Source organism: Eurytemora carolleeae, unplaced genomic scaffold (assembly GCF_000591075.1).
Source record: "Eurytemora carolleeae unplaced genomic scaffold, Eaff_2.0 scaffold20, whole genome shotgun sequence".
NCBI classification, from domain to species: Eukaryota; Metazoa; Arthropoda; class Copepoda; order Calanoida; family Temoridae; genus Eurytemora; species Eurytemora carolleeae.
Genome location: NW_019396765.1, coordinates 100,629 through 244,807, shown reverse-complemented (window position 1 = coordinate 244,807; position 144,179 = coordinate 100,629). Strand labels below are relative to the sequence as shown.

Sequence of the window (144,179 nt, the reverse complement as noted above, 5' to 3'; positions counted from 1 at the left end):
AGAAAACAACAAATCCAGCCAATAAGAAGAGACTAAACTATGCACACATTTTTTTCAAAAATAGACTTTTTACCTTAAGAATCTGAATATTTTGGTATCGTATATACATGCAACAAATCAAGCAAATAAGAAGAAACCAATTAAACTATGCACACATATTTTTTAAAAATAGACTTTTTTACCTAAAGAATCTGAATATTTTGGTATCGTATATGCATGCATCAAATCGGCGAACAATCACTTTTATATATAAAGTTTTAACGTCATATTAAAACAATAATGATTTATTTAAAGAATAAGGAATATGGATGTCTCTATTGTTGGTTACACCAATTAATTTTATTTTATCAGAAAACCTATAATTAGAAAATTTAGGGGACCATTATAAACCTTAAACTAATCAAAGAAGACTGGCTTATCCTCAATTATCTACAGACTAGGCTTTCAGCGTCTATTTCAATAGTGAACATTTTGTCTTTGTATACATTATGAAACAATAACAAAACAAAGTTCGCGGATTTTATCAAAAATTTCGTGGATTCTGAAAATTTAAGGCTAATTTGTTGAAATTTTGATCATCCATAAACCTTCACTGAGGTCACACACAATAATTCTAACTTTTTAAGTCGCAGAATATAGAATATTTACATTAAAAAAAATGTAGGAAAACCTTTTTAACAATGGTAAAAACTGTGATGGATTAATTCTTTTTAAATCGCTTAGCTTAATGAATCAATTACTTTTTGAGTCAAGATTGAGAACAATTCAAAAAAAAATTTTAAAAAAAAACAGTTTTCAACCAGTATATATTTCTTCATAGCATCGATAAATCAAGAAAATGAAAAAAAAAAATATTACAATTTTAATATTTTTTAACTTTTTATCAATCATTATTAAGTGGATTCAAACTTAAATATTTTTTATGACTTGAAAAAAATCTGTGATATTAAAATTATTTTGAAAAAAGCAAAGGAAAAATATTTTCAATTAAATAAACAAGATTTTAATATTCATTTCCGATTTTAGGAAACCCCTTGAACGCCCCGATCGTTAAAAACAATAAAAATACTCCTATGTACTATGTTTTATTAAAAATTTTATAGAAAATTCCCCAGCCATTTTTTTCCTTTTTGCAAAATCTTTTATATTTTAGGTTTTATCTCTGATAGCTTTCTGTTGCCTGCATGCTTGCTTGGCCTCTCCCGCTCGCATAAGAAGAGCAGCACTCCCTTTAGCTTTACCCAATCCCGTTGCAGGGGCTGAGCCTGGGGGTTATGACCATGGGCATGGTGGCTATGGGCATGAAAAGCATGATTATCATCATGAGGAATATCATCATTACCATCCTCCTACTGAGAACCATCATCACTCTGAAAGTCATGCTTATCATAACAACGAGATCCACAACCATCATCACTACAAGCATCAGAACAATTATCATCATACGCATCATGATCATCATCACACCGATCATTATGATCATCATCACAAACACGTTCACGATCAGTATCATCATCATCATGTAGATCATCATAGCCAAGCTCATCATCAGACCCATGATCACTCACATAGCGAGGGACATTCGCATTCACATGAGAAGTATCATCATGAGCATCATGATGACTATAATCATTAAGAAGTTTCGACATGGAAGTTCAGAATTTAGCAAAGGAACAGAGTCTTGAATTTGGATTGGTGACCTTTGTGTATAAAACAAAACTGGAACTTTTCGTTGAGGAACATTTTTAAAACAGTTTATGGATAAAGAGAATAAGTTGAACTACTTGCTAATAGTTAAAGCTTCATAGGTTCAGCAAAAGTAGATCAAATCTCTCTGTTCATAAGTTCTCGTCTCCTATTTATCTCATCTCTATTCTTAAAAATAACACGTTTTGATTTTTCCAAATAAACATAATTATAAGTGTTGTTAGATGCTGATTTATCGAGAGCTGGAAGAAATCATGAATATGTGTATAATTTGAATAGTAATATGATCGAAATGGAAGACGTGAATGGTTCTTCTTGTTACCAGAGAGAAAATCTTAAAATTGTATTCTCAATTTATTTCAGAAGATGAATTTTTTTATTTGTAATTAATTTTTCAGAGATACTGCGAGGCCCATAAACTGTGAAATAGGAACATAACATTAATGCAATGTTATGCTTAGTTAAGCTATTATAAAGAAAATGGGTTTAACCACTAGCTTGAAAATCATCTAATTAGGTAAAATCGGTCTGTGTATATTTTACCTTTTTTTAATATCAATTTTGTCAACTAGTGTTGGATGGGTATTTTTAATCTGAACATTTTGAGATAAAAAATTCTATTAATTTAAAATTACCATGAGAAAAAAAAACTTAAAGGGCGGAAAAAAAATCAAAAATACTTCTTGTAAAATATATGTTGAAATGGTTTTATAAAGAGGTTTCCTCTGAACACTGCCCGTTTGTTTTCGTTTCATCATCTTGGAAATTGTTTGATCTAGGGTCAAAATTAATTTTTTACATATCCCCAATTAGATTCTAGTACAATAGAAATGTGTACACTCTTAGTTGTATTTTTACGTAACAAGTGTCAACTCAGTTTTTGTGTCCGACATGATCATTAATAACAGTGATAATTTTAGAATAAAGTGCTTATCTTATAGCAAAATAAGTGCAATTTTGCGTTTTCTTTATTTTCTGTTTTTGCACTTTTTTATTTAATCTTGGAAACATGTCAACTAATGTGAGAAAATTTCGTTTTCCTTGTTATATTTGACACTTGTGACGTCGTGTATAGTTTGTCCGTTTTTCTGTTGACACTTTTTGTACTTGCTATAATCTATTTACATATCCCAGCTGTTCAATTTCTTTTCGGACTTTGACGATTTCGATGTTTCTGAAATCAGTGTTTCCACACGGATCTTTTTATAAATGCTTATTTTGACTTATTTTCAAGAAATTGCTTTCATGTGAGCATTTTTAACTTTAAAACTCGGCTCACCTTAATTTTTGGTTGTATGTCATTGTCCAAGCCCATTCCTGTTCCGAGTGTATGAAATAATTTTTTGTGACCTTCCATTTTAGAGTGTCGTGTCATATTCACAACAGCACCTTTAAACCTTTAAATGTTCAAGGATTTTATATTTTTAGAATATACTTTCTATACTATGTAGAAATCGTCCACTCCTGTATGCCGAGTCCATAACCGCCTGATTCAATCAGGGTTCAGCCACGTGTTTGTTGTCTATTCTAAACCAATAGAAATTGTATGGCTGTAACATTTATCTTTCTATCTATTTCATTATCCAATCAGAGTTATAAATCCTTCAATCGGCGCTATAACAGTCAATGGAAATATTTACTTCTACTGAAACTATCGTGGCATCGAACAAAACATAGTTTTGCCGTGCGCTTTCTACATAATTTATTTAAAGTTACTTTCAGTGAGCTCACAACATTCGTCAGCATACAGTCTTCAGCTTTTCGGTAGGGAATTGATTATTTGTCACAAACTCAAAATTTCTAAAACCTATATCTCTGCAGCATGATGGTGTAAACCTTTGATATTTCAAACTAAGATTGTTTGATCTATAACATAATTCATAGTTTGAAAAATCTAAGGTGTAAAATATATAGGAATGAGAAATTCAGAGTTTGTGGAAAAGACTCAATTCCTTTGAACAACAGTTTAGAGATAAACACGGACTACTCTATGGTCAATTATCCGACCAAGATTTGAAGGAATTAAGTGCATGCACTTCTGGCCTAAAAAGATTGATTTTCACTTGAAATTATATTTTCATTTTTGGTAAAAAGATTGTAAGAAGCTCGTAGTAAAAATGTATAAATAAGATTCTTTAAAAAATTAACACGTGACAAATGTTTCTTTACGACGAACTTCATTTCTTTGCTGAAACTTGAAATAGTTAAATAATTTGACAATATTTATGTTGTTGTATTTTCTCTTGTAGTATTTATAGGTCTCGGGTGAATCAAACCAATAGTTGTATCTTAAGTACAATACAAAAATAAAAATAAATTCTAAAAATATTTTCTCTAAATTCTAAAAAATATACACTATTGCTGAAACAAAACGAGGCGTTGGTGATCAGTTTCTAAGGCTTGGACTTGGACACAAAGTTGCAAATATACAGATAAACAGATTCATTTCAAACCTACAAAATACAGTTTTAGTAAAATAAAATATTGGTATAAAGTTGTTTTTAATGTTTGATTGAGTAACTTACTAGTTGTGTGTGTCTGGGTAATTAAGGATTGATCAGGGATCAGAGGATTTGATGGATCAGTCTAAAAACATTTGGATATTACATCTGAAATTAAAAACTTGGTTATTTAAGTAGAATTGTTTGGATTGCATAATTATTAAAGAGAGTGTTCGCGAAAAATGAAAGGGGGTATAGGCTTACGGCGAAATATAAGCGCTAATGATCGCTACTAATCTTACTTCTATCTGTTGCGTCTACGATCCCAGTCGTACGTTGCAACTTTCTCAATTTGTATTAATTATTCGGTATTAATCGTTTTTAACAATTTTCTCCTTATAGACGCAACAGATAGAAGTAAGATTAGTAGCGATCAAAAGCGCTTTTTTATCGCATTAAGCCTATACCCCTCTCATTTTTCGCGAACACTCCATTTAACCGGTTTAGGATTTGAGTATTCACTGGTTAAAACGTGTTACTATATAACTCAATGTTTTCCTTTGTCGGAGACGGAGGTTCAAGGCCAGAATATTTCTCTGGTTTTAGACTGACCCAAAATAGGGGAGAAAGGGTAGGAAAGACGACCTTATACTGTATAGGGTAGGAGTCTGATTTATGTGCAAATACTATTTGATTATTAATTTCGAAAATTGAATATTTTCAATTGTGGTTTCTCTGCCATTGCGCATTCTACCACAGGAAAACGAATAGGAAATATCAGAATTAAACACCATGGAACATTTAACCTAGAAAAACGACAAACATCTTTCACATTACTGATCAGATAAAGGTTTTAAGGGTGCCATTGTAAATAAGGCATGGTTGCATGGAGGGTAACATAAGAAATTACGCTTACAGTCCCTTTTACAGTTCTTTAAGTAGAAGGGAAAATATTTTGTAAAATTAAAATATCATTGTTTTATTAGATGAAATGGAATAACTTTATTATTATATTATAAAGATTTATTCACACACAAAGATATAAATACATATATAAATGGTGTAGTTTAAATTTGTTTAAATAAATTTTTGAAAATACAGGTTTCCAAAAGAAAAGAGAAAAATATGCAAAATTATGCACAAATAGACAACATTGATTATTACTCATTACATAACATATTAATAATTTCAGTTATTACGTAATCATCGAATCCTTCAACATATAAATTATTCATTCTTGTATTTAAAAGTTCTCGTAAAACCGGAACTTTCCATGCATGTTCCAATGGGACATCAAAATATTTCAATTGTTTCTTAACTAACATTTTACTAAGATCCGAAGGATTTACAGAACAATCATTTGCAATAGAAAATAAATTTCTGCCAAGAACTGTGTTGAGGTCATTTTTACATAAATTAGAAAGAAATCTAATGCAAAGCTTAGAACTCGCTTCAATAGTCTCATAGAAAGACACACATCTGCTAGCTAATATAGTTTTTACATGTAAACATTGTGAAATTCTTTCAATCAAGTACCTATGCGCATCTCTAGGTACATTAAAAAGAATTCTAATAGCAGTATTCCATGCTGTATACAATTTTGAAATACATTGGGAACTCAAGTCCCCAATATAAGATCCATAAAAACTACAACAATAAATATTATACAGTTTCAAAATAACATTTGGAATTACGCGTTTTTGTTTGTATGATATAAGCGTGTTTGTTTGTTTCCAGAAAACACCAAAACGGCTAAACTAAACACATGTTTTAACCTCATGAAAGGTTCAAGGCCGAATTAAAAGTTTTTACCTCCAACAAACTCGGATTTTTAAAATTTTGGAAAAACCACCTATGTGAAAACAAAAATGATTTTTCGAAGAAAAAATGATGGAAGACTAGTCTTTTGTTTGTTTTGGAGATGTATAGCTTTGGTCCCTCCCCCCCCCCCCTCCGCCCAAAAAATAAAGGAGTAAGAAAAAATTCTGACACGGAAAATCAATGAAAACAATCTTTCTCGCAAAAAAATGACGTAAATGATATTTTTAATAAATTTTCCTCAAGAAAATCAATTTATATTCAACATTAAACGTGTGTGAGAGTGTGCAGGAAAAAAAGATTTTTTTTGAATTATGACGTTTTGTAAAATATTTTCCTGGAATAAAATGAGATATAATAAAGATTTTGCACATGCAAATTGTACAAAAATCTGCTGTATCCAAGATTCGCAATGTAATCTCAACTAAAATAAAGTTTAATAAACATGAAAAGAATTAAGTTTGCCGAGATACCTTCATACCCGCTCCGGAAGAAATTTAAAGGGAAGAAACATAAAAATAAAATTCTTTTCAATTGGAAGAATTGAATTCTTCAGTAAAACGTTATTAAAATTTGCAGAAATTTTTAATTAAAATCTCATTATTAAGAATCTAAAGAGGTTATTTAGAACCTTAAGAGGCTACTTAGAATCTTAAGAGGTTATTTAAAACCTAAAGTGGTGTTTTAGAACCTTAAGAGGTTATCTAAAATCTTTAGAGGTTATTTATAACCTGAAGAGGTTATTAAGAACCTAAAGTGGTTATTTAGAAACTTAAGAGGTTACTTAGAACCTAAAGAGTTTATTTAGAACCCAAAGTGGTTATTTAGAACCTTAAGAGGTTACTTAGAACCTATAGAGGTTATTTAGAAACTTAAGAGGTTATTTAGAGCCTAAAGTGGAGTTTTAGAACCTGAAGAGGTTATTTAAAAGTTTAAAAGTTTTATTTAGAACCTTCGCAGGTTATAGAATCTAAAGTGGATATTTAGAATCTGAAAAGGTTATCTAAAATCTAAAGAGATAATTAAGAACCTAAAGAGATTATTTAGAATCTACAGAGATTATTTAGAATCTACAGAGATAATTAAGAACCTAAAGAGATTATTTAGAATTTAAAGAGATAATTAAGAACCTGAAGAGGTTATTTAAAATCTAAAGAGATAATTAAGAACCTAAAGAGATCATTAAGAATCTAAAGAGATAATTAAGAATCAAAAGAGATAATTAAGATCCTAAAAAGATAATTAAGAATCTAAAGAGATAATCAAGAGCCTAAAGAGATAATTAAGAACCTAAAGAAGTTATTAAAACCCTAATTAGTTTACTTAAAACTTTAAAAGGTTATTTGGACCTGAAATAGGTTAGTAAAAACCTATTTGGACAAAAAGGTGTAAAAAAAATAAACTAGAGAAATAAATTTTCGAACAATTTTGGAAGTAAACCTTTTTATTCGATAAATGATATAGCTTAGATAAACAAAGGTTATAATGCAAGGAAAGTTATTTCAGAAGCGTAAGCATCTTTTGTACTGCAGTGTACTGTCTCTGGGCGGTAATATAAACACAAGACGGATGTCGGAAACTGACATGGGATCCATCTTTCACATAAAAAATCAATGAAATATTCTGGTCATAGGAAACTATTATGTGAATTATCAAAACTTTCAAAATTAAATGCTTTTAACCTTCTCGAATACAAAACGAACACTCATGCATCTATTCTTGTTTACAAGAGAGAGAACTGGTTTCAATATGTACGCAGAGTATACGCAACTGCAATTAACTTTCCTTGCATTATAACCTTTAGATAAAGTAACTTTCGGAAGAACTTATTTGATTCCCATTTACCCCCTTGGCCCTGACCAAAACTTTACTCATGAAAAGGAAAACTGAAGACGTAGATCAATACGTAGGTGTCATAATCTACGATACTCCGTCGTTCCCCCCTCCCCCCCCCCTATCGCAGAGTGCCTCTGGTTTTCAGCGGAGTATATATAACGGAGAATATGCTAAGTATTTGTCAGTAAGGTAAACACCAAGACGGGGCTTTACCTTACTAAACAACATACATACAAAACTTGTCATTTAAAAATTAAAACTCAAAAGGAAATAAATATAAATATGAAATTGAGTCTTTGTCACAAACTCTGATTTTCTAATCCCTATATCTTTCCTAACCAAGGTAGTAGACCTTGGATATTTTAAACTATGAATTCTGCTATAAAAAAAACTAAGTTAGGAATATCAAAGGTTTAAACTACCTTTATAAAAAATAAAAATACAAAAAAATATGTATGAAAAGTTATAGAAAAATTTAGTCAAAACAAGTGCTTAGAAAGTAAAAAAAAAAAAAAAAAATGGTTTTAAAAAGAGAAATTACTAAGAATTGCAAACAAAGAAGTTAGCATTCTTGTTCTTGTTCTTGTTCCTCTTGTTCTGGTTCTTGTTCTTCTTGTTTTTATTGTTCTTGTTCTTGTTTTTTTCTTCTTGTTCTTATTCTTCTTGTTCTTGTTCTTGTTCTTGTTATTTTTCTTGTTCTTGTTCTTGTTCTTGTTCTTGTTCTTGTTCTTGTTCTTATTCTTCTTGTTCTTGTTCTTGTTCTTATTCTTCTTGTTCTTGTTCTTCTTGTTCTTGTTCTCCTTCTTCTTGTAATTATTATCATTTTTTATTGTTATTGTTATCATTGTTATTAATATTATTATTATTATTATTATTAATGTAGATAAAGACAATGATTACCGCCCTACTCCTGCTCGGCCTGATAATGTGTTCATCCATCCAACAAACTCAGGCCAGGAGTTTCCCAGGCACGAGGTTTTTTACAAGTAAAGGAACTGACCACTTGCCTCAAACGCTAATTTTTTGGTCCCAACATTTTTGCAACCTGATGGCGTAAACCCTTTGATATTTCTAGCTTGAAATATTAAATGTCTACAAGATCAGGGTTCAAAGTTTTGTAGTAAGTGTGCATTTCCTTTAACATCAAGTTAGAAATCTAAAAAAATTTAATTTACATTTTTTAATTTTTAATTTTTTAGTTACTCTGATAAAAGACCCTGCGTTCCTACAGTGTATGAACCAAAGTGCAGGTATGATGAGGGTTTTAAAAAATTCGATTCTTACAAAAAATCTAATTTTTTTTAGCTTGTTCTATATATGATATATATGTTTATATATATATACAGATGTACAATATAAAAATATGAGCGAAGAGCTGTAGTATATGTATAGATATAGACAATGTTTATTCTCTATCTTGAAAAACAATGATATCTCCAGGTTTTTGCTCAGATAAAAATTTAATGGGGTCCGTTGTGAATTGTGCATGGAACACCATAAAAAGGGGATCGCTTAAAATAAGTCAACAAACCCTTTAAATATTTCTATTTGAAGGTATGCGAAAACGAGGAGAATACCTTTCCCTTGTAGAGAAGTGCTATTCCTTCGCAGCCAGACCAAGGTAAAAATTAGATCATTTATTTATTAATTTTTTTCATTTATTCATTCATTTATTTATCTATTTCTTTTTCAGTTATTTAGTCTTCATTTCATCTATTTATTCAACCTTTCATTTATTTATTCATTCTTTTATATACTTTTACTTTCATTTCTTCATTTATTCCTTCATTTGTTTATTTATTCATTCATTTATTTTTTATTAATTTATTCATTCTTTTCTTCATTTGTTTATTCGTTCATTTGTTTATTTATTCATCCTTCCCTATAACGTTTATATTCATTTATTTCTTTTTTCTATTTTTTTCTCAATATCAAAAAATTAACCGAAAATGATTATTTGTTAATTTTTTAAAGATTAATAATTCTTCTTATTTGATCCTATTTTCCTTCTTGAAACTTTTTAATTTACCATATTTTCTCCAATATATATTTTTGTTTGTAGATTTGGAAAAAGAGGCGGGGCTCCGTTGAACCAAGAGGAGGAAATGTTCTAAACTCTCAAAAGACGAATAATAGGTCGAACATGTACAATTTGTATTTTCATTAGTTTAAGCACACTCAGAATTGTTTTATGTATCTATGTACACCTTAGAATTACTGACAAATATACTTTTGATACCCACATGCTTTTTGATAAATCATTAAAAAAAATTTTCTCAAACTAAGTTTTTGCTAAAAAATGTAAAATTTCTAAACACTTTATCTTTGAAACCCGGTGGTGCAAGCTTTTGACTTTTCAAACTTAGATTTTTAAATTAGCCGAGTTGATAGTTTGAAGTGTGAAAAGTCTACTGCATATTGTTGGAAAAATAATGAGTTTAGAAGATCTGAGTTTGTGGCAAAAGCGTAGTTTTCAAGCTGTTGAATAGTTAGATAGCATAAAAGTATCTGGTTTAACTTTTGATTTCTAAAAAAAAATTTTGAATTTCTTTGAAACAATAATTTATTTTTTGAATTTCACTTTATTACAAAATTTTTTAAATAAATGAGTAACTATGTTTTTTTTAAAAGATGTTCTTGATTATCTGATTACGTTCCTACCTATTTTCTTCAAAGATGTTCTTGATTATCTGATTACGTCCCTACCTATTTTTTAAAAGATGTTCTTGATTATCTGATTACGTCCCTACCTATTTTTAAAAGATGTTCTTGATTATCTGATTACGTTCCTACCTATTTTCATTCATAATTACAGATAAGGGAGAAATTCTAGCCTACATAGAGTCTAATTTAATAGTGTCTAAAAAGAAATGAGTTTTTGCTACAAACTCTAACTGTTTCCCCTCTATATATCTTAGTAACCCGATGTAGCAGACCTTAGATATTTCAAACTATAAATTCTGTTAGTCCTAGTAGTCAAAGTTTGAAATATCATCGATTTACACCATCTGGTTGCGAAGATATAGGAATTAGAAAATTAGCTTTTGTGGCAAAGACTCAATTCCTTTGTCAAACGTAAAGAAAAATATTGCTTATATTTTTCCACGCACCTCTGACCCTTTAGTAAAAGTAAATTTAGCCTAAAGTCTGGCCGCGTCAACCTTGTTGCACCGCGGCTAGTCCTATTGAGAGTCTGCTTTATTTTCCCAATGTCAGGGCGATACAGAACAAACTGGGACCGAAAAGGTTGACCCGGCTCGGAAATTCAAATGTACTACGGCTGCCCGTGTTTCTGACATCCTTTATTGAATTTTTCTAAAAACATCTCTATTCCCCTCACCATTAAAATTAGAGGTGTAAAACTTGCAGAAATCAGCAGGTTTAGAATGATTGGCCTTGTTTAGTCTTAAAACCACCCGTCATCAAATAAAAGCATAAATCATATTTAACTTACTTACCAGGGAAATCCTTCTTAATAAATTAAATCAAATATTTATTACACTAGGCTTCCAGGCCGCTTCGCGCACATATTCGATTTTAAACCGACAAATAAAAAAGATTGTTTAACTTCCCAGATTTTAAAGAGACACTTAAAAGGTTTGTAATGGTCCCTTAAAAGGTTTGTAATGGTACCCTTAAAAGGTTTGTAATGGTCCCTTAAAAGGTTTGTAATGGTCCCTTAAAAGGTTTGTAATGGTCCCTTTAAAGGTTTGTAATGGTCCCTTAAAAGCTTTGTGAATGTAGAAATGATCATAATGAAATATTTTTCCAGTAAGAAAAACGACGTTATCCTTCGTATTATTGATCAGAGTAAGGTTTCAAGGGTAGTGTTGTAAAAGTAGAAGTAAAAGAAGGGTCACTTATCAAAACAACAGTCGGATTATATCACGAACTTTTTTTTTCTTTTTTTTAAGGTAACCGTGTTTTTAAAATATAACGGTGGTAACCGATTTTATCTAAATAATGAAGACGACTTTTAATTTAATTTTGATTAATATCAAGTTTTTAAACAGCATGGATACACAAAATCATGGAAACAAAGAGAAGCTGTCAAGTATTGCTTGTAAACTTGAATTCTTAAAAAGCTTGTTAACAATTAAAACTTAAATACGAAAGTCGTCTTTATTATATTGCTATAATCGCCTACCAGTTACCACCATATTAAGTGATGATATTAAATGTTTAATCTTGATATTGAGGAAATTTATAATTTTGTTGAAAATGCAAATATGCAAAGACTATATTTGTAGTTAGAATATTTCCTTAAACATTGTATTTGTAATTTTATGATTTTTCGAACTTATAATCACGTGTCGATCTAATGGGTTAAACTTTGTTCTTGTTTTTCAATGAAACATAAATTCGCACAGGTAAAAACTACACAGAAATAAAAGAGGTGCAGCAAATATAAAATTGGATAAAATGTATACAGTCGTTCTTCTGCTTAACCACAGAGCAAAGAATGCATAGAGTATACTATGTTTGTAACCATAGAATAGAGAATACATAGAGTATACTATGTTTGTAACCACAGAGCAGAGAATACATAAAGTGAAACTTTGTTTGTAACCACAGAGCAGAGAATACATAGAGTGGAATTTACTCTAGAAAAGTATAATACTGCCACAATCGCAATTAACACAGTTTTCCTTAGGTTAAACTTTTGTAAAAAATCGTTCGTATTCAACGAAAAATCGCAAATTTGGCAGAAAAAGTTGGGTAACTGCCTATTAAGCGATTTTTTGTTAAATATAAGCCAATTTTTGTTGGTCATACTCTGCAGGGATAACACACATTAAGGGAGCAACAGTTAATCCTTCAAATTTCTAAAATTGTCCTAGTTAATGATTAAAGGTACTGAAAGCGTAATTTCAAGTGATCCTCCCTGCAAAGGTGACAATACCCGATTCACAAAGATACCCTTAAAAGCTTTGTCTGACAAAGTATGATTCAGATATCAACGTTTTTGCTTCTTTAAACTGTTTATTTTTATTTGCGGTTTCTCTGCAAAATTGACTTTCGCAATGAAGAAATTTACAGAAATAAACACTTTTTGAGTCAGGAAAACACGGTAACTTCCACGTTTTGATCAGATTAAGATTTCAAGGGTACCATTGTAATTCAGGCATTGCCATCTTTGCATAGAAGGTCACTTGAAATTACGCGTATAGTCCATTTAATGGCGAAATATAGAGTTTTAAATAACAGCTGTTTCAAACCAAAAGTATGACCTCAGAAAACTTCAATCTCCTTTTCAGACATAGAAGAACTAACATTTTCATACAGCCATTGTGAGTTAATTATATAATTTATATATTATATATGTAGTGTACATTGTACTTTATATATTATATATGTAGTGTACATTGTACTTTATATATTATATATGTAGTGTACATTGTACTTTATATATTATATATGTAGTGTACATTGTACTTTATATATTATATATGTAGTGTACATTGTACTTTATATATTATATATGTAGTGTACATTGTATCGTAGAAAGTGTTGTATCTTCCAGGAATAAGTTTATTTTAAGGACAAATCAGCACTAATGCAATCAAATATCTGACCCCATATTTTCTAATAAAAAATCAGGGTATATTAGAAGTTCGTATTTGCTTTCTTTTCATCTTATTGTTTCCAGTTTCCAAAAATGAAGATTATAAAATTGTACACTCGCTTTCATTACACGGCGAAAGTATTTATTCTACAAAAGGATGTAAGTTTGCTGTTGACTATTTTTCGGTGGAATTTAATAATCTGATAGGACTTCATGAAGCTTTTACAAACTTGGATCAAGTCTAAACTTCCAAACATAAAAATTATTTTTAAAAAATCTAAAAATATTCTGCAGTGTAAATTTTTTTTGTGGGGAAAAAAATTATTGATAATTACTCAGGCCATTGTTTAAAATTTGCATTCATCTCTTCAGTCATTTTCGTTTTCCATTGTCAGTCCAATAATTGTTCAGATAATTTGTTTTTGTTTTATATATACTTTTGGCATCCAAGATTGTTGAAATACGAAATCTTTAATTTTTAATCTAAATTTTCCAACATCTTTGATGTATATGTAGGTAATCAGATTCACTCTGAATAAAAAAGGAAGAATAATTTCTTTAAAGTTCGTTCGTTAAAAACTTTTCACTTTTTTACAATTATAAATTATGGAGACCCCCCCATGATGAGTCTAAAAGTAGGCCTACCTTAATAAACAGCAATTCTAGGAAGCTTTTAGTACTTATACTATTAGAATTGTATATAGTTAGTATATTATTAAAGGGAGAGACCGGCTAGACATGGAAGTTTAGCTGAGAGTGCAGTATTCTGGAACAAATTTTCTGCATTTTCTTCTGAGTCGCATCTGCTCCACATTTACCCGATAATACATTCTTTACATTTTCTCTTCAATGCCAACTTTCAATGCTAATCCTATAATTATGTTCTTCTTAAAGGGACAGGCCGGCCATGTAAGGTATTTAAACTGAGTATGCAGTGTTGTGGACAAATTCTTTAAGATTCATTTGAGACATATAAAACGTTTCCACAATGTATAATAACTGAGTTTGAATGCTTCGAATATTTTTTTTCTTAATAATAGAATTAAAGTTAACAAGTTAATTGTGATATATTTAGTTGGAACAGGATTTAATCGTTATTTTTTCTCGAGAAACTCTAGGATGGCCATTCTAGGTAATATTGTCAGAGTTGAGTTCGCATAGTCGACGTTAAAAATCATGAATTTGAGTGGGTACGTTTTCAGAATCGGGTTTTTCTAAACTAATTATGATGGTTAGGAACATATTTCTCAAAAGAAAGGAAACGAAATTTTGCAACAAACATTTTTTCCTATATCTTTAACACCTGATGGTTCAAACCTTTAATATTTCGAATGTAGATTATTAGAACAATAGTTTGAAATATCAAAGGTCTGACACATTGGGTGGCAAAGAAATAGGGATTAGAAAATCAGAGTTTGTGGCAAAAACTCAATTATTTTGTCAATAAATCAATGCTAGAATCAATTATTTCGTTTTCATTATTATATTGAATTTCTTATTTTCTATGAACTTAAGATTACTTATTTTCGATGATAATATTAGTTTTTATTTTCTCAACCTATTCCTAAACACCGAATTAGTTTACTGTAGAATTTTTTGTCGTCATTATTGAATAATTAAAAAAAACAATTCTGAAAACGTATCCACCCAAAAGTACGATTTTGAACGTCGACTTTGCGTTTAAATAGATCTTTAAAAAGTTTTGTGTGTCTCAAATGAACCCTAAAGAATTTGCCCACAGCTGCATACTTAGTTTAACTACCTTGCATAGCCGGTCTGTCCCTTTAAGTATTAATTACTAGAGATGTTAAAAACCATTTGTTTAAAACTCTTCTAGCCAAAAGGGGCTGATACATAACACATTTGATGTACCATCCCGTTTTCCCGTTTAAAGTCTCTATGTGTACTGTAGCTTGCTCCAGGTGCTTAAAATTCGGCCCGGTACTTGAAATATACGGTAGATTAGAATATAAAGTAATCTTATTTTATTACGTTCTTAAGCATTTTAATTCAAAGTATGCTGTCAACTGTTTCTTAAAGTTTTAACTTAAATCTCTTTCCACGATGTTTAAGATTTTCTTAACATGACATTTTGAGAGATGCAAAACTTTTATTAGATAAACATCTTAGATTTTAAATAACTTTTTATAACACCGTTATTTTGGTTCACCGTGTTATAAAGTTTTTGGAAAGAATCGAGAATGTTCAAACCTTCTTAGATTTAATTTTGTCCCGAGCTTTGTAAGGGTAATGCACATGGCAGTAACCGCTATAAAAAAGTTCTTTAAAAAAAAGTTTTCGGAAATTAAGTCTTAAATTTGACACTAAAAAAGTCCTGTGGAAAAAGTTCTTGAAAGTAAAGTCTCTGGAAATAAAGGCCTACTATTTTGAGACTTTGTTTTCTAGAACTTTTTTTTCTGGTTCCAGTATGATTTTATAAAAAAGAAGTCCCCGGAAAAAAGTCCTCTTATAGTGGAAAATGCATGGGAACAAACAATGTTCACAGCCATGGTAAAAAGGGGTTTGATATTAAAAACACCCCTGGCTATATTTAATATGCAGATGCATAGAAGAAAAGTCCTTTTTATGAAAGCGTCTCAGACTTGACCTCATTTTCCCAAGACTTAGAACTTTTTTTCTTGTTTTTCTTTTTCTTCAGATTTTTTTTCTTCATAACTTTAATTTCTCTGAGACTTGAATGACAGCCCCCATATTATTTTAGGAAAAAAAAGTCCTAGGAATCTAAAACTCAGGACTTTATTTCCAGTGACATTTTGTCTGAAGACATAAATATCATAAAATAAAAAAATATGTTTATGAGATGATGCATAATACGTTGTGAAAAATGTTGTAAACAATAAAAGTGTACAGTCTGACTATTTTTTTATCCATGTATCTTTGCAACCTGCTGGTGTAAACCTTAGATATTTCAAACTTAGNTTTCATGATATACCAACTTTCTATTAATACAGGGGTCATCACATTTCTCCTTTCATGATATACCAACTTTCTATTAATACAGGGGTCATCACATTTCTCCTTTCATGATATACCAACTTTCTATTAATACAGGGGTCGGCCCATTTCTCCTTTCATGATATATCAACTTTATATTAATACAGGGGTCATCACATTTCTTCTTTCATGATATACCAACTTTCTATTAATACAGGGGGTCATCACATTTCTCCTTTCATGATATACCAACTTTCTATTTAGTTTCAATTTTATAACAAGCTCTTTAATATAGGACATTAATTTGGTTATTCTTTCTATTTAGCTTCAATATTATAAAAAGCTGTTTTATATAGGACATTAATTTGGTTATTCTTTCTATTTAGCTTCAATTTTATAAAAAGCTGTTTTATATAGGACATTGATTTGGTTATTCTTTCTATTTAGCTTCAATTTTATAAAAAGCTGTTTTATATAGGACATTAATTTGGTTATTCTTTCTATTTAGCTTCAATTTTATAAAAAGCTGTTTTATATAGGACATTAATTTGGTTATTCTTTCTATTAGTTTCAATTTTATAAAAAGCTGTTTTATATAGGACATTAATTTGGTTATTCTTTCTATTAGTTTCAATTTTATAAAAAGCTGTTTTATATAGGACATTAATTTGGTTATTCTTTCTATTAGTTTCAATTTTATGACACAGCTGTTTAATACAGGACATTAATTTGGTTAACATAAGTAAAAAACTAAAATATGGAGAAAGAAATCAAGTTTTTGCTACTACTAACTAACTAACATGGTTCCATGGTTTAAAAGCCTGTAACCCTTTACATTAAACCAAATAAACATCAATGAAATGTAGATTTTTCGTATTTACAAGTTTTCTTTAACGATTTTTGAAAATCCACCAATTTAACCAGAAGAATCAGCAACATTTCTGTTTAATGTATACAATGAAAAAACCGTTGTTGAAAGATAACATTGTCAGTTGTAGACAATGGACGCCTAAAAGCCAAATATTTTTATATTGGGTTTAATGTTTTAAATAACAAAGTTTATAAAAATGTTACTTTATTTTTGTAGATTTTTAACTGAGATTCCTAAATTGCTTGTAGCAGACAACTAATTTTTGAACCTCTGAGATAAAGTGCAAGGAGAGACATCTATAGCAAATTGATTACTTTCTATATTCCTTTCTCCCCTGCTGCCATCTGTAGGAAATACGCATTTGTGTTATTACACATATAGTACGCGTATTGCATCCTGTATAGTTCAAGTGTTGCTATCTGGACCTGTTTGACCAATAAAATTAAATTTCAAGGTAACACAAACATACAGTACGCGTTTTGTTTATGTTATGATCAGATCAGTTGTAATTTGTCCTAGACTCGATGTACTTTTATAGTCATGATTTTTATTTAAATTGCGTTAATTTACATATGCCATTCAGTACAACTTGCACATTTTAACTTTGTCTAGTCAAATTCCTACCTCAGTTTTATTTGCATTGATTAATTTGTTTCTTTAAGTACAATATGCAGTATACATTGTTGATACTATAGTACGCATTTAATGTTATCACGCATAAACAAAGTGATAAATTAGCAACAATCCAGAGGATAAAATGCTATGCGTACGACAGAGATGGTGCTGATCGCACTTTTTCTCAAGACCTCAAAATTTATACCTGCCTATATATATTATCTTTGCAAAGAACACGTGGCGTGCAGTTCATATCTTTGTTTGCATAAAAAGTGTACTGCAGTTTGTGGGAGGAATATTAACAAACTTTGTGCTACTTTTACGCAGAGTTTTATTTATAAACCTCCTAGAAACTGCAGTACATTATTTTGTAAACAAAGATATGTTTGTTTTACCTGACATGTTATTCCATACTGCGCCGGCGTTTTTTGTCATGAGCCCGAAATTTAAAAGAGTATCATTGAATTTCTTTTTGGGGTCTCCACATTGAGTAGATTTTGATTTAAGAGATTCGAAAAAAATGGAGAATATAAACAAACTTAAAAAAATATTTCATTACAAAAATATTGATATTCACAAAACTGCCTAACCCCATTCGCGTAACCCGGGTTTTAAAACTGGTTTTCAGAACGATACCCTGTGTTAAGTTTTGGGCTCTGTGATCAATTTTACTGAGATATTTTGAGACGAATTTAATATTTGAATTGAAAGTTAACGAGCTAAGCTCTGGTTCAAATTCATCCCACAAAATATAAATCTATTCTTTCGTAGCTTTAGTGCATTGCAAATGCAGTTATATTTAGGCTGACATATAATTACGTTTCATTTGACAAGCGTCAAGCGTGCCCAAAAGAATGCAACACGGCCTTTGGGCAGTGAAATGGGCAAGATATGTATCTACATATGCATATGCATATAAACTTTGCTTTTCTGGGTGTCTGTTTTTATCCAATGAACGTCAAAACGGCTGAACCGATCGGGCACAAATTTTGTGTGGGACTTTACATGACCCCAAGGAAGGTTTATGGATGCTCAACATTACAAAAATTTGAGTAAAAAAGTTTTGATTTTTGTAAAAGTTTGAAAATACGCAGGAAATATTATTAAATTCGCAAATTTTTGTTTGTTATTTTTTTATAGTGTACAATAAGTAAATGCTCACAGATATCGCCACAATTAAAAGTTGAAATAGAAGATAGGCGCACAGCGCCCGAAAATCCTTACAATGCTTGGTACTTTTGTGGCCATGAACAACTTCCAAAAGACGAACCTCTGAAAGACAAACTTTTGAATGACAAACTTCTGAAAGACAAACTTTTGAATGACAAACTTCTGAAAGACAAACTTATAAAAGTCAAACTCATGAAAGACAAACCCCCGAAAGACTAACTTATAAAAGACAAACTCCTGAAACAAAAACTGCTGAAAGACAAACTGCTGAAAGACAAACTGCTGAAAAACAAACTCCTGAAATTTAAACTCCTGGAATAAAAACTTTTGAAAGACAAACTCCTGAAAGACAAACTTATAAAAGACAAACTCCTGAAATACAAATTTCTAAAATTCAAACTTCTGAAATTCAAACTTCTGAAAAACAAACTTCTGAAAAACAACTCCTGAAAGAGCAACTTCTGAATGACTCATGATAGGCAAACTCCTGAAAGACAAACTTCTAAAATACAAACTTATAAAATACAAACTCCTGAAATTTAAACTCCTGAAATACAAACTTCTTAAATACAAACTCCTGAAATACAAACTCCTGAAATACAAACTTCTTAAATACAAACTCCTGAAATGAAAACTCCTGAAATACACTTAAAAAGTTCAAACTTCTAAAATACAAACTTCTGAAAGACAAACTTCTGTAATACAAACTCCAAAAAAACAAACTCCTGAAAGACAAACTTCTGAAATTCAAACTCCTGAAATTCAAACTCCTGAAAGACACACTTAATTCTAGAAGACAAACTCCTGAAAGGCAAACTTCCAAAATACACACTAATTAAAAGACAAACTTCTGAACGACAAGTTTTTGAAAAACAAACTTCCGAAAAACAAATTCCTAAAAAAACATATTCCTGAAATATTTTAACGGCATCGCTCATAATACTTGAACTAATTCATATATGTCAAAAGAGGACATCTTTTTACAATAACTCTTTTTATAGACTCTAGTTTTATCTCTTGAAAGGAACAAATTGATGAGAATTTTGCCAATTACTTACTAAAAACTTAAACTAAAAACAATGTTTTTAAATGTACTTATCTAGAGCTACATAAAACCAAAGAGAATACAATATATATTAGTGTGGAATTTAGACAATCCCTCGGTATGAGTGGGTGATGAGTGGGTTGACATCATAGAGAATAGAATATATATTAGAGAGGAATTAAAAGAATCCCTCGGTATGAATATTGTCAGTCCCTTTCAGCCTGAAAGGGAGTTCGAAGTGTACAAATCATGTAAATGTTCACAAATTATGTGCAGTAGAGTACATTAATACAGTATGTTCCCTAGACTAATTTCAATTTCGAATTTTTTAAAGCTGTTAAATAAACTTTATAAAATTATATATTGAAATAGGTGAATAAAAAACATCATTTGATTTATGGTTATAACGGAAAATCATCGTTTGTAAAGTGAAAGGCATAACGTCTATGTGAAATGATCATTGTCAATGTTGAAACCAGCCTTTTTCATAATTTGGTTTTCTTTTAATATTAATTTTAGATTTTCTATAAAATGATGTTCCAGGGCCCAAAAGGTTATATAGCACAAATATGTGAAGAACACCTGCAGATGGAAACAGTACAACAAAATGGCCGTTTTACAATTTTTTCTAGTAAATTCCACTCTAATATATATTCTATTCTCTTTGCATACAACTATAAGTTAGCTAGAAAGGTGCATAGGCGTTGCGACACTTTTCAATCGACCTAGTCTTGAAAATTAATACTTCTCAAAGCAATCTTGATCATTGTAGCACTCAACCCTCTTTGTTTTTATCATTTTCTGAAACTTTATACTTCAAGTGTATATTATAACTCAACTTAAATTACATCCATGTCATGACTGTATTTAGGGTCGTGACGCATTGATACGCAAAAATTACATTATTTATTTTTCAAATGAACAATATTAATAAAATATTGTTATCTCTCTCTGTTCAATAGATTCTTTTTGCAGAGGCTTAACTTTACACCTTTATCGGTGTTCTTTTATGTTTCTTGCAGCGGGTTTTGTGACAGGTCTTAAACCCTATTTGATCATAAATATTAGGGGGCATATAGTGGATAATGATCGAATAGTATTGAAGATGGGGAAAAAAGTACAAATGGACAAACCAACACATAAAATAGTAATGATCGACAAATAAATATTAACGATCGACAAATGAATTGTAATGATCGACAAATGAATAATATTACTGATTAACAAAAGGAATAATGAATATTTTAATAGAGAAATAAAACAGTGTTAATTATATTAAAAACATTTTTACAGGTGTCAGAAATACAAAATAGTTAGATGCATTTTGTTGTACCTATGATAAAAAACAAAGTTTAAAAGATTTGAAAAATAGTTTTAATAATTTGAAAATATTATTGATGCAATAATATTATTTATATAAAAAGTGTTTTGATTATATAAAAATAGTATAAGTAGAAATCGAATTTATTATTTTTAGAAAGAAGAATTTATAAGTATATATAGAAAATAGTGATATAAAAAGTAAGGCATCGAGTGTCATTAATATAAAAAAGTATTAATGATATAAAAATATGCAAATAGATTACATTGACTAACAAAAGAACAGAACAAATAAATTCGCAAAAAAAGGACCCCAAGAAGAAAAGTAGTTTACAAAATACTTCTACTATACTAACCAATAAAAGAATAGTACAGATTGAATTTGAAGATTAGCTGAGTCATCTTTTACAAGTTTACATTCCTACTGAAAATAAAAACATTTTCTTAAAGGGACTGTAAGCGTAATTTCAAGTGACCCTCTATGCAAAGATAAAATGTCCGATTTACAATGTATACCCTTAAAAACTTTGTCTTATCAAGTTTGATTTATGTATCCATGTGGGTTTTTTTTACAACTGTTTATTTTGATTTCTGGCTTCGCTGAATTGCGCATTTTTTGTTTTAAAGAAGCAATGGAGAAATTATCAGAAATTAACCCTTTGGTTCTGGAAAAGGACGTTAGCAAGCTTCCTCATTTTTAATCAGATAAAAAAATTTAAAGTTACTGTTGTAAATCGGACATTGCCATCCTTATATATCGGGTTACTTGAAATTACGCTTACAACCCCCTTAGTAATAATATTAATAACGGGGCTAAAAAGCTTGAAAAAGCTTTGCTATGTCATTGACTATCTTTCCTTAGACAATTCATAATTAGTATAATTCACTATACAGCATGTACAGTGTACACCCAATATAATCATCACACAATTTTCCAATAAAGTAATCAATTAATCAATTTAGTCATTTTCATATATTGTTGAATTTGTTAAATATCTGGGAAATTTTGAGGAATATGGTAAAATATTTCTTTTGATTTTAGATTCAAAAGTGGAAAATAAAATTAATTTAGATAAAAGGGTTGGTGGGTGGGGAGGGGGAGGGGGCAGGGGACTATATTCAAACTATTTAAAGAAAAATGTTTTTGGAAAAAAATTGAGCCTTTGTCACAAACTCTATTTTTCTAATCCTTATATCTCTGCAACCACTTGGTGTAAACCTTTGATATTTCAAACTCAGATTATTTTATTTATAAGAATAAAAAGTTTGAAATATCTGAGGTTTGGGTTGCAAAGATATAGGGATTAGAAAATCAGAGTTTGTGACAAAGACTTAATTCCTTTAACTTGAAACCAACAAAATGGATATTAACAGGTTTTGGGCTTAAAGTGAAAACCGGTTGAAGTCGCAAAGTCGAACTAACAACAGCGCAAATCTGATGAAGTATATATGACGGTGTGCTAAACTGATTTATTTATCTCAGAAAACTTTTAACCAAGAAATTGATTACATGCCTCGAATCTAATTTTCCGATCTTTTATGATTGCAACCATGTTGTAGACCTTAGTTATTTTAAACTATGAATTCTGGTAGATACAATCGTCAAAGTTTATCATATCAACGTTTTACCCCATATATAGGGATTCAATGTACTTTCTGCTTAAATGTTGTGACAGGTCTTAAACCCTATTTGATCATAAATATTATTGAAATCAATGGAAATGCAGCGGGTTTTGTGACAGGTCTTAAACCCTATTTGATCATAAATATTATTGAAATAAATGGAAATGCAGCGGGTTTTGTGACAGGTCTTAAACCCTATTTGATCATAAATATTATTGAAATCAATGGAAATGCAGCGGGTTTTGAAACTTTTATAACTTTATTTGCTTTAAGTTGTAAATGTTCATTGTTTGAAAAATGCATATTTTTATTCTCAATTATAAATAATAAATTGATAAAATAAACATAATTTTATGCAATAATGCAGCAGACATATTGTTTATCAAGTTTGTATGTTTATTATTTAACGTTGACAGCCCAGGATTTCAAATGGATTAAATATGTCGAAGAAAAGTGAATCTTTGCTGACGGTTTTACTGTAGGATACCGTCCCGTACAGACGAAATCAAGACAAAACTTGAAACGAATTAACAACATGATTAAAACGGTTTCTGATGACTTTATAGCTGTGCATATGTGAACCATTTTTACACACATTTTCACTGAGATATGTACATAAAAACATTGGTTGACAGTTCATAAGATAATAAACAAACCTTACTGATTTTTTAATGAAAAACTGTTAATCGTCTAAAGTTTCTTAGTTAGTTTACTTTTATTTTACAACTTGAGTCGATGTTGACTTAGCGATATAAACCTGAAGAAAACAAACAGCTCAGGTATATATATAATATATATATAAATATATATCCCCTGGACCGAAACAAAAATCCACCAAGATCAGAGTGCGCCGACTTTATGGCGTTTTATGGATATAAGTTTGAATAATTCATTAAAAGAATATTTTTACAATAAAGGATTTAAGTTTTACTTGTTTAAAGAATAAGGCAATAATTTACATTAATAAAATTTTTGATAAGTAAAGACTCAAAAAAGGACTGGTAATAAAAAGCTTAGATTGAGTGAAATAACGAAACATTTGCACACAAACTATGTTTACATTTAAAAGATACAAATTGTTAGTGTTGAATCAAGTAATTGGTCTAAACAATACTTCATTCGTCTGTCTTTAGCTAAAATACTGTCCTAGATGCGGCACTTGAACCAAAAACTGTCCTAGCTGCGGGACTTGACCCAAATACTGTCCTAGCTGCGGGACTTGACCCAAATACTGTCCTAGCTGCGGCACTTGACCCAAATACTGTCCTAGCTGCGGCACTTGACCAAAATACTGTCCTAGCTGCGGCACTTGACCCAATTACTTGTCTTATAAGTGTCTTATTAACCTGACACAATAATCATCCAACAATACGTTGTTTAGTTTTCATTTTTGTCTACAATATGGCCCAAATCTCAGCTCTAATATAAGTCTTTAAAAAAAAACTTAGATTCAGTTGATTTTATTTGAAAAAATCCCAATTTTCAAATAACACATTTATGTACTGACAATTATTAATCAAAATTAATAGAATTTTCTTCCGAGTAATCGTCGGAAAAATTTACTTAAACTTGAAAAAAATTATAATTGAATTGCAAATTAAAATATGTGACATTTTTAGCGTTTGAAAAAACTGTTTTTAGATGTAAATAGAAGTGGGTTTTAAATGTCCCTTACACACTGCCCCGAAAGCGATTTTGACTTCGTTTTTTAAACATTGCGCTAATCGCTAAAAAATCCTATATTAACAATGTTTCGACAATTTTCCAATTAAACAAAAAAGTCAACGGTATGGTATGGTATGGTATGGTATGGTATGGTATGGTATGGTATGGTATGGTATGGTATGGTATGGTATGGTACCAGGTGCAAAACAAAGTAGGTGTATTACAAACAATAAACATTGAAGTAAATAAGTAATAAAATTAATAGATTTAGGGTTTCTCCGAATCAAACTTTATTTCACACAAAAGCACTGTGTTTAGTCATATACTGGCAATAATCGGAATATCGGAATATATTTCGATTTAACCCTACCGAAACATATACAAGTATATATATATATGTTGACACTTGAAATCCACGGATTTTGTTCATAAACCAGGTGAGAAGGGGCGGGGGGGGGATCCCCCTAACCTGTCCATTAAAAGATTTCCCCCTCCCCTCAGCCAAGATTAATATTTCTTCCATTATAAACGTTACAACCATAATTTCGAATGCTTTGAAACACCAAAAACACCGCAGCAAACAAAATAAAAAATAAATTCCTTGATATAAAAAATCTTGCTTCGCCCACATCTCTCTCCAATAAAGGTTTTGTGACAGGTCTTAAACCCTATTTGATCATAAATATTACTGAAATCAATGGAAATGCAGCGGGTTTTGTGACAGGTCTTAAACCCTATTTGATTAAAGCATTCATTTTCAAAGAAATGATAAAAAAACAAGGTTCAAGGAACTCTCTGATAAACTCTCAAAGAAATATTAAAATTTTTTTCTTTTTTCAATTCATTATTGTGTACTGAGATAAAAAATTTGACCTAAATCCCAAAAAGAGGTGGTGCTTCTTCGGACATGGTTATTTTGTTCCACCAATAACTTTCCCAGACTGTATTTATACTCAATCGGCGGGTTTTGAACAGAAATACTCTCAGGTGCAAAAAAAGATTCTCTCCTCATTCTATAATTTTGTAATCCTTATATCTTTCCATTTTGATTGCGTGAATCTTTGATCAATACTACCAGATAAAGCAGTCAAAGTTTGAACTATCTTAAAGGTTTACCTCATCAGGTTTCAAAGATATATAGATTAGGAAATTAGAGTTTCAGACATAAAATCAGTTCCTTTGTTAGATGTACGTAGAATTTGGACTAAAGTACAATTTACAACCTCTCCTCTTTCTCTATGCTTTCCTCTTTCTCTATGCTTTTACTCCGGAATCAACTCCTTCCCCCTCTCTTATCACAATTGTCCAGTTGGCAAATAAAGGGTGAAAGTTATCTTGATATCTCGCTCTCTGTTTAACTATCTATTTAATATTTAATGAGTAGCATTAACTTTTTATCTATTTATAAATTTATCTATCTATTTATCTATCTACTAGGTTTTTTTGGGCGCTTCACAATCCTTTTTCTAACATCAGCTTTAGCTTTTAAATGTTTGCCGCCATTATAAAACTAAATAATATTAACAGATTTTCTTCTTTTTATTAGTGGATTTCGGAAGTGTTAAAAAATCAAAAATCTCTTTTTTTCGACCAGTGACGTTTATTGGACACAACCAAACCAACAGACAAACAAAAAGACAATATATTCAAATTTAATTGTTGTTGTGCATGCATAAATTGCATCTTTATTCTTGCTTTCTTTTGACAAAAATTCAGCATTGCTCTTCAAAGAAGATGCCTTTTCAAGAAACAAACAGAGTGAAATAAAATACAGAAATAGCGTTGTTTTACACGTGCAATGCAGGGTTTATGTTTAATTTTAGATTTAGAAATAATAAGATGTAATTTAAACAAAAGCAAAAAAACTTTTTTGGAACAACGAAAAAAATATCAGCGAAACTGTAAAATTTTGTTTGGAAAGTTCAATAAATAGTTATCAAGAAAATTCTAAAGATTTACACTAGAAACTCCGGATCATTCGAAGTACCGGATAGTCTTTTAATCAGCTTAAGCAAGCTTTACAGTACACATACAGACTATGCAAGGCATACTGGACAGTACACCAAGGCATACAGAACAGTACGCCAAATGAATGATCTTCTAGTGAAATATATGTGTTTATGACATAATCTATTTTAATCTACTCAGCTGTAATAAATTAAGAGAGTAGAATTTTCGAAATTTTCAATTACAGAGTGTCCCACGAAACATGCCAGTTGGAAAATAGTTTTTAGTGTCTTCTTCCATATACTGTATTAGATGTTCAAGACCTTTTGCAGTTTATTTCGTTAAAAAAACTCTTTTATTCAAATATATTTTACCTTGAAATCAATTTTACTGAAATATAATATTTTTCTTTATTCTCGTTGGTATCAAACAACTTAACAAATTATGGAAAAAGACAATTCAAACTATTCACCAACTGTCATGTTTTGTGTGACAAAAAAAAATGTGTAAATTGTATCCGTCTAATGCATGCATTTACAAAAATTTCTTAAAGCGTTTTGTTATCAAAATGTAAATGCTAAAAGCACTTTGTTACAAAATACTATTATTGAAATCATTCCAAAATATTATCAAGATTCATAAGAAGTATATTGTTACAAACACGTTAATTTGTTTTGTAACAAATTGTTATCACTAAACAATTTTGATAACTAAAAGCATAGCAGTACAAAATGTCAAGACTAAAAGGATATTACTACAAATGTGCAAAAAAATTTGGACAAATGTGCAATTAATATTATCAAAATAAATTATGGATTGAAAAATTTGACGAATGTTGAAAATACATTGACGTGGTTTGATCCGGGTTCTTTAATGATATGTTTATTATTTAGTTTTTAGAAAAAGCACAATAGAATTATTTTTAATGAAGTAAAACACTTTATGGGAATTGATGACATTGAGTGACGACAAAAAAAGAATAATTTTTAATCTTTTAAAGTCGTAGAAAGAAAAATATGAAGAGAAAGCAAAAATAAAAGATGGAGGGTACGTTCCCAGAGACATTATTCCAAGGGCGACTTTCAAGTGACAATTCACCAAGTTGTAACTTCCCAAATGTTCACATTTATGGTTAGGTTAGACCGGCACTTCAGCTAATATTAATTTATTTAAAGTGAAAAACCCATAGAGAACGATTCACACCGGTACCCTTGAAAGGTTTGGATGGTCTGTATGAGAAATTAAGCTGTTGCTATTTAAAAATTGATTATTTTATATAGACTCGAATGTCCAATTTACAACGGTACCATCTAACGTTTTTTTCTGATAAAGAATGCTTGAGATATCAATCATTTCTTTAAGTTGATCATTTATACCTGGATTTTCTCTATTTTGCATCAGAAATAATAACGAAAATTGTCAGAATTAACACTTTTAAAGCTAAAAAACAACGATATCTTCAACATTCTTAATGAGAAAAATGTTTAAAAGGTACCGCGACCTTTGTGAATCTTTGCTTGCATATTAGTAATCACTATTCACTACCAGTATATTATATCCTGGGAAAAAGGGGAGCAATGAATCCGGTTTAATATTTCCGGCCTAGCTGACCGCTAGATAGCAGAGTTAACCGGCGCAGTTCGGCACACGACCCAGGACAGGAAGCGTTGAAATCACTCAGAGATCTTGGTTTTTCCTTCATGTTCCTTAAAATATGTCTGCTACCTGAAAACACTTTCTGATATTAATACCAACAAATGCGTATAAAATGGAAATTATGAAAAATCTTCATTCAAGAATAAAAATGGGTTCCAAAGTTCAGACTTACTGAATTCTGTCCCGGTAAAGCTCGGGACCAAAAAACTGTTCTCTTAAAGCTTTATAGCAATGCGGACCAAAATAATAGTGTTTTAAATAGATAATTATTAAGAGTTACAAATTTCAACAATTTTACAAGTTTACTAGTCCACAATTCTCTAGACTATCAAGAAATACACAATGAAGATTATTCCCTCCCTTAACCCCCCCCCCCCCTGTTATTGAAACACAATCTTTCATAATCATACTCAAAACTGGTATTTCAAACCATACGCTAATAAAAAATGTAAAAGATACCAAGCTTCGTATTTCCGACTCGAAAATGATTTAATTCCAATAATCACTCCATTGCTTCTTTTAAGCAAGAAATATGCAAGTCAATTTCGGAGAGAACCCGCAAATGAAAATAATAGTGAAAAAAAAAACTAATTCATACTTGATCAGACAAAGCTTTCAAGGGTACCCTTGTACATCGGGAATTGTAATCTTAGCCATGGAGGGTCACTTGAAATTACGCTTACAGTCCCTTTAACCAACATATTTATCTTCTTAAAAGCATGACAATTTTATTAGATAATTAAATCAAGGAATATACTCCTTACGAATAGAATATTATTAATGTAATTTATAGCGAAAAGTAGGTATTTGTTAAAGAAACTTTATTAAATTTAGTTTTACATAGTAATTATTAGGTCAATTTAATGTCAAGTTGCTTGTTAGTTTAAATTTTAGGAATTAATATTAAGAATATTCTTTTTTTCGACAAAAATTATGAATCACATTGTTGTTTTCAATTTTTAATATTTTATAAATTTCTCCTCCTAATTGTTTCCCCAATAATGATAAAATATGTGAGAGTGAAATGGCAAAATCTATTCAAAAAAGTATTATTTGATTAAAATAATCTAGTCGGCCGGGTGACCAGGTTTTCACGAATTTAATTTTTGAATTTTCAAAGAAATTTGAATAAAGAACTACAAAATTTCCATCTATCCTAAATTAATGAATTTTTCTGATACTCTTTAATTTTTTGAAAAATGATTTCTTTTAGAACTTTTTCTTTTTAGCTTGCCATTGGCTCGATAATTATTTGACATTAAACGAGTCGAATCAAACTAATTTTTTATTTTATTTTCTATTTTATACTTTTATCTCAAGTTCTTTCTGTTTTTCAAAATTTTGATTTTTACAAAACTTCTGTTTTATTCTTTCTTTTAAAATATCTCATATTTTATCAATGAAACCAGAAACATGTGCGAAACTTTTTATTTGTATTATTGTAGTATGTAGGATAGATCAGCTAACCCCAAAATAAGATTATCATGGGACTGGAATAAGGAGTGTGATTAGCCCTGTAAACCTAGTAATATTGGGTTTTGGAAATCCAAAATCAAAATTCGATTAGACAATTTTTTTTGTTTGAATTTTTTTTCTCAAAAAATTATCAGAAATTATAAGAATTGAAGCAAACGAAACCATGAAAGGTAGCCCCCACCCTCTACTCCATATTGACTCCCCCCACCCTCTTCTCCGGAACCATATTTGTGCCCCCCCCCCCCATCCTCTTCCACATGTGCCATCTCCTCCGAAAAATCAAATTCACTTCCTTGTCCAGTTAACCAACTAAGTATGTTTTCCAAAAAAATTTTTTTTAAGAATTCATTTTAAAATTTTTATATGAATTTTGATAAATTATTATTTTTTATTCATTTTTTGTTTAAAAAAGTCAACCCCTGTTTCCTACTTACAGCTTCTTAAGTTCGCCGCTAAGTCCGGCGCTGGATAGGAGGGGTAGGGGCGCTCTTACGGAAGGGGGGGGGGGTATCAACATGAGTTGAGTATATGGGGGGTTTATAGTTGTAATAAACCCATGGGTCAGTTCTGATTTGGAAACCATTGAAGGTTCATTCCTCTGCAACCGTGATCAGTGTATCGGAGTGTATCCGAAGTAATCTTGAACCCTGATTTCTGTATAAAAGAGTGCACCCGGAGTAATCTTGAACCTTGATTTCCGTATATCAGAGTGCACTCGGAGTAATCCTACAGAGAAAAACCGGAGAGTTGAAACTAAACCTTGAAAAATCTGCGGGATTTCAGAGAAGTTATAACATTTTCGACAGTGTTAAGATTTAGAATTTGCTTTTTCAGTTTAAAGATAAGAGCGTGAAAAGTATTTTCTACTGAGGGATTAAACTTAGTTACATATCTCGATCAGCAAAGCCAACAGGTGCAAAATTTGGACAGATTTTTGCAGTGGGCAAAAATGAGTGGGTTCACGGATTTTTCGCAGATTCTACACTCCAGAAATACAGAGAAAATACAGAAGGTAAAAGAAAAATTCCAATTCAATTTTAAATTTGTCTTTTTGTTAAAATGTAGAGTCTTTAGAAGCAGATTAATAAATCATTTATTAATTTTCTTTAAATTCTAAAGTTGATTTCTCTAAATAATTTGGGAAAATCCTTTATATGTTGAATTACTTGAAAACAATATAAAAAAATGTTGATGAAAGCCTTCGATATTTTTTAGACTCTTTAGAAATTGGAAACATTTTTCTAACTAAACAAATGATTTTGATTTTGTACTAGCATTATATAGTTTTAAATAAAGAGAAAAAGTGCTTAATATGATCGGTTCAAACCCCTTTCAAAAATTTTAGATTTGATAATGTATACGTCAACTTTTGGACGATTTGTAATTAGGCATAATTTCCATGTTTTAAAAAAACATTTTTACTTTTCCAATAATTCAGGGCCGGGAGAGTATAATTCATATTTTCCAAAAATCAAAGATTTATCCGGTACATAGATTTCATTGTTATTCGTTTATTTTCCTAAACTGTGCTAGGAACGTTTTAGGAAAAAATGGCTTTAACAAAATCTATTTAGTTCCAAACAAATCATTCAAATTACAACCAATAATCATTGATAGTTTTTCGACGCATTCGTATATAGTTGATATTTCATAATATTTTTTATTTTTTATGATCCGAGAGTTACTTTTAAAAAGCATTTATTCCTGTTTCGAGAATTTTTGATAATGAAAAGGACATTTTCGTATTTTCCAGGAATGTTAAAAAATCCAGCACCAGTGAAATATTATTTTTTTTTTTTTAAATTTAAATATTATGAAATATTAACTATATACGAATGCGTCGAAAAATTATCTATGACCATTGGTTGTAATATCGGAATGATTTGTTAAGAATTAAATTGATTATTTTGCGATCCGAGTTGAATGTTGCAACTTTCTCAATTTGTATGGACGCTATGTTCTTCAGCATCAGTCGTTTTTAACAATTTTCTCCTTATAGACGCAATAGAAAGAACTTAGATTAGTTGCGATCAAAAGCGCTTATTTTTCGCCGTAAGCCTGCACCCCTTTCATTGTTTACGAACACCCCCTTTAAAAACGAAAACGAATAAAAGTACGGAAAATCCAATTAATTCTCTCAAATCAAGATTAGCTGACAGAGTTTTTGTTTTTGTTTTTGTTCAATGAAAAGTCAATATTAACCATTCATTTAAAAAATTTTAATAAATTTTAATAAATTTTACTTTCTTCGATAATCCGCGCAAAGTCATATCATGAAGGGATAAGTTAGGAATCAAGTAGTGATCCTAAAATCTAAGTTTCCACGTTAGATATCGAGATCAAACGTAAAAGATTAAGGACACTCCATCCTCAGACCATATTTCATATATCTGTTGGTTCTAACTTTAATCTTCTTTTAGGATCAAAATTTAGCAACTAAAACCGAAATTAAAATAAAAAAGGCAAAATTCTGAAATTTGAAATACTATGTAAATAGTGGAGCCAAGTAAAAAACTATTCTTTATTGAATGTTAAGAAACAGATTAACCTGTTGTTTAAGCTGCTGTCTAACCTGCTGTCTAACCTGCTGTCTAAAACCATTTTCATCTAAATCATCATCTCATATGTAAATTCCACTTTTTGCTTAGAAAGTTTTGGTTGAAAAAAGACGTAATTTGTTTTGTTAAAACAATGAATTGGTAGAGTTTCTGTATGCTTGTAAGATTATCGGAGATTTTAAAACATCAACTTTGCGCATTTTTATATAATAGAAAGATGACGTCACACCACACAGGTTCAATTCAATATTATCTTGTTTGTTTTTCAAAGATTTCTGCCTGACTCATATCCGCTATTTACAGCATTTATTGCCCCTCCTGCTCCCCACCCCCTCCCCACCTCCTCCCTACGCCATCTACCTTTAGATCAGGGGGTGAAACCTATATAAATTCTTAGCTTTAATTCAAAATTTATCCAAACTTACCTAACTGGCCAAACCAAACAGGTCAAAAAAATGTTTCAAACTTGGTTAGCTTTCCTCTCAACCTTTACACCCCCTGATAACCTCTATATTTACACTATCCCACTATCCCTGCTAACTTCTAAACCCCCTGCTAACCTCTAAACCTCCTGATAAACCTCTAAACCCCCTGCTAACCTCTAAACCCCCTGCTAACCTCTAAACCCCCTGCTAACTTCTAAACCCCCTGCTAACCTCTAAACCTCCTAATAAACCTCTAAACCCCCTGCTAACCTCCTCTAAACCCCTCTGCTAACCTCAAACCCCCCTGCTAACCTCTAAACCCACTGATAACCTCTAAACCCCCTGATAAATCTCTAAACCCCTTGCTATCCTCTAAACCCCTTGCTATCCTCTAAACCTACTGCTAACCTGTAAACCTCCCTGCTAGCCCCTCAACCTCCGGATAAACCTCTAAACCCACTTATAAACCCCCTGTGAACCTCTAAACCACCTGACAAACCTCTAAAACCTCTGTATCTCTAGGTACCTGGAGGTCCTATGGTAGAACTAGAGGATGCAGAGCTCTGGGATAAGTTTAAGAACCTAACGAACGAGATGATCGTCACCAAGAATGGGAGAAGAATGTTTCCAGTGATTAAGGTAAAATATTAAATGAATTTTTAAGAATTATTTTAGTTTGTCAATCATGTCAATCAATCTAAAGGCATTGAAAAAGAATGGCTTTTCACGATTTACTTATGAAAACGTATAATGATTGAATAAATGATATTTTCAAGTTTTCTAAATTTTTTAAGGAAATTCTTTTTCGCGGACATACTGTTTAGAATTTTATTTATTTAGATTTTAACCTTAAAAATTAGTTTTCAATGTTCATTAAGTAATATTTCTACGTATTTCAGGTTCGCATCTCAGGATTAGATCCATCCGCCATGTACTCCGTCCTCCTTGAGTTCGTCCAGGTGGAGAACCACAGGTGGAAGTACGTGAACGGAGAATGGTTGGCCGGCGGTAAGGCGGAGCCCGCCCCTCAGAACCCGGTCTACATGCATCCAGATAGTCCTAACTTCGGAGCACATTGGCAGAATGATCAAGTGAACTTTTCTAAAGTTAAGTTGACCAATAAAACGAAGGGTTCGGGACAGATTATGCTGAACAGTTTGCACAAGTATGAACCACGCGTCCATGTTGTTCGGGTTCCCGGAGCTGCCGGCGACCCGCAGCAAGTCTGGAGCTTTCCATATCCGTCGACGCAGTTCGTTGCCGTGACCGCTTACCAGAACGAGGACGTGACCGCACTCAAGATTAAACACAATCCCTTTGCTAAGGCGTTCCTAGATGCTAAGGAGCGTCCTGGAGCTCAATCCCCTGTTACAAACCTTAGCTCTGGTCTACCTAGCTGGTATATGAACTCCATGAACTCCATGAACTCCATGAACTCGATGAACTCGAGGAATATGTCTAGGTCCAGGTATACTCCGTATACTCTACACCATAGACCTGGATATATTAAAGAAGAATCAGCTGCCTATTATCCTGGATGCTACGACACACCCTACACGTATCCTCATCCTGCATACAGCGCTCCTTTAACCCCCTCAGCTCCAGGATTCACTGCTCCGCCCACATCTTCTCCAGGGAACTGTTCTAGCTCCTCCTCCTCTTCCCACCACTCACCTACTCCAGATCAAGGACTCCAGTATGATTATCAGTATCAGTACTCATCTCATCAGTACTACGTCCCGGAGGATTTTCTTCAGCTCTCACAGTTTGATTATTCATACAACTCAGGGTATCTTCCAACCCCACCCTCACACTCACCCGGAGCTGAATACTCCCAACCTCAAACTCATCTTCATCCTCTAACAGAGTCTAAATGTAAGATCGAACCTCTGGATTCAACTCAGGGTGCTAATCTAGACACAGAGTCGTGGTTTGGTTCTAATCTCAGAATAAACCAGGACTCGGAGTCAATTCTCTCAATGGAGCAAATCCACACAAACTTGGATACCAGACCCCATCTTCAGACCAGTCTGGATACCAGATCCCACCATCAGACTAGCCTAGATACCAGATATCAGCACCTGGATACCAGATCTCTGCAGCCAAGTCAAGATTCTAGACCCCTTCAGCTTCTGTCCAACCTGGAGCATCCGACCCAACCCATTCTTTCCTCTGTCTCAGCAGCCAGACAATCCTTACTTTCATAGAGAACCAGAACCCCCCTTAAAACTGTGTCCATTAGTTTGTGGGAACCCAGAAATATGTTTGAATTGTGTTTAGCTGAAGATAAAAGTTCCGAAATCCATTCCGATTTATGACTTGATTGCATCTGTAGTCCTTGTACAACTTTTTTACTCCCCTCCCCCCTGCTAACCTCACATCTATTTATTAGAAATAATTTATACAAACACATTTTTATCATAAAGTAGACTGAATAAGTACATTTCATTCTGAGCTTAAACAAATTAAATATTTTCAATTATTTTCGATATTGACGAAAAAGATCTTTGATAGATATCTAAATTGCACTGATTTAAATTGTAAATTTTTTATAACAGATATTCTATTATTTCTTCACTCACAGCTGTACAGCTGGAGTACACTGTACAATTGTGTTCAATTTACTGTTTAGTGTTGAGCATTTTGTATACTAAAAGTACAGCTGTTTGCACCTTTAACTGTACAGTTTTGTACACTCCCAATTGTACAGCTTTGAAAAATTGTGCTGCTATAAACTATTCTGTTTCACCAAAGGCATATGTTATGATTAATTTATAAATAAAAATATTTAATAAATTTATATATTAACATTGAAGTTTATTATCTGAGAGAGGCAATCTTTTTAGGAAGTGTCAACAAAAACCAATGTTTTAGATAAACATTTTATTTACCAAAGAATAAAGATTATATCAGAGAATAAAATGTTGGAATTTTGTTACAAAAAGACGTTGTTCTACAGATAGAGATGGGGGCGTTTGTTCGATGCTTTTTTTTAAACGTTTAAAAATATTTATTTAGTATTTTCTCAACATTTTCGTTCATTTTTTACATATTTCGTTCGTTTCCTCACTAAACGATCGTTCAGTAAAATCTTTCATTCCATAAGATCGTTCCATCATTAAAACACTATGGTTTTTTAAAATTTGGTAGAAAAATCGTTAGTCCAGTAAAAAAAGCGCTCGTTTTCTTCGTTCAATTTTAAAACAGGTCGTTGATCGTTGATCGTTCGTTATTTTTTCCGAACGACGTTCGTTTTCAAAAATTTGGTTCGTTGACAAAAACGATGCCCATCTAATCATCTCAAATTTCTCAACTTCTCAAATTCTCAACTTCTCAACTTCACAACTTCTCAACTTCTCAACTTCTCAACTTTTCAACTTCTCAAATTTTCAACTTCTCAACTTCTCAATTTTTCAATTTCTCAACTTCTCAACTTCTCAACTTCTCAACTTCTCAACTTCTCAACTTTTCAACTTCTCAACTTCTCAATTTTTCAATTTCTCAACTTCTCAACTTCTTTCTCAACTTCTCAACTTCTCAACTTCTCAACTTCTCAACTTCCCAACTTCCCAACTTCTCAACTTTTCAACTTTTCAACTTCTCAACTTCTCAACTTCCCAATTTCTTCATGTTTTCTCTTTCTATAAAAAGTAAAGCCAAATATAGACTGTATATTTTACATAAAAATATATAAAAATTATTTAAAGTTCTGGTTGGAAATAAGGAACTGTTTCTTAACCAGCTGATCTGTAAATTCTAAAAAAGAAACTTTTAATAACTTTTATCATGGACAGGATTTGTTTTAATTTTATCCGTTAGCTAAAACAGGACAACATCTAACGTACAGAGTGTCTCAATAATTATGGAAATAAATGGCGTTAGGTTTAAATTTTTTTTAGCCTATCCCTTTACTACGAGGGGTATACAACCATGGGTTCCCTCAACAAATTTCAGCCAATTTGGTCCAGCCGTTTGGACAGCTACAGCCAACATATATAAAGTGAGAACCAGAAAACTGTGGAATAGGAAGACGACAAAAGAAACAATAATTATTTGTATTTGATATTGTTACAAAGCAAATAGATTTAATAGTAACTTATAATTTCACTTATTAAGTGCAATAGGTCTGTTTTCTCTGCAAAATTGTTGTGTCTTACGATCATTGACTATTTAGAGTCATGCGTTGCGACTAAAAGTCGTCTTCCTATTCCAGGGTTTTCTGCTTCTCACTAGATTATGCATTTAAAGTTACAACAACAATTTAAAGCATTGTAATATATTTCAAGATGTTTTATCATACAAAATGTTTTATGTATATCTATAAATATATACATATATAATATTATTATAAAGATTTATTCACACACATAGATATAAATACATATATAAATGGTGTAGATAAAATTTGTTAAAATAATTTTTTTTTGAAAATACAGGTTTCCAAAAGAAAAGAGAGAACATATGCAAAATTATGCACAAATAGAAAAAATTGATTTTTCCTCACTACATAACATATTTATCATTTCAGTTATTACGTAATCATCGAATCCTTCAACATATAAATTATTCATTCTTGTATTTAAAAGTTCTTGTAAAACCGGAACTTTTCATGCATGTTCCAATGGGACATCAAAATATTTCATTTGTTTCTTAACTAACATTTTTCTAAGATCCGAAGGATTTACAGAACAATCTTTCTGCCAAGAACTGTGTTGAGGTCATTTTTACATAAATTAGAAAGAAATCTAATGCAAAGCTTAGAACTTGCTTCAATAGTCTCATAGAAAGACACACATCTGCTAACTAACATAGTTTTTACATGTAAACATTGTGAAATACTTTCAATCAAGTACCTATGCGCATCTCTAGGTACATTAAAAAGAATTCTAATAGCAGTATTCCATGATGTATACAATTTTGAAACACATTGGGAACTCAAGTCCCAAATACTAGAGTCATATATATATATATATGAGCGAAGAGCTTTATAATGTACTCTAAGCTAAAGTGCCTGGCGTTGCCCGCAAAAAAAATTTGAATTTGGAAAAAAATTCCGATTTTGAAAAAAAAATTCTAACTTTCTTTATACCCTTGTCATCCCCGAGCTACCCACTAGTTAACTCAAAAAAATATAGCCCATTTGGTCCAGCCGTTTTGCCGGCTATAGGGAACTTATATACGAATGTTTTGTCTTATTATATAGAATACTAGCTGAAGGGCCCAGCGTTGCCCGTGGAAAAAAATTGAAATAAATATTTCGATTTTTTTAGCCACAAAAAAAATTTAGCCCAAACGGTCGAGCCGTTTGGCCGGCTATATGCAACATATATATGAGTGTCTTGTTTTATTATATATTGGTTTATTTATTTGTCTGCTATAAATATATGCGAGTGGAGTCTTAAATGTTCCAACTGGAAAGAGAAAATCCGTGAAACCATCTAAATCTGATTCAAAATGGATAAAACAGCTTGTGATTTTCACCGTCATTTCCTAAGCTACCACCCTTAGAAACGACGATCTTTCCAATTCTATCATTCAAGAATTCAATACAAAAATATATTTATGTATTACGAATTATAGATATTATTTATAGATTTTATCATGGAGCACAACGTTTGAAACAGAGCAAATATTTTTAGCGGAGAACCAAAACCAATATATTTTTATATACATATTAGCGAAAAGAATTATTATATAATATAACACATAAAGTTTAGTCGATATATACTTGGCCTATTAACGTTAAAATTAAACATTTTAATTAGGTCCTTCATCAATTATTTTTTTGCGATATTTTTAACCATTTCATGCAAGTATTAGATTGATAAAAGTTTAAACCTTTTATTTAAAGGGACTGTAAGCGTAATTTTTTGTGGCCCTTAATGTTAAGATGACAATGCCCGATTTACAACGGTACCCTTAAAAGCTTTGTCTAATCAAGTATGAATTAGATATAAATGTTTATTAATTTGAAAACTGTTCATTTTTAATTGTGGTTTCTTTACAAAGTGACTTGTGTGCATTTCTACATATAGGAATGATTATAATTAGACACTTTTAAACCTAGAAGAAACGACAAACATCTTCCATATCATTGATCAGACAAATTTTCAAGGATACCGTTGTTAAGCGGACATAACCATATTTGTATAAAGGGTCACTTTAAATTACGCTTACAGTCCCTTTAAAGGGAACGTTCGTGAAAAATGAATTGCATCCGAATCAAGTTCTTATCGACTGGTACTTTTAAAAAATATACTTTTATCAATTCAACACATCAAAAGCCTCCAAATGTTGCTATGCGAGGAAGCAAGTAATTGAGCATAATCGTTCTGGAAAATAATTGATTACTCCTACCAAACTCTAATTTTCTTTTAAATTTGTCTAAGACCTGCTGTACAAACTGTACACTTTCAATAATTTCAACTTTTGATTTTTGTTCATCCAGAATTGAACATTTAAAATATGCTATATATCTATATGAAGGTCTAGGATATGCAGATATAAAAATGTGAAAATTAGACTGTGTGACGAGTAATCAGTTGTATTTACTTTTTACCTTTAAAAATCTGTAGAGTTATTTCCTCGTTTAAAAGGAGAGCAAGGGATCCCGTTTCTCCGCTGCTTTCCTAAATAGATAAATATCTAACTAACAGAAGTGCCCGGCGTTGCCCATGCTATTAAAAAAAATCTTCAAATAATGGACAGAAAATTTCATCGTGTGTCTAAATAGCTAATCTAAAGGATAGACTGCCTTTCCTCATTGTAAAAAAAACGATACCGCATTTAACGGAAAAGTCGCAGTTAGATATATCGCACACTCTGTGCGATATAAATATTGCTACTGTTGATTTCACTTAAAATTGTATTAAATGTTTCGAGATTTAAGCCGGTGCTTAATTGAAACCGGTTTTTGGCGGATTTAAGACGCGGCTCAAATCCATTAAATTCGGACACAGTTATTATTATTCCAAACAAATAAATATAATTATAATTTTCCACTTGAATCTTATAGATATATCTAAAAAGCGTCTTTTTGCAGTGCCAAAATTGTCGTAATCTGAACAAAATTACCTATGTTCCTCCGAATATGTTGAAAAATCTTTGGGTTGTTTCCAAATATGATTTTATGTAAAATGTTCATAAATTGCGCTTACATGTAAAACAAACGAAACAAAATTTGTTCTCATATTTTTTCTTTTTGTGAAGAATTCAATCCGGCAATTTGTTTTACAATTTTTAGAATTTTTTTTATGTTGGTTCGAACATTCGATAATTATCCTCTTCATTTTCTGACATTTTTTCTTTGATATTAAATAACTATTTAATGCAAAAACTAAGCTTTTTATATATATTTTCCACCAAAGTGTAAACACAACTTACGTTAAGGTAAATAAAACAATAATTTTTCCGGAAACAATAATTGAATTTCGACCATGGGTTTCTTTGTTAGAAGTGTTGCTATAGGGTTCCTAATCGTTACTGAAAACAAACGGAAAAAATTATCTTTTTTCGATTTGTTTTTGATTGTTCGAAGCCAATTTATCTTCATTTTAAGAAAAAGGAATTGTTAAATATGATCTTTTGAAAAACTAAAAACGAAATGACGATATTGAAATAACATCGTTTTAAAAACGATTGTTACTGTTTTTTCAACGTTATTAACGAAACTATCAGTTCGTTTTTCTGAAAAGTAAAAACGATCCATCCCTAGGTTTTAAAGTCATTAGGAGGGGGGGGGGGGGGTATTATGAACAAAAATATGCATGTTTTGAATCTATTGGAATTTTGCCAAATTCTTTTTAAAGAATAAAGCAAGAAAAAAAATTAGAACTCAGGGTTAAAAAAAGGCCTAGCATGGTCAGTGAGTGAAATCACAAAGTTTAAAGATTAATTATGCAGATTCGATGTAAATTGGATTTCAATGAATAAATGAATAGAGTAAATAATGGACAAATGAATGCAAGAAAATCCCCCAATATTCTTTTTATGTCACACTTTACTCACTTCACATTTCATTTTTGAAAATGTTAAAAAGTAACTTTTTAAAATATTGCAAGTTCCAAACATATTGTTGTGTCGGTTTTTTGAATAAAAAGTAAATACTTTTTTATATTCATGTTTAGCTGAAGAAAATGATATTTGTAAAAGTTTTATTTTGAAATGTTCTTGACATTTTTAAGTGTAACGTTTAGAAGAGATTATATAGTCCCTAGAACAAAAGACATGTTGCATGCTCTTGAGTTTCTATATAAAATATAAAAAAATCAATAGTTCCTTTATTATCAAAAGTGAGACTGTTCAGTGTTCACAGAGCGACTTTTATTTAATAGAACAAAGAAGACAACAAAAATTTTACTGTTTTCAGGTTCTCAGTGTAGGATGGAAAAGGTTTATTATATTTTTAGACAATAAATAACAACAATTGGTCGATTCTGAGAAATGTTTCAAGGGTTCTCTTAAAGGGACTGTAAAGTAATTTCAAGTGAACCTCCATTGATAGAGTTGCATGCCTGGCAGCCCGATTCGCAATGGTACCCTTAACATTTTTTTCTGAATTATATATCAATGCGAGTTTCCTGCGAATTTCATACTTCCGGAATTATCAGAATTAAGCCAGAAAAATATTTTATCTTCAACATTATTAATGAGATTAAAGCTTCAAGGGTACCATTGTGAATCGAGTATGCCCCTCTTCTAATGGAAGGACACTTAAAATTACGATGACAGTCTCTTTGAAATTACGAGGACAGTCCCTTTGAAATTACGATGACAGTCCCTTTGAAATTACGAGGACAGTTCCTTTGAAATTACGAGGACAGTCCCTTTGAAATTACGCGTAGAAGTTATTTTTCTGGCTTTGCCTGATTGGATATTGGAAAAGTTGGATGGTAAATGCATAGATTAATAACATTAAAGATAGAACACTAGATGTCGTCTTTTCTAGATTTTGGGGTTTTCTCGTTCACAATAACCTTAAGACAGAAGCCCAAAGGAGTTACGCGCATGCTCTCTGTCTGTATTGTAATTCTACTTGGCGTGCGGGTAACTCCTTTGGCCTTCTGCCTCAAGGTTATTGTGAACGAAAAATCCCTTAATCTCGAAAAGACGACATCTAGTGTTCTATCTGTATTGTTATTTATCTATAGGTAAATCCATTAAAGATAGAAAATAAAGGTATCTATTCATCTATATGGTATCTATTAATCTATACGGTATCTATTCATCTATACGATATCTATTCATCTATACGGAATCTATTCATCTATACGGAATCTATTCATCTATACGGTATCTATTCATCCATACGGTATCTATTCATATATACGGTATCTTTTTATCTATACGAAATCTATTCATCTATACGGTATCTATTCATCTATACGGTTTCTATTCAAAGTTCTTTAAAGAATCATTACAAGGGTGTCAGTGAAGAGAACTAATTAGATCTCTAAAATATCTATCTGAAATTGAAACCTTTAAATTCTTTATGTACACAGTCATTATTGTCTGCGCGCGTCAATTGAAAGATGAAAGGAAAGAAATAATGCTAACAATTATCAGAAAAAAAGACCTTGGCTCCGTTTTTTTCTGAAAAAAATTCTCCCAGTTTTGGTTTTGACGTCTTTAAATTTGGCCAAAAATATTTTTAAATCTGTTGTCTAAAGTTGATAAACAGGGTTCACCATTTTTTTTCTTCAAATTTTTGATGGCAATGCCCGACTCCCAAGGGCAACCTAAAAATTCTTTATCTGAACAAGTACAATGGTATAAAATAAATAACAATTTTTAGAATTTTGAAAATCATGATTAATTTCAATTTTGGGTTTTCTACAAAAGTACATGACTTGCGCACAGGACAACATAAAGGAATTATCAGAATTGAAACGAGAATATCTTCAACATTGTTTATCAGGTAAAAGTTATAAGAGTACTGTGGCGAATCGGGCATTGCCATGTTTGCATGGAGGGTCACTTGAAATTCATACAGCTTACAGTCCCTTTAAGATACCTACCTAGATCTTGTTTTAGTTTAGATAAATTCATAATAATCTCTCCTTGAGTAGAACCTGAATCAAGACTCTCCTCATCTGAAAGATAAACCCATGAAAAAATGCACGTTTAAAACTGCTGAAGATTTAAGCACTCATGTATTATAAAATATACATGATTGTTAAGCATTTTATAGCATTTAATCAAGCGTAAAAGCTTCTGTATTTGTTAACGTTTTATTTGCATAACCTTTCCATCGAAGTGTTGTGCAGTTCAGGGTATTCATTTTACATTTGTATGAGACTTTAGAGAAGAATTGTACAGATTACGGAATGTATTCAGTTTATTTTCTTAGATAAATGGTTCCCTGCAACTCTTTTCTATTTTTTGACAAATCAAACAAAAGCTTGCTAATCAACCAATAGCTCGCTAATAAACCAATAGCTCGCTAATCAACCCATAGCTTGCTAATCAACCAATAACTCGCTAATCAACCAATAGCTCGCTAATCAACCCATAGCTTGCTAATAAACCAATAACTCGCTAATCAACCAATAGCTCGCTAATCAACCAAAAGCTTGCTAATCAACCAAAAGCTCAGTAATCAACCCATAGCTCGCTAATAAACCAATAGCTCACTAATCAACCAATAGCTCGCTAATAATCCAATAGCTTGCTAATCAACCAATAGCTTGCTAATAAACAAAAAGCTCTCTAATTAACCAAAAGTTAGCTAATTTACCTATAGCTCGCTAATCAGCCAATAGCTAGCTAATTAACCCACAGCTCGCTAATCAACCAATAGATTGCGTGCGATTGTTGCGTACGAGCTTGCAACCTTAAAATCCGAATGATTGTGAATACCATTATATTGAAGAATATTCACAACCTGTATCATCCATAAAGTCTGAATGTGCTTCAGTGTTCCAAGACTCCTGTTTACAAACGTTCCCCTAGAAATGGAACGCGTTATAAGAAACCTAAACAAAATTTCCAATATCAAAAATTGTATCCAAACCTTGTATATTTTCGTTGGCGCTGCATGAATTAAATAATTTGATTTTAGATTAGATTAGATTGATAATATTAAACGCAATCTTTATTTTTTTAGACAACTAAAGTCAATTAGTTGTGTTTCTCCAATCTCCATCTTATGCAGATCTAGGGATTATTCATGAATTATAATCTCCATCTTATGCAGATCTAGAGATTATTCATGAATTATAATCTCCAATCTACATCTTATGCAGATCTAGGGATTATTCATGAATTATGATCTTCAATCTCCATCTTATGCAGATCTAGGGATTATTCATGAATTATGATCTTCAATCCATCTTATGCAGATCTAGAGATTATTCATGAATTATAATCTCCAATCTACATCTTATGCAGATCTAGGGATTATTCATGAATTATGATCTTCAATCTTCATCTTATGCAGATCTAGGGATTATTCATGAATTATGATCTCCAATCTACATCTTATGCAGATCTAGGGATTATTCATAAATTATGATCTCCAATCCCCATCTTATGCAGATCTAGGGATTATTCATAAATTATGATCTCCAATCTCCATCTTATGGATCAGGCGTTTATCCTTAAATTGGATATCGAGATCAAATGTTAAAGAAACTTTACTTCACAAAAGTTTCAATCTCAGATCACTTATCAAGTTTTTGTTGCAATTTCGCGCAAATTTACTTGCATCTTGTGCAATTTTCACAAAATTTGCAAAGTCTTGCAAAATTATAAATTTTCGGGGAAATGCACAACTTAGCACTTACCTTTCCTTTCATCCCCTGATCTCCTCTCTCTTTATTTTTATTTTGTGTGAGAATCTCCTGAAAGATATTTCGTTAATAAGGGACTGGTCAAATATTTGAACAAAGATACCCAATTAAAAACATTTTTATCAGACCAATCTTAGAATTAGTTATAGTGACTGTTTCAGGAGGTATCACATTCAAACCTTTGTCTCAGCAAAATTGACTAAGATACTTTTGTTGTTGTCACGCAGGAAGAAAACCCCAAAAAATCAAAAAATAATATATATCAGATAAAAATTTATATGTTCCCAGGATTTTACAAAAGTATTGTCTTGATTATATGCATATATTTATATATATATATGATATTAAAAAAGAATTAAGACAGAATAAAAATTCGCAGTCATCTTTAAAATCATATTAATATAGTTGTTGGAATCCTGAGGCCGAATTTAAAGAATTTGAACCGCGGCTCAAATATGGTTGGTTCCACTTAAAATCGTATTCATTGCTTCAAGATTTAAGCCGGCGCTTAATTGAAACCGGTTTTTGGCGGATTAAAGACGCGGCTCAAATTCATTAAATTCGAATACTGTATTCATATTTGCTACCCACTTTATACAGTGAGAACCAGAAAACTCTGGAAAAGAAAAACGAGTCTGAGACTCAGGTTATGATGTGATCAGTTACTAGTAAAACTATTTGCCTAATAACAACATCAAATACACTGCAGTATTATTTTAATGTCATCTTCCTCTATCCACATTTTCTGGTTCTCACTGTAGATAATAAGTATTTACAACTGTACTGGGAAGTTCAGGGAATTTTTCTTTACCTGGGATTCCCAAGACCAATATTGGCCGAGGGAACCTGTGGTTAGAAGTACATTTTTTTCCAGACACGGGCAGCCGTAGTACATTTGAATTTCCGAGCCGGGTCAACCTGGTCCCAGTTTGTACTGTACCTAGCTCTATGGACAGGGCTAGCCAGTGCAACAAGGTTGACGCGGTCAGACTTTATGCTTCATATAGGTTGAATTTGCTTTTACTAAAGTGGCAGAGGTGCGTGCATAAAGAGTTGTTTTACACAATTATTTGGTGCTTTGAAATGAAAATGCGCGTTTTTTTTCAAGAAAACTTTGCAGAGCAGCTGGTTTTACTTGATTGTCCCAGGCAAGGGAGGTTAAGTTACTTAAAGTTCCTCTGCTTGGGGTATTATAGGTCGGTAAATGTTGGTAAAAGGGTGGTAAATAATTGTACATTTTACAATATGGCGGCAATATTTACGCTTTTTAATTTTGTACAGTGTACACTATGTAAGGACATTTTTGGAGCATTAACAGGAACTTTTCAGATTTTTAAAATTTTCTCAAAATTATTTGAAAAGAAAGTTTGATGAATGTAAACATTTAACAATACTGAACTCTGTTTTCAAGAATCACTAATGACGCAGATGAGTAAAAAAAGCGCATTAGTTTTCGTATTTTAAGCTAAAAATATCTTTATGTTTCGTTGCTCTATAAATATTTTTAAATCTGTCATTCCTTGACGAATGAAATTTAAACTTTTATGTTTGCTTGATGAAATCATTGAATTTTTAATGTAAATTTGACGAATAAAGTACAATTGTTTAGACTTACTATATTGATGAATTGATTAAATTAAAATCTTTATGCTTTCTTTTTAAAATAACGTTCAAATCTAGCTTTCACGGCTTAATGACTAAAGCTCATTCCCCCTCCCTTGGAATTTGCTCATTTTTATGTAAAATTCAAAACATGCTGGGGGTGGGAGGGGAAAATGTGTTGCCAAGTTTTGGATTTAAACATATTTAAAAAAAACTTTATTTTGAGTGATTGATATATTCTATAACATTAAAATTAAAGAGGTAGAATGTGCCTGCTCTCTACGTACACTCCAAATTTTTCCAAGTAGGGGACACCAACAATTTTCGTGAAAGAGGGGGGGGGGGTTCGTCCCCAATTTTTGCAGGAGGAGGACGTCCCCCTTTCCTCCCCTTAAGCCGCATCTGTTCCAATATTCCCAAAACTTAACACCAATATTTTTTCTTTAAATATCTATTTTAATATCTAAGAATTTTTAAATGTCGTCTTTTTAGGACCACCATAAAAAATCCTATTCAGTAATGACTGGATTATAAGGCGTAAACGATATTAAAAATGACGTAACCTTGAAACTTAAAATAGTAAATATCTAATTTCATCACAGCAAACTTTTATTATAATCCTAATATAAAAAATTAAAACATCAGTGTTTTGGGGATTGAACAGTTGTTTATTCTACTTTGAACATTCTAACGATAACATTATTTAAAACTAAACGATTTTTTTTCGGCTAAAATCGTAACTTTTGTGTAATCTTCAAAGCTTGATCTAGGTATCCAATGTGGACACTTTTAAATTGGAGATCAATACTTTGATCCCTTCAGTTATCCCTGCATTGTGGTCACCACGGGATATTGATTCACAACACAACAGTTCTGACTTTATATTGTATCATACTTTTTTAAAAATTATTCACTGCTAAATTTATAATTTCAATAATGAGCGGTTGAGCAGAGCCGGCACACTTGCTGGTTTCTGTTTGAGTTAAAGTATGCTGAGAAGTAAACCATCTTTTAAAAATCTGCAAAACATTTGTCAAAAATGAAAAATGCTTTAACCTTTTACTGATGATTAGGTCCAATTTTATTTTTAGAATAAATTGTTGTAAAAAAATTATGTCTTTATTGATATAAAATATATGTTTTTGTGATTTTCTAATATTTTATTAATATTAAATATATCTTTATATACTTGCAATATATATTTATATATTTACCTGATTAATTGTGAATATATCCTAACTAAATATATATTTATATATTTACCTGATTAATTGTGAATATATCCTGACTAAATAAATATTTATATATTTGCCTGATTAATTGTGAATATATCCTGACTAAAACTTCCTCTGCTACTGTTTGTTTCTTCAATCAAAGCTGCCATATTTGTGCTCTAGAATATATTATATATTATACAGCGGAGACCAGAAAACGGTGAAATGATTGTCGCCTGAATTCTTTCTTTAAACAATATCATTTCAAGAAGTTTTTAAAAACTGTGAAATAGAAAAAGATTTATTTACAAAGCTATTTATTATACAAAGCTAGGGTCTAAGACAACAATAATCCTGTTTTTGAATGGTTTTTTTGAGGTATGTAATTTACAGGGTTACCCACAAAGAATAATACTTTAAATTCGACCTAAAACTCTTTCAATTTAATAATCTGTGGATTGTTATTGGGGGTTTGCCCTAAATATAGTAGAATAATAAACGTTTAAATGATTTAACTAATGAAGAACGAAACAAGTAAGAACTACTGGGTACAGTCGTCTCTGAAATCTCAATCTTTTTGGGTCCTCCTGTATCATGTACATACACAATATGAAAACAGATATGACTTGTATCTGTCAAAAAACGGAATTGTTACAGAATCTTGTTTAATAAAATTTGGTTTCATTTAAAAGCTCCGGCCATTCCGCACTTTGTACACTAAGCTGTTTATTAAAAGATAGCAACGCCAGTGGATTTCTCACTGCAAAATAAACAGAAGTAGAAGGTTTATATGACATCACCAGTACGACTTTGTGACCTCATAGCTCCTCTATCTTTGATTTCGCGTTTAAGTTTGAGAAGCGCAAATTTAATTTGTTACTTTTTGAAAAATTCAAAACATTTTTGTTCTTCTCAATAACTCTTTAAAAAAGAGGAGTTTTGATTGAAGAATTATAAGAATTTAATCTTATATATAGGCGAATACATAACAATAAAAATTAGTAAAATTGTAGATATAGCATACCCTGCTAAACACAGAGAAAAAAATCTTATTCCAATTAATTTCGTGTAATGATTGGAGGGGGACTTGAGGACTGAAAAGATATTTTTGAACATGATAACTGTATTATCTTGGTCTGTCCATTAAGTCTAAAAGATGAATATAAAATTTTAAAGTCAGCATGAACTTCCAAAAACTAATTTTGCCAAGAAAGGGGTCAAACACCTTTACCGAAGTCTGGATCTGGAATTCATATTTAGGTGTTTTCTGTTGCATCAACCAAGGAAACTCTCAGAAACTTTCAACAATATCTTGGCGCAGTCGGAGGTCAATGACAACTTTAATTTTTATATAACAGCTAATTTTACTTTAAGAAATATTGCCAGTATTTTAAGAGTTACAGGTCTGCCTACAAAGGATGAGATCTCAGAGACGACAGTACGGAATTTATTTAGACATAATTAACATTGAAATCGTCATATTTTAAATGCTTCAGGTCGTCTTTACAGTCTCAATCTTTGGTGATAACCCTGGGTATGTAATATGAAACAATTCCGATTTTATAACACACACATGTAAGAATAGAAATTAGGAAAAATATTTGTTTTCCATTTTTCTTACCCTAGCAGCAGAGGGAGAGTAGGGTGTGTCAGGTCCCATATTTTGCCCAATATTAGGACTCCGCTATTAAAAAAATTTTATAATTAATGTAAACAAAATTTCAAGTGACCCCAATTTATTATTTTTTTATATTAAAATAAAGTTAAGAAAGTGCTATTAAAAAAAGGTAAAATGAAGTTAAGAAGGTGCTACTAAACAAAGTTAAAATAAAGTTTAGAAAGTGCTACTAAACAAAGTTAAAATAAAGTTAAGAAAGTGCTACTAAACAAAATTAAAATAAAGCTAAGTAAGTGCTACGAAAGAAAGTTAAGAAAGTGCTACTAAACAAAGTTAAGAAAGTGCTACAAAACAAAGTTAAGAAAGTGCTACTAAACAAAGTTAAAATAAAGCTAAGAAAGTGCTACTAAACAAAGTTAAAATAAATCTAAGAAAGTGCTACTAAACAAAGTTAAGAAAGTGCTACAAAACAAAGTTAAGAAAGTGTTACTAAACAAAGTTAAGAAACTGCTACTCAACAAAGTTAAGAAAGTGCTAATAAACAAAGTTAAGAAACTGCTACTCAACAAAATTAAGAAAGTGTTTCTAAACAGAGTTAAGAAAGTGCTACACAAAACAAAGTTAAGAAAGTGCTACAAAACAAAGTTAAAATGAAAAACTAAAAATGAGAATATCTACTAATATTTCTTGTTCAGTTTACATATTTCTTTTTAAAAAAATTAATAATGATAAGTGTCTTATGTTCATTGTACTATGGCATACTTTGAGTCTAAAAGCCGTCTCCCTATTACAGAGTTTTCTGGTTATCACTGTATAACGTGTAATTATTAAAAATTGTTTTTAATTTACCTTTCTGTACAAACTCCCAGTGTTTGGAACCTCCATGTCGTCTTTGCCCGCGCTAATCTAAAAATGTCGTCTTTTATTAGAAAATAATTCAAAATAATTAAAAATCTAATTATAATTTACATTCAACCCCATCATAATATTAATAATTTAAATTCCCAAATAATAAAAATTTTCTTATTTTGAATTTATTAAATAAAATAAAATTTTTCTAAATATCCCATTTTAAATCAATATTTAAGATACAGCAGGAATTGTCTGTCTGTTTCTTTGTCTGTTTGAATCCGTTAAACGTCAAAACGGTTGAATCTTTCAACATATTTTTGTACCAACTCACATGATCCAGGGAAGGTCTGTGGCTGGTCGAAATTGAAAGATTGTGTCTAATAGAAATGCCGTACTTAACGAGTTTTGAAAATTGACCAATTAAAGCAGAATTATCCACAATATTTTATACTTGTTGCAGTTTACAATGAAAAATGGCAGGTAAAAAATCAACAGTTAAAAGATAAAAATTACTAGGAAAGGGGCGCGAAGTGCTCAAAAAGCCTAGTATAATAAATTCAAAATTATTTACAAAGACAATCTCATAGACATAACACAATTCCGATGTTTAATGGGACACAATGTACTGTAACATAGTATATTGGGACACCATGTACTGTATAATAGTATATTGGGACACAATGTACTGTATAATAGTATATTGGGACACTATGTACTGTATAATAGTATATTGGGACACTATGTACTGTATAATAGTATATTGGGACACCATGTACTGTAACATGGTTTATTGGGACACCATGTACTGTATACTAGTTTATTGGGACACCATGTACTGTATACTAGTTTATTGGGACACCACTTACTGCATTATAGTTTATTGGGACACCATGAACTGTATAATAAGTAGATGTAAGTTGATAATGCATCTGTAGTCTCTGTAGACTGGAAGGTGGGAGGGGGTAGGGTCGTGATTTTTTTTATTAATATTTCATATTTTAATATTTTTAGTCAACTACAAAGAACGACCACATAGATCCAGATTGCTATGAAAAGTTGGATCAGTTTTCAAGACAGGATCGACTTTCAATATTGGAACACCTCGTCCCTTGATTAACGTCACTAACTTACTTATACTTTTTTGTAGCCCTAGATATGTTCTTTATTAAAATATAAAGCACTTGTTTTTAGATTTTGATTTTAGAAGATATTGGCAAAATTCTCATAGATTTTTAAATCAGATCTTGCAATGTTATTATAACTGTGCGAGATAATACAACTAAATATTCACAATTTGGACCCGCCTAACCAGAGTAGGTTGTTTAATTGGTTCACCCATTATAATCGAATGAGTTTTGTAGATAAATGGATGTACATTGTACACTATATACAATATTGTTGACAGTTAATACATCTTCTGAAAGGGGGGTAAGTCGACTTTACCAAAATCCTCTCGGAGAAAAACACCAAACCAAATCCAGTCTCCGCTCAAATTAATCTGTACTCTCCGACAAAAGAAACAATAAACAGTGAAAAGTTTTACTAAGTGAAAGATCAAATCCATAAATAACTTTGCATTTCATAGTAAACTCAACTTAAACAACCGGGTTTATATTTTCAGAAGTATTTACAAATGTTTTAAACCACCTAACCCTCAAACCTTTAAACACTCCTTTTTCACTTCGACACGAAAAACTAGTTAGTTATTTTATCAAACATTTAATTACTTTAAAATATTGTCATTTATGTTTAATCTGCCTGTATTTTATTACAGGTTTGAAATATATCAATTAAATGATTATTAGATACAACTGTGTCCGAGTTGAGGAGCCTAACCAACCTAACCAACGAACCCAAACCAACAAACCAATTAAACAATCAACCAACCTACCTATCTAACATCCTAGTGTCGACCCCCCTCAAGTTCTTACAAATATACTTTTAAAACATAATATTAATGATAAGTGAGGATAAAGGAAATAAAGTAGGGAAAAGAGGTATAAAGAAAAGAAAGATTACTCGCGAAAGGTTTGAACAGAGGGTAACATAAATTAATAGAATCATGTTTATGAACTACATCCATAACTGAACTATCTAAATTGATATGTATTTGGTTGAAATCCCAATTTTTTTATGCTCATCTTAACAACCATTCAAATCTTTTAAAAACTTAGATTTTACCAATTTTTCACGGATTTTTCCTCATTTTTTATTAAATTACAAATATTGATAATTTGTAAATTTATCCGCTAAATTAAACAACCTTTTACAATTTACATATTCAATAACGCATATCTTAGTTTACCTTCGACGAAGGGAGAAAGGTTGTTGAGAATTTTTTCCCTAAACTACTTCGAATTGAATTCCTCCTGAAATAAAAAAAAATTCAGAAAGGAGGGAGTTTTGCCACAAACTCAAATTTATTAATTAATATATATTTTCAAAACGATGTCGTAGACCTTAGATATTTTAAACTAGGAATTCTATTAGATCAACTAAATATTGAAGGTGTACAACATCAGGTTGAAAAATTATAGAGACGATCATCCAGTAAAATCGTGCTCATTAAAATCGTTCGTTCAAAAGAAACCTACAAAAAAACGAAATTATAAAAGTTTGTTTAAAAATCGCTCGTTCAGTAAAAAACCTGAAGTTTTTTCAAAATCTTTTGCAAAATTTGTTCGTTCAGTAAAAAAACCTTTTGTTTTTTCAAGTTCGTTTATGAACGATCAAACGTTTTAATTGTTAGTTTTTTTTCGTTCGTTTTCGTTTGTTCATAAAAATTCCTTCGTTTTATAAACTAGCCGTCTACCACTCCGTACATGTAAGCATTTTTATTATAGACCTTGTTCGACCCGAGGTTGGAAATTTTGTACTGTGGATATTGAGATTAATGTTTGATCTTAATCTTTTGTTAATCTGCAGATCAATTTATTCTTTATTCAATACCCATTGATAATCGTACCCTGCAGGAAAAACTGAAAAGTTCTCGAGATTATGGGTCTCCAAAGCAAAACTTTAAAATTGTGGATATCGAGATCAATGCTTGATCTCCCCTCTTTAATTTTTAGTTTGTTTTCAGGAAAGTTTATAAAATTCAACCATTCAGAGTGGTAAATGCAGAATCTGGAAAAGCCCATAAGAAGCGGGAAATTGGAATTTAATGAGAAAATTCTAATTGGTCTGAATCTTTAGTAGGAATATTGAAAAAGAGGGTAAAAGTGCGGATTAAGAAGAAATCAAAAGTTTCCACAGTGGATATTCAGATTAAGCGATTAGTATTATAAGTTTCCAATTCTAATGTTTTCTGAGCTGGAAACTTTAGATTTGGATATCATTAATCCTGATCGCTTAATCTGAATATCCACTGTGGAAACTTATAAATTTATTTTTAATCCGCTCTCTTTGGATAGATCCTAGATATCACATTTTTAAAAATATTTTACTTTGCATTAAAAACAACAATTTCAAAATCAGTTCTCATGAAACTCTGAAACGTTTTTGTAAAGATAAAATTCTTAAATATCCGTCATTTTCCTGCAGTTAAATTACAATCGCAACATTTTATGATGTTCTCGCTACAAACTTAAATTGTAATAATATGTAATATAATGTAATAATGTTTTAACACCAAGCACCAGGAAATATAAATATTTAGTTTTTTAACCATTTCCTACTTCATGTAATAAGGATACGTTTGATCACAAATACAGAAACGATGCTATATCGATTGGACTAATTATCCGATTAAACTAAAGTCAGCTGTTCACAAGCCGAATTTTAGAGGATTAAAACAAATATAAATTTAATCATTTTATATGTACTAAAAAACCTTTTATCATGTTTAAGGACTATAGTCCTTTTAAATGTTAGTCTAAATAAACTTTAATCTAAAACTTACGTTCCTTCAATCGATCATTAGCCCAGTTGATATGACACCACAACTGCGGGAAAATAAAAACCTGTTTTTTAAAAAGTTAAAGAGTGCATCTCTATTCTGTAGAAAGGAATTGAGTTTTTGTCACAAACTCTGATTTTCTAATTTCAACTTTATGGCAAACCAATGTCGTAGACCTTTAATATTTCAAACTATGAACGCTGTTAGATAAAAAAATGTAAGTGTGAAATATCAAAGGTTGCAAAGATATAAGGATTACAAAAATTGAATTTGTGACAAAGTCTCAAATCCTTAATCCAAAGACTAAATTAGTCTGGAGTTTGGCAAAAAGAGAGGATCAAGCGTTGATCTCGATATCGATATTTTAAAGTTTTCAGCTCAGCTTAGATCAGTTTTAATTACCTACTATCCTTATACGGCAGTTCCTCTGGGATCGAGATACCCGCCTCAAGAAATGGATCTTCCGCCATTTCCATTTCTCCATCCGCCTCATCAACTATCATGTAGGAAACCTATAACACGTCATGCGACGTTACTGGTGCGCCTTTGTGACCTCTAGTTTAGATTTTACTCACCAGCATAAGAAAATATTTTTTTCCAGTTTTATATTAAAATTTAAAAACATTCGTATATATGTTCCCTATTAGCCGACCAAACGGCAGGACCATATGGGCTGACATTTTTTGTGGACACTAATGGGTAGCCCAGGGGTGACATAGACTAAAAAAAATTTAAAATTGTCTTTTTTCTTTTGTTATTCCACGGGCATCGCCGGGCATTTTAGCTAGTCCATATAATAAAACAAGACATTCGTATATATGTTCCCTCTGGTCAGCCAAACGGTTGGACCGAATGGGCTGAAATTTTTGTGGACACTAATGGGTTGTCTGGGGGTGACATAGGCTAAAAAATTTTATTTGTTTTCTAAATATTTTTGTTTGCTTTATTTATTTATTTTATTTGACCTGCAGGTTTCTATCAATTAAATAATTGATTTCAAAATCTTCATCATCGTCCCCAAAAGGGTTTAGCAAGGTCTCTGCAACCTAAGAAAAAAACAAAAGATAATTTAAGTTGGTTGTCACCAGTATCTATTTGTTTAAAAAACATTTTCAAAAGAAGCCCAAATTGTTGACAAGGATCTTAAAAAGAGTTTAACTTTTTAAACTTTAAACTTTGTAAATGATAAAATAAATAAAAAAGTAAAATAAGGGAATAGGCCATACAAAATATATTGTCCTTTAAGGGACTGCCACATAATTTCAAGTGACCCTCCATCTAAAGCATTACATTTAGTTCAAAATGGCACTTATTTTGAATTCAATAGTTATATTTTTAAAAAATTACTTTCTAAAAAATGGAGTTGTTATTTTGTTGAATAATTACCTTAATCCACCCCATGTAACTTATAAACTCTATAATTGTGAAGAAGGGAACTAGAAAAACAAAAATATAAAAAAATGTAAAAATTATAAAATTATAAAATAAAAAAATGTTTACATGTAAAAAAAAATATTAGAGTGCAAAATAAAATATAGAAGAATAGAAATAACAGAATAATAGAAATATAGAATAGAAATAACAGAATAATAGGCTTTTAGGGTGCTTCGCTCCCCCGGCCCTGTAAATAGTTTTAGTTTTTAACTTTTATTCTGAAAGTCGGCCATTTAAAAACATTTTCCAATTTTAGCAGATACTCTTTTCGATTTGGTGCATTAAAAAAATTCCAACTATTTTCCAATTTTGATGTTGAATAAACCTTCCCTGGGCACATTTGAGGTGCAACGCACAATTTGGGCCCGATCGGTTCTGCCGTTTTGACGTTTATTGGATACACTCGGACAGACAAAAAACAGACAGACAGACAAGCAAATTATATAGATAGATAGATGAAAATATGAAAAAATACAAATATTAAATATAAAAATAAAAGAACTGGGCTGGGAACTTTTGAATGGGATATCCTTAATCCTGATCGGTTAATTAATCTGGAGATTAATAACAAGAGGAGAACAAGCATTATTTAATCTGGAGATTAGGAAAAAGAGTAGATTAAGAATTAATTCCGATATCCACCATTTCAAAAGGTCCCAGCTCGGCATATCAAAATATTAGAAAATCGAATACTTTAATGCATTTTCAAATAAAACAGGAGATCAAAGACATCTGTTTATTTCAATGTTAAATTTTCAAATATCAAATATTTAACTAAAAGAGTGTTAATTTCCTCAACACTAGTTGAAGACAACAAAAAACTAAAATCTCCAAAAGCGTGTGTGCATGTTTTTCATTTCTGGGAAGTAAGAAAAACAAAGATGAGATTTTTTAACGTTGAATACAATACTTTGATGATAAAACAAGATGTAAGATGTTATCAAACAAATTATTTACGTATTTACTTACTTACTAATTTGCTAATTTGTTTTTTCAAGAATGATGATTTTTTTTCTTTAATTTTTCTAAAACTTTCATTTCCAATAAGTGTGCTATCCCCAAGGAGTACGGAATATAATGAAGAAAGGATCGACCCGGCCCGCCAACCATATGGTTTATACATGCATGCTTTGCAGACGGTACCCCATTTAAAAAAGAGCTTTTAAATGTCGTCTTTAATTCTTTTAATGTGTTATTTTACTTAACCATATCAAATAAAACCGATTTTTATATGATAAAAAAATACGTTTGTAACGCCAATATTTTCCATCCCAAAAAAATGTGTTTGTCTGGCGTTATTCAGCCTACTTTTTCCCCAGTGTAATATATCTATTCTGAATACATGAACGGCGTGCATTGTACGCGGTATTTGTACATCAGACAGTTAAGGAAAGCATATTTCTTATTTAAATGGAGTACCGTCTAGCTGCAAAGCATTTATAATCATATGGTAGGGCGGGCCCAGGGGGCGGAAACGTCATGTATGTGTGTGTCTGTTCCAAAAGAATGTGTGTAAGTGATAACGAACCGAAGGGTTGTTCTGTAGGTATTTAGAGTACATAAGAATCTCGGTATTTGTACAGTTTAGGAGAGTACATTTATTTATTCTTAAATGTTTTTAAAATGAGTTCAAGATACATGTAATATATTATTTAAATATTTAAGTCAACACTATAAGCCAAAATTTTCATACAAAGAATATAATTCGATTAAAGTTTACAATAAACTACTTGTTATTCAAGCTTAATTATAATTGACGACATTGTTCTGCAATTTCCTTGACTGTAGTTATGTTGTGTGTCTGTACCAAAAGATTGTGCATGTGTGATAACGAACTCGTCTGCATAGTAGTGCGATTGATTCTCATGCCAGACCAGCGTCATTTCCCATCCCTTTATTCATATTCCCTTGGCGGGCCGGGTTGATCCTTTCTCCATTGTATTCAATACTCCTTGGTTATCCCCCCCCCCATAACCAAGATATTACACCCACCTATAAAATCTGGAGTATGATAACTGAAGGGTTGATCATTTGAATAAGAAACAGACAAAGCAGGAAATGTAGAATTATCACTAAAAAACTAAATCTATTAGGAAAATGAAAAAAAATTTGATTCAATAGAATAAGATGACGTGAAAGTTTTTACTTAAAACTTCATATTTAGAAATGATGATAAAATTAATCGTGAAAGCTTTCTCACAAAGTGTTTGTGTAGGCTCAGTGAATAAATATTAATTTTTATCACTAAGTATTTTTGTCTTTTACTACTTTGTCCTATACTCCTTCGTCCTATAGTCCTTTGTCCCATACTCCTTAGTCCTGTCCTCCTTTGTCCTGTCCTCCTTGGTCCTGTCCTCTTTTTTTTCATGAACTTCTTTGTCCCTTTCTACTTTTCTTGTCTTACTTTGTCCTTTCCTCCTTAGTCCAAAACTCATTTGTCCTTTACTCATTTGTTTTCACTCAGCTGTGACCTATTCTCTTTGTCGTAAACTCCTTTGTCCTATACTCCTTTGTCCTATACTCCTTTGTCCTATAATCCTTTGTCCTATACTCCTTTGTCCTATACTCCTTTGTACTATGCTCCTTTGTCCTATACTCCTTTGTGATATACTCCTTTGTCCTATACTTCTTTGTCCTATACTTCTTTGTCCTATACTCTTTTGTTCTATACTCCGTTGTTCTGTCCTCCTTTGTCCTATACTTCTTTGTCCTGTACTCCTTTGTCCTATACACCTTAGTCTTATAATCCATTGTCCTATACTTTGTCATATACTCCTTTGTCCTATACTCCTTTGTCCTATACTCCTTTGTTATTTACTCCTTTGTCCTTTCTTCCTTATTCCTATTCTCTTTTGTCCTATACTGTACTGTACTCTTGTATTTTACTCCTTTGTACTTTACTACTTTGTATCATCAAAATTGAAGATGATTGTTGAAAACTATTTTGATTTTTTTTTTTTATCAACAATTTAATAGTTTGATTCTAAATAACATTATCCGTAATCAGAGATGTGTTTATAGACGGGATTAGGTAGAATAACAAAAGGTAGAATAACGAAAGGTATAATAACAAAAGGTAGAATAACGAAAGGTATAATAACTAAAGGTAGAATAACAAAAAGTCACATAAAAAGGTAATATTACATAAAGCATAATTTTACGAATATTTCTTCTTGAAATTATTGACTGGAAAAGTTAGTTGTTACGACAAAATGTTGCTGTTTCTTCATACAGTATTTAAAAAAAGGTAAATTACAAAAGAATTGAGTTTTTGCCACAAACTCAAATTTTCTAATCTCCATATATTACCCATTACCATAGATGTTATATTAGTTACTAGCTTGGGAACCCAGCGCTGCCAAGGTTACTGAATGTTACCCCCGCCGTTTACCCGCACTTGAACGATTTTACCGGGAAACTAAATTTTTGCTATTAAAGTCGACCCACTAAACTCAGAATTTCAAAACCAAGCTGAGAACATTTTCGTGGGTCTCCCGAGTTCCCCAATCAAATATTGAGGCAAACTGGTCCAGGGGGTTCTGTATTATGATCGGACAAACAAACAAACAGAGATTACAACTTTTACATTACATTTACGTTGTAAATCGGAAACCTGCACATTGTAAATTTAATATGTTAACTTGTCATGTTATTGTGTAATAAATATTACTTACTTACTTACTTACTTACTTACTTACAATTAGATTGTTAGATCTAACTGAATTTATAGTTTGAAATATGTTATTGGGTAGCAAGAAATTATAGTTTAAAATATCCAAGGTCTATGTCAAGAATGTAGGGATTAGAAAGTTTGCGACAAAGACTCAATTCCTTTCAATGAAAATTTGTAACAAAATACCGATGTTCTCCACTAGGTATAAGATACTGTCTACCAAACAGTGCTGCTAGAAAGTAGAGATAAACAGAACCTGTCGCAACCTCAAATATATAAATATAAATATATTTGTCTTGACTGAACCTTTTGCCTCATACTCTAATTTTCTGATCCCTATATCCCTCTAAAATCTGATTATGTAAAATGAAAATTGTTTGAATTTAAAGAATTAATTTTTTCAAAATAAAATATCTATCCAACTGTATTACATCAAAATTTCAAAAATATAAGATTAGAAAATTTAAGTATTCAGCTTTTTTATAAAAATGACAGAATATAATCGAATTTTAAAAAATCTCAAACATTTGTATAAAAACACAAAACTTTCATTTAAAAACAAAGAATTTGAGTCATTGCCAGAAACTCAGATATTCTAATCACTATATCTTTGCAACCCAATGCTATATAGCTTAGATATTTCAAACTATGAATTATGGTAGATCAAATAATCTAAGTTTGAAATATCAAAGGTTTGCACCATCAAGTTGCTAAGATATAGGGATTAGAAAATTTAGATTTGTGACAAAGATTCAATTCCTTTATCTTGCCATTTAAAAACTGTCATAAAAAAGCTATAAAAACACAAATTCACCATAAAGAAGTATGTGCCAAAAATATTAAAATTTTCTCTCGTAAAATGAACTTAAAATTTCTAAGCTCCATACTTTTGCAACCAGATGGTGTAAACCTTTGGTATTTCCAGCTTATATTATTTGATCTTACAGTATTCATATTTTGAATTATCAAAGGTCTACAACATTGGGTTGTAAAGATATATAGAGATTAGGAAATCTAAGTTTGTCGCAAAACTCAAATTTTTTGTTCTTAGCTTTCTAAAATATTAAAAAGGTAAAATCAGCAACCGTCAGTGGGTCTAATAGAGATCTGATTTGTCATATAAAAATGTATTAAGACATTGTCTAATTTTTATAATACAACTCACCTGGGTATAGGCAAGAGGGAATTCTACCCAGCCATAGTTTAATATACTCCTAGTTCACACTTCAATATTATATATATATATAGTTTAATATACTCCTAGTTTACACTTCAATATTATATATATATATAGTTTAATATACTCCTAGTTCACACTTCAATATTATATATATATATAGTTTAATATACTCCTAGTTCACACTTCAATATTATAATACATAATAATTAATACATAATTTGGACTGCACCGCCAATTTACAATTACTAAAGCGACCAGAGGAGTGTGATATATATGTGTTAGCTATAGCTTGCCAAACGGCTGGACCAATGCTGGATTTTCCCCCATGGTTACCCTGGAAGTAACATTGGCTAAAAAATGTTCTGCAAAAAAGGAAATTTTTTTTGAAGTAAATTTTTTTTCAAAATCAAATTTTTTTATTCCACGGGCAACGCTGGGCATTTCAGCTAGTGGTTGGCCAATATATCTGCAAATTCTACTAAAGTTTTAAATTCTCTGAGCTGGAAACACAAATCATTGAGGAAAGTTAATTTCTGAATATAATTTTGAATTTTGAATGTTCCTATTGCAAGTCTCTATATACTCGAAACTTGAAACCAAGTTTGCATAAACAGGAGGCTCACATACAAACTAGAAAATATATCCATTAAAGGGACTGTAGTTGAAATATATCCATTAAAGGGACTGTAGTTGTAATATATCCATTAAAGGGACTGTAGTTGTAATATATCGGTTAAAGGAACTGTAGTTGTAATATATCCATTAAAGGGACTGTAGTTGAAATATATCAATTAAAGAGACTGTAGTTGAAATATATTGATTAAAGGGACTGTAGTTGAAATATATCCATTAAGGGGACTGTAGTTGTAATATATCCATTAAAGGGACTGTAGTTGTAATATATCCATTAAAGGGACTGTAGTTGAAATATATTGATTAAAGGGACTGTAGTTGAAATATATCGATTAAAGGGACTGTAGTTGAAATATATCCATTAAAGGGACTGTAGTTGTAATATATCGGTTAAAGGGACTGTAGTTGTAATATATCCATTAAAGGGACTGTAGTTGAAATATATCCATTAAAAGGACTGTAGTTGAAATATATCGATTAAAGGGACTGTAGTTGTAATATATCGATTAGAGGGACTGTGGTTGAAATATATCGATTAAAGGGACTGTGTTTGTAATATATCGATTAAAGGGACTGTAGTTGAAATATACCCATTAAAGGGACTGTAGTTAAAATATATTGATTAAAGGGACTGTAGTTGTAATATATCAATTAAAGGGACTGTAGTTGTAATATATTGATTAAAGGGACTTAGTTGTAATAAATCGATTAAAGGGACTGTAGTTGAAATTTTTATTTAACCTTCATTTAAAAGATTTACAATAGTAACCTTAAAACCTTAACTCTATAAATAATATGGTTTTTTGGCTTGACAAATTATTAACTCTGATAATTTCTCCGTTGTCGCTGAAGCAAAAAATCTGTAAAGAAACCACAAATGTAAATTGTCAGGATTCATTTGAGAGATATAAAACGTTTCCACGATGCATATAATTACTGAGTTTGACCACATAGTCGATGTTCAAAATCATGAATCGGTTTTTTAAAATTATTAAATAACGACGACGAAAAATAAAGTAAAAATTATATAGTAAACTAATTGGATGGAATTTTTATTGAAAAGACGACATTTGAGAAATTTGTAGAAATCTGCGAACAAATTCGTAAAGAATAAGAAATTCAATATAATGATGAAAAAGAAATAATTAATTCTAGCATTAACTTATTGACAAATTTCTATTGAGAAATATGTTCATAAACATCTAATTAGTTTACTGTAAAATTTTGATACATTTTTCGTCGTCGTTATTTAATAATCTAAAAAAATCAATACTCAAAACGTAACCAGCCAAATGAATAATTTTGTATGTTGCTCAAACTTAGTAATTATATATCATTAAAACGTTTTTTATGCCTAGAATGAATCCTAAAAAATATATTGCCGGTCACTCCCTTTAAGTCTGACATTGGGAATCTGACATGCCACTTTTTTATAAATGCAATCTTACTTTAAATTACGTTTACAGTCCCTTTAATGGAAATGAATAAAAAGATAAAAAAATGTTTTAATGAAGAATATAAGATTATATCAATAAGAGAAATGATACTAATTCATTACAAATAGAATGTAATATAAGATATTAATAAAAGTAAAAATGAATACTTATTTAAAAACACAAATACATTGAAAGAATAGAAAGATATTGTTGTTCAAAGCATTGAAAATTATGAAAATGAATAAGAAAATCAGCGAAAAATATGAAAAATGGGTAGTTTATTGTAGTATTTAAAAAATACTAGGAAAAATATAGGAAAAATGGGTAGTATATTGTAGTATTTAAAAAATAACAGGAAAAATATGAAAAATGGTAGTATATTGTAATATTTAAAAAATGCTAGGAAAAATATGAAAAATGGTAGCATATTTTAGTATTTAAAAAAAGTTCAAACAATAAAACAAAACACAGATAAATAACAAAAGGATTTAATATATGCATTGTAGTACTAAAAAGAAGTAAAAAACAAAACAAACAAAAAACACAGAAGAAAAAGTAAAAAGGTAAATAGGCATTGCAGAAGCAAAAATATTAAGAATACAGATACGTAGTGAAAATGGTAACATCAAAAAGAATTTAAAGAAACAAAAAAAAACACATTTTTTAAAATTCTTTCTAATTTTGCGATGTACTACATATATGGGGAAACAATGTAGTACATCGCAGAATTAGAAAGAATTAAAAAAAAAACACAAATATAAAAGATAGACAGACAGATAGATAGATAGACAGACAGATAGATAGATAGATAGATCGACAGATAGATAGATAGATGGATTACCTTGCCTTGTTCTTTAGCCCGTTGAAGGAGTTTAAGCGCCCAAAGTATTGGAGTCCAAGTAGATTCATGAGGAGTCCTCTGATCAACCTGAAATATATGTTTAGTATTGGAGTCCTGTTAGAATCATGAGGAGTCCTCTGATCAGCCTGAAATATATGTTTAGTATTAGAGTCCTGTTAGAATCATGAGGAGTCCTCTGATCAACCTGAAATATATGTTTAGTATTGGAATCCAAATAGATTCATGAGGAGTCCTCTGATCAACCTGAAATATTAACTATTCAAAATAAAAGTATGTAGACGGTTGCTGACTTAAATTGAAAAATATAAACATTCAAAAAATATATCTTTTCACATTTGGCCCAAATGTTTCTTCCCCTGGATCAACCTGAAATATATATTAATAAGATGGAGGTAGGGGCAAAAGATTTACATTTTCTCCTTCACTATATATATATGTATATTTATTCATAGAGTGGCAGATCCAATAATAACCAGTATTATCCATTAAACTGTTATATGAGCCACCATAAGATAGATATCGTCCTAATTCTATCTAGAAAAGTATTCAATTAAAAAAAATTCTTTCTTTTACTAACTTTTAATACTGAATTTTTATATTTTAACTTTGAAGAATTTTTTTCTTACTAATCAAACGCTTTTCCCAAGTCAATTCTCATCAAGTAGATATATCGGTCGCCGAAATAATACTTTCAAATTCCACTCTTTCAAAAATTTACCTTTTCCAACCTTTCTGCTTCGTGAGGAAGGAGAAGTTTACTTTCTACAAGAGAATCCATTGTTGGGAATCTATCCAACACCTGTATATATATATTTATTGATATTGCTGGACATGGTGTTTCGTGTGTCACGTGTGACATTCTTCAGCAGCAATTATTGTGGATTTTTCATAAATACAATTTCTAATTTCTAACAAATAATCTGGTTAAAAATATATACTTTATATTTGAAAATATCAAATTCAATTTGACATATTTGATATTTACACGAAATATAATAGAATCATAAAGATGAAGGGAGGAATTCACTTCCGTGTCTACATTCCTTTCTTTTACTAAACCGTTATGGATTTTACGAAAGCACTATTAACGTACGTCTTTTCCATTATACATCCATACTTTGTCTGTCTGTCTGTTTGTTTGTGCCCAATAAACGTCAAAACAGCTGAAATGTACAGATCTAACACAACATTTTGATAAATTGATTTATTGATTAGTCAATCTATTGATCAATTTATCAATTGATTATTTGGTTGGTTAAATTATTGATCAATTGATTTATTAATTAGTTGATATATTTAATATATTGATCAATTTATTAATTGAATTATTTATTAGTTGATATGTTAATATATTGATCAATTTATTAATTGAATTATTTATTAGTTGAGTGGTTGATATATTTATCAATTGATTAATTGATTTATATATTAGTTGATCTGTCAATTTATTCATTAATTGATAAAATGATTTATATATCAGTTAATTGGTTAATCAACTAATCTATATCTATTATGTGGTGATTCATGGTGTTAATGATTGATAGATGATTTGTTTAATTGATTCATAGTTTGAATTATTGATTTGATGAATTAAATAACCTTATGTGAAACTAGTCTATAAACTAGTATTGTAGATAAATTAACATATCTCATAATAGTCAGGCGTAAATTCTTCTTAAACTCCTGATTTTCCTGAAATATTAAATTCATAATAATAATAACAATAATAAATAATAATAATAATAATAATAATAATAATAATAATAATAATAATAATAATAATAATAATACAAGATTAATATATTAAAGGTAAGATTAAAGGGACTGTAAGCTGAATTTCATGTGACCCTCCGTACAAAACAACAGAACCTTTGAGAGCTTTGACTCATCAAGTATGAATAATTTATCAATATTTTTTTTCTTTAAACTGTTTATTTTCATTTGCGGTTTCTCTGCGAGAGTGACTAGAGATTTTTTTGCTTATAAAAAGCAATGAAGAAACTTACGGAAATAAACTCTTTTAGAGTTCGAAAACGACAATATCTTCCACATTATCTTTGGATAAAGGTTTCAAGGGTACCGTTGTAAATCGGACATTGCTATATCTGCATGGAGGGACACTTGAAATTATGCTAACAGCTCTTTAAGATAGGTAGAAAGTTATGGAAGGTTGACTTTTTAAAAAACGACGGGGGCATGAGGGGGGGGGGGGGCTGTTACTGAACATTATTAAGAATATAATTTTTTAAAAATTTATAATGTTTCCTGATTAGTTTTAATGCTATTCTATCCGGGTAGGGTAGACATGTAAACATCCCCCACCATCTTGAAACAACCTAAACAATACAAACTAATCGTCAATGCAAATTGTTTCTGACATGACTGGTAATACTTTGTGACCTCGCAGCTCCTCTTGTGTTTTGCTCTTCCGTACAATTATAAGAGGAATAAAGTATTTGAGTTTTTGCCACAAGCTCAATTTTTCGAATCCCTATATCTTTGTAACCTGATGAGGTAAACCTTTGATATTTCAAACTTAGAATATTTGATCTAACTATAGTTTGAAATATTTAAGGTCAACAACATTGGGTTTAGAAGATATAGAGATATCAGAGTTTGGGGCAATGACTCATTTACTTTATCCGGGTACATAAAAGAAATACAAAACATTTTTTTTTCAATAGCTAATATGTAAAAAAGAGCCAGGATTTAAAATCTATATGATTCTAAATGTTTGAAATTTACTTTAGTTTAACTTGTGTTATCAACGTCAACCAGACGCCGAATTTAAAGAAATTGAGTCTCAAATATAGTTGGTTCCACTTAAAATTGTATTTAATTTATCAAGATTTAAGCCGGCGCTCAATTCAAACCGGTTTTTGGAGATTTTTTTACACGCGACTTAAATTCATTAAATTTGGACACAGGACTCACCAGGGTGAGATGCGTCCTGTTTCTTCCATAGGAATTTAATTGCCTTTCGGTGTATAATTGAACAATCTCTAAACTTACAAGAGCTGTCTTCATATTCTTTTTCATTTACAACGCATATGCATACAAAACAGTACAGTGATAACCAGGAAACTGTAGAATATGAAGACGAGATTACAGCTATAATAAATTACATTTGATGTTGTTATAAAGCAAATAGCTTTACTAATTATTTACTAAATCACTTATTAAGTGAAATGGATCTGTTTACACTGCACAATTGCTGTGTCTCAAGCTCATTAACCTTTTTAAAGTCATAAATTAAGTTCAAAAGTCGACTTCCTATTCCAGAGTTTTCTGGTTTTCACTGTATACAAGAGAAAAGACGAAAATTGGATGTTGAATTGACCAAATTGTGATAGCAAGTCAGAACTTGGTGAGACAAGGACCAAGCACTGTTAAATCCGCGTGAGATGTTAGTTTGTTTTCTTCATGCATTCCTAATCTTCAGGATTGCTGCCTATCCCCTACATAGTACTGTAAATTGATGGTGCCCCCCTACGCCCGCAACAAAAATATGATTTAATGGTGTCCTCCCCCCACACGCCTCTACACAACAAATAACAAGCTATTAAGAAGTTTTTAATTTAGAAAATAACACTAAATAGAACAGCTTTTTAAGGCGTTATAGACATAAAATAAGAATTAGAGGATCTTGGACACTATAGTTTCAGAAGAAGAAATTTTTCCTTTTAATGAACAGCGCTACAATATGGATTTATCTCTAATTGGATAATGAGATAGATAGAAAGATAGATGATTCCGCCATGCAGTTTCTATTGGTTCAGAATAGACCACTCATATGACTTAACCCAGATTGGATCAGGTACTAATGGACTTGGCAATCGGCAAAATAGAGTGTGGAGGTCACAAACTTTAGCTTAGAGAGGAAGAGCCACAGGCAATGTCAATTTGTGATTTAAATTCGACCAGAGCTGGGAAATCTTATGGTGCTTGATCTTGATATTTTGTTAATCTGTAGATTATTATATTTATTTTTTGGATATCCCGCATGGTAATAGTATCCAGTCAGGGGTTGAAGGAGGTTTGATCAGGGGATGAATAACTAAGATTAAGCATTAATCCTTAAATTTAAAGTGCCCATGAAGAGTGGATATCGAGGTCAAGCGATCGGAAATATGAGTATCCAACATAAAAATTCCCAGATCAGAGTTGTTACCAATTCGATAGGCTATTTAATAAACGTGAAAATGGCCAAATTTTTGTGAAAATATTGGTTTGAAATACGTCATGCAATTTAAACAGAAAAGTTCGTAAAATTCTAAGTATTGTTAAGAATGAAGAAAAGTACCTGTGAGACATAGAATCCTGTCAGGAAGGTTATTGGAATATGAGAACTGAACAAACTACCGTTAAACAAAATTTGGTATAAAATTCTGCCACAAATATGTAAGAACAGTTTTTTTTTACAAATTGACTTGTGCCAAATAGGTAAATTTTAGAGAATAATTAATTGAGTGAAAGTTTAGACTTTTTAAACATTAAAAAAGTTTTGTTTTCAGATTTGGGAAATATTATTGTTTGACTATTTTTTTTAATTGAAAGCCAGCCTTTTTAAAATCAAATTTCTATTTTAATTATACTTTGCTAAAAATTAAACTAAAATAATTTTTTCACAAATTTAAAAAGAATAATAATCTGAAAAACATGAAACTTAAAGGGACTGTCAAGTAAAAAAGAAAGGGGGTATAGGCTGACAGCTATTCACTTTAGCTCTTGATCGAGACCCATGAAAGTTATATCTGATGTTCCTATCTCGAGAAATTTATATGAAACTGTGTCAAAATTATACGAAAAGTCATATATATTCAGCAGAACTCCCTCCAACGAGAGTGCAGTATACTGGTCACGTGGCTCTGTCTGCATCACGTGACCAGTATACTGCACTACCATTTTTGGGAGTTCTGATGACGTCATACGTACTAATAAATGATATTATCAATTATATCTATTAACAATGAAAATAAAAAATTACAAATAATAATTGGAGAAAACCTAAGTTACAATTAGGGTTCTCTGGGATATCTTCGTTTTCGGATTGGTTGCGTATTTGGTGAATATGATCTGTTTAAATCTATCAGTTCTATACAAAATTGTGTATGAATGAATTTTCGTATAAATTTGACACAATTTTATATCAATTTCTCGAGACAGGAACATCAGATAAAACTTTCATGGGTCGCGATCACGAGCTTAAGTGATTAGCTTTCAGCCTATAACCCCTTTCATTTCTTTACAGTCCTTTAAAGTTACTAAAAACAAGTATTTTTTGTCAAGATAACGGACTTTTCCTAAATCTTTGTGAATATACGCAGATTATCTCGAACATTTGCCTAAAAAAGTAATTTTTCCTTTTAAAGAGATTATCAACGTAATTCAAGGAGACCACCTCAAATAAAAAGTGGTCTGTCTGATTCACAACGATACCTTTTTAACTCTTATCTGAGTAACATGCAATAAGGGTGATATCGCTGTTTTTGTTTCTGAAAACGTGTTTGTTTATTTAAAAATTATCAACTTTCAGATAGAAAAACAAGTAAGTCTTTTGCTCGGATGAAAGTTTTCGGGATAACGTTGAAAAATAGGATTGCAACTCTTTAAATGGTAAACAGTCTGTATATATAATCAAATTATTAATTCTTCCCCTTTAACATCAAAAATAGTTCTCCAGGTTTGAAAATTATTACAAGAAATTTGTTTATAACAAACATGAATAAAATTTCCTACGTGAATGATGGAAGGAACGCTCTACAGTTTACACTATTCGATTAGAAACTTTTAGTGAATATAAAAATGTCCCAAATCTTTAATATTGGTCCAAACTTGAGGCTCTAGCACCACTACATGTTTTTTGGGACCCCCTGTAGGTATTTGAATACTAATAAATTGATTTAAAATTCCTGAAATTTGTTCCTAAGTACAAATATTAAAATTTATTGATGAATAAACATGTTAATTTTCATTATCACAAAAAGTAATAAGTTATCTAATATTAAAATCATTAAATAAAATAAAGATAAAGCGGGAAACTATTTGGTTTTGGAGAGCTTATCTTCCACTATTCAACTAGATATCCATAGTGTAAACTTTTAAAATTGAGCATTTAATCGTCAGAACGCCGGAATTAGAGATTTAAGGGACAAAAGTCCTGTTTCTGGTCACTGCGTATTTTTTACTATTTAGTCCAAAATTAAAACAAAAACAAGTTCATCAAATTTATAAAAACAAAAAACTTCGTCGTTAAAATCAAAATTTTAAGAAATACTGATGACTGATCAAGGATGACGGATTTATTTACATTCGAATTTTAACAAAACTGCGCTGGACACAGAATATTCAGGATTTTCGAGTTTACACTTCACGCTAGCGCACACTCTAGTTTTCTGGCGATTTAATGATTTAAAGATTTGAACCATTTTTAAAGAAAAACAAGGAAATCTTTCTCAATATCAATGAGAGAGGTTTTTAAAAGTACCGTTTCCAATCCGACATATCTTAATATTTTACTGATAAATCTAAATTACATCTCTGTATAGTCCCTTTAATAGTGTAGTATTTGATCTCTATGTTTTTATCTTTAACTGTTTAACTGCCAGTAATCCTTCGGCAGGTTTATGATGCTCGTAAAAAAATGACCAAACATTGCAGAAAATTGCGCTTGACATTGTATCAAGGTTGTTTCTCATTCGTTTTTTCAAAAATCAGAAAGTTTTTTCTAAAACTTGAAAATGGTATATTCCAAAATATTGACTCTGGCCTTCATTTCTTCGTTAGCTGATGAGTGATGATTAATTTTTGATTAAATTTTGCATAATTTATAAAAACAAACTTGCACTAAAAATGATTAACTAACGTTTGTTGATATTTTTTGGTTCAGATTATGCAAAATTATGATAAGGTTATGGTCGATTAATATCAATTTGAAAAATATGCAGGGTGTTTCAATAAACATTCTAATTGAGCGACGACTTTGATATCGTCTTTAAAAATTATTTTTTAAATAATCATAGTGATGCCTACATTATAGGAAAGCTATAATCCGTAGAGGTTTTGTCTGCTAGAGATAAGAATTTGTTGGTTTTTCCTTAGATTGTTTTGACCATTGCAATTAGGTAATACAACGGTAAAACGTAACATAGACGATTTCTTACTCTTTTCTAAAAGGGAGTGTACGCAAAAAAATGAAAGTGGGTAGAGTGGGATCCTGAATTGAATTCCTTTTCGGTTTGAGTAGTTTTTACCACTATCTCCTTATAGACGCAAAAGATATGGTAAAATTAGTAGCGATCGATATCGAATTCAATTTGGGAGCCTGTAAACCCCCGGTTTCATTTTTCGCGAACACTTCCTTTTATTGCCATATTTATTAAGACACCCTGTACAAACCTGTGAAAATCATCCTCAAACAGTACAACTCTATACAAGAAACTGAAAAAAATTCGAATAAAGTATTTTTAAAATTTTCATTATTTTTCAATACAAAATTGTAACTAAAAATCTAAATACATAAAGTAATCTAGTGTTTTGCTTCCATGCATTTATAAACCATACTGCAAGCTTAACCCTATCCTGCAGGGATAGGATTAAAGTTTAGGGTTATATTTTTTTGTAGGCCTAGACATTAATGTTTTAAAATTATAAGCACTTATATTAATTATAAGCAATTATAAGTTTGCAGTGATCTGATTTATATTGGTCTAAAATATCCTAGGCGGAATAGGGTTAAATTGCATCTTACGCTTTCAGAACATGATGTTGTTAAATCATATTCTGCGCTTCAGAGACCACAATGCCACGTTAAATTATATTAAAATGGCGACTGGTGAGAATATTTCGGATTTACCTTCTTTTATAAATCTACCATATATACTAGACATTGAAGGGAGTGTAGTTGTAATTTCAAAGAACCATTATATAATAATAGTATATAATATAATTAAGCTCTTATATAGCTCATATATCTTTTTTCGTTATAGCTGGTAAAATCGGCCAAACGGCTGGACCAGATTTGTAATGACAAAGCCCCATTGTGCTGTAAATTGGTCTCAAGCTCTCAAGCAAGAATTAATGAGAATTTTTCCAATTACTTCTTGAAAATTAAAAATTTTTGAATTTAAAATGCTACAGAAAATTATTGTTGAGTTAGAGCGGTAAAATCAAAGCCCAAGGCGACGTTGCAACACTTCAAAGTCGAACCTGTCCTAAAAGTGTATAAGTCGTTCTGTAAGCAGGCTGAATCTAAGTGGCCCATGATTTATGCTAAACAAGTTCTAATTTCTTTTCAAATTATTTTGAAAACCTTGGCAACGCCGGGTAATGCCTAGCATATGATTTTTTACAGGAGTAATACGCAAGTTACTTTGGTAAAGAAACCACAAGTAAAAATAAACCATTTTTTAGAGATAAACATGGATATCTCATTTATTTTGGATTAAAAAAAGCTTTGTGAGGATACCACTTTAAAGATGGAGAAATTTTTGTGAGAAATTTTAAGAGTACATTTTTTATTTTTTTTTATTACATTTTTTGCCCAAATACACAGTGAAAGGAATTATCAACTCAATTATTTTCATTCATGAAGTATCCCGTAAATGTTAAGTGATTTTATTTTTTTTATTCAGAAAATTATGATTATATTTTTTTCTTTCTTACAATCTATTTGAGATCAACACTTTCGCACTTCGAGCTTTACAGTTCTCCAAAGTCTTGAAATGTTTTGAAATATATAAAAGTACATTATATACTGCTAAATATATAAAAGTACATTATAAGGCTAAATATATAAAAGTACATTATAAGGCTAAATATATAAAAGTACATTATAAGGCTAAATATATAAAAGTACATTATAAGGCTAAATATATAAAATTGTCCACAATTAATATATTTTTTGTACTAATAGAAAACTTCAAGATGGTTTTGATCTTTAATAGCCGCGCCATCTTAATTCCAAAAATTGTAAAAATAAACAACTTAAATACTACATCAAGGTTTTCTTAATGTGATATAACTTGTGAAAAGGTATAAATTGTGTAAACTTTTTTTCGAAAACTTTGTCCTTTGATGACTATCAATGATCTAAAACGACCTTTAAAGGGACTGAACGCGTTATTTCAAATGACCTCCATGCGCATGTGGCAATGTCCTCAACATAAAGTAGAAAACTAGGATTTACCTCAACATAAAGTAGTAAACTAGGATTTACCTCAACATAAAGTAGAAAACTAGGATTTACCTCAAGTAGAAAACTAGGATTTACCTCAACATAAAGTAGAAAACTAGGATTTACCTCAACATAATATAGAAAACTAGGATTTACCTCAACATAAAGTAGAAAACTAGGCCTCAACATAAAGTAGAAAACTAGGATTTACCTCAACATAAAGTAGAAAACTAGGCCTCAACATAAAGTAGAAAACTAGGATTTACCTCAACATAAAGTAGAAAACTAGGATTTACCTCAACATAAACTAGAAAACTAGGATTTACCTCAACGTAAAGTAGAAAACTAGGCCTCAACATAATAGAAAACTAGGATTTACCTCAACATAAAGTAGAAAACTAGGAAAATAAGAACATTGTGATAAATCAGTTTCACCACACTCCCTCGCCATATACCCATTAGTTGGAAGAATCCTAGATAGATAGATAGATAGATAGATAGATAGATAGATAGATAGAAAGATAGATAGATAGATAGATAGATTTCAAACATCATTAATTGATATGTTTTCTTAATTGTCCCTTTCTTTTCCCAGTTTTACAAGAAATCTACCTTTTCACCATGAAAGGGCCTGATAAGTGTAATTTCAAGTGAACATGCAAATATAGCAATTTGCCCAATCTACAACATCAGTTCCCTTTAAAGCGTTGTCTGATCAAGTACGAGTTTGATATCCATGTTTTTTTAACTTAAACTTTTTATTTCTTTTGTGATTTCTCTGAAAAAGTGACTTGTGCATTTCTTGCTTTAAGAGATAAAAAAGAAAGTAAACACATTTTAAGAAAGAAAAACGCCATTTTTAACAGATTCAGATTTAATATGGTACCGGCGTTGTAAATCGGGCATTGTCATCTTTGCATGGAGAGTCTCTGTAAGTTTGCTATGAGGAAAGTGCTTTTTTTACTAAATAAAAAACCTGTCATTCGTTTTGAAGTTTCTGAATAATCATTTTGATAAATATTTTTGCGCGAAGCTTCAGGCTTTCTTCCCATTGTGATCTGAAAATAACATTTCTAATTATTATTAACATCAAATATATACAGGTTGAATTCATAATTGAATTATAAATTGAATTATGAATTTATACAAATAATATTTTGCCGTACGTTGTACATTATTAATAACCAATGTTTGTACATAAAACCCATTTATTCATTTGAACTGCGTTCTAAATGAATACTTAGCATGATTGTATTACTCATGTGATATATATGACAAGCTAACAAGATCCCGCCCAGGTTGTAGCGTTCATAAGTCACGGGATTGTAGCCATGTGGATCATGTCCGGTTTGAGACATTGATCAATTGATTGACACCGATAGGTAACGAGATCGTGCCCATGTTGTGGCGTTGATAAGTCACTGGATTGTAGCCGTGTGGATCGTGTCCAGTTAGAATTGAACCGTGAACTGGTTTAACCTGGACTGATACAGTTTATATCACGAACTTTTAAGAGTACGGTATTTAACAGTGGCGTACATAGGGGGGGGAAGCAGTCCTCTTGCTCCCCCCCCCTGGGAGTTCCAGGGGGGCCCTCTGGAACCCCCTCCCTTAGATTTAGTTTGTCGTTTTCACCATACTGGAATTTGTTAAACTAGCTTGGGAATCCAGCTGTACCTTGAAAAAAGTTTTCTTTACAATAGTCATTCTGTTCAACTAAGAACCTAGCTAAGAACATTCTAATGGATCTTCAAAGTTTTGTAAGGAAAATTCGAGGCAAATCGGTTAAGAGTTCTTGAGTTATGATCCGACATACAAACAAAAAAACAGAGATTATTACTTTATACATATAGATAAATTTGGCTTGTCTATCTGTTTGTTTGTTTGTATCCAATAAACGTCAAAACGGCTGAACCGATCGGGCCCAAATTTTGTGTGTGACATCACGTGACCACAATTAAAAAATGTGTTTTAAAGATTTTTAATTTTGTAAAAAAATTTAAATTCTAGAAAATCCGCGAATTTTTTTTTTAAATCCGCAAAATTTTTTTCTTCTTTGTTTTAAAATGTAAACAAAAAGAATATGTTCACAATTTAAATAGAAGATGCCAAGAAAGAAGGGCGCGAAGCGCCTTGAATTTCTAGAACATATAGATTTCTGCCTATACATATGTACTCTACTATGCATTCATGGAGGAGGCTTAAAGCCTCTCTTAACTTAACAAATTCAGCGTGTTATGCTTTACAGGCGGCCATCTTTTCTTTGTCATTGTAAATTTTAATTTTGCGGATTTTTCTGGAATTTTTTAACTTCAACCAGCAATAACATTTCGTGGGGTCCGATCTTGTGTTGTGAGTTGGTATTCAAAATTCGGGCTAAATCGGTTCAGCCGACTTGACGTATATTGGATTTGACGTATATTGGATTTGACGTATATTGGATACAAAGACTCTGTTAAATGAAGAATTTTCGTGTTTTCTTTAACGCACTTTTTTGTCAGACTCAGACTATAAACATATATGCACATATTTTAAATATTAAAGTATAAATATATAGATATAAAGTATTGTACGCTAATTTCGATAGAATTTGCGGTAGAGATAAAATATAACTATAAATAGAGACAGGATGTATTTCGTTGTAGTTTTACGTGTGGGGGGGGGGCCTTCATGTAAAGATAGCAATGTCCAAGTTAAAACGATACCCGGCCTTAAGTAACCTTAATCTGATCAAAAATGTGAAAGTTACCTACGTTTTTCTAACTCAAAAAAAAGTTTTTTCTTCTAGTTTCTCTTTGGCTTCATACAAGCAAGAAATAAATCCGCAAGCCCATTTTGCAGAAACCGCAAATGAAAATTAACAGTTTAAAGAAACTACAACATTGATATCTAACTCTATACTTTAATCCAAGGGAAGGACACTTGGCATACCAGTCCGGCCCGTTAACATGCAAACATATTAAACAGTTCAATCTTGATACAACTTTAATAATTAAATTAAAAATAATCTATGATGAGACCAAATCAATTAAGAATTGATTAATCATTCAATTACAGCGAAAAAGAGAAACTAAATAATCCAAAAATAGTTTCAAGTACTGAACATCGATAAAAATTAATAATCTTTAAAAATAGACACGTGATAAAGAATTTATTTATTTTATCTTAACCCTAGCCGGATTGGACTATTTTTATCTAATTGACGGGGGCTATGATTTTGCCCCAAGAGTTGAGATAGGTGGGTGTGAATATGATACATGTCACTAGTCTGGGAATGCTCATTGAAAAAAAAGACCTCTAACTTTAATAGTTAGGGTGCTAAGGTGGATATATAAGAAAATAAAAAAACCGCCAAAATAAGAAAAATATTATTTTTGTTTTTGACAAATATTAACATGATGAACATGTTACTACATCTGTTTTTCAAGGGCTTTAAAAATAAAACAATTTAAGGTCTGTAGCTTAATAAATAAAAAACCGACCAGCCGGTTTATACCGTCCTCCATCCTATACCCTATGCATCAAAAATAAAATGTTTGGCAAAATATGCTCAATTATAAAGTTGAACTAGTGAAGAAGTTTGAGTATAGTGCAAGCTGTTTTTGAGTTAAAGAAAAAACACAGGGGGGGGGAGGAGGTAAAGGAAACCCCCCCCCCTTAGTAATAGGCTTAAGCAATTTGCAATTAAGATTAAAATATACGATTAAAAAGATTAAATATAAAAATTTGTTAATGAAAAATATAGGGTTTCGTAGATTAGTTTCCAATGAATGATCTTTTAGAGAGATTCAGTCATCATTTTCATTAATATTTCAGAGCAGAAAACTTTAGAGTGGTGGATATCGAGATTAATGCTTGATCCTCTTTTTTTCTTAATATAGAGACTAACCTAATCTTGCACTTCTATCTTAAAAAGTGTATAAAATTCAACCAATCAGAGTCGCATATTTGAAGCCGATAAATTAAAAATTTTACGCACCATTTAAGATTAATATACAGAAACGGGAGGAACTCTCTAATTTAAAAAAAAACAGTTTTTAATTTTTCTCTACTATATCTAAGAAGGAACGGTTTAAGAAGAAAATCAAAAGTATGTCCATTGAATACTCAGATTAAGTGAACGGGATTAAGGATATCTCATTCTAAATTTTCAGCTCAGGCTTTATAGAATATCTCAAACTTCGTCAAAAAATTAGTTCCAATGATAGCAGAGTGTTTGTAGGCTGTAGAAGCTATCCCACATAGATCCAGGCTGCTATAGAGAGTCGCAACCATTTTCAAGACTGGATTCAGGCTGCTATAGAAAGTCGCAACCATTTTCAAGACTGGATCCAGGCTGCAATAGAAAGTCGCAACCATTTTCAAGACTGGATCGAAGTGAAGTGTCAGTTCACCGTTGTCTTTTATTAGACCACACCGACTCAATTGTACTTTTTTGTAGCTCTAGATTTGTACATTTTAGAAATTCAAAATATCAGTTTAAAGAGATGGCTAAAAAATGGTCGGAAAAATGTAAAATATAAAATTTTTGGAAACTTATAAGATTTAACACATCTCTATTTGTCAAGGGCTTCTCAAACATGGAAGTTTTAGATCTGCTAATTATGTTAATAATTATTTTAACAATTATTTTAACAATTATTTTAACAATTATTTTAACTATTATTTTAACAATTATTTTAACAATTATTTTAACAATTATTTTAACAATTATGTTAATAATTATTTTAACAATTATTTTAACAATTATCAAATAATAATTATTTTAATAATTATTTTAATAATTTCAAGGTGATTATGTCAAAGTGATAGCGCTCATGGGTGAACAAATTCTTTTTTTTTAACCATTATTTCGAGTGCAGCCAGAAAAAACCTGATTTTGGCCATTTTTTAATTTCAGAGTTGAATTTTTCGCCAAATCCTCAGTTTTTTACTTGGAATGATATTTATATCATTTTAGAAATTCCAAACACTTTTCCAAAATTAATTAAACATTGCATTGTTTGAAAGTTAGTCAATTTTCGATTTTTCTGCTACGCACTTACACCTTAGCAGCTTAAAAATATTTTTAATCTCATTTTTCCTGTTTTCTGCATGATGTAATGTTTCTATAATATGCTTATATATCTTGGCCGACCTGTAAATATCTAAAGAAATCTGTGTTATCAAGTTTTTTTCAAAGCTAAATTCCGTCCAGTCAGTTCAAGGAAAAAAGTTTGAATACTTTTTTTTACGGTTTCTCAGTTTTAACATAAGGAATGATATTTAGGCTTTCCAAATTGTGGTCAACATTTACTAATTATGAAAAATTTACGACTTTATAACAATTTCAAAAAATGTGACCAAAATATGATTGAATTTAAGAAAAGTTAAGAATCCTCAGACATCTAAAGATGTCATTTATTTCATTATTTTTAAAAATAGACTTTTTTCTGAAAAAATTAAAAATAGTACCCAGGTTTTAGAGATAGTAAATCATACAAAACACTAATAAAAATGCAAAATGAACATTTTAAACTTTAATTTTAAATTTGGGTTTATTTAGGCTTGAGTGCAAGTGGTATTAAAATATATAATTATTAGGCTAGACTTGCTTAACGATTAAAAATTGTTCAAAAGTTGTTTTGATAAATTTGCTGTTCAGACTAGTATCTGGGATTTCCAAAATGATATAACACATTGTTCTCAGACAAAAACTAAGGATGTTATGAGAATTATGGTAAAATAAATAACAATTTTGAATTTTCATAACACGATAAAACGGTTTTTTTAAATGCTTATAGGGTGGCCATTTCTAAAGAAATTTGATTTTATTATTTAGGCTCTAATATGGTTGGCTCCACTTAGAATTGCACACTCTATTATGTCGAGTTCATTCGCGCCTGATCCAATCAGGGTTCAGCCATGTGTTTGTTGTCTATTCTGTACCAATAGAAATAGTATGGCGGTAACATTTATATTTCTATCTATCTCATAATATATTTATTTATTCTATATGTACTTCTACTGAAACTATGGTGATTTATTTAATGTTTCAAGAGTTAAGCTGGCGCTAAACTGAAACCGGTTTTGTGCGGATTTTAGACTCGGTTCAAATTCTTTAAATTCTCAGAAAAATGAAAATAACTGTTTTTTAGGTTTACTTTAGGTTGCCAATTCGACAATTTTAAAGCTAAATTTGCTAATACATTGAAGAAATTTCAAATAATGTAATTTTTACAACGTTGTCTTTTAGAACAGCATTTGGGATTTTCAAAATGATATAAAACATTGTTCTAAGTTTAATATTGAGGATTCAGCAAAAATGTTAGCACTCAAATTAAATGAAAAAAATTTAATGGCCAAAAAATCACGTTTTTTTTCTGGCGGCACGCGAAATAATGATAAAAAAGAAAATATTTTGTATTTTTCTTAGTTTCATATTCATGTATTCTGAAGAAAAGAGCACCTCTAAACACAGGGGGGGGGGGCAGCATGTTAAATGTTCATGCGTAAAATTCCGTACTTATTACTATATTAAATTTCTTCAAAGTCAAGAAATTTCAAGGTTATTGTGTCAAAAGTGAGAGCGCTAGGGGAAAAAGGGAGAGGAGGGGGGGGGGCACGTGTGGTGCGGCCCCCAGCCTGTTCAGGGTTAAACTTCCGTATTTCTTATTATTTGATTAAACTTTAACGACATAATTCTTATGAATATGCGAGAGATTACATTTTCGTTAAACACATATTTGCTTATCATTTATCACACTTTGTAGACTTAAAGAAACCGATACTAGCAAATACTAGCCGATACTAGCAAATACTAGCTGATACTAGCAAATACTAGCTGATACTAGCAAATACTAGCCGATACTAGCAAATACTAGCCGATACTAGCAAATACTAGCTGATACTAGCAAATACTAGCTGATACTAGCTGATATTAGCAAATACTAGCTGATACTAGCAAATACTAGCTGATACTAGCCGATACTAGCAAATACTAGCCGATACTAGCCGATACTAGCAAATACTAGCCGATACTAGCAAATACTAGCCGATACTAGCAAATACTAGCCGATACTAGCAAATACTAGCCGATACTAGCTAATACTAGCCGATACTAGCCGATACTACCTGATACTAGCTAATACTAGCCAATACTAGTAAATACTAGCCGATACTAGCAAAAACTAGCCGTACCAGCAAAAACTAGCCAATACTAGCAAATACTTATTTGACGTTAGTCAAATTTTCTAGGACAGTGCTAAAGAGAATTCAGAATTGCGCAAAAAACAGCGCAAAACTTGATCTGTAAGTGGCAAACTTATCTGAACCAATTCAAAAATGCAAATAGATTCTAGTACAATAGATGTCAAAGTAGAATTTGTACACTCTCAGTATAGCTGTATTCTTACATCAGAAGTGCCAACTCAGTTTTTGTGTCCGACATAATTATTAATAATAGTGATAATTTTAGAACAAGGTGCTCATTTTACAGTAAAATAAGTGCAATTTTATGTGTTCTTCATTTTCTGTTTTTACTTTTTTTGTACTATTTGCAAAAATGTATTTTGTTGCATGCCGCAACAAAAAACCTACAATTAGGACAACGAATTATTTTCCAGTTCCTCTGTTGTAATGGATAATACAAATTTTGCACATCATTCCCTAAAATCTTGTTTATGTATGTTTTTTTGATAATTTACATTTTAACATATTTGCGAATATTATTTAAATCAGTTTTTAACAACATTTGGCTGAAGCTTTCTTGAAATCGAATAAAAAGTTTTTGTAATTTCACATGACCCTGACTTTAATGAGCTAGGGGTAAGTCCGATTCCCAACGTTATCCTTTAAACCTTTATCTGATTATAATGTGAAAGATATCGTCTAGTTTGGAAAGTGTTTAATTCTTACAATTGCCCGCATTTTTTATGGAGCAGAAAATCTTCTCATCAAAGATCTTGTAAACTTAAAAAAATTGTATTTAATCAAAAGAAATTTCCACACCTAGGATCCAGTCACAAACTCAAATTTTCTAATCCTAATATTTCTTTGCAACCTGATGTTGTAAGTTAACCTTTGATATTTCACATTTAGATTAATTGGCGTAACAGAATTCCTAATTTTATAATCTAAGGTCTTTACATTGGCTTGCAAAGAAACAGGGATTAGAGAATAAAAGTTTGTGATTCATTTCGTTTGTTCATCATCTAAAGAACAATTTTTGGGTTCAAACTCTTATATTTAGAATTGGCTTGGGTTTACAAAATGTCGGTATTCTAACTATATATTTTTTATAATTTTCTGACTTTTGCTGAACTTTTTTTTCTTTGCGGTTAATTTTCAAAAACTTAAATTTTTTTTTAGTTTCTTACCAACCCTACACTCATTATCTTTCACATGAAACAAATTCTAATTAATTGTACAAGAATTCACTAGAAATATCTAGAGTTATCCAGATTTTTAATAATCATAAAAAGATAAGAAAACATTTTAGGTCTTTCGTATCAATAACATGATTGAATTTCATTTTTATTTAATCTTTCAGAATTTTTTATTAAGTACAATGTCTTCATATGCGTTCTTAACGGATATGTAAATCTTTTATATTTCAAATAAATTGAGTCTTTGCACCAAACTTGAATATTCTATTCCCTTTATTTTTGCAACCTGGCGGTGTAAACCTTTGATATTTCAAGCTTAGATTATTTGATCTAACGGAGTTTCTAGTTTGAAATATGTAAGGTCTACGACATAATGGGTTGCAAAGATTGAGGTATTGAAATATCAGAGTTTGTGAGGAAAACTCAATTCCTTTGGATTATTTACATTTTTAAATAACAAATTGAAAAACCTAAATATTAGGGGAGGTCTATTAGGGGAGGTCTATTTTTCAATTTTTCCGAAACATGTTGATGAGCCTAGATCAGCTGATTAACGTTCGTCCGTTTTTTGTATTAATTTTTTTATTTAGGCTAGTTTTTTTACCCTTAAAAGATATCTTTAAAAAATAACTTCATTGATTTTTTAAAAAATATTACGATTTTAACGTTTCTGAATGTTTTGATCCCCATCTTGATTTATTTGATGATTTTTTTAGCTTACATTATTGTACACAAAAATGCAAAAATATGAATAAATAAAAAAAGTATCATAGAAAACATTGGGATTGGTGCAAGATGGGTTTGAGAATTAAAGGGAGTTTTCACGAAAAATGAAAGGGGGTATAGGCTTACGGCGAAAAATAATCGCTTTTGATCGCTACTAATCTTACTTCTATCTGTTGCGTATATATGGAGAAAATTGTAAAAAATGACTTATACCGAAGAACGTAGGGTCCGTACAAATTCAGAAAGTTGCAATTTACGACTTTTATCGTAAAATAATCAATTTAATTTCAAACAAATCATTCAGATATAACCTAAAGTCCTCGATTATTTTTCGATGCATTCGTATACAGTTAATATTTCATAATATTTGTTATTTGTTTTATATACAATGCACTTAAAACGACTTTTTTCCGCTAGGTGTCTCTGCTACGTCTAATCATTCAAAGCATCGAGAGCTTAGACATCTGGCGGCCAATTATTTCGGTGTTCTAAGTGTGGATACAAAACTAATATTAAATATTAACTTTTTACGAATGCGTCGAAAAATAATCGATGACTATAAGTTGTAATATCTGAATGATTTGTTTGAAATTAAATTTATTTTTTCACTATCCGTGTCGTATATTGCAACTTTTTGAATTTGTATGGAGGCTATGTTCTTCAGTTTAACAAAGTTGTGTATTAACAATTTTCTCCTTATAGACGCAACAGATAGAAGTAAGATAAGTAGCGATCAAAAGCGATTAATTTTTCGCCGTAAGCCTATACAACCTTTCATTTTTCGCGAAGACTCCCTTTAAAAAGTCTAGTTTTAGAATTTCAAACACCCTGTCGTGCATAATATTATCACATGCTGGGGGTAATTATCAACTGAAAGATTTGACTGAATATGAAGCTTGTGAGTGTACCCAGGACGTAATCTATTTGCTTTAAATATTTCAATATAAGTCTCCACACACCTTTTGACGGATTTATTGAGAATTTGTTTTTTCTAATCTCGCAATATTCGCGTTGGAATTTCAACGTTTCAGGATGTTTTTAATATTAATTTTAGATTTTTTATACAATGATGTTCTAGGGCCCAAAAGGTTATATAGCGCAAATATGTGAAGTACACCTGCAGTATGGAAACAGTACAACAAAATGGCCGTTTTACACTTTTTTCTAGTAAATTCCACTCTAATATATATTCTATTCTCTTTGGCTCTATACCATTATTTTTTTATGAATCTATTCCCATATTTACTTTAATTTGACAAGGTTCATAAGTAAGGAAGATGCGCATGAGACACAAAAGTTCCAAACTAATGGTAATCAAGTCAAAAAAAGTAAAATTTAAATTAAAACGCGCTAATGTATTTACATTATATTCTAACTTCATATTTTAACCAAATTGTCTATACTTATTTATATTTGTATATGATTGTATGTCTGTCAGTTTGTTTGTGTCTACTAAACTTCAAAACGACTAAACCGATCCGGCAAACAACATTCTTGTGGGACCTCATATGACCTTAGTGAAGGTTTACGGTTGCTCAAAATTACAAAATGTGTCTCCAAGAATGTTATATTTTGAAAATTCACAATAAAATATTATTAAATCCAAGGTTGCAAATTGGATCTAAAAAGTTTGAGGCTTCTTTCTTTTGATCGTAAAAAAATGGTGTTGATAATGGTGTTACCGTGTTATACATTCTATTAACTTTGTTATTTGTGTCAAAACAATCGAAACCTGTATCATCAACATAGGCATACAAAGCATTTAAACTATAGAGAGGGGGGGGGGGATTCAACTATTCCCTCCCCCCAACCCTCCCGGGTGAAAGCTGGTGAGGCTTGTCATGATTTTTTTTTAATGAGATGTTTCCGAGAACTACTTAGTCTTTTTAACAAAATCCACTTTTTTCTGACTGGTAGAAGAGAGGGGGACGGGGAGTAAAGGGAGGGGTATTACTTTAAAGGGAGTGTTCGCGAAAAATGAAAGGGGTATGGGCTTACGGCGAAAAATAAGCGCTTTTGGTCGCTAGTAATCTTACTTCTATCTGTTGCGTCTATAAAGAGAAAATTGTTAAAACGACTCATGCTGAAGAACGTAGCGTCCATATGAATTCAGAAAGATGCAACTTTTAACTCGGATCGTAAAATAATTAATTTAATTACAAACAAATCATTCAGATATTACAAACAGTAGTCATCGATTATTTTCGACGCATTCGTAAATAGTTAATATTTCACAATATTTTTTTAAAAATAATAATTTGCTGGCGCTGGATTTTCGAACATTCCTGGAAAATATGAAAATGTCGTCTTCATTATCAAACATCCTTGAAACATGAATAAATGTTTTAAAAAGTAACTATCAGTTTATGACAAAAAATAAAAAAAAGCATTGAAATCTCAACTTTATACGAATGCGTCGGTAATTATTGGTTGTATAATATCTGAATGATTTGTTTGGAATTAAATTGATTTTTTTTACGATCCGTGTCGTACATCCAAGATCCGAGTTGAATGTTGCAACTTTCTGAATTTGTATAGAGTCTACGTTCTTCAGCATTAGTCTTTTTTAACAATTTTCCCCTTATAGACGCAAAAGTTAGACAATAAGATTAGTAGCGATCAAAAGCGCTTATTTTTCGCCGCCGTAAGCCTATACCCCATTTCAGTTTTCGCGAACACTCCCTTTAAATCCTCTAATGCCTAATTTCAAAACAAGAGGGGATATAAATGGATTGGAAAAATTCAGTGTCACATATAAAAAACATGTGCTTAAATTGATCCACAAGTTACAATACACGGCCCGCTTATATCTACCGATCTATACTATTCTAGGCTAGCGTACATGTAACTTTGTCGGTGGGCTACGCAGCTGTTATATCTCAGTGGACCCTAGATATTTTTAGGAAATTTCTAAAACCTCTGCATAGCAATTTTAGGTTTTACTATAACAAATTTTTATTCTGGCTATTGTTCATTCTATAAAAAATAATTAGTACTTTTAAAAAAGTTTGAAGTCAAGTTCAGGGTCCAAATTAGAAAATAACTTTGGTGGATAGTGGGCCCTTGGGTAAGCAGAAATGAGAAACTGTAGCTAAAATCTTGTGAACATAACATTTTCTTCAAAGAGTTTGTAGCATTTAAGGCGCCTTAATTTCAGAATTCCAAAATGTGGTCTGCCGTTTTTGTACCTTAAGAAATATATTGAGAAATTTGTTTAAAATTCAAAATATTAAATATTAGCAAGGTTGTTTAAATCTTTAGTATCTCCAACAATTTTTATAATACAAAGAAGGAGGCTAAATCTTATCAAGTTTTAAAGACTTACAATGTTTTTTTATACTCCTTTGACATCTATTAACTTTACGAAAACCAAAGACAAATTGTAACTTCCAGGGTCCATGTCTAACGTACTGCATAACACCCCAGCGAAAAAATTACATCAAACCTTGACTATGATATATCCATTTTATTATCCATGTTACAATATTTAAATTGTTTAAAACAAAATATTTCTGAGATCTCAAGAGCTGCAATTTTTAGAATAAAAAATTTGTAGTTAAAGGGAGGGTAAACATAATTTTAAGGAATCTTCATTCTAAGATGGCAATGCCCGATTTCCGACGGTATCCTTAAAATCTTTATCTGATCAATAATGTGGAAGATGCGGTCGTTTTTCTATGTTTAAAAGTGCTTAATTCTGTGATTTCTGTATACTTTCCCTATAGCAGAAATGCGCATAAGTACTTTTGTCGAGAAATCACAATTAAAAGTAATCAGTATTCAAAATTACAAACTTGATTAATAAAAGGTCACTTGAAATTACGCTCACAGTCCCTTTTTAAGGGATTGGTTACCTACTTTAAAATAGACACAATATCCTAATTTAAAAAAAAGGATAAAAAGATGAATGGCCAGAAAAAGGTTACCCCCAAAAAAGGATAAAACATGATGACACAGTAAAAATGCCGAGAATGTCGGGGAAAAAAATGGACAATTGACCATTTGACGGAAGACTGAAAGTAAGAAACAAAGAAGAAAAAAAACAGACAGATAGATAAATAGATAGATAGATAGATAGATAGGTAGATAAAAAGATGGATAGAAAGATAGATAGATAGATAGATAGAAAGATAGATAGATAGATAGATAGTTAGATAGATAGATAGATAGATAGTTAGATAGATAGATAGATAGATAGATAGATAGATAGATAGATAGATAGGTAGATAAAAAGATGGATAGATAGATAGATAGATAGATAGATAGATAGATAAAAAGATAGATAGATAGATAGATAGAAAGATAAATAGATAGATAGATAGATAGTATAATAGAGAATGTAACTGGGAGAACTAGGTAACCCCTGGAAACCCTTTACACCACACAACATCAAACCTTGCAGAGGAGACTTCTTCATTGGAAATATTACAGGGTGTCTCCAGGATAGACAACTCTACATAGTGTCTCAAGGATAGATTAAACTACAGGGTGTCTCATGGATAAAACATTCTACAGGGTTTCTAAGGATAGATTAGACTACAGGGTGTCTCAAGAATAGATTACACTACATAGTGTCTCAAGGATAGATTAAACTACAGGGTGTCTCATTGATAAAACATTTTACAGGGTTTCTAAGGATAGATTAGACTACAGGGTGTCTCAAGAATAGATTACTCCACAGGGTGTCTCATGGATAGTTTACTCTACAAGGTGTCTCATGGATAGCTTACTCTACAGGGTGTCTTATGGATATTTTACTCTACAGGGTGTCTCCAGCATAAGTTACACTACAAAGTATATCAAAGATAGGTTACACTACAGGGTGTCTCAAGAACAGAATACTCTAAAAGGGTGTCTCATCGATAGTTTACTCTACAGGGTGTCTCCAGCATAGGTTACACCGTACACGACAGGGTGTCTCAACATTTCTCCACGATAGATTACACTACAGGGTGTCTCAACATTTCTCAACGATAGATTACTCTACAGGGTGTCTCAATTCTCAACATTTTTCAAGGATAGATTACTCTCTAGGGTGCTGTTTTTTATTATCATTACCAACACTTTTTTTTATTTTTTTAAGTTGTTGTCGTTTATAGGTAAAACGTATGCAGTATTTAAAAAAAACGACATTCACCGGTCAAACGCTCAATGCTTTTTGAATCGATTCTCCTCTAAACAAACTCAAATTTTTGGTCATTGGAGAAACTTAGAAGCACTAGAATTTAGCAAAAAGAAAAATATTTGATTTGCAGAGTACAGGAATTATCAAAAATTTTGATAATAAAGGAGTTGAGTTTTTGCCACAAACTCTGATTTTCTAATCTCTTTATCTTTGTAACCCAATGTTGTAGACCTTAGATATTTCAAACTATTAATACTTATAGATAAAATAATCTAAGTTTGAAATATCAAAGGTTTGCACCATAAGATTGCAAAGATATTGGAATCAGAAGATTTTATTTTGTGACAAAAACTCAATTCCTTTGATCAAATTTGTGTCTTGGATTTTCAAAAATTCCTTCAATAAGAAAATATGTCTGAATTTCTGCTTTCCGTAAATATTGCGACGTATTTATATTCATGCATTAAATAAATTCTCTTTTCGTACTTTCCTTCAATGAATATAAAATACAGCAGAGATTTTACGTAGGAAGAAGCTTTAAAAAGATTGAAAAAATTGTTTTTATCATGTTATCAACCCTTTACTGAAATATTCATAACATTCCCCAAATTGCTAAAAGTGGCAACAGATTAATGCATAATTGACTTGAAAAGAAATAGGAAGAATATATTTCGTTTCATATAGAAAAAAGACGATATCTTTTTCTTTGTTATTCAGATAACGGGGAAATTTTTTCATTGTTTTTGATATTTTGATCCCTTGTCTCACTCTATAGAAAATCCCATCTCATAGAACACCCCTTGTCTCACCCTATAGAAAATCCCATTTCATAGAACACCCCTTGTCTCACCCTAAAGAAATTCCCATTTCAAATAACACACTTTGTCTTACCCTATTGAAAATCCCAACTCAAAGAACACCCCTTGTCTCACTCTTTAAATACTCTCTTCTAAAACACTTCTTATCTCAACCCAAAGAGAATTACTTCTCAAAGAACGCCCATTATCTTACCCTAGTGACGCTGTTCTAAATTTTTGCTGAGATCAGCAGTTATAAAGTGAATTAAAACATTTAACAATGAAAACAACATCTTTCACACCTAGAGGTTGTATTACAACTGAGCAACCTATATCAGTTACTCTGCTAGAACAATAAACATTATTTTTGTATGTTGCGGACCTTTGCGTAGATGAGACATAGACATATTAATGTGTCTTGTATGTAATGTTTAATGTTTAGTGTATATATCTTAATATATATTTATGGATCCTTGATGGGTTTGTTATGATCCAACAAATGTAAACATTTAAGGATGATACTTCAAGAAAATGATGTTGTTCTTAATTTTGAAAGTAAACCAGTAAAATCCGCAAAATCTGTACTTTTCAAAATGAACGATGAAAATCAGGTCCCAGGTTTTGCAAAATCAAAAACCTCATATATTCCTTATTTAATCAAACACCTATAATCTGTATAAACTACCAAAAACTTCTAAAGAGAACTTTTTTGTGGGACTACCTGTACCTGTTACTGTACCTGTACCTGTACCTGTACCTGTACCTGAAAAAAAACAAAATTTGCTGGAATCTAACTGAGATGTTTAATATAATAATTACGTTCTACTTGTTTAGAAAATATTTTGATAGAAAAATATCTAGGCTTCTTGCGTAAAACGTCTGCTAATATCTTTATGATAAAATCTCTGAAGAAAAAGGTGTCAGATTAGTAATCAGAAGAAAATGAAAAATCTGCAGAAAATGTGTAAATCGAGAATTTTCAAAACTTTACAAAATCAAAAAGTTTTGGATGAATAAGTGGTACCCTTTAAACATTTGACTAATCATGGATGAATAAGTGGTACATTTGACTAATCATGGATGAATAAGTGGTATACCCTTTAAACAGTTGACTAATCATGGATGAATAAGTGGTACCCTTTAAACATTTGACTAATCATGGATGAATAAGTGGTACCCTTTAAACATTTGACTAATCATGGATGAATTAGTTGTATCCTTTAAAAAATTTAAGAATCATTGATGAATGAGACATCCATGTTTTACACTCAGACTTTTTTTTACGGCAACTCTACATTCATAATGGAAAGACATTAAAAAAATTTAATTTATGGAACAAATTGAATTGAATTTTTTTATTGAAATAAATCCCAAGCTCAGAAATGCTTCTTAAAAATTGAATATTTTATCTGCGTCATAATAAAAAAACTCTCTCAACGACAACGTTTTTATAGAATCAAATAAAAGATTAATAATTGAAAATAACATTATAAAATACGAATTTTCAAACGTCGTTTCAATCAGTTTAAAAAAACTTAAGGGACTGTAAGCGCAATTCTAAGTGACACACCATCCAAAAATGGTAATGTCCGATTTACAACGGTACCCTTAAAAGCTTTGTCTGATTAAGTTTGAATTAGATATCCATGTTTATGTTCTTTTGAACTGTTTATTTTCATTTGCTACTGTTAAAAAATGTTAAAGGGGTTCCCTGTTTACGTGTTCCCTATTCAAAGGGTTCCCTATTTAAAGGGTTCCCGATTTAAGGGGTTCCCTATTTAAAGGGTTCCCTATTTAAGGGGTTCCCGATTTAAAGGGTTCCCGATTTAAAGGGTTCCCTATTTAAAGGGTTCCCTATTTAAAGGGTTCCCTATTTAAAGGGTTCCCTATTTAAAGGGTTTCCTATTTTAAGGGGTTCCCTATTTAAAGGGTTCCCAATTTAAAGAGTTCCCTTTTTGAAGGGTTCCCAATTTAAAGAGTTTCCTATTTAAAGGGTTCCCTATTTAAAGAGTTCCCTATTTAAAGAGTTCCCTATTTAAAGAGTTCCCTATTTGAAGGGTTCCCTATTTAAAGAGTTCCCTATTTAAAGAGTTCCCTATTTGAAGGGTTCCCTATTTAAAGAGTTCCCTATTTAAAGAGTTCCCTATTTAAAGAGTTCCCTATTTAAAGAGTTTCCTATTTGAAGGGTTCCCAATTTAAAGGGTTCCCTATTTAAAGAGTTCCCTATTTAAAGAGTTATAAATATGCCCGTTTAACAACGCAGTCTTTTAACCTTGTCAGAACAAAATTGATGGAGATATTGTTATTTTTAGACTAAAAATTCAACTGTCGAATTATGCAGCAGAGAAAAGAAAATAAATTGACAGCAGTTATGCCTTTTCAAGACAATAGGACGACATTATTTTTATCATTATTACTTTTGAGTTTTGTAATGTTTAAAGAGTGCTGCGATTACGCTTGCCGTCCCTCTAAATGAAAAGCAGCATTTTATCGCAGCTCTTAGATTCATGAAGAAGTCAGATTTCCTTTTCTCTAAATTAAACCAAATAGAAAATATTTTTCCAAAGGATTATCTCTCACTTTAGCTGCATACAAAGTTGTGTAAACAAATTTTATTCCAAAAACATATAATTTATGAATTCAATTTTACACAAAGTTTACACAGTTGGTGTTTGAAATTATCAACAAATATATTTGGACAAATTAGAAAATTTCTGAGGAATTGAGTCGGCCACAAACGCTGCTTTCTATTCCCCGCCCATATATATATATGTATATGTATATATATATATATAAATATATATATATATATTACATACATATATATATATCTTTGCAATTCAATGTCGAAGACCTTAGATATTTTAAACTTTGAACTCTGTTGGATCAAATAATCTAAGTTTTTAATATCATAGGTTTACACTAGCAAGTTGCAAAGATATTGGGATTAGAAAATTTAAATTTGTGGCAAAATTTAAAATTATTTGCCTCCGAAACATTCCTGATTACTCGCCACAAACTCTAATTTTTAATTTGTTTATCTTTGCAACCAGATGGAGTAAACCCTTGACAATTTGGCCAAGAATAGTTTCTAGTTTGAAAAATCTCAGGCCCCCGACTTCAGGTTGCAAAGATATAAGGAAGTCAAATTAGAGTTTGGGGTTAGTAATCAGATTTTCTAGGTTTAGAATAGCAGTTTTTGGAATTGGGGGAAGGTGAATTGGATCAGAAATGACAACATGTATACGTACAAATATTAAGACAAATATTACAAAAATTTTACTTTGTTATATTAATATTCGATTTACATTTATTTCACAAGTATACGTGTCATTCAATTATTGATTGATTGATAAATAATGTTTAATCGGTTCGTTTTTAAATATTAATTATAATTTGTAAAAAGTTTGATTTGATTTTTTGATTAAAATATACAACAAATTTCATTTATGAAAAACAGATAAGCAGTTGAGGATTAAAATGAATATATGAATAAAGGAATTGAGTCTTTGCCACAAACTCTGATTTTCTAATCACTTTATCTTTGGAACCAAATGTTGCAGACCTTAGATATTTCAAACTATGAATTCTGTTAGATCAAATAATCTGAGTTTGAAATATTAAAGGTTTACAACGTCGGGTTCTAAAGATATTGAGGTTTAAATATTTGATTTTGTTCCAAATACTCAATTCCTTTGTATAAATTAGCTAATTATATACCTGGTCAAGGTATAAGGAAGAATATATGAACTTGAAGAGTGATTTATACTTCTTATTAGATAAGTATAAAATCCCAAATCAATCTCAAAATGTCATTTTAACCTTTAACTTGATGCATGGCAGTTTCATATTCCGTGTACGTGGCCACATCAATATGCTGCAATTTCTCTGCGACGACTTATCATCCATATGTGCTGAAAATCCAGGACAGGCAATAATGTGGCAAGTCGGGACAATAAAGTTGGCTAAGGGGGTTATAAGGTTGCCAGCCGGGACAATAAAGTGGTATAACGGGATAATAATATGTGCGACAGGGACAATAAAGTGGTCTACCGGGATATTAATATGTGCTACAGGGACAATAAAGTGGGCTACCGGGATAATAATATGTGCTACCGGGACAATAAAGTGGTCTACCGGGAAAATAATATGTGCTACAGGGACAATAAAGTGGTCTTCCGGGAAAATAATATGTGCTACAGGGACAATAAAGTGGTCTACCGGGAAAATAATATGTGCTACCGGGACAATAAAGTGGTATACCGGGAAAATAAAGTGTACTACCGGGACAATATAGTGGGCTACCGGGATAATAAAGTGTGCTACCGGGGCAATAAGGTGACCAGTCGGAAAATAATGTGGTGACTAGGGATGTAAAATTGATTCAATGAAATAATCAAAATTTCACATTGTTGGACGGAAATCTCGAAAGCAGATTGAGATAAATACAGGGCTCGTCAATAAACATTAAACAAGAATAGTTTCATGTTGCCCAACCAACCTTGTATATTTTAGCGTAGTTTGGACGGATTTAGAGATTTTATAATTTCTTGAATAACACGTAAAGCTCAATATTACGAGGAAAATGTTAGTTAAGTTTTTACATTTTTAATGATATAAAGCTTTAGATTTTATTGTTAATTGAAAAAAATGGGAAATTTTATTTGTTGTTTACAAAAAATAAAAAATAAATATTATTTTTTTTTGTATTGGTTGTTTGTTGGTTATATATATGTATTTTCCAAAAATTTTAAATGGCTGTAAGGCATGGTCAGAAAAAAAGATTTTCTTACACAAAATAATTTTTTCCCCATCATTAAAACTATAGACTATAATGGTTTTCAAATTCGTTCATTGTTGTACATGTATGCATGAACTGGGGTTAAAAGCAAAGATATCGCTATAAAAATTGTAGCTCACAAAAAAATATTACAACCTTCATCAATCAATTTAAGTAAATTATAAAATAAAAAAGCATGAGTAAGCCTCAAATATTTAATTTATAAGAAAGACGATCACATGATTTTAATTTGAAAAATAAGATTAAAAATGGATTCACACAAAAATGTATTAAAATCTTTCTAGATATCGAAACTTTTGCGTGGAGTTTTAATTTTAAACGCTTGATTTCGATATTCAATGCGGACATTACAATACAACCATGGGATATCGGAAACGAAAAGGAATTAAAAAATCCATAAGTCAGCAGAAGTTTATTACGTCATCCCGAGATTCACAACACAAGTTTCAACTTCAGTATATTTATGGTTCCAACATTGAATTGATTATTTAGATTTTGATTAATTTTTGATAATTTTTCTTTAGAATAAACTGCAACTTTGTTCTTTCAATACGAGGTATTGAATGCACGACCTTACTGTAAAAGTCATTTTGTCAAAGCTTAAAAGTTTTACTTTTTTAATGCAATTTTTCACCGGGTGTAACAATTCATAAGCCGTAGTCTTATAGATACATGTACAACGTGATTCAACCAACTCTTCATTGATGTTGATGTGAAGGTTAAATATTGGTCTATGAATCATTGTCCTTTTTGAAGCTAATATTCACAGCTATTCACCGGTTTGAAATCTGTACTGGACTGACAGTTAGTAGCTCCATGGAGGCATGGGTTTAGAGAGTACTGCCATCTATAGTACTGTACGTATTGTACACTACACGTGTGTACCTTATTCTAGCATACATGCGTCTTTAAAAAACTGAGATTAAGGTTATAAGTTTATCTCTTGCTGTAGCCTGTATTTCTGTAAACATTACAATTATTGCTGTAATGCAGTATTCACAGTACACAGACTACAGAAGACAATACGGGACGGCACAAATAATACCCTTCTCTTGATATCATTACACCGCCGGTGCATCTGCGCATATGCTATAAAGCTTAGGCGCAGATTTAAACAGTAATTACAGCTTTCTCTGAATGAAGAAGAAGTTGCTGTTCCTCAATCCATGACGGCTGTTCGTGGTACCAGGGTTCTCACATTCAGCCCATTCCTAGCAAAATACTATTAAAGCTGATCATACAGATAGATATTTCTACATTATATTTTAACAGAGGGTTTACATTAATACAAACAGAATCATGTTCAAAAGCAGGGTCTACGTTCTACAAAAGTATTCAAAGGGTGACTAACATAAGAGGATTTAATCTTATTAGTAAAGAAAGCATTACAACCAAATACATTTCAGTAGGAAACATGCAGAAACTTTATTCTTCAGTCAGCCAATCCAACATCTCATTTACGAAGAATCATTTAGTTGAACTTTCAAAACGGTTTCTATATAAAATTGTCTCAAAAATTTTCAGATCTTTTCAAAAGAAAATCCTTAAAAAATTATAAATCCGCCAAAATTTTTATTATTGTTTAATCAAAGAGAAAATGCTGAAAGATTTAGCAACGATTAAAGTTTGACTAGAAGTGCCCTGATAGCTTAGTACGGCGAGGGAGGGAACCCCGGACGCCATGAGCCTCTGCTCTGCTGACACAAGCCTCCCAGATTTGCTAGGCAGACCGAGCCTCCACTATGCAGACCAAGCCTCCGCTATGCAGACCGTGCCTCCGCTATGCAATGAACGAGCCTCCACCATACAGAACAGCTTTTTTAAATCTTGGTTTTTATGTGTAATGAAAAATGTTAACAATTTTTTAATGACACAGTGGCATGACAGGCTTCTCAAAGATGAAAAGTATTTATCAATTATCATAAATATTTCCTAATTATGACTTAGAAAGTAGAATATATAAAACTTTGAATATTCTTTACGTGAAATGAAAATATTAAGAGATAGAGTCATAATTAAAAGTTGAAATAGAAGATGAACGCGAAGCACCCGTAATACTTAGTATAATATAAACACTCACTAAATACTCACATGCAGGGTTTAACAGTTAGTGGGTAGCAGGTGTTAACAAGGGCAACGTTGTCATAGAGGAACGTTTCTTACATTTGTGAAATTTTTATTGATAAAAATTGGGATTAAATGACGACTCTTAAATCGCCCTTGTTCTATGCTGGATTATTTTTAGGCAGAATTTTGAATTATCACAATTAAGACATTTAACCTATGAATTAATAAATTAACGAACTTAGATCGCTTATATTTTTTATAATCTATAAAGATTTTGAAGTATAATTTTCTCTTCATCTTAAAGGTTCTATAGCCTTAATGATTTCTTCCAAAAACTTTATAGTTCTGCGTGCCAAAATAAAAGTGTTTTAGATGTGTTTTTCTCAAGTTTTTGGTTGCATTTAAAACACTAACAAATCCTTTTTCTGCAGGAGAATGGAAAAAGGATTAGAGGTTTTTAAACGTCGTTCCTAATTTGAGATATTTCTAGGTCTTAATTATATTCTGTAAAATTCTAAACTTGCATTGATGACAGTTTGGGATTAGGGTGAGCACATGCATTGCGGTTTCGACCTTTACCCATCAAAGAAGAGCATTCTCGGGGGAAAACTGAAGCTGCTCTCTCAGCAGTAGTTCATCAAAACTGAACGGACCAGGGATCAATGGATCAACAAATCAATGTATCAATGGATCAATTTGGATTAATGTACCAATGAACCAATGACTTAATCAACGAATCAATAAATTTATGGATCAATGGATCAATGGATCAACGGAGCAATAAATCAATGAATCAATTGATTAATAGATGTACAGACCAATGTATCACATGATTGACGAAACAATGGATCAATAGATTAACGAATCAATGGATCGATGGATCAGCGAATCAATGGATCAATGAATGGATGGGTTAACGCAGCAACAAACCAATAGATTAATGAATCAATAAACTCATAAATCAACGAATCAATGAATTAATGGATTAATGGATCAACAAATTTACAGATCAATGCATCAACGCTTAAGCACAGAGAAATTATTTTTTCAATAAAATCGTTAGTTCTGTGAAATCTTTCGTTATAAAGATTTTCATACAGTAGAACAGTTTGTCAATGGTTGGGGGGGGGGGGGGCCTGGAAACCATAGATTTAACTGGATTCCTAAAGGAATCGTTATTTTTTCTTATTTTTTTGCTCTTATTTCACTGATCAATGAATTTGATCGTTATATAAAGATGAAAAAGAAATGAAATCAAAACAATCTTTTCAGAAAAAAATTTGAAAGGATTATAATTAATTCTCAAAATTTGGGAACGCAACTATCAATCAAATAAAAAAACCTAAACAATCCATCAATACCAGAACATAAATAAGAGTAAGGAGAAATATTTAGTTTTGATAATTTTTGATTTTATAAATACAGGGCTCTTTGTGCTGATCAACTTACTTTTTTGCCTTTTTTCTTTCTAAGCTGTGGCCCTTACCCTTTTTTACACTAATTCATGTCAACTTTAAATTGTAACATTTATCGTTAAGTTATTTCTAGTTTTATAGCGACGCGCCGGATAAAATTATAAAATTGCTCGATAACTACAAACAAAATTTGCTTATATTTTATAACTGGTCTCTTTGCCTATTGTAATCTGACGCCAAAATAGAATTTCAAAAATAGTATAAAAGTAGATGATACGGTCCAATAGATATAAATTAAATGAGGATAGAGCAAATATAGTATTAACACTACGAGTTCGCACAAACTAAGACAACCTTAGAATTAAAGAAATAAACCCATCAAATCAAAGATCCATCAAATTATTGAGATATCTTTGTTCTCCTGAGAAATCTTTGTTCTCCTCAGATATCTCAATAATTTGAAGAGTTTTGGTATGGTGCAGGCCATATAAAAGGATCTCAATTTAACATAGACCAATTTATATTTTGTCACTGTTGAGTAAAAACGAATTTTTGTTAATTGAAGATTTTTTTAGGCGAAAAATTGGATTTTTCTGAAAAAATAACTTGGAAATAAGATAACTTATAAAGATGTTGAGATGTATTAAACCAGCTCAAATGAAACCTGTATGTATCTAGCTAAAAAAAAGATATTTTTTTACATTTACCAATAATCTTTAATGCATAAGCTGAAACAAATGTTGTCAGTTTGGCTAATCCAAACTATATGATCAACACAAGCTACTTGGACTGAAGTTTGCGATTTTTTTTCTGCAAATATCTGAACAAAGACAGTAAAAAGGGGGAGCAGAGCCCTTTTTTTCAATTTTCGGTTTTAAAGTTCCCTTTTTAAAGGACTTTTCATAAAAAGTCGGATAAATTTTCACATTTTACTCTGCTCTATCTCTTGAATTATGGAATAAAACCATACTCTATCTCTTGAATTAAAGAATAAAACCTACTCTATCTCTTGAATTCAAGAATGAAACCTACTCTATCTCTTGAATTCAAGAATGAAACCTACTCTATCTCTTGAATTCAAGAATGAAACCTACTCTATCTCTTGAATTCAAGAATAAAACCTGCTCTATCTCTTGAATTAAAGAATAAAACCTACTGTATCTCTTGAATTAAAGAATAAAACCTACTCTATCTCTTGAATTAAAGAATAAAACCTACTCTATCTCTTGAATTAAAGAATAAAACCTACTCTATCTCTTGAAGCTGAAACTCCTCAGGTTCAACCCGTGGCCGACAGGGGAAAGGGCTTCTCCTATAATATTTTTAAAAATAAAACTAATTAAATAGAGAATTATAGATTTGATAAAAAAATACAAGTTTTTTGTACATAATTCAAGAATATGATTATGAATTAATCTATAGCCACAAAAGTTTAATTTTTAAAGATTTTCCTAAATTTAAAACAGCTTTTGAATGACTGTTTACAAGTGTGATGTGTACATATTTTGTAATAATTTTTAAAGATTTTTAAATGTATTGTGCAAAAAACTTATTGATTCTCCCATAAACATTCTCAAACATTATGTCACCTCCTTATTTTTCAACAAGATATAAATATCTTTGATATTCTAACTGATTTGTCAAAGAAAGAAAGGTTTAATCTTTTGGGGGTATTACTGTATTTAATTTAAAGGGATTGACCGGCCATGTATGGTAGTTGAATGTAGTATTGCGGAGATTTTCCCAGAATTTTGAGACATATGAGATGTTTACGAAGCATATTTATTTTTTGTACAGCAAAAGCGTAAATTCAATCTTTAAAACCCTTATAGATTGTTCGTTTTTGAGGGATGATTTTGAGAATCGGTTTTTATAAACTTATTCAATATCGACGACGAAAATGTAGTAAAAATTCTACAGTAAACTAATTAGATGTTTAGGTACAGGTTGAGAAAATCAAAATTATCTATTATCATTGAAAAGAAGTAATCTTATTCAATTATTCGTTTCTGTAATGTCTCATTATGATAATAAGAAATTCAATATGAAAAGGAATATTTGATTATAACATTGATTTATTGAGAAAATTCCAATTGAGAAATATGTTCCTAAACATCTAATTAGTTTACTGTAGAATTTTTTTTACATTTTCTGAGGTCGTTATTTGATAATTAAATAAAATCGATTCTCAAAACTTAACCACCCAAATGGATGATTTTGAATGTCGACTTTGCGCTCAAGCTCAGTAATTATACATCATTAAAACGTTTAATAAGTCTCAAATGAATGTTAAAACTTTCTCCACAATACTAAATTCTCAGTTGAACTACCATACATTGCCGGTCACTCCCTTTAAAAAGTATATTTATCAAATGTGTTTTAAAAGATTGATAAAACGAGTTAAACCTCTTTTGGGGTTAAAAGGTTATTAAAATGAGTTAAACCTGTTCTGGGGTTAAAAGGTTAATAAAATGAGTTAAACCTGTTCTGGGGTTAAAAGATTGATAAATGAGGTAAACCTGTTCTGGGGTTAAAATGTTAATAAAATGAGTTAAACCTTTTCTGGGGTTAAAAGGTTTATAAAATTAGTTAAACCTTTTCTGGGGTTAAAAGGTTAATAAAATGAGTTAAACCTGTTCTGGGGTTAAAAGGTTAATAAAATGAGTTAAAGCTGTTCTGGGGTTAAAAGGTTTATAAAATGAGTTAAACCTGTTCTGGGGTTAAAAGGTTTATAAAATGAGTTAAACCTGTTCTGGGGTTAAAAGGTTTATAAAATGAGTTAAACCTGTTCTGAGTTGTCCAAAACTCCGGATAGTTCTTCTTAGACCTGAGAAAATGAGAGCAATAATTTTATAAATAAATAAAAACAATTTGTTTGAAAAATATGCAAAGCAAGTCAAGCAAGAATAATAAGAATTTGTTCAAATTTACGCAAATTTTCTGTTTAAATTGATGCATTTTCAAAAATAATTGTCGACAATTTTTCGGTTAAAATTTTATCAATTTTGCCGTACAAAGTTTGGGCCTAATCGGTTTAGCCGTTTTGACAAATGAATAAAAATAACAGACAGACAAACCAAAATGGATACCTGATAACAAGGATACCAGGGATGATACAGGTCTGTATGAAGGTTGCGAAGAAGTCGAATGTAAGAACTACAATGTTCGAATATCCAAACTCTCCGACCATGAGAAGAACCAGACATATTCCCAGCCTCAGCAGTCTGCACAATTTGATGAGTCGAATTGATTAAATTAAAGGGTTTCTGATTTAAACGTTATAAGGATTGTTAATGTTAACGTTGAAAATGTTCAATGGATTATCATCGTTTAACGTCAACATAAAAAGGGTTGTCCATGTTAAATAGGAATTGCCAACAATAGTTAAACGTTAAACTTAAAATAGCGTTTTTAACTTTTTATTGGTTGTCAACGTTAAGATTTTATTTCACTATTACTCTGAGGCAGCAGCCGAAAAGATTTGCGCGCAGGCAGCAGATGCTCTCTCTCTGTCTTGTAATTCAACCCTGCCTGCGCAGAACTCCTTTTGACTTCTGCCTCAGGGTTATTGTGAACGAAAAACTCCTAAATCTTGAGAAAAAAAAACATTAGTGTCCATTTTGTTATTTTTAATTAATTTATGGTTGTCAACATTAAATGAATTGTTAATAATAAAAATGTGAATGGCTTAAAGGTTTGTCAACATTAAAGGTTTTGTCCATGTGATATGGCATTTACAGTAAAGAGTCGAAGCAACGTTAAATGGTTTTTCAATATTAAATCATTTTAAGTATGATTTTAAAATGGCATATCGTTTCCGGCATATTGGGGTTTCAGATTTATTTTTTCTTCTAAAATTACGCACATTCCGTTCGTAAAAAAAACCACACAAAATTTCACTCTTTCGAGTTAATCCGTTAGCAGAAAAAAATTTCGCATTTGTTTCTCAAAAATTTAAAATTTCATGAAACAAATTATGCGAATTTTTTTTCTTACGATATTCTGCATCTTTTTGTCGCTGGAAACACAAGACTTGTGCTACATATCTCAGAATTGCACTTTGAGAGCTCCATTTGACCTTCTCATCTGCCAAATTACAGAAGTATTTTTACCTAGAATAATGTCGAACCCGAGCTATTATGACAATTTCGTCAAACGTGAGTAGGTTCTGTCTCTTCTTTCCAATCGCACCTAAAAAATATTAGATAAAAAATAAAGAGAATTAATGTAGCACGTAAGCTAAGTTTTACCATTTCACCTTCTGAAGCGTAAGTATGCGTAAAATGGTGTTATTTTTACTTACTTCTTAGAACGAGTCCATATTACTCCCTCTTTCAATAAAATAATTCCTCAAGTTACTTTTAAAGATTATCTTTTATATATCAATAACAAAATTATATATATATATCTCTTTATCTTTGATTAAAGAAAGTTCAACCCAGGTAACAATTTTGCGGAAATTCCCAGGAAGAAAAACTGAATCTGAAAATTCGGTAGAATTGGTGATGAAGTCCTGAGAATTTCTTAGGAATTTCTGGAGAAATATTTCTAAGAAATTCTTAGAAAATTCTGGAGAAAAATTTCAGAGAAATGTTCAGGAATTTCTTGAAACTAAGTTTTTTATTCCGTTCCCCCAAAAAATCGTAAAATTGGTAACCAAGTTCTGAGAATATCTCAGTAATTTCCAGAGAAATATTTTATAGAAACTCTCAGGAATTTCTCGAGACTATGCCTCTTCTCAAGAATTTCCAAGGAATCAGTCACAAGAACTTGTTCTCGAGAAATTCCCAGGAAATTCCTCAAAGCAAGTCAACAAAACTGGAGAACTTGGAGAAATTCCTCACTTTTGTTAGCTGGGATATTGGGCATGCAAAGTTTTAAATGGAGGGTAAATCGACCGGCCTTTATTTCTACACCCTGTATTATATATAATTTACCTCGACTTTTAGCTGAGAACTTGTGTGCCCTGTAGGACGAGGACTCAATCCAGAACAAATACAGCAGTTGCCTGCAATATAATTATATAAGGTTAAAATATCTAACCAAATACAGCAGTTGCCTGCAATATAATTATATAAGGTTAGAATATCTAACCAAATACAGCAGTTGCCTGCAATATAATTATATAAGGTTAAAATATGTAACCAAATATTTTCCTAAAGGATTTGTAAGCGTAATTTCAAGTAACCCTCCATGTAAAGATGGCAATGCCTGATTCACATCTGTATCCTTGAAATCTTATCTGAGCTGAAAACTTTAGAATGGGATATCCTTAATCCCCATCGGTTAATTAATCTGGAGCTTAATAACAAGAGGAGAACAAGCATTATTTAATCTGTAGATTAGAAAAAAGAGGAGGTCAAGCATTGATTTCGATATCCACCATTCTAAAGTTTTCAGCTCTGATCAAATTATGGAAAATCACGTCGTTTTTCTGACTCGAAAGTGTTTATATCTGTGAATTTCTCCATTTTTATTATTAGCAAGAAATACAGAATTCACTCTTGCAGTGAAACCTCAAATAAAAAAGTAATAGTTTAAAAAGCAAAAACATGGAAGTATAATTCATATTTGATCAGGAAAAGAGTTGTAAATTGGACATTGCCATCTTTACATGCAGTACATGGTCACTTTACGAGAGCAGTCCCTTAAACATTTGAAGTACAAGGTTTAATATACTATAAGATTTTACAGGTGTTTTGTGGCCCTTTTTTCTAGTAATAAGGCTAAATTTGAAATGTACCAGATGTAATATGGGGGTCTGTATATTTCACGAATATTCCCTCTCCTGGGGATGTGTGTATAATGTTTTCCGTGGCAGCTTGGATGTATCCGGATTTTAAAAAAAATATATTGCGGATTTTTTCAGAGAAGAGTTGCGAAATTGTTTTAAATTGATTACTAAAAAGATCCCGTATATATGAATACATTCATGTGCTCTTGCTATATATATTCGCACATGTGAGATTGGCTGTATTACTTTACAGATCTTAACATGCATTCAATTTAAATCTTAAGGAATTTGCTTTAGCCAAAATAAAATTGCCTATTTACATTAGTTTAATAGAATTGATTTTGTAATTGTTTTCACCCCGCACTGGTAGGTGTATTATGAATAAATTATTGTCTCAGACTCAATATTTGATATTTTGGAGACATATATTGTATTTTTGAAAATATTCCAGTTTGTAAATTTTAACATATTTGTCTAAATATCTGTAAATTTTAAATATTAACAATTATTTCAATATTTTGCTTAAGCTAATTATATTTTCAAAAATGTTTGCTAATATTTTCCTACAAAAGTCCGTACATCAAAACATCCTTTGAATTACAATTGATTTTTTTTCGAATGAATCATGAATGTTTTATTGAAAAAGTTTTTTTTATATAGATAAAAAACATTTCTACTGTTTCAATATATTTTGTACAGTAAATATTTTTTAGTGGAAACAAATATGCGAAATCGTATAAAATTTGATTTCTACATTTCTTACAGACATCTACAAAAAAAAACATTTACTACAGATTTTTTTTGTTTCATTTATAAATGAACTCCATGAAATCACTGGCGGATTAGAACTCTTGAACCACTGAACCGATATGCCTCAAATTTTAATTGTGGAATTCGGTTGAACAATCGGAATGGTTTAGCCTGGTTTAAAAGTTAAAAGTTAAGAATCTCGACTTTTGTAGAAAAAAAACTTAGTTTCCAGACAAAGCTGGGTGCTTGCGATAGTATATATATATTAATATACAAAGTAGTAATCTCTGTTTGTGTGCTTGTTTGTATGTGCGATCAAAACTCCGGAACGCCTGGACCAATTTGCCTCAAATGTTGATTGTGTAGGTCAGAACAACTACGGGGTCTTATTTTTATTTAAAGATTGAAGAACCAATACATTGCATGGAAAGTGGACACCCAAGACCAAGTAAGATACTTTTCCTATTCTTTTAAATAAAATATTTTTCTTCTATTTGAACTAAGAAACTCTCTAGCATTGAGGTTAATAAATCAGAAAAATGTGAACTATTCGTTATTATTAATTTATAAAATGAAATTCAATCAGTAACTAAATTTAAACATTAATGGGCTCAAGTTCTCTGAAGAAAATAACGATTTCATCTTTGTTAAAGATAAAATATATATAAGCCATCTTATTAAAAAAAAAAACTTAAACAGCCAAATTTAGAATTAAGCAGAATTTTCATTTGTTCTTACCAAACCCACCACTAATTTTTGCAAAATAAACTCTATTTTCTAACTCTATTTTCTTTGTATAAAATAACCAGATAAAGTGGCCGTGTAATTTTAAAAATAGCTTTTGAAAAAAATCCGATTTTTGAATTTAAAGAAAAAAATTGAATTTTGAAAACAAAAAGATTTAAAAAGAATGAGATTTTTGGAAGAACTTTTTTTAGCCTATGTTTTTTACCCCTGGGCTCTCTAAAAAATTTCAGCCAATTTAGTTCAGTCGTTTGACAAGCTATAGCTAACATATTTGTATATGGATCCAAATATATATATATATATATATTTATGAGCGAAGAGCTTTATTATATAGATTTATTTAAGCATGATAAAAAAGATCGAAGCGCTAAAAAATATCAGAAGTAATTTAAAACAATAAATTGAATTTTTTTTCGCGCATTTATTGATGTTTTTAGCTGATTTTCTTTTTTCTCCACTTCAAGTTCTTCAAGTCTGCACAAATATGCATAGAATCTGTAGGGTCGTCATTTCATTCGTAATTTCTGGTTCAACGTTGTGATCTCTTAATTCTATCTTAGTTTTAATAATACATTTAAAGGGACAGACCGGCTATTTAAGGTAGTTAAACTGAGTTGTTGTGGACAAATTCTTTAGGGTTCATTTGAGACATATAATACTTTTTAAAGATCTGTAAACCCTAAGTTTGAGCGCAAAGTCGACGTTCAAAATCGTACTTTTGGATGGATACGTTTCAAGAATTGTTTTTTTTTAATTATTAAATAGCGACGATAAAAAAATTAAAACAATATTCTACAGTATTAGTTGTCTGGGAACAAATTAAGAAAATGAAAATTAATTCTTACCATCGAAATTAAGTTATCTTTTTCAATTATTAGTTTCTATCAAAGACTTTGCTAATTAGCAAAGTCTTTGGTTTCTATAATCTCTCTTTCATCACAAAGATTTTCTGCAGATTTTCTGGAATTTTTATTAAAAAGACGACATTTGAAGAATTTGAAGAAATCTGCGAACAAATTCATAAAAAATAAGAAATTCAATGTAATGATGAAAACTGAAATAATTAATTCTAACTTTGATTTATTTACAAATTTCTTTTGAGAAATATGCTCTTAAACGTCTAATTGGTTTACTGTAGAATTTTTACTATATTTTTCGTTATTTAATAATTTTAAAAACCCATTCTGAAAACTTACCCAGCCCAAATTCATAATTTTGAACGTCGGCTATGCACTCAAACTCAGTAATGATACATCTTGGAAACATTTTATATGTCTCTAAGGAATCCTAAAGATTTTGTCCACAACACTGCATACTCAGTTGAACTACCTTACCTTTTTTTAAAGTTAACAATTAACAATAAACAAATGTAATCTCCTAGACTGTACAAATACCAAGATTCTTATGTACATGTATATACCTAAAATACACACCTTCGGTTCGGTATTACTTACACACACTCTTTTGGTACAGGCACACCCCCATGACGTTTCCGCACCCTGTTTTTCTCAGAACCGTTTATGAACAATGATGGTACTGTTTATTCTGACATTCCATTCTTATAGATTTGTAGAGGATTACTCGCAAATATGTCAGACTGAACCTTTAAAAAAATTTGAACCGAAACCCCCCCCCCCCCCCCCCCAAGTACTGTAACTTACAGATTGACCTTTGGAAGTGGAGTACATGGCCTGTACAATTAGTAAAGGACTAGCGTACATCATCACTCTTCACACTATAACCTCGTTGGATAAAACGAACGAAACTGACCGTTCTCGAACGATGAACGAACGAAATGAAAAGAAAGCCGAACGTGCCCATCTCTAATTACGAGTTAAAACGTTCAACGTTAAATTTTGAATTTTTTTTCTTCTCGTTTTTTGGCGTTTTTTGTCGTTTTTTTTGGCGTTTGTTTGGCGTTCCTACCTGATGACGGATAGATAGACAAGTGTTGGCTGAAAGGTGGGTTCTCCCTCCGCAGAACAGAGGGTAACATACAGGGGCTTTCCATACTACAGGGGGGGAAACCAGAATTATAGTTTTACAGAGGTTGTTGATATAACTTTAATATTCGAGTGACCCTCGATTGCTAGAGTCCAAATAACGATGGTACCCAGCTTTGTATGATCAATTATGAATTCAACTTGATAAACATGGTTTTTTAGTTGAAAAATTGTGATTTCTCTAAAAAGGTGACTTCCCATTTTTTACTTCAGATACTATAGAAAAATTATCTGAATTAAACACTTTTCAAATTATAGGAACATGTCGATATCACAGGTTATTGATGAAATTAAGGTTTTAAGGGTACTGTTGAGAATCGGACATGGTCCTTTCTGAAAAGAGGGTCATTTATAATATAAAGACGACATCAGTCTCTTGAATTCTAAACAGGAGAGTAAAAATGGCAAAAATTTGGAGAAATTTTTGAAAGAAATAAAAATCTCCTAGACTCTGGCAGAAATTACATATCCGAAAAAAGGTAAAAAAAATTCATGAGAAAAAAAGTTTCAAAATATAATTTCAGCTTTTCCTTTTGAAAGTATGTATTCTCCAGTATCTGTCCTGAAATATTAAAGGTTAAAAACATGAAAAAGACCAAATTTAATAGAATCAACGAAAAAAATTTATCAGAAATTTTAAATTTTTTTGTAAAAGAAGCATTTCATTTCTATGTAAATTTTCTCTAATCTGTGTTTTATAAAAACTAAACTTATTAGACTTCTGTAAATATGCTAAAGCTTAGAAGTTAAAAAGATTCTAATTCTATTTTTATATTTTTTATTTTATAAAAAGGTTCTTTGTGATGTTTAATAATCTTTAATAGTTGAAAGTTTTCTTTTAGCCCCCAAATTTTCAGTATTCTTTACTATTTTAATTTGATGATATTCTTTATCTTTTTAAGTAATATCTAAAGTTTGTTCGTTTTTGCTTATACTTTCTTTCACTGTCAAAATTTGACCTAGTGTAAGAAAAAAAGCAAATGTTTTTTATTTAATTTTTAAAGTTTTCCTTTTTTACACTATGCTAAATTGGGACAAAACGATAGCTTTTGAGTCGTTTTTTGATTGTAAAGTTAAATAAAAACACACTTTAACAGATTACAGTTTTTAATCTTGAAAGTTTTATTAAAGAATAAAAAAGATTAAAAATGATCATCAACATTATACCTACGCATTCAGATATTGAGAAGCAAGCACAGGCCATTCCGGTGATCAGGCCGAACTTTGTCATGCTTACCCCGTTCAGTAGTCTACATAATATAATTAATTAGTAATCAATTAATTGATGGAACATAGTCATGATTTCTATTTTTCATTATGTCTAAATAAAAATAGTTGCCTTTGTTTTTTCTTTCCCGGTCACCGTGGACTAATCCAGTGGGGTCGGTCAAATAGGCCGGGTACTGTAAAAAGTCTGAACGCTCCAAGGGAGTTGTCCTAGTTAGCCCTCCGACGGGACTATGCCAAGAAAATTGACCCCTGTTGTATTTTAGTCTGGTTGGGGCGACGGACTGTACCAAAGGATAGGGTCAGTACACGCTGTTATCTGGCAGGCCGGTACAAACTGGGCAGCCGCAGTTCCTGTTCGAATTCAAATTACCACGGCCCAGAGTGCGGTGTGATGTTATAAAGTGTCCAGCTTGAGGTAATGTCTAATTTTTACATAACGTTTGAATGTGCAAGGGATAGAAGTTAATCTATTCATGTTTTTAAATTCCTTGAAAAGAAGACGACGTTCGAGACAAAATTTTTTTTTTTATATTCTCTGGTATTGCTACATCTAAAAACGAATTTAGCTATATGTTTAAGTTTGCAGATGTTTATTAATGCATCCATAATTTGATATTGTGTGATAAGTGTCCAAATCATTAAGAAGTACGCCTTTACCCGGGAATTATTTCACGCCCGAACACTTTTTAACGCCTCATCGGTTATAAAAACACCAGGAATGGAATTCCGCTCAAACTCTTCAGTAGAATCAACCAGTAGACCGACACAAGGGGAAAAATTATGTCGTATGAATAGACCCATCTTCAAAACCTCCAAACGCCAGACGTTTGTCTTTCAGGAGTTTGTTTTTCAAGCGTTTGTAGTTTATGAGTTTGTCATTTGAACTTTGTCTTTTAGGAATATGTCTTTCAGGAGTTTGAGAGGTTTGGTTAGGTTTAACTTGACATATGTTAGTTTGGTTTAACTTGAGATATTTAGTTTGGTTTAACTTGAGATATTTAGTTTGGTTTAACCTGAGATATTTAGTTTGGTTTAACCTGAGATATTTAGTTTGGTTTAACCTGAGATATTTAGTTTGGTTTAACCTGAGATATTTAGTTTGGTTAAATGAGTCCTTGTAGCTACATTTGGTTTGGTTTAACCTGAGAGATTGGTTTGGTTTAACCGAAGAGTCCCTGTTGCTAGATTTGGTTTAGTTTAACCTTAGGGTCCCTGTCTCTATGTTAGGTTTAGTTTAACCTGAGAGATTGGTTTAGTTTAACCCGAGAGTCCGTTTCTATATTTGGTTTAGTTTAACCTGAGAGTCCCTGTTTCTATATTTGGTTTATTGTAACCTGAGAGTCCCTGTTTCTATATTTAGTTTAGTTTAGCCTGAGAGTCCCTGTTTCTATATTTGGTTTAGTTTAACCTGATAGTCCCTGTTTCTATATTTGGTTTAGTGTAACCTGAGAGTCCCAGTTTCTATATTTGGTTTAGTGTAACCTGAGAGTCCTTGTTTCTATATTTGGTTTAGTGTAACCTGAGAGTCCCTGTTTCTATATTTGGTTTAGTGTAACCTGAGAGTCCCTGTTTCTATATTTGGTTTAGTGTAACCTGAGAGTCCCTGTTTCTATATTTGGTTTAGTTTAACCTGAGAGTCCCTGTTTCTATATTTGGTTTAGTGTAACCTGAGAGTCCCTGTTTCTATATTTGGTTTAGTGTAACCTGAGAGTCCCTGTAGCTGTTAGAATGGGTTCGACTGGGTCCACGGTCAGATATTTGCCTTCCAATAGGATAATTAGTCTAGACATATCATTCAATATTACTTTGATTTCAAGTTGGAATTTAAACTTATTCAGATTTTATAGCTTTTTTTCTTCAATGCAGGCTGATCAATTCGAGACTTCTTGCGTTCAAAACATTCAAAATTGAACTTATATCTTCTATGTAACAATACATAAACGTCATTATATCTTCTATGTAACAATACATAAACGTCATTAACTCATGACTTCAATAATCATGCCAGTGACCGTCCATTTAAAGAGTAAAATGGGCTTCAAAATATAGAATAAAACAGTTAACTGAAATTCAAAGAAAAAATATCGAAAAGTGCGTAATATATGATTTCCTGATAAATATAGAATAAAACAGTTAACTGAAATTCAAAGAAAAAATATCGAAAAGTGCGTAATATATGATTTCCTGATAAATATAGAATAAAACAGTTAACTGAAATTCAAAGAAAAAATATCGAAAAGTGCGTAATATATGATTTCCTGATAAATATAGAACCAGAGAGAATCCAGGTACATATGTTGTAGAAAACGTCCTCTACGGCAGATATACCCAGACATATCGGAATTAGATTTCCACTGAAATAAAGATATTGTAGAAAACGTCTTCTACGGAAGAAATACCCAGACATAACGGGATTAGTCCTCCACTAAAATAAAGATATTGTAGAAAACGTCCTTTACAGCCAATAACTCTAGACAATACGGAACTAGACTTCCACTAAAAAACATATTGTAGAAAACGTCCTCTACAGCATGCATACCCAAGTCATAATGGGATTAGACTTCCACTGTAATAAAGATATTGCAGAAAACGTCCTCTACGGCAAAAATACCCAGACATAACGGAATTAGACTTCCACTGAAATAAAGATATTGCAGAAAACGTCCTCTACGGCAGAAATACCCAAACATAACGGAATTAGACTTCTACTAAAATGAAGATATTGTAGTAAACGTCCTCTACGGAAGAAATACCCAGATATAACGGGATAGACTTCCCCTAAAATAAAGATATTGTAGAAAACGTCCTCTACAGCAGATATACCCAGGTCAAAACGGAATTAGACTTCCACTAAAATAAAGATATGATAGAGAACGTCCTCTACGGTAGATATCCCGAGACATAACGGAATTAGACTTCCATTAAATAAAGATATTGTAGAAAACGTCCTCAACGGTGGTTACTTGATACCCCAAGACGTAACGGGATTAGACTTCCACTGTTCCTGGAAAATATATTTAATGGGATACACCACTGTTCCAGGAAAATATATTTATTGGGATACACCACTGTTCCAGGAAAATATATTTATTGGGATACACCACTGTTCCAGGAAAATATATTTATTGGGATACACCACTGTTCCAAGGAAATATATTTATTGGGATACATCACTGTTCCAGGGAAATAAAAATATAAATTTCGATGAAAAGATTTTTTTTGTAATTTTTAAATTACTTTCCATTTTAAAAGGGGGTATCACATTCACCTATTCACAAAAGTACCCTTCAAACTATTATCTGAAGAAAAGTACCCTTCAAACTATTATCTATAGTTTTTAAGGGTATCGTTGTGAATTGAACATGCCCCTCCGGCCTCCATAAAGAAAGGGCCAATTGAAAAAGTCTAACTACCTGTTAACTAGAGACTGTACAGTCCCTTTCAACTACCTGTTAACTAGAGACTGTACAGTCCCTTTCAACTACCTGTTAACTAGAGACTGTACAGTCCCTTTCAACTACCTGTTAACTAGAGACTGTACAGTCCCTTTCAACTACCTGTTAACTAGAGACTGTACAGTCCCTTTCAACTACCTGTTAACTAGAGACTGTACAGTCCCTTTCAACTACCTGTTAACTAGAGACTGTACAGTCCCTTTCAACTACCTGTTAACTAGAGACTGTCCCTATCATCTACCTGTTAACTAGAGACTGTACATTCCCTTTCATCTACCTGTTAACTAGAGACTTTACTTTCCCTTTCAACTACCTGTTAACTAGAGACTGTACAGTCCCTTTCAACTACCTGTTAACTAGAGACTGTACAGTCCCTTTCATCTACCTGTTAACTAGAGACTGTACAGTCCCTTTCATCTACCTGTTAACTAGAGACTGTACAGTCCCTTTCAACTACCTGTTAACTAGAGACTGTACAAAAGCTGCAGAGATCAAGGAAAAGCACAAAACTAATTCTGTATTTATTCATTTTAAACAGAATATTATTAATGGTTATTAATGGCAAATAAATAAATTAATTGGGAAACAAAATATTGCCTAAAATAAGTTATGGATTTATTAATTCTAAATTTCACGCCCAAAAACATGACTTTATCGTCTTGTACATGAAAAAGCGTGATTTTTTTTCGAAAAGCAAAGTAGGTCTTTATTTTACTGTTTTGTCTGAAAATGAATTTCCTAGTGCATTGAATGGGAAAAGAATGATATTGTAGACGTTTGTTGTACTCCAGAGTGTAGGATGGTAGAAATATTCAACAAATAAGCAGATATTCAAATACAATCCAACTAAAAAAAAAATATTCATGATATTCTTTAAGCTCATTTTGTTCACAAATATTAAATATTTTTGATAAAGCAAAATTTATGATATTGTAATGTTACATACAAGGTCTTAATATTTGATGAAAATAAATAACTAATACAAAATATTTTCCAATTTGGTAGGAATTATATTAAAGTTTTGTTAGTAAAATATCGTCTTCATTGTATTGATATCATGCCGACCTCAGAGCCCAAAATTTAAGACAGGGTATCGTTACGAAACCCAGTTTCGAAACCCGAGTTTCACGAATGGGGTTGGGCAGTTTTGTGGATTTCAATATTTTTGTTATGAAATATTATTTTATATAGTTTCTTCATTTTCACAATTTTTTAAAATCTATTAAATCAAAATCTTCACAAATGTTAGACCCCGAAAAGGAGACTCGGGAGTTTCGTTAAACGATACTCTTTTAAATTTCTGGATCTGTGAGAAATATAATATTTTTGAAAATATAAAATATAAAATATATAAATCCGAGAGATTTAAAAATATACCTAGTATTATGATTGTCACAATAAATATGAAGACGTAAACTAAAATCATTCAAAGTATCACATAGATCTGAAACATAATCTATATAAAACAAGACATTTGTATACAGATATGTTGCCTATAGCCGGCCAAACGGCTGGACCGAATGAGCTGAAATTTGTTGTGGACATTCATGGGTGGCCGGGGGGTGTTATAGGCTAAAAAAATACGAAAATTGTTTTTTTTCTTATTTTTTTTTATTTTTAAAAATAAAATTTTCATTTTTTTCACAGGCAACGCCGGGGCCTTCAGCTAGTTTTTTATATATGAATGCGTCGAAAAATAATTGATGATAATCGGTTGTATTATCTGAATGACTTGTTTGAAATTAAATTGATTTTTTTACGATCCGGGTTGTATATTGCAACTTTCTGAATTTGGATGAACGCTACGTTCTTCAGTATAAGTCGTTTTTAACAATTTTCTCCTTAAAGACGAAACAGATAGAAGTAAGATTAGTAGCAATCAAAAGCGATTATTTTTCGGCGTAAGCCGACCCCCTTTCATTTTCGCGAACAGTCCCTTTAAGAATAAAAACATGGTGGGCCGATTTTTTTCGGCATTCTATTTTAAGGAGGGGGGGGGGCGTATTTTGTGAATTTTGATGGATATCCATGAAGACTTTAGATAATTTGACCATTTAAACTTTCGCCTAATACTCATTCGCCTAGTACACGTTCGCCTAGTACACGTTCGCCTAATACTCATTCGCCTAGTACACGTTCGCCTAGTACACGTTCGCCTAGTACACGTTCGCCTGTACATAACATTTTGCCTAAATACTAGTTTGCCTGTTTAATAGTTTTTAAACATTTTGCCTTTATAAGTATAACATTTAAGTGTATTTTCGCCTATATAACATTTTGATAATGTTTAACTATTTTTTTTCTAACTTTTAGACTGGATCAAAGTAAACAGGTATTTCAAGTATATTCTCAAAACATAATATCACATCATATTTGTCTGTATAGAATGATAGAATACATAAATTTACTTGGCTGCCCTGTTCAACTCGTTTCCAATTTGTTGTATGTACTCCTGCCTAGGAGTAGTCTCAAATCCTTTAACAAAAACCTTGATCCGTTCCACGGCTTGTAAGAGATCTCTGTTTTTTTTTAAGTCTTTTAGATCATCTCCAATAGATGCTTGTCTTTGGCCTTACTTTTCCAACATATGAATAGTTGTTTTTAACAATAATGGAAGGCTTTCCTTCATTAGATACTCCAGCTTTGGTAAGTGCTGCCATATGTTTAAGAAAAAAAATACGACTGAATTTGCAAAATTTTCAAATCAGTTTCGCGGGTTTTCCTGTTTTAAAGTTTGTGAGTGATTTAAGAAAATCATGGTTTAGGCGGAAAATACTCTTGAATGTTTTCTAGGCAAACTGTTATATAGGCAAAATGGTACTGATCCAAAAATTTGGCTTGAAGCGTGTTTGTGTGTAGGGGGTGATTTATATTACAGAGGGGGGATTAATAAAGGGGGGGTTATAATAGTGAGGTTTAGAAAACCTTAGAGATTCCGGAATGAGAGAGCAAAAAATTTGATGTAATGAAAAAATTTGAATTTTCTAAATATTGTTTTATTTGAATGTATACAGATTTGTTATTTTAAAAAACCGCTCAGCATGATTTAATTCCAAAATGTCAAAAATGTTTCATCAAATATGTTACATTTGCGATGTATCTCGAGGTTGGTAATACTAGCACTAAATTAAGTAAGTTACGAATGGTTGAAATTTCCGGTTTGTCGTTGTGGAAAATACCAGGCACACTATGACACCTGTGTATATTATTTAACTATAGAAATTGTAAATTTACATGCTAGGGTTGTTAATCGTTTTTAAAAACGATCGTTTCGTTTTCGGAAAAAAACGATCGATTTTAAAAACGACCCACTAGTTTAGAACTTTTAGAAATTGGATACCGATCGTTTTTGAAAACGATTGTTTTTATTAAAACGTTTAGCGATCGTTTTTATACGATTGTTTAAAAAAATATCGTTTTTGAAAAAACGATCGTTTTCGAATTTTTTTTTCACTGATAAATATGTTTTCGATCGTTAACGAAGGGTCGTCGTTAACGAAAGACGAACTTTATAAAAACGATCGTTTTTGAAAAAAAAATTACATGCAACTTTATCGAATGTCGTCTTTTATAAAGGTAAAAAGTTGTGTGAAACTCGGTAAAACAACAGGAATGTTCTTATTTTGGTTTTAAGTTAAAGTTTACCTGGGTTGACTTTACCTTCTCGGCAAAGCTGGGTTTCCAAACTAGTATTTTTTATAAAAGCTTGAATGATATTTATTTTATCAATATATCGGTAATAAAGATATATTATATATATAAATATAAAAATATATATATATATATATGTATATATATATAGAATAAAGATATATTATCATCTACCTTATTTCAGCTATACGAAAAATTTTGTCATGCAAGTTTAAAAGGAAAATTAAGTTTTGATCCCAACTTGATGAGACTTAATGCTGGGATCATCTCTAGATCAGCAAGTTCTAGAACTAGTTTAAACCTGGTTCTAGAACCAGTTAAAAACCAGTTCTAGAACTATAGTTTTAAACCGGTAATAGAACTAGTCTAAACAAGTTCTAGAACTACTTTAAAACCGATTCTAGAACTAGTTAAATTTTGATCAAACTTGGAACTCTTTTTTTCTACACTTCATGATCAAGTTTTTTTTTTAAATTGTTTTTTAAATAATCCAAATAAATTTAAGGTTAAAAATAGATATTTTGCTTAATTCATAAAGAAGTCAAATATTCTTATTTTCATTTTATTTTTTATTTTTAAGCTTTCAGTAATGTTCAGCTATTCCAATCCTTACAAGGACGTAATTTCAAGTGCCCTCATGTCTATTCCGATGTTCCGATGTAATCATTTTGAATATTAGTAAGCTAAAACTATACCATGTTAACACAAATTCGAAATATAAGGAAGACAATTCTTGGTGAAGCGCTTGTGTATTACAGCTGACCGCGTAAGACTCCCGATACAAAGTTCCTTTTCCGGTTCAACAATGTGGAATTAGCGTTACTACCCCCCCCCTTCTCCGCCTATTTAGAGGGGTAGTTAGTGGCGTCAGTCAGAGTAAAACATTTGAGATGTTAACAGCCCGTCTTAGGGGAGTAACCCTGGCTCCTTCATGATGATGATACAGATATCTATAAACAGCAGCAGACGATGCCTACATCCAGCACAAAAATGTTCCAAGAGTTCCAACAATTATCATAGGAAACAATCAAGGAGACAAGTAATCCCTCAACCCTAAAATGATACGACGGATAACTCTCCCCCCTAATGTAAAAGCCTGGAGAGAGCGGAAACCTGATGTTACAGCTACAGTTGATCTGCACCAACAACATGAAGTTCTATAAAGCTCCCATGATATTACTACTGATGTTCGTCAATAGTTTTCTTTGTTAATTTCTAAACCAACCAATTTCCAACCCTGTCTTGAGCAAATATTTCAAAACACTTTCGTTTTTTTAAATAAATGTTAAGAAATATTCATTTAGATCTCTTTGTTTTAATATTATGACTTTTAAAAGTCAACAATACTAGTTATTTTCTGGCAATTTACACCATTGTCTCTGCAGTCTGCAGTATAAATCCACAAGTCAATAGTTTAGACAAACATCTATCTTTAAAAAAAATGTTTTAGATGGAATAGCAAGGATTTCACTATAAGTTTAGGACCGTCTTAAAATATCTTAAGATTTAAAGAAAACTAAAAATAGTTTTATTTTATTAATTAAGCCTCTTTAACGTTTAAATATGAAATAAGTTTTTCTTGCTAGGAACCTTATAAATAATTATACTTTTGTAGAACTCGTTAAAATTCTAAATTGGAGAAATTAACCATCATTGGTTGATTTAGAATTGTCACTTTAAAAATTGAATTATACATAGAAATTGTTAAAAAAAAATTAGCTTTTTTACATTTCAGGGTGTTCAATTGAATTAAAGGAACTGTAAGCGTAATTTAAGAACACATTTGACAAACACACACATTTTGTAAATTACAATCTCTTTAAGCACTATTATTTAATTGTGTTTATTGGAATAGTTTACTTCCATAAACAAGAAACGTCATAAATAAATTGATTGTAAACTGATTTGAGAAAAAGGGCATCAAGACTGATCAATAATGATGTATTTGCATTATAAACAGCGAAATCTTTTTTTAGTTAAAAGCAGTTTTTTAAGAAAGATATGAAAGAAGTTTTTTAAAAGTTTGAATCCCCCGGGTCCCGAAATAAAGTATCGAAATTGAAAGTACACAACAAGAAATTTGTATAACAGGATATGAAAGTAAAAACGTATTATAATTATTTAGAAAAAAATAGTTTCATTTCATTCTTTGGCTTATCCTTGGTGTCTGCCTGTTTGAAACTGATCGGGCCCTAAAGAGTTGGGTCTGAATTGAACATTATTCCCCGGAGAAATGTCGATATTTTATATTTCTTCTTACATGCACCAATTAAACGAGACAAATGATAAAAGGGACTTACAGAGTAAAATTTAAACGCTAAAGGAATTGAGTCTTTGCCACAAAATCTGATTTTCTGTCGCAGACCTTTGATATTTTAAACTTTGAATTTCATTAATTAAATCAAATAATCTGAGTTTGAAATAATAAAGGTCTACGACATTGGATTGCAAAGATATAGAAATTTAAAAATCAGAGTTTGTGGCAAAGACTCAATTCCATTGTTAAATTTGCAAGGAGCGCCCTAAAAGCCTAGTTCACTCTTATTCTAAAAAAGTATTCCTGATTAATGTTCATATTTAATTTCAGATGAAAATATTACTCTCTCTTTAGGTTCAATATAAAGTACAGGGTGTCCCAATAAACATGAGAATTCAGAGACAAAAATTGAAAATCGTCTTTGATTTCTGATATCTAATGCATGACAAAGTAAGTAAAAAAACGAGGCTCTGACGAGCTTTTTATAAAGTGGTCTTAATTTTTTGTAACTTAAAAATTAACAAAGATATTAGATATTGAGAAAATTTTGATTTATTAAATAAACTGAAACTTGTAAAATTTCATAATATCTTCATAAATTTTAAAGATACAAAAACATTTTGAAAATTTAAAGACCAGGCGCTTTCGACATTAGATGTTTAAGCTGGAATACTGCAATAATTTTGTTCATGAAAAAATGCCTCATGTAACGAAGACGATGTAAAAGTCGTCACTGAATTCCCATGTTTATTGGGACACCCTGTTACTTTCCGTTGAATTATTATTAAAATTATTGTTGTAGGATCCGTACTTTAAATTCATAACAAGTTATAACAGTATGTAGAAATTAAGTGCTACAGATAATCAATAATATAAACAAACAAGCGTCTGGAGAATATATAACAATGAAATGATATGACTAATTTTAAGAATAAAATACTGTAATTTATGAGTTTTTTATTTTTTTAAAATTTTGAAAATGGTATTACTATGAGCGTGTTCCAATTAATGATGCATTTATTTCTATTAGTGTGTTCCAATTAATGATTCATATTACTATAAGTGTGTTCCAATTAATGAGGCATATTACTATAAGTGTGTTCCAATAAATGATGCATTTTACTAAAAGTGTGTTCCAATTTATGATGCAGATTACTATAAGTGTGTTCCAATAATTGATAAATTACAATTTCCTCGTCGAAAGTTACATAAGTTACAGGGTTTCCCACAAAGGGAGACAACAGTACAGAATTATATATTTCTGTTCCCTAATATTTATGATTCCCAGCAAATAAGCTATAAAAACATTATATTCAAGCTGCAGAAGACTTAATTTAACCTTTTAATCATCAGTTTAAGGTTGTCTTTGTAGGTAACTCTGTGTATGAAAAAACTGGAAGAGATTATTCGTGAAAAATGAAAGGGGGTAGGCTTAGGTCGAAAAATGATCGATGGTGATCAATACTAATCTCACTTCTATCTGTTGCGTCTATAAGAAGAAAGTTGCAATTCATACGACTCGGTTCGCGAACACTCCCTTTAAAGAATGAATGAAGTGTACGAGATTTAATGGACACAATATTTTTTAGAAATGTATATGGCAGGGATGAGTGTAAAAAGTGTAGTAACAAGGATTAAAAAACAACACTATTTGTAGTTTTTTTACTCAATTTTCAACCCCCCCCCCCCCTTAAAAAGGTTAATTTTGCAATCTCAACACTCGACCTTTAGTTTTGATTTGAAACCCAAAAAAAATCAAAATTACTTGTTAATATAATTTTCAACTAACAGATTTTAGATTCAGACTCTCTTCCTCAAAACTTTTTTTTGTGATTGAAAAAGTCTAAAATATCCTGTTCAAAAAGGGCTAAAACTATATACGTGCAACACATGCCCTTTCATATAGATTTTATATTTTAATAAGATTCCACCAAACTTTATTTAGAAACCAACTTTCCAAGAAGAAATGCATTTCTTTAAATTATATTTAAACTTTGTTTTACATGGTTACCCACAAAGAATGATACTTCAGAGACGACTTTTTCTCCACTAAACGCTTCTATATCTTCGGTCAGTGACCAGTGTACTGCAAATAACTGCAGAGCCGAAAATTTAAAAGCGTATCGTTGAACGAAACTCTATAGTGTTCTTTTGGGGTCTTATAGACTCTAGGCATTTGCGTAGATTTTAATTTAAGAGTTCAAATGAGAAACTACACGAAATAATATTTTTTTATCTACAAAACTGTCTGACCCCATTAATGAAACCGGTTTTCCGATATTTTGTCTTAAGTTTTGGGCTCAGAACACGCCGAAAGCTTAGTTAAGGGGGGACTATACAGAATTTACTGTCTTTATTCCTATTGCTTTCTTTATTCCCTGCAACTGTAATTAGTTTATTTTTTTCTGCGTTATTTAATTAAGAGTATTATACTTTAGAACTGTACTAATAATTTTATTTAAGAGATCGAAGCTATTCTATATCTGATAATCTGGTTCGGAATATAGAACTTAACTAAAATATTTCTAAATTACAAACATTTTGTTTGAAATTACAATATAGTTACATACTCATATTACTCAGTTCTTTCAGTAAATGGATAACCGCTCACCTGACCTCACACATAATATTTTTCTGATTTAAAATTGTAAAAGATCATTAATGGTTATGTCATCTCACGAGTCATGCAAAGAAGGTTGAGTTGAATTGGGGTATCCGTATTTATGGGAGTCGATTTAAAACTTCTCGTCAAAACAACCTCTCTTGGTTAGGCGGGTCCGCAATGCAATGTAAATTTTTAATATTTTTAATACCAATATCTAATGCTTTAAGAAGTTAAATACAAATATGGTATTAGTTCGGATAACCTTTAGACAAAGAGAATAGAATATATAGAGAGGAAATTACTAGAAAAAAGTGTAAAACGGCCATTTTATTGTACTGTTTCAATACTGCAGGTGTACTTCACATATTTATGCTATATAACCTTTTTGGCCCTGGAATATCATTTTATAGAAAATCTAAAATTAATGTTAAAAGAAAACCAAATTATGAAATAGGCTGGTTTCATAATTGACCAATGATCATTTCACATAGACTCTATGCCTTTCACTTTACAACCGATGATTTTCCGTTAAAACTATAAATCAAATGATGTTTTTTATTCACCTAATTCATTATAAAGTTTATTTAAAAGCTTTAAAAAATTCGAAATTGAAATGAATAGTCTAGGGAACATACTGTATTAATGTACTCTACTGCATATAATTTGTGAACATTTACATGATTTGTACACTTTGAACTCCCTTTCAGGCTGAAAGAGACTGAAAAAATTCTTACCGAGAGATTCTTTAAATTCCCCTCTAATATATATTCTATTCTCTTTGCCTTTAGAATGGTTTCTCTTAGGTAAATTTCCATAGCATCAAGTAAATATTTGGATTTTTGAAGACGACGTTTTAACTGTCCAGTGTAAAATTGTTATTTGATTTTTAACCTGGCAGAAAGTAAAGGCAAAAAACGACCGAAAACCGATAAAAAAACAACAAAATTCGAGAATTATTTACCGGGCATCTTCGTCATCGGCATATTCAGTCAGTTTATATGTTTCCTGGAAACGTTTTCTATTTTAAATTTTAGGATAAAAATATTGAAAAGTTTGATAAAAGCACAAATTTAAATTTTAGGATAAAAATATTGAAAAGTTTTATAAAAGCACAATTTTAAATTTTAGGATAAAAATATATTGAAAAGTTTTATAAAAGCACAATTTTAAATTTTAGGATAAAAACATTTAAAAGTTTTATAAAAGCACACCTTATAACGTATATGACAGTTTTAAAATCTTGGAAGGTTTATTGAAAGTTTTCAAAAACGATCCATTAAACCATTACCAATACTAATAGCTACATGTAAAACTACATTTTGGGAATTGGAAATACAGTTGACAGAAATTGTTACCCAGAGCTGGGAACTTTATAGTTGGATACCATATCCCGATCGCTTAATCTTAATATCCAATGTGGACACTTTTTCCTTTTTCCTGCTTAATCCGCGTTTTTTCTCTGTTTTTGGAATTCCTGACTTCTCTCAATAAATGGCAAGAAAAATTTCGAATTTTCCGACTTTTGATTTGCTGTTCGGGATTCTGCACATGCCACTCCATTGATTGAATTGTATACACTTTTCTGGCGACTACCGACGATTGAATTAATCTTGAGATTTAAAAAAAGAGCATTGCTCTCAATATCAAAATTCTAAAGTTTTCCGATAAGGTCCATATTATCCCTCAGATTGATTTTTTTGATACAGAAGGTCGTTATGTACCATGTTAAATAAAAGATTCAGCTGAAGGGCACTAAACACAGAAGGATAGCTGATGTAACAGGCAATTGATGTCGGAGGGGCACAGGCAATGTAGCATGCTTCTGTCAGTAAAATATTTAAAATAAAAAAATTTACATTTCTTCAATTATTTTATTTAACAAGAAAACGATTAAAAACTATCAGCTCAGCAGGGTCCAGGGATTTTCTTAATTAATTTATCAGAACTGGTTTTCACATTAATACATTTAATATAAGTACTGTACAAGGAATGTTATTTGTCATGTACATGGGTAAACAGAGGTTTTCCGTTGTACAAATTCTTTTCCGAACTTTAAAAACCGGTTTTCCTAGGAACCAAAACTGTTTTTTTCGAGAAACCGGTTTTAACTGTCGAAACTGGATTGCATGTTTACAGTTCAAACTTTGGACAGGTCATGATTATATTCTTGGTGATATCAAGATCATCTTCAGTAGCAGCTTGGACAAGAGCAGTAACACTGTTCCTGAAACATTTTCATGATAAAACAAAATATTTAAATTGAGCAGAAAAAAATTAATTCCTTTTTTAAAGGGACTGTAAGCGTAATTTAAAGTGACCCTCTATGCAAAGATGGCAACGGTACCCTTGAACCCTTTATCCGATCAAAAATGTGGAAGATACTGTCATTTTTTAATCAAAGATTTTTATTTAAAAGCTTACTGTTGTGAATCGAGCATTGGCATCTTTGCATGGTGGGTCACTTTAAATTACAATTACAGTCCATTTAAAGTGACTGCATGTCGGTTTAAGCCTACAAGTAATCTTCCATTTTAAGGGACTGCATGTCAGTTTAAGTTTACAAGTGACCTTCCATTTAAAGGGACTGCATGTTGGTTTAAGTCTACAAGTGACCTTCCATTTAAAGTTTAACATATCTGATTAGCAAGATAGTAAACAAAGATTTCATGCACACACAACAGATTAACCAAAATTTAAAACTACATGTTCTGGAAAAGAGAAAAGTTGACCCTTCCTTTATACCTGTATTCGCCACTGGATACAAGACGAACAGTACTTGAGCCACAGAGAATAGTCAGATCCTAGAAGTTAGAAGTTAGAATAGAGAACATTCAGATCTTAGAAGTTAGAAGTTAGAAGTAAAAGAAAAATAGGTTGATTATCACAAAATATTAAAAGAAAAAATTGGCAAAAATTTAGTTAAAGTGGGTTTCATTCAATGTAGAAAAGAAAAAACTCACATTTAATAGAAAAAAAAACAAGAAATAAAGATCCGATTCTACAAATGGAGGGTCATGAGCAAAGAATGCATTAAATTAAAGATCCCTTCTTATCTCCGTGACGCATGTACATTCAAAGTTTATTTTACGTACAATGGTGTGTTGGGTAAATATAAAAGTCGTCTTACTTTGATCGAAGGTTTTGGTTGAAATCCACAAAGTGTTGATTTAGTTTCAAGATTAGAGGAGAGATCCTCGGCTCCTCCCAGCTCTAGGAAATCCTTCTCTCCCATCTCAGAACACTAGATTTAAAAATATGTTTTTTTCTTAAAAATATTTGTATTTTAAATGTTTAAATATTTTTATTTAGGATACAATATCATGAAAACCTTAATTAGGTTCAACCTGATATAGAAAACCTTTGAATTTTCAAATTTTGAATTCTGTTTCATCAGGCTGCTTTGATATTCAATGTTATAAATACCAAAGATTTAACCATCAGGTTTCAAGGTTATAAGAAATAGAAAATTTGAATCTAAAGCGAGTTTTTAGATACTCCCGATTGTAATATTGTTTCCGCTTCATACTTTTTAATCACTTTGACTTTGACTTTGTATCTTGCGTCTTCAATTACAAAGGGAAATAAGAAATCTTTGCATCAATTACAAAGAGAAATAAGAAATCTTTGCATCAATTACAAAGAGAAATAAGAAATCTTTGCATCAATTACAAAGGGAAATAAGAAATCTTTGCATCAATTACAAAGGGAAATAAGAAATCTTTGCATCAATTACAAAGGGAAATAAGAACTACATGTTTAAAGATTATAATTCAAAGCTTGCTGGTCGTCATTAAAATCTCAACTACTGTGGTTAACTCTGCAGTATGAAAAGAAAAAAAACTATATTTAGCTTTATCATATTCATATAAAAAATATAAAATATTCTGATAATTTTATAAATTTCATTTATTTCTTTACAGAGAACTGACGTTCTAAACATTAATAAATCTTTTATCAAATTAATTACCCTTGGGATGATACCGTTGAAACCTCGTCTTGACCTTCGAACAGACCTCTTCTTAAATCTAGATCCTACGTTCACCTTAATAAAAAAATTCATCAAATATAAATTTTTTAAATTTTTTTACTTTATGTAAAATTCTGTAAAATTATGTAAAAATCTGTGAAATCTCAAACAAACTGTTAATTTACATAAGTAAATTAACATGCAAAAGCCTGTTCTTCAATGGAAGCCTGGTAATGCAAAGTTTTCATTTCAACCATGTATGTATGTGTCCGAAACTGACCATTATTGTAATTCTTTAACCCTTGTCGTGGCAGAAATATTTAAATTAATTCTGCAAAATGTTTACTCCAGAAAGAAAAATTGCTATTCATATGAGAATTAGCATTTTTACCCTTTTTCCTATTCAAATTGGAATTTTAAAAAAAGTGTGGCTTACCGGTGGGGGGGGGGGGGGGGATTGAGTTTATTACAAAAGGCTCTTATTAGTGTCAAATAGGGCTTTTTGAAGGATAAGAGTCTTAGTTATTTTATTGATTTGTTGACGTTCTATGAAATCTGACCGAAAACCGGCAATTTTCGTAAAAACTCTTAAAAATAGTTTTACTTGTATAAAACCCTGTGCCCCCCTCCCCCCATCCCACGCACATTAAAAAGGCTATTTTTGTACATATTTTAATGCTTTTTATCAATTGAACATGAAAAGAATTAGCTTTGCTTTAGCATTACATCAATTTTATTTATAAAAATCTAAATAAAAACAGCAATTTTGGATTTTAAAGTTCTAAAAAACAGACATTGATCACTTTCTCTTACATCATTTTAACTTTAAATAGGAGTGGAGTAAAATCTCAAACACAACATTTGTCGGTGTTTTTCTATTTGCACAGGGGAAATGTCATTTTATATATGTTTTTGGAAAATTGTGAATATTCACTTCAAATATTGTTTTCAGATTGAATGTGTAAATGGTTTCGCTAGAAATACTTGAAACATCACTTAGTTTTGATCTCAAACAAAAACATTTCGGTCAATATGACCTTTGTATAAATACGTTGATACTAAGCACAAAACTGTTGCGCGTTAGGTTTAATGTTATTTGTCGTTTTTCGGAGAAGTTTAACAATGTTAAAATTATATTTTACATTATTCCCATTGTATTCTACATTATTCCCATCGTATTTTACATTATTCCCATCGTATTTTCCATTATTCCCATCGTATTTCCATTATTCCCATCGTATTTTACATTATTCCCATCGTATTTTAATTTATTCCCATCGTACTTTAATTTATTCCCATCGTATTTTACATTATTCTCATCGTAATTTAATTTATTCCCATCGAATTATATATTATTCCCATCGTATTTTACATTATTCCCATCGTATTTTAATTTATTCCCATCGAATTATATATTATTCCCATCGTATTTTACATTATTCCCATCGTATTTTATATTATTCCCATCGTATTTTACATTATTCCCATCGTATTTTACATTATTCCCATCGTATTTTACATTATTCCCATCGTATTTTACATTATTCCCATCGTATTTTAATTTATTTCCATCGTATTTTACATTATTCCCATCGTATTTTACGTTATTCCCATCGTATTTTACATTACAAAACTTCTGACTAGAGAACATGTTTTACGAGAATTAAAACATCAAAACCATAACCCTTTTTCAAATTAATCCTGGTTAAGACTGTACAAGTTTCAACTTTCCTGATTTAAAAAAAATTCCGATTTAAAATATTTTTGTTTGAATAAACTATATTTGTAAAGTACTTTACAAGAAAATTTAATTTAATTCTATTTGTTTTAATACTTGTATTAATTATCAAAATAAATATCAAATTGAGCTAGTTTGAAGAAATATATATCTTCCTTATATTTCTTTACCTCAAGAAGTTTCACTTTTGCCGGGAACAGAAGAGTGGTTACAGAGCAGTTACTGAAACAAAATGCCTCTAATATTATATTATTATATGTTATAATTTGCTAGAAATTGATATATCTAGTCCACCCCACATCTTTCTTTTGCAACTTTTTTTCAACTGTCTAAGAAAAACTTCTTTCTAGTTAAATTTTTGGCTTATTTAAAGTAGTTAAAAGAGTTTTAATATACCCAAGTCCCCCTAACAAAATTGTAGTAAGCCAAGCATATAAGATGTTATTTTAAACATTCAAAATTTCTTAACTTTCTTATTTTGTTTTCAATTGTTGTACTTTAACTACAGCTTTGCCATGTGGTTCAGTTGATTATATTTGAAAATGAGACTTACCGTTCCTCTCCTTGGTTGGAAATCTTGAATACTCCGGTCATCTCCGACATGAGAACATTGCACGCTAAACATAACAATATTTATCATTTCCGACATGAGAACATTGCACGCTAAACATAACAATATTTATCATCATAGATTTTTTTTAATTCCACGGGCAACGCCGGGCACTTCAGCTACTTAATAATGAAAATTCATTACTGATTCAATAAAGCGATTTATAGAAAAAGGTTGTTATATGATACTAATACTGTTAAACTAAGTAGCTTATAAATAATATTTATAAATGATAAAGAGAAACACTTACGGTCAGGGTTATCTATATACTCCACTGATACGGTGAATTTACTTTCAGGGCTAGAAATCTGAATAGTAAAAACACTGATTAAAGAGAATATTCACAAAAAAATGAATGGGGATTAGGCTGAGACATAATCATATACAGTACAGCAGACCCATACAATTTATTGAGTGAAATAGGCCTGATTGCACTGCACAATTGTTTTTTTTCCTCATGTTATTTCACCAGTTTTATAGGTCTCGTTGTATTTTAAGTAGGTTCGGTACCATATTCTTTCTGCATGTTACAGATGTAAAATTCTAAAAAGTGTTTGAAGTAAACAAAGTCAAAAACGGTATTTTTCAAAAGTTTAAACAATACAACCACCCCTTTTATTTTTTGGAAACATCATAAAAATGTCAGAATCGTTTGAATTTCTTTTTTTAATAAAATTTCAAAAATGTTAAAAGTCTATTATTTATAGTTGATGCAATTTTACCTTAAATTGAACCATTGCAGCGTTCTGGCTTGAAACTATCTGAACAGGTTGATTACTGTTCTGACAGACCTCTACAAACCTACAAAGGACATTTTTTTTTATTCCAACTGGTAAGAAGAGCGGGGGAAGGCAAGGCGGTCACAAGCCACAACATGTTCCCCTCCCATGCCACATATTATCATTTTTGTCTTCCGGCAGCCATGAGCCACAACCGTACGGTCTTCCATTTCACAGTATTTCAGTCTTCCGGCAGTTATTACGTTTTTAAATGATAAACCTAGGGCATGGAATTGCAATTTTTAACAATCCTGCCGCATTGCTCTAAAGATCATATCTTTAATGAATTTTAGAAGTTTATTAGAGTTCAATAAATTGCGTGTTCAGTTTATAATTGCTTAACATTGTACAAAGAAAATTTAACATCATTTTACGAATTGTGGGCACAGAGACAAATTGTTTGGGGTTGTCTAAAGAATAAGAAAAGATGAGAAAAAACGTTACCTGAGCCTTACAGATTTCTTCAAAAAAAATTATATTTTAAATTTTCTCGTTAAATAGTGCAAGTTTTCGTTTATGGGCGCCCTTCGAACGTAAGAGTATGCTATGGTACATCATTTTTATTGTTCATAATGTTTTCAAAAATAAGCCATTTTAGAGGAAAGGGTGAATTTATTAGTTGGAAATAAGTTTAACAGTTTACATTAACAGGAATCGTCATTATTCAAATTTAAAACTTAAATAAAAAGTTCTTTATAAATATCTTTTTCAAGACGTTGCTGGATTTATGAAAATCACCATTGCACCATCCCACAGCTGTCACCATGTTATATTTGAAAGGATACCCACAAAGGTGGGTAACAATACTCTAGTAGTCTTCAAGTCTTGGCGCACAACTGGCTTCTTTCTCTCTCCCTCTCTGTGTTCTGAACCCAGATCCCGCCAATTCTTAATCCTGGCTGGTCAATCCCTGTAGGGTGGCAACACTAGATAAGGCGGCTGGAGCAGGGGGAGGGGGCCAGGTTTGGGTTGGTTTGTTCTGAAGAATTTTCCATGCTCTATACCCATCCTCAGCAGGGAGGGGGGGGGGATGGTTACACTAAATTTAATTTATTTAAAAACGTAATAACTGCCGGAAGACTCAAATGCTGTGGCATGGAAGACCGTACGGTTGTGGCTGCCGGAAGACAAAATAAAGCTAATATGGGGCTTGGAAGAGGTAAAGGCTGTGGCTTACGGCTGCCTGCCTTCCCCCGCTCGCAAGAACTGAGAAACAAAAAAAAGGGAAGACAGAGTCAAAGAGTGTAATACAAGAATGACACCACAGAATATGAGCAGAGAGAAAACAACCCTGTTATTTCTGCTACCATCTATTTTATTTCATAAAGTTAAGATTAAAATTTAAAAAAATGTTTTTAAAATCGGGGTGTTGATTGTTGAGACTATTTACTAAAAAAAATATGGTTTTTTGAGTGAAAAATATAAAATACGGAAAACTTATAAAATCTTGTATTCAATTTGATTATTTGATTTATATCAACTCAGTAGAAAAACTAATATTTTTATTTAAAGAGTTGTTATTTTTAACCAAATATGGAGATACATTTTAAACAAATATGAGCCTTATTTTTCAATTTATTTTTAGCTGTAAAGCATCATATTAATATAACAAAAGCAAAAATAGAATTTTGTCTTATACTTAACAAAATATGTGTAACGAGTACGGAGAATAAAAACTTATTAACAAACAAATATAGAAATAAATAATCAATTTTTATAAAATGTACATAAATACCTTTCTGAAATTGGAAGGCTATGATCTTGATCGCTTGGGACGACATGTCCGTTTAGCTCCCATCCATCCACCAACTATACAACAAATATATTTGTTTGATAGTTTAGTTCCCATCCATCCACCAACTATATAACAAATATATTTATTTAGTAATTTAGTTCCCATCCATCCACCAACTATATAACAAATATATTTATTTAGTAGTTTAGTTCCCATCCATCCACCAACTATATAACAAATATATTTATTTAGTAGTTTAGTTCCCATCCATCCACCAACTATACAAAAACAAATATATTTATTTAGTAGTTTAGTTCCCATCCATCCACCAACTATACAACAAATATATTTATTTAGTAGTTTATATCCCATCCATCCACCAACTATACAACAAATATATTTATTTAGTAGTTGTTATTGATAATTAGAAAATGCCTAACTGCCCAGTGCTCATATTGTTCCAACAAATGCAATGGTGTACCATGCCATATGCCGATGTACCATGTCATATTCCCGGTGTACCATGTCGTATGCCGGAATACCATGTCATATGCCGGAATACCATGTCATATGCTGGAATACCATGTCATATGCTGGAATACCATGTCAAATGCCGGAATACCATGTCAAATGCTGGAATACCATGTCATATGCTGGAATACCATGTCATATACTGGAATACCATGTCATATGCCGGAATACCATGTCATATGCTGGAATACCATGTCATATGCTGGAATACCATGTCAAATGCCGGAATACCATGTCAAATGCTGGAATACCATGTCATATGCTGGAATACCATGTCATATACTGGAATACCATGTCATATGCCGGAATACCATGTCATATGCCGGAATACCATGTCATATGCTAGAATACCATGTCATATACTGGAATGCCATGTCATATACTGGAATACCATGTACTTATGCCCGGTGTACCATGTCATATGCAGGAATACCATGTCATATGCCCGGTGTACCATGTCATATGCAGGAATACCATGTCATATGCCCGGTGTACCATGTCATATGCCCGGTGTACAATTTCATATGCCCGGTGCACCATGCCATATGCCCGGTGCACCATACCATATGCCGAAGTTCCATGTCATATGCCCGGTGCACCATGTCATATGCCCGGTGTACCATGTCATATGCTGGAATACCATGTCGTTATGCTCGGTGTACCATGTCATATGCTGGAATACCATGTCATATGCCCCGTGTACCATGTCATATGCCCTGTGTACCATGTCATATGCCCGGTGTACCATGTCATATGCTGGAATACCATGTCATATGCCCCGTGTACCATGTCATATGCTGGAATACTATGTCATATGCCCCGTGTACCATGTCATATGCCCGGTGTACCATGGCATATGCCGGAATACCATGTCATATGCCCCGTGTACCTTTCAGATATATAAACCCTTTCTGTTTTGCAAAAAAAGCTAGTAAAAATTTTTTAAAACGTTGAGGAATCCATGTTTAGGCTTTTTAAACTAATTCTTTTTGTTCTCTAATTTCAAACTTGCAACACAGCCCTTTCAACCAATGTCAAATATTTACTAATCTTTCTTCAAAAAGTTAATCTTTTTAAGAACTTCAAATATAATTGTAAAACTGTCAGTTTTAGACTTTTACGCATTATGCTTTCTTTTATTTTGATTTAATCAAGTTTAATGCACGAGTTATTCTAAAGACAGAATTTTTGTGTTGTGAAACTAAGGATCTTCATCTTTTGCGAATCTGCGTATTGCTCCTCAAATTTAAAAGTTTCCACATTAGATATAGAGATAAAGATTAACGATACTCCATACTAAAGTTTCGACCTTAAGTAATTCTTAAGTATTAAGTGGTAAAGATAAGGTGGTTAAAAAATAGACTAATAATTTTTTAATTTTCTCCAATTTTTCTGCACACATTGATCTATTCAAATTTAGAGGGTAAAATAATAGCTCTTTCTTCGGGCCAACACTACCTTTTTATCATTACGCAATAAAAAAAATTCAATTGGATTTTTTTTATATCTAATATATAGACTTTGCACGGTTCTAATCTGCCAGATTAAAGGGACGGTTCCAATCTGCCAGATTAAAGGGAAGGTTCCAATCTGCCAGATTAAAGGGAAGGTTCCAATCTGCCAGATTAAAGGGAAGGTTCTAATCTGCCAGATTAAAGGGAATAAATTTTTAAAACATTGACTTTCTCATAAAAAGTATTATTGAGCTTACCACAACAATATCCTGATCACATTCTCCAGATAGTTCTGCAGTCTGTAGAGTTACAACTATCTTCTGATTAGGTCTAAATAAAACAACAATTAAACTTTTTTTTCGAAATTGAAAATAAAATAAACAAAAAAAAATTCCTAAAAAACCAAGCGTTTTTGACTTAAGTAGACCAAGTCTTGAAATTTGTTAAAGCTGCCAAGATCTATAACGTTTTTAAAAAAAATTTATTTTGATGACGTAAAAAAATCGCACAACCGCGCTGTGGACGGTATTCATCTTAAAAATCAGGCAAAATAAATTCTTTTATCTTTTGGAAAGTCTTGACATTGCCATACTATTCTATAATAGTCTCTTTAAAACAATGAGCAAAGTTGATAAGAAAATTCTTAAACTTTTTCTAAAAAATTCTGTTTGTAATTTACCCCGGGCCTTAGTTAAACATACTTGATTATGGAAATTTCAATTTGACAACAATTATTTTGAATTGACATTTTTTTACATTTTTTACTACAAAAACATTTAAATACAACCCTTTTTAATATTACGATATCAATACCTTTAATATTACGATAACAATACCTTTAATATTACGATATTAATACCTTTAATATTACGATACCAATACCTTTAATATTACGATAATAATACCTTTAATATTACAATACAAATACCTTTAATATTACGATACCAATACCTTTAATATTACGATAGTAATACCTTTAATATTACAATATCAATACCTTTAATATTACGATAATAATACCTTTAATATTACAATAACAATACTTTTACTATTTTTAATATTACGATAGTAATACCTTTAATATTACGATACCAGTCCCTTTAATATTTACCTGCCGACTAAGTATAGTCCGCATACCTCCGAAGGGAATGAAGATGAGTATGAAAATATACCAGATTCGCTGTGAGAGACTGTCATGCAATCTGCAAGTATAGAAATATATGAAGTAATATAGAGGTAAAAGGAATTGAGTATTTGCCACCAACTCAAATTTCTAGTCCCAATATCTTTGCAGCCTTTGATTGTTTAAGCTTTGATCTATTGAGCTAACTGAATCCTTAGTTTGAAAGATTATAGAAACTACGATATTGGGTTGCAAATATTATAGGGATTAGGAAATCAGAGATTATGGCTAAGACTTGCTTCCTTTATTTTTTTTTGAAGTCTTTTTTCTTACATTTTGGGTTTCTTGCAACTGGAAACTTTTTTCCTTAAAACGTTCGCAAATAAATGACTAAAGGCCAAACTCCACCTTTAGATTATCATGAATTAATTAATTTAGTCGTCATAAAGGGCTCCTACTTTCTAAATGAGTGCGTTCAAAAGTTCCTTACCTTCAAGATTCCTTTCCTCAAGTTCTTTTTCAACAAAATTTCTTTTTTCTACTTTTCTTGACTTCAGCTCAGCATGGCGTCGATCCTGGAGGGGTTGACCAGCTCGTTCCGGATATATCTAGAAACACATATATTTCTGGACATATCTAGACACAGATATATATATATCTTGATATATCTAGAAACAGATATATTTCTGGACATATCTAGACACAGATATATAGCTTGATATATCTAGAAACAGATATATAGCTTGATATATCTAGAAACAGACATATTTCTGGATATATCTAGAAACAGATATATATCTTTATATATATAGAAACAGATATATTTCTGGACATATCTAGACACAGATATATATCTTGATATATCTAGAAACAGATATATTTCTGGATATATCTAGAAACAGACATATTTCTGGACATATCTAGACACCGATATATATCTTGATATATCTAGAAACAGATATATTTCTGGATATATCTAGAAACAGATATATTTCTGGATATATTTAGAAACAAAAAGAAAATTAATAAGTAGTCATTAAATGAATTAAAAAAATATTTTGAATTTCTAAGATGTTTACTTATTCAAAAAAATTAATTGTGTGTTTTCGAAATTAGACATGTTTCTTTTCATAGTGTACACTAAAAAAAATTTAGAAAAATTTCAATATGAAAATTTATCTTGATTAACATAAACCTTCAGAGTATGGTATTTACAATAGAATATTAACAACCCATAGAGTATGACAAATGCTAGAACATTGACTAACCTTAGAGTATGGAGTGTACCATCGATGAAAGATAGAAAGTGAGCAGGTGATGTGAAGAAACAGGAGAAACAGCTGTTTACCCATTGAACTGATTCAATCAATCAATCAATATATTGATACTTTGCTTGGGTGTCTGTTTGTTTGTTTGTCTATAATGGCCGTCAAAACGGCTAAACGGATAGAGCTCAATTTCTAAAGGCGTGTTAAGCAGGAGCTTTTGTCTAGTTAGCAGGATATGTGCAGGCGCAATTTCAAGTGACCCTTCAAATATAGAGTGAAATATCCGATTCACACAGGCAACCTTCAAATATAGAGTGAAATATCCGATTCACACAGGTACCCTTCAAATATAGAGTGAAATATCCGATTCACACAGGTAACCTTCAAATATAGAGTGAAATATCCGATTCACACAGGTACCCTTCAAATATAGAGTGAAATATTCGATTCACACAGGTAACCTTAAAATATAGAGTGAAATATTCGATTCACACAGGTACCCTTCAAATGTAGAGTGAAATATCCGATTCACACAGGTACCCTTCAAATATAGAGTGAAATATCCGATTCACACAGGTACCCTTCAAATATAGAGTGAAATATCCGATTCACACAGGTACCCTTCAAATATAGAGTGAAATATCCGATTCACAAAGGTACCCTTCAAATATAGAGTGAAATATCCGATTCACAAAGGTGCCCTTAAAATATAGAGTGAAATATTCGATTCACAAAGGTACCCTTCAAATATAGAGTGAAATATCCGATTCACAAAGGTACCCTTCAAAGCTTTCTGAATCGTTATGTCTCTCTTTAAGGTGACTTGAAATTATAACAACTGTTGTAAGATTAAGAAATTTTCAATTAAAAACTAATTACGTAGAAAATTAGTTTTTTTAGGCTCTTGATAAAACACATTTATACAATTGATTCATCATCATATTTATCAATAAGCTGAAGTGCTTTATGAAAGCATTTATTGGCAGATTATACTTTAATGTGTGTACATACTTTTATTCAATAATCCATATTCTATATGTATGTGTTTATAGATACAGATTATTAATATCGTAAACATTAAGATTTGATCTAAAATGCAAATATTTAAGTGAAAAGTTTCTAATTTATTGTTATTTCAAATGACTTTTATCTGATCAATAATGTGGGAGATATTGTTGTTTTTCTAGCTTTAAAAGTGTTTAAATTCCTCAGTTGTTTCTAAAGCAGAAAAGCTACAGTATCTTTGTAAAGAAACCATAATTTAAAGTAATAAATTTCTAAATAAAAAGTAATGGATATCTCAAACTCAGAGCAGACACTAAACAAGACGTGAATAAAAGGTTGAGAGCAAAACCAGCAAAAGGATAGAGAGCAAACTCAGAACAAGGATAGAGAGCAAACTCAGGAAAAGGATAGAGAGAAAATCCAGAACAAGAATAGAGAGCAAATTCAGAACAAGGTTTGAGAGCAAAATTTGTAGCAAGGTTTCAGAACAAACTTACAGCAAGATTGAAACCAAACCCATAAAAAAAGTTGAGAGCAAACTTAGAACAGTGGTTGAAAGCAAAGGTGGAGAGCAAAGGTTGAGAGCAAAGGTGGAGAGAAAAAGTTGAGAGCAAAGGTTGAGAGCAAAGGTTGAGAGCAAAGGTTGAGAGCAAAGATTGAGAGCCAAGGTTAAGTGCAAAGAAGAGAAAAAGCTGAGAGCAAACTCGAAGTAAGGATTGAGCAAGGGTTCAAAGCAAAATGAAAAGCTGAGAGCTGGAGCAAAGATTGACTGGTTCCCTGTTTCCTCTTTCTTCCAAGATTAAAGAAATATTTACTCCGTTCTTCTTTAAATACAGTTCTCTTTGTCCTCCATCTTTCTAACCATTTAGCTATCTTTCTATTTATTTATCTATCTATCCATCTATCTATCTATCTATCTATCTATCAATCTATCCAAGGTACTAATGCAAGGAAAGTTATTTTAGAGGTGTACGCATTTTTTGCACTGCAGTGTACTGTCTTTGGGCGGAAAGAGTAAACACAAGACGGATGTCACACCCTGACATGGAATCCATTTTCACAAAAACAATCTATGAAATATTCTGGTCATAGAAACTATTATGTGAATTTTCAAAATTATCAAAATTAAATGCTTTCAACCTACTCGGATACTAAACGAACACTGATGCATCTATTCTTGTTTACAAATTCCGCCCAGAGAGAACTGGTTTCAATATGTACGCAGAGTTTTCGAGACCGCATTTAACTTTCCTTACATTACTCCTTGAATATATCTATATATCCATGTCTTATGCCATGTTTTGTGGAATTCTTAATTGCTAGAAGGGAAAAAACATGAAAATAAAGAATTAAGATTTAGTTTTGGTGTTTTTAAAATTATATAATATACACTATACAGGCTAATTGGCAGAATTTTTAATCTATTTACAAATGTTTAGGTACAGAGTTGTTCAGTTTGTTTTGAGATTAAAAACATAAAATTAGGTCTCCTCCCCCCCCTCATTTTGATTCTTTAGGCTGAGAATCCCTTATAAGTTATATTAGTTTGTTCACTTAAATAAATAATTTCACAAGTTTAAACTAAAAAAATGCAATTTACCTTACAGTTATTTTAATGACCCGACCACGTGTATTTGCAAACAATTTCAAAAGTCAACTGAGGAAAAAATCTGAGAATTGCCTTTTTAAACCAAGCCATCTAATGTGCATATGATAATACATTTATTGTGAATATTTCATAAAGATTCAATCTTTTTTTTCTTCAATATACTTAAAATTCGAAAATAATTTTTTTCACAACCAAAAAACTTGAATAAAAAAAATTTTGTGAAAAATATCGGAGCCGGTTTCATTGAAAATATAAGTACGCAAAAAAAACTAGGATTCTTGTTCGAAGATCAATGTTCACTTTTATGTTGCTTACCCAGCATTTACAACATGGACTTTAGAAGGTAGGGACTGCTGGTTTATCTAACTGAGATTCAGGGGCGGATACAGGATTTAAGTGAGGTGGGGGGCAAGATTTTTTAGGAAAAAAAAATTCATAATTAGGAACAAAAAATCGCGGCGCAGGCGAAATTTTTTTGACTTAAAAGACTCAAAAAGAGTAAAAATTAATGACTAAAGACTAAAAAACTAGATTTTTAACTTTTCACACATTATAGTTTATTAAGACAGATATTTTTCCTGTTTTGCACTAGAGATTTTTTCCCTTAAGCATGCTATTGAGAAGCTATTCTGAAAATAGGAACAAGAAATTCCAAATTCAGGGGGGGGGCGAATGTCCCCCCGCCCCCCCTGTATCCGCCCTGCTGAGATTTGTGATTTGGAAGTTTAGAAGACTTTTTGCAACATGTGCATGGTACAATTTACATACAGTCGTATTCATATATATCAATACAATGAGGACTACTTTCTTTTACAATTTTGATTTCTACCTAGCCTTCAAACAGCTTGGGTACTCATAAAATTGGAATCAAAGAGAAGATGTTTATTAACAGATTTGGGTAAAGATATCTACAATATGTAGAGTTATAATTGAAAACATATAGGTTTTTAATCTAACGTTAAATTAGTTTAGTTACACGTGATAAACAGTTATTACATTAAAGCATTGTATAAACTATTCAAACTCAATAAAATCAAATATAGTAAACTCAAGCAGTCCAATTTATTAGTTCCATAGATTTGTGTTATATAATTTAGTTTTTTTAAACTTTGATATTTTTCTTCGCATCTTCCGCAATTTCATTTTCGACTTCAAGCTTTAAAACAAGGCCTCGCCCTCAGCTTGTAATGCGTAGTTAACTACGCATTTCCCAACATAAATCATCTTCTTCATATATACATCAGGCCCAAACTTTTTGTGGCACATCGCGGGACCCCAGGGAAGGTTTATAAATGATTAAAATTTAAAAAATTTGTGTTTAAAAGATTTTTATTTTGTAAAATTTAGAAAATGCGCGAAAATATATATGAAATCTGCAAAAAAGCCACGGTTAAAGCAACATTATGAGTTGAAATATAAGATACGCGCGAAAAGCCCTAAAGGCCTAGTTATGTAAAAATACTGTGAGGATACATCTGAAAAGCACTGTAGAAGTAATTGCATACGACCGTCCGAATTTGTAGAAATGCAAAACTGTAATCTCCGGTTTATTTCAAGTACCTGGCCAAGCTGTAATAGTACAAATATTAGACTATATAAAGCAAAAGGGGACAGTACGCCATGAATGGACCGGCTCTTTCTTGTGAAAGGAATTGAGTATTTGGAACAAACTCTGATTTTCCTATCCCTATGTACGTCTGTAGACCTTAGATAAATTTCTAACTATGAATTCTATTAGATCAAAACATCTAAGTTTGTAATATCAAAAATTTATATCGTCAGAGCTGAAACCTGTAGAATGAGATATCCTTAATCCCGATTACTTAATTTGAGTATCCAATGGACACACTTTTGATTTTCTTCTTAAGACTTAAACCGTTCTTTCTTGGATTCAGTAGAGAAAAATCAAAAACCGGTTTATCTAAATTAGAGAGTTCCTCCTGTTTCTGTATATAATCTTAAATGGCGCGCAAAATTTCAAATTTATCGGCTTCATATACGCGACTCTAATTGGTTGAATTTTATACACTTTTCAGGATACAAGTACAATTTAGATTAGTCTCGATATTATGAAAAAGAGAGGATCAAGCATTAATCTCGATATCCACCATTCACCTCAGGTTGCTAAGATATAGGGACTAGAAAATTCGAGTTTGTGGCAAAGACTCTATTCCTTTATGTGGTCAAATTTAAAAGGCACCCTTTCATGATTTCATCCTTAGTCTTGTCAAGAATATATGAGATATTATTTTATTCCTGTAAATTGATAGAGTATTATTTATTTTTTTAACGTATATTGATTTGACCCAGGGAAGGAGGAGGGTTATATTAACCTTAGTCTTGTCAAGAATATATGAGATATTATTTTATTCCTGTAAATTGATAGAGTATTATTTATTTTTTTAACGTATATTGATTTGACCCAGGGAAGGAGGAGGGTTATATTAACCTTAGTCTTGTCAAGAATATATGAGATATTATTTTATTCCTGTAAATTGATAGAGTATAATTTATTTTTTTAACGTATAATGATTTGACCCAGGGAAGGAGGAGGGTTATGTTAACCTTGAAGAAGAAAAATATAACCAATGGTAGAAAAAAGGCTACTGTGTGGGGTTGGGGAGGGGGGGAGGGTGATCAAATAAATGGGGAATAAATGTTTTAACTGATGAAGTTAGGTTCTGAACCATTCACAATAAATTTATCAATATTGAGTTTTGGTCTTACAGATTTTGTAGATTTTGTATATTTTGTATATTTTGACAAGAATGGAATAAATATTGTCATATTCTATTAAAGGGACTGTTTACACAATTTCAAGTAGGATTCACAACGGTATCATTAGAACCCTGTCGGGAAAATAATCAATTTTCAGAAGGACAAGATGGACGAAATATCATTCTTTGAGGATAATCCTGTATTTTGAATACAGTGTGTTCCGCTGAAAATGATATGATTTAAAAACGACCAAGAATAGAAATAAATAGAGTTTACATCAACCCCCCCCCCACCTTCTTCCCATTTCCTGCCTGGGCTAATTGGAAGCCTCTCCCCTTGGCGTCTAATCGTACCGCTGCGTGTGCATTTTAATTAATATTCCGCCGTAGAGGTCACTGAGTCTGTAGAAAGCTGAGAGAAAACAGGATTTTGATTTTTAACAAGCAGCAACTTCCCAAGGGTAGTTTCCCAAGTGAAAACTCCTCAAATGTTCAATTTCACCAGCGACAACTTAGTCTGACCTAGCCGCAGTGCTCGGCCCCCTTGCATGTTCTAGCCTCCGTGCTCGGCCCCCTTTCGTGTTCTAGCCTCCGTGCTCGGCCCCCTTGAATATTCTAGCCGCAGTGCTCGACCCCCTTGCATGTTCTAGCCGCAGTGCTCGGCCCCCTTGCATGTTCTAGCCGCAGTGCTCGGCCCCCTTGCATGTTCTAGCCGCAGTGCTCGGCCCCTTTGCATGTTCTAGCCGCAATGCTCGGCCCCCTCGCATGTTCTAGTCGCAGTGCTTGGCCCCCGAGCCCATCCTAGCCGCAACGCTCGGCCCTCATTGAAACCGTTGTTGCCGCAGAAGGCCTAACCTTACCTTTGGGAAGTTGCCGCTTGGAAAAATTGCACATTTGGGAAGTTGCCACTTGGGAAATTGTCACTTGGGAAGTCACCCTTGAGAATATGCCTTTGGGGAAATTCCTAACACGGGCATATCATCATACTTAGTGAGACACAAAGGATGAGTCAACAGAGACGTCTTTCCGTGACTTTTATATTCACAATATTCACGATTCACTGTAAACTAGTTTCTAGCTTCTGCCTTAATTACTTTAATTAAGGCAGAAGACTTAATTTAACCTTGTGAGTGCCATATTTTTTGAGTTTTTAAGTTTCAGGTCGACTTTAAAGTCTCATCCTTGGTCAGTGGCGTAAATAAGGGGGGTTATTGGGGTTATTTACCTCCCCTAGAATCCTGGGGGTAATTAAACCCCCCCGATTTTTTTAAAAAGGTTGTCCTTTCCTCCTCTTCATCTTTAAATACTATCCTAGGTTTTGGCGGGTTTTTATTTTAATTTAAGATTCTACATTTATTTTTAAAATTTCCACATTGTCCTTTAATTCCAGTTCTTCGGCTTGTAACATTCTGTGTATTCTCACAATGTATATATATAAGATATATATATACAGGCAACTGGCTTGGGCCGCATAATGTTATTCAAGTAGGATACAGTGTGTTTCGGGGTACACATACCAATTTAATATAGTATATGAATAAAAATCAATAAAGCAATGCACTGAGTTTCTCAAATATTCGACGAGTCGGTTTTTCTTACAATATATTTATATACAAAAGATACAAACTTTAAATCGAACGATACTAATACAAACTAAATGTTATGAATCTAATCAGTTCTATCAAACAGGAGACATTTTACATTTGCATTTTCATCGTCTCACTTATACAAATTAAATATTGTTAATCAAATTAGTTTCATCAAATAGGGGAATTCTTCAAGGGAACCTTAATTCAAGGGAGCTGAATCACAACTGTCTGTTTTCCCTCTATTTCGCTCCACCCTTAGTTCGCATTCTACCCCACGCCCTGTGAGCTGGCCGGCCAGCTCCCCAGCTCCCGGGTTTGGAGATAACGGATTTCTCCGCGTGGCTTGGGTTAAATATAGAAACCAAACATAAACAAGAAAACCCGTTAAATATCAGTAAAAGGTGGGGGGGAGGCAAAATGGGGTTGAGTGCGAACGAAGGGTAAAAATAACTGACAAACAAAATGCTATTTACAGTCGCAGGAAAGATCAAAACATCATTTTCCTGCTACATTAATAAAGTAATTTTTACTTTAGAAATTAAATCAAAATTACTTTTAAACATAGACATGATAAGTTTCAGCTTACTGGTGTGTACATTATTTTTGTTAAATGATTAGATTTTAATATCAAAATTGAAGTTTCGAATCAAATGTAAAGGTTCAAAAAAAAATTTAACATTTTTCATTTTTGAAACATTTTTTTTCTCTTTAATTTCTTGTTTGGTGTGAGGAAAACAGGATTGTGAATTGTGCGTCCAGGTTTTCAGGTTTAGATCAGTTTATTCTGCTCCCCCTGGTGCAGAGTGCCTAGTCTGGAGCTAGTGGAGTTAACCCGTGAAAGAGAAACGCTCTTACATTGAAAACGTGAAAAAGTGAAAATTTGAATTCAAGATTGCTTTGGTTCCCTTTATCTATACATTTAAGCTGTTGACATTTCTTTTAAGTTAAATTTTTTTTTTAAAGATCTGAGATAATAATCGAGTGCATTTATTAAACGAAAAACTGGTTTCTACAGAGTAGCATCATTTTAATTGGATAGAATTAAGAGCTGAAATATCAGAAATAAAACTACTTTAACGTTTATGCAATATATATATTAACAGGATGTATTCAATTTTTAAAAATCTCAGATCACAAAAATGCATCAAATATGATTTCGGAAAGAATAGTTACCATACAGTTACCTTTTTTAACTTCTTTGTCTAAACTGAATCTTGTGGAACTCCATTACAAATTTAGTAATGTAATTTCTTCCTTTTCTGTAAACTCAAGGAAGGCTAAAACTATACCAGCATTAGTAAATAACAGTCTTCAAAGCTTATGTACTTAGTTAAACAATTTTATTGGATGATTTGCTATATTTTAGGACTTAAAAAGAACTCTAGGTTTACAAAATAAACCATTTAAACAAACATAGTTAGTATCAGTTACTGCAGTCCTTACTAAGAAATAGAAGAGACTAGGAAGGGTCTATAAATATACTTAAATGTAAAGTATTTTTTAGCATTGTTCAATGTATAAAAAGTAATTGAGATTTTGCCACAAACTCATATGTTCTAATCACTATATATTTGAAACCTGAAGGTTAGATATTTTTAACTTTTTAAAGTTTTTCTAAAATCCCACGGGCAACGCCGGGCACTTCAGCTAGTTTTAAATAAAATCATAAAAAGTAAATCAGTAACAAGTTACGACCCGTGTTAGTTGATAATAAAAATCATTTTGGAAAAAAGCAACCTTCTGTAGACTAAAATAAGTGTGTATGATTAACCCTATTTACTATATGTGTGTTTCTGAGATAGTGTGCACTGCTCACATCTGGACTTTAAGAAGCCATGCTCTCCTTTATTTACACTCATATTTGAAGGCCGTTATATTACAGATGTACTTACGTACATCGAGAATATTTTACAGGGTGTTCGGCATTTTGTAAACTTACAGTTTGTTTTGAAATAGTAATCCATTAAGTTCCATACAGGATGATTCATCATAATTATTCATTTAATTAGTTATATTTTTAACTACACTGTGTCTTATAATACAGGGGGAGTTTAAAGGGGTTTCTGGATACATATTGTCATGTGCACATGCCTGCAGTGCACACCCTGTAAACAATATTATGTCTGCACACCCTGTAAACTAGAATCTTCACGATATTTGATTAGAGAGCTGTGAACCTAAATATAATGTTATCATCACTTCCGGAGATATGAGATAATCACAATCATCCAAAGCTTGCAACCTCTCATGCAAAAATCTATTAGCATTTTGCCAATTACTCCTTTTCACTTAAAAATGTACACTATACACTGTACAGGCTTCAAAAAAGTAAAATCAAAGGCCAAGGCTATACGGGCCTTTAAGGTCGAATTTTTCATGGTTTCAGGATCTATGTGTACCATATACTCAAGGGCGGTTTAAGGATTTAAGATAGTGGGGGTGGGTAAAAAAATAAAGTCGCGCAAAGCGTGAAAAATTATTTTTAGATAACCTGTTCCAGGTCAAAAGTCTTCGAAGTGATGACTTTGTAAAAATCCAAGGGGGTACACAGACAATTGCCAAGTCGCCTATTCGCAGCTCTGATTTCCGTATCCTGTCCTAGCCGCATCACTCAGCCCTGAACGTGCAATATGCAGGCGTAGCACACAAAATGTCTCAGCCTAACTTCAAATATGATCTTAATTATAGATATTAATATGTCCGGGCACTGCTAAAATTAAATCTGTAATGTTTGATTTTCATCAAACACAGGATTTTTTATAAAATTTTCCAAATTTAATTCAATACATTCAGTGAATAAATATTTAAATGGACATCTGAGATCAATTTAAAGTGGCTCATTAATTCTGCTTGTATAGAAACTGCGGTACACTTTTGTAAATAAAAAAATGTTGGTTACTCTCAAGGTTTTCATGCAAGGAAAGTTAATTGCAGTTGCGTATACTCTGCATACATATTGAAACCAGTTCTCTCTGGGCGGAATTTGTAAACATCAGTGTTCGTTTAGTGTCCGAGTAGGTTGAAAGCTTTAAATTTTGATAATTTTGATAATTCACATAACATGACTAGAATATTTCATTGATTTTTTTTTGTGAAATATGGATCTCAGTCAGGCTTCGACATCCATCTTGTGTTTACATTACCGCTCAGAGACAGTACACTGCAGTGCAAAAGATGCGTACACCTCTGGAATAACTTTCCTTGCATTATAACCTTGGTTTAGCGTGGATATAATAGCGTGAAAACTGGGAAGATTTATAATTAATTATGTAAGCTTTGACACGATGTTCATTGTAGTCAATTTGACGGATTGGTTTTCAAATTTACATAACTTGGTCGAATCAACAATTTTTCTCCCGACCGATTGGAGACCCCAGTCTGAAGTACTAAACCCATAGAGAATAGAATATATATTAGAGTGGAATTTACTTATAGAAAAAGGTGTAAAACGGCCATTTTGTTGTACTGTTTCCATACTGCAGGTGTACTTCACATATTTATGCTATATAACCTTTTGGGCCCTGGAACATCATTTTATAGAAAATCTAAAATTAATATTAAAAGAAAACCAAATTATGAAATAGGCTGGTTTCATAATTGGCCAATGATCATTTCACATAGACTCTATGCCTTTCACTTTGCAAACGATGATTTTCCGTTATATACATAGAGAATAGAATATATAGAGAGGAATTTACTAGAAAAAAGTGTAAAACGGCCAATTTGTTGTACTGTTTCCATACTGCAGGTGTACTTCACATATTTATGCTATATAACCTGTTGGGCCCTGGAATATCATTTTATAGAAAATCTAAAATTATTGTTGAAAGAAAACCAAATTATGAAATAAGCTGGTTTCATAATTGACCAATGATCATTTCACATAGACTCTATGCCTTCCACTTTACAAACGATGCTTTTCCGTTATAACTATAAATCAAATGATGTTTTTATTCACCTAATTCATTATAAAGTTTATTTAACAGTTTGAAAAATTCGAGATTGAAATGGATAGTCTAGGGAACATACTAAATTAATGTACTCTACTGCATATAATTTGTGAACATTTACATGATTTGTACACTTTGAACTCTCTTTCAGGCTGAAAGAGATTGACAAAATTCATACCGAGGGATTGTCTAAATTCCACTCTAATATTTATTCTATTCTCTATGACTAAACCAAGTTTTACGCCGCTAGAACCTGTGGCCGATTTTAAAGAATTTAAGCAGCGGTTTAAATTTAAGCCGCGGTTTAAATATGGTTGGTTCCACTTAAAATTGTATCAAATGTTTCAAGATTTAAACCGGCGCTTAATTTGAACCGGGTTTTGGCGGATTTAAACCGCAACTCCAATTCTTTAAATTCCATCTCAGGTTATCCAGTATAAATTGAGACGGCATAACGACGTATATACCAAATGAATTTAATTTGGCCATTAACTCCGAATTAGAATCTTTATATTAAGTGCTACAAGTGTCATGTCCAATTCCTCATTGTACCTTTTAAATCTTTATTTGGGTCTTTATATCGTTGACTTTCCGATATTTAGTCTTTAAAAGTGTTAAAATTGCCATTGTTGCCTCTGCAACATAAATCCACAAAAAAACACAATTTAAAAAAAACAAGATATTTCAAACATTCTTGACAAAGGTTTAAAAGGTTCCGTTTTGGATCGAAAAAAAAAACACTGGAGATTGTAGTTTATGGATTCTTTAATCATTAATTTGTAGTTTTGGATCTGAAGAATAAATGTATATTGTAGTTTATGGGTTCTTTAATCATTAATTTGTAGTTTTGGATCTGAAAAATAAATGAATGCATATATAAACTGTGTAGGAAAGCAAATGTTTTGATCCAATATATATAATATTTATATATAACATATATAAATATATTTTATATAAAACATATATTGGCAGATCTTGCTGTTTATCTTCATCTTAATTAATGTTTTCTTAGTAAAGAAGGGGAAAGGGGACATTACAAAGAAAAGTTCCAAATTGAGGGGAGATGTAACTAAATAAAAGAGGATCAAAGTACACCCCCCCCCCTCCCCTCACCAGCAGTTGATATTTTTAAAAACAGATGCCACTGGAGATGGGGTGGGGTCAGGGGCGGAGGGGGAGGGGGAGGGGAGTCAAAGTACACTTGCCGGTTGCCCCAGAAACTTAAGACGTCACAGGGATAAGTGTTCATTCATTCGTTTAGTCATCTCATCCTTTGGCAGCTTCTTAAACAATCATTGGTAGAAACAAAGTGAGAGTGAGATAGATATATTTTATTTATATATTTTATAAATACTATCATTTTATTAATAATATCTGACTTTACGAGAGCATTTTGTAAAGAATGTTAGGAATATCTCAACAAATTTGATATTCCTGAGATTATGTGCGTTATTTCAACAAAATGTTGTATTTTTAACAAAATGTGCGTTATTTCGAATAAAACGTTTGTATTTTTTGAACAAAATGTTCGTAAATTCGAAATGCTTCGAGTTTTTTATGACTATGTGGTTTGGGGAAGTTAGTCCTGAAAAAAACTATAATATTATAATTTTCCGTCGAGTGTGAAAAAATCGTGGTTTTTTATATTAATAAGTTATATTACTCTTCATCAAATAACAAAAAAAAAGAGTTGAGTCTTTGCCACAAACTCTGAATTTCATATCCCTATATCTTTGTAAATCAATAACGCAGACCTTAGATATTTAAAACTATGAATTCTGTTATTTCAAACATATTAAATATTCAGGTTGTAAAAAACATAAAAATTTTAAAATTTGAATTGCAAAGACGTTATTTCTTAATTCCTTAATTACTTAATTATTAAAAGAATTTTTTTTTATTTTGATTTCAATTTTAATTTTAATCTTAATTAGATTAAAATTTAGTTCTAGTTTTACGGGTATATTTCTAGGCAAAAGTACATTTCTACACAGTACACAGGTCGTCTTTTTTAAACTACAGCCTCCACATTGAATTAAAGTAAAGAAATTGAGTCTTTGCCACGAACTCAAATTTTCTAATCATATCTTTGCAACCTGATGGTGTAAACATTTTATATTTCAAACTTTGATCTAACAGAATTCATAGTTTGAAATATCTGAGGTCTACCACATTAGGTTGCAAAGATAAAGGATCTTTAAAAATCAGAATTTGTTGCAATGACTCAAATCCTTTCCTTTAAGATTAAACTGTTGCGTGTCAATAAACTAATTGTTATAAACAAATAAGTTATTTTGGATGTAAAGTGAAAAACT

At 31.3% G+C, this 144,179-nt stretch overlaps 6 protein-coding genes and 1 long non-coding RNA gene across 9 annotated transcripts in view; 2 read left to right on the top strand and 5 right to left on the bottom strand.

Annotated features, from left to right (window-relative positions):
* Positions 1-1,916, top strand: part of LOC111708384 (histidine-rich glycoprotein) — a 3,916-nt gene extending 2,000 nt beyond the window's left edge. Inside the window, exon 2 of the mRNA XM_023481737.1 lies at positions 1,154-1,916. Within this exon, the coding sequence (XP_023337505.1) occupies positions 1,154-1,636 (483 nt within the window). The 3' untranslated portion in view covers positions 1,637-1,916. The remainder of the gene's footprint in view (positions 1-1,153) is intronic.
* A 1,984-nt stretch (positions 1,917-3,900) lies between these two features.
* Positions 3,901-21,771, bottom strand: LOC111708404 (uncharacterized). Its single transcript, XR_002766656.1, has 3 exons — positions 21,701-21,771; positions 4,233-4,293; positions 3,901-4,160 (listed from the first exon to the last, which is right to left on the bottom strand). It is a non-coding gene; the product is annotated as an uncharacterized LOC111708404 (long non-coding RNA).
* Positions 21,772-30,277: 8,506 nt separating this feature from the next.
* Positions 30,278-34,911, top strand: LOC111708399 (T-box-containing protein TBXT). The gene is made up of 3 exons (XM_023481762.1): positions 30,278-30,723; positions 33,217-33,333; positions 33,594-34,911. The coding sequence occupies exons 1-3, from the start codon at positions 30,661-30,663 to the stop codon at positions 34,899-34,901; spliced, it is 1,488 nt and encodes a 495-aa protein (XP_023337530.1). The 5' UTR covers positions 30,278-30,660; the 3' UTR covers positions 34,902-34,911.
* A 1,439-nt stretch (positions 34,912-36,350) lies between these two features.
* LOC111708400 (bestrophin-1) lies at positions 36,351-64,573 on the bottom strand. 2 transcript variants are annotated; one of them, XM_023481763.1, is made up of 19 exons: positions 64,485-64,573; positions 63,604-63,684; positions 62,865-62,951; positions 60,517-60,584; positions 59,940-59,988; positions 58,961-59,040; positions 57,094-57,173; positions 55,054-55,103; positions 54,633-54,713; positions 54,070-54,179; positions 52,075-52,138; positions 49,767-49,823; positions 48,921-48,983; positions 47,398-47,478; positions 44,478-44,534; positions 43,577-43,640; positions 42,711-42,785; positions 39,254-39,323; positions 36,351-36,450 (listed from the first exon to the last, which is right to left on the bottom strand). In XM_023481763.1, the coding sequence occupies exons 1-18, from the start codon at positions 64,536-64,538 to the stop codon at positions 39,256-39,258; spliced, it is 1,269 nt and encodes a 422-aa protein (XP_023337531.1). In that variant the 5' UTR covers positions 64,539-64,573; the 3' UTR covers positions 36,351-36,450; positions 39,254-39,255. The 2 variants fall into 2 exon arrangements, with proteins under 2 accessions (XP_023337531.1, XP_023337532.1); XM_023481764.1 differs by lacking the exon at positions 64,485-64,573 and having other exon boundaries at positions 62,870-62,951; positions 63,604-63,675.
* A 528-nt stretch (positions 64,574-65,101) lies between these two features.
* On the bottom strand, positions 65,102-73,114 carry LOC111708366 (bestrophin-2). Its single transcript, XM_023481708.1, has 6 exons — positions 73,037-73,114; positions 72,440-72,533; positions 70,284-70,325; positions 68,189-68,230; positions 67,189-67,234; positions 65,102-65,221 (listed from the first exon to the last, which is right to left on the bottom strand). Exons 1-6 carry the CDS (start codon positions 73,110-73,112, stop codon positions 65,102-65,104), a joined length of 420 nt encoding a protein of 139 aa, XP_023337476.1. The 5' UTR covers positions 73,113-73,114.
* A 19,702-nt stretch (positions 73,115-92,816) lies between these two features.
* On the bottom strand, positions 92,817-110,722 carry LOC111708358 (uncharacterized). 2 transcript variants are annotated; one of them, XM_023481691.1, is made up of 15 exons: positions 110,654-110,722; positions 110,015-110,122; positions 109,734-109,791; positions 108,080-108,175; positions 107,526-107,603; positions 105,759-105,841; positions 105,122-105,153; positions 104,515-104,600; positions 100,295-100,365; positions 99,470-99,548; positions 98,447-98,581; positions 98,143-98,184; positions 96,607-96,669; positions 94,522-94,585; positions 92,817-93,086 (listed from the first exon to the last, which is right to left on the bottom strand). In XM_023481691.1, exons 1-14 carry the CDS (start codon positions 110,700-110,702, stop codon positions 94,525-94,527), a joined length of 1,041 nt encoding a protein of 346 aa, XP_023337459.1. In that variant the 5' UTR covers positions 110,703-110,722; the 3' UTR covers positions 92,817-93,086; positions 94,522-94,524. The 2 variants fall into 2 exon arrangements, with proteins under 2 accessions (XP_023337459.1, XP_023337460.1); XM_023481692.1 differs by lacking the exon at positions 94,522-94,585.
* An 8,918-nt stretch (positions 110,723-119,640) lies between these two features.
* On the bottom strand, positions 119,641-132,856 carry LOC111708398 (corticotropin-releasing factor-binding protein). The gene is made up of 14 exons (XM_023481761.1): positions 132,777-132,856; positions 130,995-131,082; positions 130,217-130,334; positions 129,715-129,805; positions 128,861-128,933; positions 126,619-126,692; positions 124,827-124,905; positions 124,355-124,412; positions 124,048-124,111; positions 123,665-123,716; positions 121,757-121,831; positions 120,917-121,030; positions 120,532-120,590; positions 119,641-120,013 (listed from the first exon to the last, which is right to left on the bottom strand). The coding sequence occupies exons 2-14, from the start codon at positions 131,076-131,078 to the stop codon at positions 119,920-119,922; spliced, it is 1,035 nt and encodes a 344-aa protein (XP_023337529.1). The 5' UTR covers positions 131,079-131,082; positions 132,777-132,856; the 3' UTR covers positions 119,641-119,919.
* Between the last annotated feature and the right edge of the window lie 11,323 nt (positions 132,857-144,179).

Excerpts from the sequence above, each read along its gene's own strand:
- LOC111708399 (XM_023481762.1), top strand. The coding sequence starts at position 30,661 with ATGAGTGGGTTCACGGATTTTTCGCAGATTCTACACTCCAGAAATACA. Across the intron at positions 30,724-33,216 it reads ATACAGAGAAAATACAGAAG|GTACCTGGAGGTCCTATGGT; the intron begins GTAAAAGAAAAA and ends CTGTATCTCTAG. Across the intron at positions 33,334-33,593 it reads GAATGTTTCCAGTGATTAAG|GTTCGCATCTCAGGATTAGA; the intron begins GTAAAATATTAA and ends TACGTATTTCAG.
- LOC111708400 (XM_023481763.1), bottom strand. The coding sequence starts at position 64,538 with ATGAGATATGTTAATTTATCTACAATACTAGTTTATAGACTAGTTTCA. Across the intron at positions 54,714-55,053 it reads GTTACATGGGGTGGATTAAG|GTTGCAGAGACCTTGCTAAA; the intron begins GTAATTATTCAA and ends TTTTTTTCTTAG. Across the intron at positions 48,984-49,766 it reads CTGGGAGTTTGTACAGAAAG|CGGAGTCCTAATATTGGGCA; the intron begins GTAAATTAAAAA and ends TTTTTTTAATAG.
- LOC111708366 (XM_023481708.1), bottom strand. The coding sequence starts at position 73,112 with ATGGGAAGAAAGCCTGAAGCTTCGCGCAAAAATATTTATCAAAATGAT. Across the intron at positions 72,534-73,036 it reads AACTTCAAAACGAATGACAG|GATTCTTCCAACTAATGGGT; the intron begins GTTTTTTATTTA and ends CTATCTATCTAG. Across the intron at positions 70,326-72,439 it reads GTTTTCTACTTTATGTTGAG|TTTCTTGTATAGAGTTGTAC; the intron begins GTAAATCCTAGT and ends AATTTTTTTCAG.
- LOC111708358 (XM_023481691.1), bottom strand. The coding sequence starts at position 110,702 with ATGATTTTAGTTTACGTCTTCATATTTATTGTGACAATCATAATACTA. Across the intron at positions 108,176-109,733 it reads GTACAGTCTCTAGTTAACAG|TGGAAATCTAATTCCGATAT; the intron begins GTAGTTGAAAGG and ends TCTTTATTTCAG. Across the intron at positions 99,549-100,294 it reads GTTCTCAGCTAAAAGTCGAG|GTGCGATTGGAAAGAAGAGA; the intron begins GTAAATTATATA and ends AATATTTTTTAG.
- LOC111708398 (XM_023481761.1), bottom strand. The coding sequence starts at position 131,078 with ATGGGTAAACAGCTGTTTCTCCTGTTTCTTCACATCACCTGCTCACTT. Across the intron at positions 124,906-126,618 it reads AGCCTTCCAATTTCAGAAAG|GTTTGTAGAGGTCTGTCAGA; the intron begins GTATTTATGTAC and ends TGTCCTTTGTAG. Across the intron at positions 124,413-124,826 it reads CTGCAATGGTTCAATTTAAG|ATTTCTAGCCCTGAAAGTAA; the intron begins GTAAAATTGCAT and ends TTTACTATTCAG.